Source organism: Cajanus cajan, chromosome 3, assembly GCF_000230855.2.
Source record: "Cajanus cajan strain Asha chromosome 3, NIPB_CcT2T_4, whole genome shotgun sequence".
NCBI classification, from domain to species: domain Eukaryota; kingdom Viridiplantae; phylum Streptophyta; class Magnoliopsida; order Fabales; family Fabaceae; genus Cajanus; species Cajanus cajan.
In genome coordinates this window covers 45,766,963-45,911,141 of record NC_138519.1, presented here as the reverse complement: position 1 = coordinate 45,911,141, position 144,179 = coordinate 45,766,963, and positions in this window count along the sequence as shown.

Below are 144,179 nucleotides of genomic sequence, written 5' to 3'. Positions count from 1 at the left end.
TGATCGGACTCTGAAGGTACATTTAGTAGGGTTTAGCTTCAATTTGTACTTGTAGAGTCGATTAAATAATTTTCTTAGGTGAACAAGATTATCATTTTCGCTTTTTGACTTGGCAATCATGTCATCTACATAAACTTCCACTTCCTTATGAATCATGTCATGGAATAGAGTTACCATCACCCTTTGATAAGTTGCTTTGGTGTTTCTCAATCTAAATGGCATTACTTGATAACAGAAGGTGCCCCAAGGAGTCATGAAAGAGGTTTTCTCGCGATCCTTAACAACCATTTTGATCTGGTTGTATCTCGAATACCCATTCATGAATGAGAAAATAGTGTTCGTGGATGTATTATCTACGAGTACATCAATATGTGGCAATGAGAAGTCGTCTTTAGGACTGGCTCGATTTAAATCTTGATAGTCCACACAGAGTCACACCTTCCCATTTTTCTCCAACAAGGGCACTACGTTCGCAAGCCACTCAGGATATCGAGATACCATCAAGAATCTGACATCTAACTATTTTTAGACTTCTTCTTTTATTTTGAGGGACCATTCAGGCTAGTGGTAGGACCAAGCAAAAATGTTAACATATTCTTTCAGGAAGTCGATCAAACGATCTCTCAATTCCTTCTTGATTTTTGTGCTGATCAAAATCTCCTTCCTGTCTTCTTCTTTCCCATATTAATCTTCTCGATCTCCTCTTGGTAAGTTTGGATTATTCGGTTCTCTTGGTCCATTAGCCTTTGTATTTAAAGGGATAGATTATCCTCGTGTTCGAGTGATGCATCACACAGGTCTGGATTTTGTTTAACTTTGTTTCCTTTGGCCATGTTTACTTCCTTTAGGTTATGTATTTAAATTTAGAGTTTTAATGCATGGAAAACAAAGAGGAAAAAGGGAAAGGAAAGGGGGGTAGACAAAGTTTATTGAAACAACGTGTTTTATTATTTAAAAAAATGTGATCATTACATGCCCCTTTTATTGTGGAAACTCACAACCTCGGGCAAGAGTTGTGAATGAAAAGATAGCAAAACAAAAGAAAGATCGTGACAGTAGAAACAAATCCCTAGCGGACATCCTTATTCTAGTAGCCTTTCGACAACACCATTTCAAGGCCTTTAATCCTCGTGCTTGGTGATGGAATCATGCTTTGGAGTGCAAGAGGTGACATACTCAAAGATTCAAGAGGAGTTGGCTAAACATGAAGGTTTGGGCCAGTCAGGGCCCATCGGGCCCATTGGGCCTGTGAAGGCCCAAGATTGAACTTTTCATGGGCCATATTTTGTATAGCTAATTTCATATATTTTGTATACATCATGTTAGTATAGGTATCATATATTTTGGTCTTGTATTTTGGACCACATAGAGTAGCATTTTAGGTTTTAGGCTTGTTGGGCCTAGTTTTGGGCTTCATGGGCCTTTGGGCTTTTGGTACCCAATATTGGGCTCATTTTCATTCTTGTAATTTTTCCTATTCATTGTATTTCATTGACCATTGTATTTAGGTCATTAGTTTAGGATTTAAGGAGGATTATTTGTTTAATTGAAATAGGAAAAACTAGGTTTAATTTAGCATGCATTTAAGTTGCATTTTGAGTCACATGGATGGAGCCACCTTGGCTGAACATGTGTGACTCAAATTCAACCCTAAATGCACACTAAATCAGACCTAAATGCATTTAGTACCCATGGGATTCGGACTTACACATGTGGGTTAAGATTTGAATTCAAAATTTCAAATTTTGAATTCAAATCTTGGCGCCACATGTGTGTCGCCACCGGCCCGAAACGGGCTTTCGGCATTCGCGAGGGATGGTTGGACTCTTTTATTTGTTTAAAAATATGGATTGCTAGAATGACTTATTCTCAAACTGAGACCTCGTCAAACGAGCAATTTTATTAAAAGGCTCACCAATCCATGTTAATCCCAAGCGGGACCCTCCATGGATTAGTGGTTTTCATAAAAGGAAGGGTTCATGGAGTCGCCACCAATGTTTTACTCAAAACATTGGAAAAAGAGGATAAGGCAATTGATTTTATAAATCAACTTCGGCCATTACAACCAGAGTTGGGTAAGGGAGTCGGTTACGCGTGGGGAAGGTGTTAGCACCCCACAGCGCCCCTTTCGGGTTCCCTATGACAGATTATTTCTAAAATAATAGCGCAAAAATTACTAAATTACCCCTATTTATTATAAGCGATTATAAGCGAAATATCTACATGATGATAATTTAAGTATGCAACACTCAGAAAGCAGTAAAAGAAAGGATTTAAGAAGAAAACCTTTGAAGCGTGCTTTTCTATATATTTAAACAGAAATTGGGAAGCTTTTTGGCGTTCCCTCACTCTACAAGCCCGCTCGCTCCTTCCTAAAAAATAATTTTTGACTTGGAAATCCGATGGATTTCCCTTCGACTTAGTTCGAGACTCAAGCAAAATGCTCAGAACTCAAAAACTTCGTCGGATCAACTCTCCGAGTGATTTCTAGGCAGAGCACTGCTCAAAAAAACCCAGAATACTCAAGAAGAGGGTTAAAACTCAGTCCAAAAGTGTGAAATGATGTCCCATTGACGTCATATTTATAGGGAAAAAGCTCAATACGGTCTCTGGGGGTCAATACGGTCAACACTGAAATTTTGAACTACAATACGGCCGTATTGAATTCAATACGGCCGTATTGAAGTTCAAAAAACCTCAATACGGCCGTATTGAAGTTCAGTGCAGCCGTATTGAAGTTCAGTGCAGCCGTATTGAATTCAATGCAGCCGTATTAAAGTTCAGTGCAGCCGTATTGAATTCAATGCAGCCGTATTGAAGTTCAGAAACTTCAATACGGCCGTATTGAGTTCAGTGCGGCCGTATTGAAGTTCAAAATGTTCAATACGGCCGTACTGAACCTCTGGGAGGCCGTATTGGGCTTCATTCCTCCCATTTTTCTTATTTTAGCTATTCTAAGACCTCTAAACCTACAGATAGTCATCCTATGGTCTTCTGGGAGTCCTTCCGGCTGACTTTCCTTTGGTCTTCGAGAGTCTTCAAGCTTTATTTCCGACCCGGACAATTTTAGGGGTCTACAGTTGCCCCCCCTTTACTTAGTCGGACGACCTTTTGGTGTACCGGCTGACAAGTAAAGGAGTTGACCCAATTGTCCGGGTGATGTGCCAACCTTCTGACTTGTAGCGTCTTCCGGTGGAAAATTGTTGAGTAGCCTCTCCAGGTTGTTGCATACCTCGGCGTTTCTGACAACCTCGGTAGCTAAGTTTACCCTCTCCAGGGTCAACTTCACTCGACGCTCGAGCCGGAAGTTGAACACCAACGTGCCTCTGACGACGCTGATGGTTGAGTACCGCCTCTCCAGGCCTTGTAGACCCCTAAAATTGTCCGGGTCGGAAATAAGACTCGAAGACTCTCAAAGATCGAAGGAAAGTCAGCCAGAAGGACTCCTAGAAGACCATAGGATGGCTATCTGTAGGTTTAGAGGTCTTAGAGTAGCTTAAAATAAGGAAGTGGAGGGAATGAAGCCCAATACGGCCGTACTAAACTTAATACGGCCGTATTGAAGCTTCAACACGGCCGCAGTGAACTCAATACGGCGTATTAAAGTTTCTGAAACTTCAATACGGCCGTACTGAAATCAATACGGCCGTATTGAAGCTTCAATACAGCCGCAGTGAACTCAATACGGGCGCATTGAAATTTCTGAATTTCAATACGGCCGTATTGAATTCAATACGGCCGTATTGAAGTTCAAAAATTTCAATACGGCCGTATTGATTCTGTAGCCCGTATTGCGCCTATTCCCTATAAATATGACGTCAATTGGACGTCATTCCACACTTTGGAACATAGTTTCAACCCTCTCCTTGAGTATTCTGGGGTTTTTGAGCAGTGTTCTGCCCTAGAAATCACTCGGAGAGTCGATCCGACGATGTTCTTGAGCCCCGAGCCATTTTGCTTGAGGATCGAACCTAGTCGAAGGGAAATCCTCCGGATTTCCGTAGTCAAAATTTTATAGGAGGGAGCGAGCGGGCTTGTAGAGCGAGGGAACGCCAAAAAGCTTCCCAGTTTTACGAAATATATAAAAGCACGCTTCAAAGGTTTCTTCTTCAAAATCCTTCCTTTTACTGCTTTCTGATTGTTGCATAGCATATCTAATTTATTCGCCATGTAGATATCTTGTTCATAATCGTTTAGAATAAATAGGGGTAATTTAGTAATTTTGTACTATTATTTTTTAGAAATAATCTGTCATAGGGAACCCGAAAGGGGCGTTGTGGGGTGCTAACACCTTCCCCACGCGTAACCGACTCCCTTACGCAACTCTGGTTGTAATGGCCGAAGTTGATTTATAAAATCAATTGCCTTATCCCTTTTTCCAATGTTTTGAGTAAAACATTGGTGGCGACTCCATGAACCCTTTTACTACAAAAACCACTAATCCATGGAGGGTCCCGCTTGGGATTAACATGGATTGGTGAGACTTTTAATAAATAAATTGGATAAGATCGGTAAGGTCTCAGTTTGAGAACAAGTCGTTCTAATAATCCAATACATTTTCAAAACTAAAATAAAAGCGAGCTCGACCGTCTTCGCGACCGCCGAGGCCCGTTTGGGCCGGTGGCGACAGGCCTAGCCTCACTCGACGCCCGAGCCGGAAGCTAGACACCAGTGTTAACATCACCGATGATTGAGTACTGCCTCTCCAGGCTCTGCTTCGGTTGTTTCTGACGACCTAGGCAGCTAAGTTTACCCTCTCCAGGGTCAACTTCACTCGACGCCCGAGCTGGAAGTTGAACATCAACGTGCCTTTGACGACGCTGATGGTTGAGTACCGCCTCTCCATGCCCTGCCTCTCAACATGAGGTAGTTGAGTATCGCCTCTCCAGGCCCTGCCTCTTAACATTCGGCAGTTGAGTACCGCCTCTCCAGGCCTAGCCTCACTCGACGCCCGAGCCGGAAGCTAGACACCAGTGTTAACATCACCGATGATTGAGTACTGCCTCTCCAGGCTCTGCTTCGGTTGTTTCTGACGACCTAGGCAGCTAAGTTTACCCTCTCCAGGGTCAACTTCACTCGACGCCCGAGCTGGAAGTTGAACATCAACGTGCCTTTGACGACGCTGATGGTTGAGTACCGCCTCTCCAGGCCCTGCCTCTCAACATGAGGTAGTTGAGTATCGCCTCTCCAGGCCCTGCCTCTTAACATTCGGCAGTTGAGTATCGCCTCTCCAGGCCCTGCCTCTTAACATTCGGCAGTGTGAGTTTACCCTCTCCAGGGATTTGAGATGATTTTTGTCTCCACAGTCCACGATGCTGCTTCGACGGTTTTTTCTGATTTTGTGCCGCTGAGGGCTGGATAACGCAGGGATCCGTCTAGGGGATGTGCAGTCATTCATAGGTTCCTGTGCTCCAATTTGCATTGCATTATTGGTACCCATGGGGAATTTCTGACTCCTTGGGGTGTAGACACAGATGTTCTCTCTTTGAGTTGAGCGGTGCCTTTGGCTGACGTCCTTTTGACGTAGGTGGAATATCCCGGTTGTCCTTATTCGGGTGTCTCTTTTCGATTTTTTTGATTTTTTGTAGCCTCTGTGTAGGCTGTTTATCCACTGGGGATTTTGTCATTCATTTCTTGACTGGCCTCTTCTGTTAGGCAAATAATCTTGATGTTTGGTGCTTGGCTGGATGCCGCATTCCGCTTGGGGAATATTTATTGATATATATTTTTGATTTTTTCCTTTTTGTAGGAATGCCTCTTGAGTAGGCGACTGGGGATTTAGGGATCTTATGTATCCCAGAGTATTATTTAGGAAGCCTCTACAGGCTTAGACTCACTCAATGCCTGAGTTGGAGAGCTATCTTCCACTGAGGAAGTTTTAAGTCCTTTGACTGAATATTTTGCTTTGGATGATCGCGTTTCCATTGGGGATTTTTGCCGATCTTGCTTTGATAGCTCTCGCTGGGGAATTTGGCCCGTGAGTGGGAGCTGAGATATCTCTGGGGAGTATTATTTCGGCGAGCCTCTCCAGGCTCAATTATTCTGTACGAGGCGATTGATTTTCTAAATCTTTTGCCTTTTTTGTCGTTTTTGGCTTTTTCTGTACTTTTTTTGCCTTTTCTGTTGATTTGCGGCTTTTTCTGTTTGACCGCTGCCATACACAAGCAATTTTCTATTTTTTTTCTATTTTATGCAATTGCCTCATGATAAGGTCTTTGAATGTGCAACTAATGTGTGTGTGATGCACAATGCAAGTTTGATTATTTTATTAATGCTTTTTAGAAAAAATGAATGGCTCTTCCTATCCTCCTCTTCTTGGAGGAATTTCAGTCATTGACGTGAGGGAATATTTTTGTGAGCCTTTTTACGCAGGAGATTACGAATTTTATAGGAACCCCTCCCATTTTCTTTTATTGACCGATTATTAGGGAATTTCATACAATTTTTAGAAATACCAATTCAGAGGCATAATCATATGGTCAAGAGAGAAAAGAAACAAATGGATATTTTATTTGATATTCAAAAATGTTTTTACAGAAAGATTTGCAAAGGGAATTTCTGAAGAATGGCTGGCCAAGGTGGGCTATTTATACATTTGGCTTAAACAATCATATCTGTAATTGTCGCTCTTCCCGTTCCCCTAGCTGCTTCGGGTGAGATGCCTGAGCCAGGAGTGTAGATGTTGCAAGGCGCTTGCTTCTAGAAGATTATCACTTGAACCGCCTTTCGGTTTTCGATTCAAGTGATCGTTGCTTGCTTTGTTTTTACATCTTATTCTTTTGCCCCTAACTTTTGCCTAGGACGTATCCTAGCGGGGATAATTTTGCCTTTGTTTTGCCTAGTACCCTTGTACTGGCGGGCTTTTTATTTTGCCCTAACTTTTGCCTAGGATGCCCTTTTTGGGTTTTCATCCTAGCGGGCTTGTGCAAGCAACGTCTTCAAGCATAATACTTCTTTACCACGTCAGCGTTGACTGGGTATCGAAGTTCTTCTCCGTCCATGTTTGTGAGGATCAGTGCTCCTCCGGAGAAGGATCGCTTCACCACGTATGGTCCTTCGTAATTTGGGGCCCACTTTCCGATTTTGTCCTTTTGAGCTGGTAGCAATTTCTTCATCACTAGCTCTCCCTCATGGTAGATTCGAGGGTGGACTTTCTTGTCAAAAGCCTTTTTGATCTTCCTTTGGTAGGCTTGACCATGACATATGGCGTTCAGTCGTTTTTCTTCGATAAGGTTCAATTGGTCGTATCGGCTTTGAACCCATTCTGCCTCGGAAAGTTTTGCTTCCATGATTACTCTCAGAGAAGGTATCTCGACTTCAACAGGCAGAACTGCCTCCATTCCATAAACAAGAGAAAATGGAGTAGCTCCTGTGGATGTGCGCACTGAAGTCCTGTATCCATGGAGAGCGAAAGGTAACATCTCATGCCAGTCTTTGAATGAGACAACCATCTTCTGTACTATTTTCTTGATATTTTTATTGGCTGCCTCGACTGCCCCATTCATTTTTGGTCGATATGGGGAAGAGTTGTGGTGTTGGATCTTGAACTCTTGGCACAGTTCTTCCACCATCTTGTTATTTAGATTGGATCCATTATCAGTGATCATCTTATCGGGAATACCGTATCTGCATATAATGTTTTTTCTGATGAAGGATGTTACCACCTTTCGGGTCACATGAGCATACGATGCCGCTTCTACCCATTTGGTGAAATAATCAATGGCCACCAGGATGAATCTATGTCCATTGGATGCCTTTGGTTCGATGGGTCCAATAACATCCATGCCCCACATTGCAAATGGCCAAGGTGAAGCCAATACATTGAGTGGCGTTGGTGGGACATGAATATTGTCGGCATATGCTTGACATTTGTGGCATTTCCGAACGTATTGGTAACAATCCCTTTCCATGGTCGACCAAAAGTACCCTGCCCTAAGGATTTTCTTAGCCATTGCAGGTCCGGGAATGTGGGTACCGAAAACCCCCTCATGTATTTCTTTGATCACATTTTGAGCTTCGACTTGGTCTACACACCTCAACAAAACCGAGTCATAATTCTTTTTGTAGAGGGTTTCTCCTATCAGCAGAAATCCCATGGCCCTTCTTCGGATATGTTTTTTGTCATTATCGTTGGCCATATCAGGATATTCCCCTTTTTTCAGATATTGTTTGATATCGTGGAACCATGGACAATCGGCGATAACTTCATCTATCAAAAGGCAGAACGCTTGCTTATCATGCCGCCGGATATTAATGATGGGCATTTCATGCTCTTTATCCAAGGCGAACATCGACGAGAGTGTAGCAAGAGCGTCGGCAAACTGATTTTCCTCCCTTGGAATATACTCAAAGACGACACTTTGAAAAAGATGTGTCAAGTCTTTGATATGCTCAACATATGGTATTAGTTTAGGATTTCGGACTTCCCAGTCACCTCGTAGCTGATGAATGACTAAAGCCGAATCTCCAAACACTTTGAGCTTTAGGATACCGTTGTTGATAGCTGCTTGGATTCCTAGCGCGCAAGCTTCGTATTCGTCCATGTTGTTTGTACAGTCGAAATTGAGTCTTGCTGTTAGGGGGATATGCTTTCCTTGTGGGGAGATTAACACTGTTCCAATCCCCTGTCCAAGCATGTTGGAGGCTCCATCAAAATACATGGTCCACGCATCATCTTTGCGCTCTTCATGTTGTAAGTTCATGATATCCTCATCGGGGAAATCATCCTGAAAGGATTGATAGTCATTGGTCGGCCCGTGTGCTAGGTAATCAGCTAGGGTACTGCCCTTGATGGCCCTTTGGGTGACATGTATGATGTCAAATTCTGATAATTGCACTTGCCATCGGGCAATCTTCCCAGTGATTATGGGTTTGTCGAACACATACTTAATTGGGTCCATTTTGGAAACCAACCAAGTAGTATGCCTAATCATATACTGCCTGAGCCTTTGTGTTGCCCATGCTAATGCGCAGCATGTCTTTTCTAGCGGCGTGTAGCGGGTTTCATAATCAAGAAACTTTTTGCTCAGGTAGTAGATGGCTTGTTCTTTCTTCCTTGTTTCATCTTGTTGTCCTAGCACAGCTCCCATGGACTCATCAAGTACCGTTAGATAGAGGATTAATGGTCTTCCCTCGACAGGTGGCACCAACACTGGTGGATTGGCTAAGCACTGTTTGATCTTATCGAAAGCTTGTTGACAATTCTCATCCCAAATTTCGGAATGATTCTTGCGCAACAGCTTGAATATCGGTTTGCACGTGTCAGTCAATTGTGCGATGAACCTCGCGACGTAGTTCACCCTGCCGAGGAATCCTCTTATTTCTTTCTCGGTTCTAGGAGGAGGCATTTCCATTATTGCCTTTACTTTATCAGGGTCCACCTCTATGCCTTTTTCACTGACGATGAACCCGAGAAGCTTACCTGACCGAACTCTGAAAGTACACTTAGCCGGGTTTAGCTTAAGCTGATACTTACGAAGCCGATTGAATAATTTTCTCAAATATTGGATGTGGTCCATCTCGTCCTTCGACTTTGCGATCATGTCATCCACGTATACTTCAATTTCTTTGTGGATCATATCGTGGAATAGCGTCACCATCGCTCGTTGGTAGGTGGCACCCGCATTTTTAAGTCCAAAAGGCATCACCCTGTAGCAGAAAGTGCCCCAGGGTGTAATGAAAGAAGTTTTCTCGCGGTCTTCTATATTCATCTTTATTTGATTATACCCCGAGTATCCATCCATAAAGGAATAGAGTGTGTTTGTGGCAGTGTGATCCACAAGTGTATCGATGTGGGGCAAGGGAAAATCGTCCTTTGGACTGGCACGATTCAAATCCCTATAATCAACACACACTCTAACCTTCCCATTCTTTTTGATGACTGGCACAATGTTAGCCAGCCATTCGGGATACTGGGATACAACCAAGAATCCCGCGTCTAATTGTTTTTCTACCTCCTCCTTAATCTTTAAGGACCATTCGGGCTTGATTCGTCGAAGCTTTTGCTTAATGGGTCGAAACCCCTCTTTTAATGGCAACTTGTGTTCGACGATGTTGGAGTCCAAACCGGGCATATCATGGTACGACCATGCAAATACGTCTTTGTATTCCCTCAACAATTGAATCAATTGCGTTTTTATTTCATCACTGATATGGGTCCCAATATTGACTTCTTGTAACTCTTGACCCTGCCCCAAATTCACGGTCTCCAATTTCTCTTGATATGGCTGGAGTAGACGAGCTTCTTGATTTAGCAGTCTTTGCAGATCCGGAGAGATGGTCTCCTCATCACTGTCCGACTCAACCCATTCATCCTTGGCTTTCGGATCTCGATCAGAGCGAACAATCACAGACATAATTATTTACTGGTTCTGTTTAGGTTTAGAATTATTAATATTGGTGAGAGAGAGAGAATAGAACAAAATGAGAGAATAATGTATGAAAAATGCCTCTTTATTGATATATGTATGTAAAACTGTACAAAACCCTTATTTACATGAAAAGGTCCTCATGATCTCGGGTACTGATCATGAGTCCCTAAAAGAAAAGAAAAATACGGAGGGGCCCTATTGTGGCTTGTCATTCTCTACTCCTGCTTTGGTAGAGGATTCTTGCTCACGTCGGGCGCTGTCGAATCGAAAGTGACCCAACCAGCGTCAATAAGGCTTTGGACCTTGTGCTTGAGAGCTAGGCTGATGGAGGACCATCCAAGGAAGAGGAATACATGAAGGCCATTGGACCTTTGACAAGGTCCATGGTAAGGAAGCTAGAAGAGACATCTAAGGAGGAGGTGCTTCTTAGACCCTTGCTCACCATGAGCATTGTGTACTTTTCTCCTTAGTAGTATCTTGAGTAGTCCCATTGTATATATTGTATATAGTAGACTTTGTATAGGATTGTTTTGCCTTTGTATTTTGGAGGCACCTTTTTCTTTTTAGAAGTAGGCATAGGAGTGGCATTAGTAGACTAAAGTGTGCTCCTAGCATTTTAGCCAAATGTGGTCTTAGGATAAAGGTTTTACATATTGGACTCATTTAACTCCTAATTTTTCATAGATTTGATTTAGCTAGGTTCCATTCACATTGAATGAACCTAACTAAACCAAATGAACCATTTTCAAACCGGGTGGAGTTAAATGAAACCAATCAAAACCGTCCACACCTTTGTGTTCACACCTTGTGTTCACATTGGTGCACACTTGGCCAAATGCTTGGACCTCTTTTCTCTCCTACACAAGGGCGGTTTAGGAAGGCTCAACCATGGTTCTTAGTGAACCATGGTCTAGCCTTTTCTTGCTCCCTAAGTTGGACGGACCCAACCATGGTTCCTAGTGAACCATGGTCTAGTCTAGCTTAACCCCTAGGTGGCCACGCCTATATAGCCTCAAATTTTCACTTGTATAACACTTTTGGCATTAATGAGAATTGAGTATTCAGATTAGAGATCAGATTTCTCTCCTCCCAAAGGTCCTAAACCTCTTTGTGCAAAACCAATCTCTTATCACTTTTCCAAAGACAAGTGTGGCGGGTTGAAGAATGCTTATCCCTTCACCAAGAGTGGCGCATTCTTGAGAGGTTTCCCCACCATCTTAAGGTGGCCGTGAGGTTCCTCCCTCCATTGGAGCCTTACACAAGCATTGGAAGGATTCTAGGAGCCAAAGATCTAGGGAAAGACTTGAAGGAAGCTACATCAATCCGGCCTCCTCCAAAGTTCTTCCATCATTTGGTATCAAGAGCTAGGTCTCCAAGTAATCCGAATTCCCTTGCTTCTTTGTTTTCTTTTTGTGAATCTTGCATAATCTTGCTTGAGTCTTGTTCTGTTCTCCTTGTCTTCTTTTCCTTTTCTTTGAGTCTTGGTATGTGCCTTGAGTGATTCTTGTGTCACACTTATAAATCTATAGAACTCACTCACATTGTCTTGCCTTTCTTGATTCATTTTTGCTAATCCTTGTGAATCAATCTTGGTATGTGCTGTAGGTAATCTTTGTGTATCTTTCTCTATGATTTAGGATTGTCTTTATTTTCTTTTGTGTCCCTACAAGTTTCGGTCCAAAAAGAACTCCAAGAAAGAATCAAGAAAACAAATCTTTTACATTTCTTAATCTACTAGTTTTGTCTTAGAGTCATGTGTAGTTGCTTTGCTTGTCATTAAACCCGTGTAGTCCCTTTTTCTTTTTGAATCTTGAAATATTAATCTCTGAACTTGAGTGTGTCATTGCTGGTTGCATGTTAAAATCATTCTTAGAGTGCTCACAAATTAATGCCTATGCATGTTATTAGACCTAACATGTTCTAGAGTCATTTTGTGAAATTCTTTGCTATTAGTTTCATAGCAATTGTTGACCAGCAATTCTTTTGTGTGTCTTGTGCTTGCTTTGATTAAAGAAAACAGAGAAAGAAGTGCCTAGAAAACGTTCTTTAAGTGTGCTAAAAGAAGTGACAAAATGGAACAAAACTAGTACTAAAAAGTGCTGAAAATTTTGCCTAAGTGCACTTGGAATTTCTCCTCTTCTTTCTCTTCTTTTCTCCACCACTTGGAAACCTTTGAATTTGTGATTGGCCTCTGTTTAAAGTGCTTAACATTCTGTGTTTAAAGAAAGAAAAGAAAGAAAAAAAAAAAAAAAAAAAAAAAAAAAAAAAAGAGAATTCAAAAAGAAAGGAACAAGAAAAGAAAACAAAAGAAACAAAAGAGCATAGAAAGATTCAAGTTGAAAAAATTAGCAATTTGTAGCACTTGGCCTATTGTTTTTTTGTGCGAATTTTTGTATGTGGTTTCCTCACTGTCCAGTGGCTGAAAAGAGTTTTAAAAATCATCTTAGCATTGCACAAATTTTGTTTTTGGTTTTTGTAATCAAATCTAGTGCCATTCTTAGGAAAATCTTTTGAGTGCTAGCTTTGAAATTAGTCTTAATTGTTGCTTTGTGTCTTTTTGGCTCTCTTTGTTTGTCTCATCAATTTCCATTAGAGTTTTGCCCTTCCCAAATTGTGCTTTTCAGTTTTACTTCTTTGGCCTCTTTCCTCTCTTGTTTTGCTTGCTAAGCTTGGTGAAGTTATAGGCCTTGTTCAAGTCATTACACTTGGAAGGAAGGTATAATTGAGGCATATTTGTTGACCTCAAAGGAGCTTAGCCTTGAAGGAGGATTGAGGTACAAACTGCTGAGTGAAACACCTTTTTGGAGGCTAACTTGTTTGCTCATTTTGCAGCCAAGACTTGCTTGAATTTTCAGGTACATTCTAGTGCAAAGTGGTGGCGGTTTTGAGTGGAGTTTGGTGGCGGCTTTGGTGCCTTTTGGTGGCGGCCTTAGTGGCAATTTTGTGGCTGTTTGAAGACCTTGAAAAGGATTTGATTCCAGCCAATTTGGGGCACATCCCTGGACTAGAGGCTGTCCCAAACTGTCCAGCTATTTTGGTGGAAGAGTGGCCAAGAAGAACTTTTGTTTTGTATTGCTTATTTGAGTTGTAATTTCATCACTTAGCTTGAATAGTTTTGTGTCAACTTTCTTTGTATTCAACTTGCATTTAGGGGTGGCTGTTTGGACATTAAGTAAGCTCCCCCACCTCCTAAATAGTCCTACTTAATTTCTATTAACCTCGATTAGTGCTTGTGGAAGGGTCCCCAAAGGCTTTAAGTGCCACCTTGGGCTTCCACTAGGAACCGGCTAGATTTAGTTTTAGCTTTCATAAACCGGATTTCTAGGTTGGTGAAAGTGTCCCAAAAAGCCTTAGGTGCTACTTGGACTTTCACCTTAGGATAAGCGACTAGTATATGCTTTATTTGCTTTCATTTTAATTGTTTAGCTCCTAGGTTCGTTTAGAAGGCTTCTATTGCCTACTAGGGGTTTCGTGCACACACACACACTACTTTACTTGTCTTGTGTGGAACTTTGTTTTGTAAGAAAAGTGCAAAGGGGTTTAGTAATTTCCACTTGAAGAGGCTTGGTTATTAAGTGGCTCTTTGTAGCTCACCTCCCTTGATAGTGCAACTTGTATACTTAGACCTCTAAGTACTTAGTACTACACCAAAACAAAAAAAACAAAAAAAAAAAAAAACTACAAGCTTTTGTGAAAACTTTTATCACTCACTTTGCAATTTTCAAAGACTTGTGAAAACCTTTTACCTTGCAAAAATGAGTGATCATTCTCATAATAGTAGTGTGCATGGTCATCACTCCCCTAAGAGCCATAAGAGTACTAAGGAAGAACTTAGGGAACTTAAGGAATACATTAGAAAAAAAGAACTAGAAAATGAAAAAAACAATGAAACAATTAGAGAGTTGTTAAATAAACTTGTTGTGGGTGAGACTAGCAAACCCCACGGCCATGAGGGTCATGGACCTTCTAGGTCCAAAGGCTATCACTCGCACACACATTCACCAACAAGTGAAGGGTTGCATAGTAGTCATCATGATGATGGTTACTACCAAAGATCCCCTAGGCACCATAGGCCTAAGCATAAAACAACTCCTAAAGAACCTAGGTTTGACCTTCCTCCCTTCCATGGCAAGGATAGTGTGGATGACTATTTAGATTGGGAGATGAAGGTTGAACAACTCTTCACTTGCCACAATGTAGGTGAAGACCGAAAGGTTCCCATGGCTACTCTTAGCTTTCAAGGGTATGCCATGTATTGGTGGACTTCCCTAGTTAGAGAAAAACAAATTCATCATGAGCCTCCAATCCAATATTGGAATGAGCTAAGGAGTGCCTTAAGGAGAAGGCACATTCCTCCATATTTTGAGAGGGAGTTGATGGACAAGCTCCAAAGACTCCAACAAAGACACCTTAGTGTTGAGGAATATAGGCAACAAATGGAGTTGCTTATGATGAGGGCTGGCATTAGAGAAGAAGAAAGAACCACCATTGCTAGGTTTCAAAGTGGCCTAAACCTAGAGATTAGGGATAAAGTTGAACTATTACCCTATAGAGATCTAAATGAGCTAGTACAACTTTGTGTGAGAGTAGAACAACAACTTAGAAGGAAGCCTACCCTTAGGAAGGAATCTACCTCATACCCTAGAGAGGACTTCAAGAAGGAGGGTCAACCCTCCTATTCAAAAGAAAGGCCACTAAAAGAAAAACAAAAAGAAAAACCTTCCGATGAGCCTAGAACTAGTTCTATTAAGTGCTTTAAGTGCTTAGGGAGGGGACACATAGCCTCCCAATGCCCCACAAAAAAGACCATGATCATTAGGGGTAATGAGATCCTAAGTGAAGAAAGCACTTCATCTTCTTCATCCTCCTCAAGTGAAGAAGATGCTAGTCTTAGTTCTAGTGAGGAAGCACCATGTGAAGGTGACCTATTGGTTGTCCAAAGGTTACTTACCAACCAACCCAATGATCAAGACCAATCACAAAGAGAGAACCTTTTCCATTCTAGATGCAAAATTTTTAAGAAAACTTGTTCTCTCATTGTTGATAGTGGATCTTGTAATAACTTTGTAAGCCAAAGGTTGGTTGATAAGCTTAACCTAACTACTATAGCCCATCCTAAATCTTATAAACTTCAATGGCTTAATGAGGATGGACCTATAGAAGTTAAGGATCAAGTTAATGTTCCTTTCTCCATTGGAAAATATAAAGATGAAATTTTATGTGATATAATTCCAATGGATGCAAGCCACATTTTACTTGGAAGGCCTTGGCAACATGATAGGAAGGCCATTCATGATGGTGTTACAAACAAAATCCGCCTAGTTCACCTAGGCAAGAAACATACCTTGACTCCTCTTTCACCTTCACAAGTGTTGGAAGATCAAGTATTTATGAAATCAAAAAAAAGAAAAGAGGAGAAAAAGAAGGTTCTAGAGTTGGAGGGTAGTGTCTCCTCCAAGGAAATTGTTCCTAGAAGTCAATTTTTAATAAAACATTCTATCAAGAAATGTCTTCTAGTTGAACAACCTCTTCACCTTCTTAAAACTAAAAAGACACTACTCTTGGAAAAGAGTAAGGAGGATAGTGTCTCCTCCAAAAATCTTATGCAAAAGGAAAGTCACTTTTTAATTCAAAATAATTGTAAAAAGACTTTTCTTCTTCATAAAGAATTTAGCTCTTTTTCTACTGCTGCCACAACCTTAGAGCTTAAGATCCACCACCTAAATATTTTTGAAAATAATGGATCTCAAGTTCTTAGTCTTGTGAAGAAGAAGTGGACTTCACCTAGTTCTACTTCTTATGCTACTACTTTGGTGGTGCCCAAAGTAGACGGCCATTGTCTATTTAGGACTTCTCCTACTTTAGTTGTTCTAATAAAGCACCCAACCTTTGGTTTATATTGTTTATCAGATACATCTCATGGTGTCTTATTTTCTACTTTTGATCTTAAGGGAAGTTCAAACTTCTTTGAACTTAATTTTACTACTTCCCTTCAAGACCAAATTAGATTCTATGACTTTTCTAAACTCTTTACACCCTCTTCCTTGATGTATCTAACATATAATATGATCAAGGGTTGTCTAGGTAGTTTCCTTATTATATTCACTTTATTTTCTTGTAGAAGCCTAGGTTACTACATAGGGTACTTTAGGCAAGATATCTTGGTATATAGGACTACTTCATTAGTTTGTTATAGTTTTAGCACTTTAACATTTTTAGGATTTAGTTTTACACTCAGACTACACTATAGTGAGGATCCTATTCTTATAGAACCCCTCCTTCCTAGTCTAAGGACCCTTGCTAGGACTATAGAAGGAATTCCTCATAGGGTGCACTTTCCACATATGTTATATGAATATGTCATCCCTAATGCTTTATTTCTTATTTTCATTGTAGGTGATGCTATCTTTGTGGAAGGACCACTGGATTTGAGGACAAATCCTTTCGAAGGGGGAGGGTATGATGGAAATCTAATCCCCAAGGATCCCTTTGGAAGAAGTAAGACCAAGAAGGGTGAAGGGTGATCCAAGGTCGCTCACACATGAAGACCATTAGGCCTCTAACTAGGTCTATGGTTAGGGGGCTAGAGGAGGCTTCTATAGAGGAGGGAATACTAACATGGATGATGAAGAGGTAGATCTGAGGACAGATCCTTCCCAAGAAGGAGGGTATGATGGAGGACCATCCAAGGAAGAGGAATACATGAAGGCCATTGGACCTTTGACAAGGTCCATGGTAAGGAAGCTAGAAGAGACATCTAAGGAGGAGGTGCTTCTTAGACCCTTGCTCACCATGAGCATTGTGTACTTTTCTCCTTAGTAGTATCTTGAGTAGTCCCATTGTATATATTGTATATAGTAGACTTTGTATAGGATTGTTTTGCCTTTGTATTTTGGAGGCACCTTTTTCTTTTTAGAAGTAGGCATAGGAGTGGCATTAGTAGACTAAAGTGTGCTCCTAGCATTTTAGCCAAATGTGGTCTTAGGATAAAGGTTTTACATATTGGACTCATTTAACTCCTAATTTTTCATAGATTTGATTTAGCTAGGTTCCATTCACATTGAATGAACCTAACTAAACCAAATGAACCATTTTCAAACCGGGTGGAGTTAAATGAAACCAATCAAAACCGTCCACACCTTTGTGTTCACACCTTGTGTTCACATTGGTGCACACTTGGCCAAATGCTTGGACCTCTTTTCTCTCCTACACAAGGGCGGTTTAGGAAGGCTCAACCATGGTTCTTAGTGAACCATGGTCTAGCCTTTTCTTGCTCCCTAAGTTGGACGGACCCAACCATGGTTCCTAGTGAACCATGGTCTAGTCTAGCTTAACCCCTAGGTGGCCACGCCTATATAGCCTCAAATTTTCACTTGTATAACACTTTTGGCATTAATGAGAATTGAGTATTCAGATTAGAGATCAGATTTCTCTCCTCCCAAAGGTCCTAAACCTCTTTGTGCAAAACCAATCTCTTATCACTTTTCCAAAGACAAGTGTGGCGGGTTGAAGAATGCTTATCCCTTCACCAAGAGTGGCGCATTCTTGAGAGGTTTCCCCACCATCTTAAGGTGGCCGTGAGGTTCCTCCCTCCATTGGAGCCTTACACAAGCATTGGAAGGATTCTAGGAGCCAAAGATCTAGGGAAAGACTTGAAGGAAGCTACATCAATCCGGCCTCCTCCAAAGTTCTTCCATCATAGGCAGTTCTCCGTTGAATGCCCCGACGCTCCCGAATGGTATAGACATTTGTCTTGTGGTTTGTACCAATCGGGGTAAGGTGGGTCGATCTTTGTCGGTGGAACATAAGCTAGAAGTTGGGCTTCTATTAGCTTCGGCAGGAGATCGCTATAAGTGGTCGGAAGTTTGTCAAACTTCTTCACAGAGTTTTATTGCGATTTACCTGACTTCGAAGTGGAAGAAGATGGAGAAATGGTTACAGTGTTGACTCCTCCTTCTTTCTTCTTCCCGAAGGCCTTCTTAGCTTCATATGGTTGGGAAGGCTTAGCCAGCTTCCCACTTTTGAGTCCTTGTTCCACCCTTTCTCCAATGGTGATGATGTCCGAGAAGAGTGTTGTCGTGTTCCCTATCATCTTGTCATAATAGGGACCAGTCAACGAATTGATGAACAAGGACACCGTCTCCTTATCCGACAGCGGGGGCTCTATCTGTGCCGCCAACTCCCTCCAACGTTGGGCGTACGCTTTGAAGGATTCATCGTTCTTTTTACTCAAGGCTTGAAGATCTGACCTATCGGGTGTTAGGTCGATGTTGTATTTATAGCGCTTGAGAAAGGCGTCGGCCAACTGCCTCCATGTATGTACTAGATTTCCATCTAGCTGCATATACCAATTGAGCGCAGTATCGGCTAAGCTCTCTTGGAAGCAATGGATCAAGAGCTTTTCATTCATGGCATATGCAGCCATTTTGCGACAGTACGTGGTGAGATGACTCTTAGGGCAAGTCGATCCCACGTACTTTGGGAAATCCGACACTTTAAATTTAGGAGGGAATTGGATGTCCCTCACTAAACACATGTTGGCGGCATCTTTGATGTCAAAATCATGCCCCTCCATAGCCCTCAACCGATCCTCTAGGGCGTGGAATTGTTCCTTTGAAACCTCGGGCTCTTTGATTACAATTCCCGCCCCTATAGGTATAGCGTGTGGAGGCTCTTCCTCGTGTTCTTCTTCCTCTCCATGATGGGACTCATGGTCATTGTGGTGTGATCCATGCACATTGTGGTGACGCATGAGCTCCATCATTTGCGCCATCTGTTCTTTGAGCTGAGAGAGCTCGGTTGTGAGCTTCTTATTTTGCTCTTCCAGCGCTTCCATTTTCTTGATTTTCTGCGCACGCATGAGGACAGAGAGATGACCAGCCACTTTCTAAAATGAATGTTTATTCTAATTAGCTTATTTATGATATGAATACACTCTTGTTGTGAGCTTGATAATCTTTCATCTTTAAGGCGCTGCCTTTTTAAGATGAAAGTTTATCACCCTCCCTAGCCTATGATCTCTCCACAACGGAAAATCTCAATAGTCACGGGTCTCTTTTACTCACATCGAGAGGGTATTAGTGAACCTATAAATGATGATGAGGATGCATGAGGTATTATTGATAATGATGCCTATGCTCCTTACTTTTATTATATTTTCACACATTGGTTTTTCCTCTCATGTCATGACATTTTCATGCATGGGGGTTTATTCTTAGACCTTATCACGAGGTTATTTATTAATGCACAAACAATTGCACATAAGCATTTACACAAACAATTCACTCATCCACGAACAGTCACGAGCGAATCACGAGGTAGGGGTTTCCTGCAGAAAAGTGCATATTCAAGGTGGTTCTAACTGTTCTCACCGGTCTGAGGCCCCCAAGGTGCCCCCATTATAGGGACCCAATTCCTCTCGTCGTAAGTCGATGGAAAGCTCCAACGCACTGTCGGACTTGAGTTCATGGTTATCACCTTGAGTGATGCTTTCCGACAACGGTCTACGGGCACCTATAGACCCATTCGACAACCGGCCGTACTAACATCCACTCCCTATGGCTTTCCACTCATGCCCCCGGGTATAGAGGCAACTGTTGTGTGCAAAGGTTTGTGTACAGTTTGTATTTCAAACAATTGCGGAAAATTAAACAAACAACAGTTATTAAAGCCAACTAGATAAAACATATTATCATACAAGCAAAGGGGTAATGAAGTAATTTTAACTATTATTTGTTAAAAATAATCTGTCACAAAATGGGACTGACTCTCGAGGCTTCCCCAGCAGAGTCGCCATCTGTCGCCACCGGCCCGAAACGGGCTTTCGGCATTCGCGAGGGATGGTTGGACTCTTTTATTTGTTTAAAAATATGGATTGCTAGAATGACTTATTCTCAAACTGAGACCTCGTCAAACGAGCAATTTTATTAAAAGGCTCACCAATCCATGTTAATCCCAAGCGGGACCCTCCATGGATTAGTGGTTTTCATAAAAGGAAGGGTTCATGGAGTCGCCACCAATGTTTTACTCAAAACATTGGAAAAAGAGGATAAGGCAATTGATTTTATAAATCAACTTCGGCCATTACAACCAGAGTTGGGTAAGGGAGTCGGTTACGCGTGGGGAAGGTGTTAGCACCCCACAGCGCCCCTTTCGGGTTCCCTATGACAGATTATTTCTAAAATAATAGCGCAAAAATTACTAAATTACCCCTATTTATTATAAGCGATTATAAGCGAAATATCTACATGATGATAATTTAAGTATGCAACACTCAGAAAGCAGTAAAAGAAAGGATTTAAGAAGGAAACCTTTGAAGCGTGCTTTTCTATATATTTAAATAGAAATTGGGAAGCTTTTTGGCGTTCCCTCACTCTACAAGCCCGCTCGCTCCTTCCTAAAAAATAATTTTTGACTTGGAAATCCGATGGATTTCCCTTCGACTTAGTTCGAGACTCAAGCAAAATGCTCAAAACTCAAAAACTTCGTCGGATCAACTCTCCGAGTGATTTCTAGGCAGAGCACTGCTCAAAAAAACCCAGAATACTCAAGAAGAGGGTTAAAACTCAGTCCAAAAGTGTGAAATGACGTCCCATTGACGTCATATTTATAGGGAAAAAGCTCAATACGGTCTCTGGGGGTCAATACGGTCAACACTGAAATTTTGAACTACAATACGGCCGTATTGAATTCAATACGGCCGTATTGAAGTTCAAAAAACCTCAATACGGCCGTATTGAAGTTCAGTGCAGTCGTATTGAAGTTCAGTGCAGCCGTATAGAATTCAATGCAGCCGTATTAAAGTTCAGTGCAGCCGTATTGAATTCAATGCAGCCGTATTGAAGTTCAGAAACTTCAATACGGCCGTATTGAGTTCAGTGCGGCCTTATTGAAGTTCAAAATGTTCAATACGGCCGTACTGAACCTCTAGGAGGCCGTATTGGGCTTCATTCCTCCCATTTTTCTTATTTTACCTATTCTAAGACCTCTAAACCTACAGATAGTCATCCTATGGTCTTCTGGGAGTCCTTCCGGCTGACTTTCCTTTGGTCTTCGAGAGTCTTCAAGCTTTATTTCCGACCCGGACAATTTTAGGGGTCTACAATGTGAAGCTTTCACATTGGCGCCAAATGCTTCCTAATTTCGGTGGCTTAAATAGTTTCCTCCTCACATATTGCATTCACTTTTGAGAATAATGAAATTTGAGAGCTTATTCAGCCAAATTTCGTTCAAGAGTCACCATGAGAGAAAGCTTCACCTTAGGAACCCTTCTAGGATTTCCTCCTCTTTGAAGTGAGCTTTCCCTTGCACCTTAAGCTTGGATGCTTCCATCCAAGTCTAGACCTCATTCTACTCATGTTCCTTCATCATTCCAGAGTTCTCCATCTTCGGATTCAAGCTCCTTGAAGAAGATCCAAGCCTAGGTGAAGAATAGGAGAAGAACAACATTCACTCCTCCTATCTTCTCCATCATTTTTGGTATCAAGAGCAAGGTTCTTCAAGGAGATAAGTTGTTTCACTTTTGAGTCCGTTTCTTCTTGTGTTCTAGTGTGTTCATTGTGTTCTTCTTGTCTTGTTTGAGTTTATTTTCGGATCTATATGTTTTGAATCACATTTTGTTCCATAGATCCATTGGTTGATTGTTTTTGAATTTTCTTCCACAATCAACATGTTTAGGACCTATTAGCTTGTGCTTGTTTTGATTTAATTTGAGTCTCTCCATTCTTGTATGTGTCCGTGATTGGACTTCATGCATTTGCATTAGATTTTGGTTTTTAATCCATGTTTTGTCTTAGAGTTTGTGTTTAGTTCTTATATGTTCAAAAACTCCTTGAATAGCATGTTGACCTAATTGTTTTTTAGTACATTGTTCATCATTTTTTGATTCGATCATACTTCTAATGTGCCTACCTATATGTGCTTTTTCTTTTACCTTATTGTGTTCATGATTTGCTATTAGTCCTAGCAAGTTTCCTTAGAGTTAGGTTTCCTTTGTGTTCTTAAGTTTTCAAATCACATTCCATTGAAAATCTTATAAAAAAATTTTGACTCAAAATTTCAAGTGTAATCCTACTTCTAGTGCACTAATTTTGTGGATTCAAATTTAAAAAAAAAAAGTGAGTTAAGAGGCTGGAAAACAGAGTTTAAAACAGAGCCTAAAGACCTAATGTTCAAAAGAAAAAGAGTTCAAAAGAAATCCAAACCAAAACCTAAAGACTAGTGCACTAGTTTCTCAAATTTACTTGAATTTTGATCTAATTTTTGGCTAACTTGTAGTCTCGGTTTCTATAGCTTGGAATCATAGAAAAATTTGAAACAAAAGGCAAACACCTTCTCTGGAGTCTTAATTTGAGACTAGAAAAAGAAAGAATTAAAAAATATATATATAAGACATTTTAAATTGAAAAAGCCGTGAGGTGTGTATTGATAGAAAATCATTTGATTCCTTGTTATTGTTTTGACTACTACTTTTACTATACTTATCCAATTGCTTTCAATTTTGTTTTGTTTTGTTCATCTACTCTAGTACCTATCTAGGAACAACTCAGAATGGCGGTACGGATAGTACACTAGCCCCCCGAGCTCCGAACACTGCGGGTCGAAGAGTTAAGACCGAGCTCGTCAAGTGGCCGTGACCCTTTGCGTACGCTTGCCTGTCGAGATGCCATGTGTCACAACTGTCATTTCTCGAAAACGTGCAGGTGGCGCGTAAATGGGAGTGATAGTTATTCAATGATGGTTTGTATTCATCATAATGGTCTTCAATTAATGTGTCGTCAGGTGTGCACCTTGATCGACATGTGTCATGACCATTTTGAATTTTGGAAAACCCTTTTCTCTCACTCGCGCCTCTTCCCTTTTCACTTTACTCATTTTTCGTTCTTTCAACTTCTTGCGCACGCTGCTTCTCTCGCTTCTATTTGTTTCTCACCTTCGTCTTCTCTGTTCCCGTTTCCGTTCCCGGCAACTGGGTTGTGCTCCTTATTTACCGTTCTTTCGTTTGTCACAGGAGTACTGATGGAGAAGGTAGGAAAAGTGAATGTAGTTCTTCTTCTATTCTTCACCTAGCTCGGATCCTCTTCAATGGAGATGCAAACCGAATGGAATGGAGGCTTAAGTAGATGGAGATTTTTGGAATGGAAGGAGGTTAAGCTTAGAAGGAAGTATCCAAGCTCAAGCATCAATGGATTGTCCACTTCAAAGAGAATGAGCAATGGTGAACTCCTAAAACTAGAGAGAAATTCTCGGTGACTTTGAGGGAGAAACTTGGCTCAATGGCTCTCAAATTTCTGAATATTCAAAGTGAATACAAAAATGTGAAGGGAGGACTTAAGTATGCACGGAAATGAAGCACATAGGCACCTAAACCAAAGCTACACAAATTGGCGCCTAAAGTTTGAATTCAAATTTGAAATTTGAATTCAAACTTTGGTGCACATGTGTAAGTCAGAAAATTTAGGTACCAAGGTGCATTTAGGTCTGATTTGAGAGTCATTTAGGGTTAATTTGAGTGTCACATGTTCATCCACCAATGGTGCAAAACATGTGACTCAAATGTAACTTAAATGGCTTCCAAATTAAACCTAGTTTAACCTAATTAGCATACTTTAGTATTCCTTGTATTTTCCTATTCTAATGACCTAATTACATTGGTCAAACAATTACAATGGAAAGGAAAAATTACAAGAATGAAAATGAGCCCAATATTGGGTACCAAAAGCCCAAAGGCCCATGAAGCCCAAAACTAGGCCCAACTAGCCTAAAACCTAAAATGCTATTCTATGTGGTCCAAAATACAAGACCAAAATATATGATACCTATACTAACATGATGTATACAAAACATATGAAATTAGCTATAACAAAATATGGCCCATGAAAAGTTCAACTTGGGCCTTCCCAGGCCCATCAGGCCCATTGGGCCCTGACTGGCCCAAACCTTCATGTCTAGCCAACTCCTCTTGGATCTTTGAGTGTGTCACCTCTTGCATTCCCAAGTATGATTCCATCAAGTACCAGGTACTTCGACTTCTCTGTTTTCTCTCTCTTCTCCAATCTTCTCCTTCTTCGAGTCTTTTTTGTTTTCTTGATGGCTAGAGAGAGTGGTGTCGGATCTTTTGCGCCTGCCAAGGGAAAAGGCAAGGCGCGGGGCAAGGCAGTGGCTACCAGAACGGCTGCCGCCGAGAAGAAGAAGGTGGTGAACCCGCCTAAGGACCTCGTTCCAAGCATCCCTGGCTACGATTGGGTCAGGCGCGATGTGGGGGAAGCCCAAAGTGTGTTTAGGTTTTTCCTCGAGGTCAATGCGGTTTGGAAATCGCATAGAATTTGTGACCCTTCCATCTCCCAGATGATCCGGCTTGAACCTTGTTAGGCCGGTGAGGGTGTGTACATGGGGAGGTCTACTGACCCTCCCCATTTCTACATCTACCAGTGTTTCTTTAGGGATTTAGGAGTCTGTCTTCCCTTTACTCAATTTGAGTGTGATTTTTTGAATTTTATTAACTCGGCTCCTTGCCAGTTGCACCCAAATAGTTGGGGTTTTTTGCGGGCTTTTCAAGTCCTCTGTTCGGTCCTAGGGATAGAGGTGTCTCTTCACATTTTCCTCCATTTTTACCAATTGAAAATAGGTGTTCCGCCTTATGGCTTGTTGTATCTGAGTGGGAGTAAGGATGGGGGTTTATTCACCCTTTACTCCCAGTCATATAAAAATTTTAAGAAAGAGTTTTTCTGGGTGGCGCTGGTGGACGTCAACCCGTTGGAGGATGGGGCGTTCTACTTCGGCGGATTGCCGAAGTTCCCTCCTACTGGTGCTCCGCCCCGGCTAGGTTTCACGGGGTGGGAAAGTTGGAACTGACAGCTTCGGAGTCGGTCGCCATTAAGAACCTTGAAGCACTTCATCGCCCGCGGGATTGCAAGCTCGTCCTGTCTCTTACGAACTCGGCGTACAAGGAGAGGGGCCTAGAGAGTGAGTATCTCGTCTTCTTTAGATTGTTAGGGTTTGTGAAACCTTCTTTTGCTGATGTGCTTTGTTTTCTGTGTTTGCAGGCATAATGGGAAAAAACAAGTGGCGTGAGCTGAAGCACCGCTACAATGTTGCCGAGATCGAGGCTCCCGAGCCTCAAGAGGAGGAGATTTCCCCCCTGAAGACCAACAGAAAAAGAAAGAGGGGAGAGAAGGAGGTCGGGGGGACCTCTGTCCCTCTAGGCGCCGAGGAGGTGACTTCCAAGGCCGCTGATGCTGACGCGGTGGACCTCACTGGGAGTCCACCGCCCGAGGAGGCTTCTCGAGTGGCCACCGAGAGGGTGGCGCAGGCTGCTGAGCCTGTTGCTCAGAGTACTGAGGTTGTAACCCCGACTACTGAGCAAGTCGCCCATGCTGCTGAGGTAGGTGTTTTACCCTGTGGCCTTCCTTGTATATGGCGTTCCTCTGTCTTAGCTTTATTTTAAAAAGATATGTTGTTGTTTTTTTTTTGTAGGCGAGCAAGGCGGCTGAGGTCCTGGAGACTCTAAGCTCGGGGACGCCAAGAGTGGGTGTCTCTGGTGCCGAGCATGGGGCATTTGCCTTTACTTCTGCTGAGGCTCGCAAGGAGGGGTCGAGTTCCTGGGCCCCAACATCTGCTCCGGTTATGAAGGGCCACCCGAAGCGTCCGTATCTCATGCACCACTATGGGAAAGAGAGCTCGCAGGTGCAGTTGGAGCACCTGAGTTGATGGAAGTCACTTGGAGAAGGTTGATGTTCTTCAAGTGCTCCATGCTTAGGACCGTGATTACTCTTGAGGTCAATCTTCCAAAGACTCTTTGAAGCTCCACGAAGTGTTCTTCAATGGAGGAGAGGCCTTGAAGTGGTTCGGTTTTCCTTAGCTTGCATAGGAAGCTTAAGGAACCAAGTCAAAGGTAGAATAACCTTTGAGAGAAACCTTAGAGAGAGAGTTCTCTTAGGTTTTGGAGACTCTTGAGTGAGAGAGAAATCTGAAGTTTATTTCTCAAATTTGTCAAAAGTGAATATAAGTGTAGAGAAAACAAATATATAGGGAGAGGTAGCTTCTAGGAGAAGCTAACCTTAACCATGGTTCACTAGGAACCATGGTAAGGTGTAGCTAACCATCCATGGTTTCTAAAACTTGTAGGAGAAGCTAACCTTGACCCTGGTTCACTTAAGAACCATGGTAAGGACAACCTAACCTACCAAGGTTTAGAAACTTGGAGGAGAAACTTCAAAACTAGAAGGAAGACTAAGTGAGTTTCGGCCATGAACAAGGAAGAAAGGCTAGGCGGCCTTGGCTCAAAATGGCTCCATGAATTAATTCAAAAATATTTGATTTGGTTTAGTTAGGTTCATCATATAATGATGAGACCTAGCTAAATCAAGTCTATGAAAAATTAGGAGCAAAATGAGTCCAATATGCAAACATTTGCCTAGGCCCAGTTTTGGCCCAATTACTAGTCACACCCTCAAGTATTGCTAAATGTCACCCCCTTTTTTCTACTAAAAAGATACAAAATGAAGGTATCAACTAGGGAGGTTAAATGGAGTTAAACTCTCCAAGTAACCTACCTTGAAATCAAAATACAAATACTAGAAAAAGCAAGTAAAGTGCCTCACAAATACAAAGGCAAAAATAACATATACAAAAGAGCTACTATATGTACAAACATAAGAAAAAGGTCTTTAAGATCATCCCATTCCTCTTGGTTCTTTTAGTATATCACGTCTTGGATTCCTTGGCCTTGGCCATAGTCTATCATCCCCTCCCTCTTGAAAAGGATTTGACCTGAAATCTCGAGGGTCCTCATGATTATTGGCCATACCTACAAATATATAATAAAATTCATCAGAGGTGATATTTTCAACAAATAAATGTGAAAGGAATATCCTAGAAGGAATCCTTTCATGGAACCCAAAGAAATCTATGATATTAGACCTACTAATATAATGAATAGGATCCTCTCCTAAACATAGACTAGGTATATTTCTAAATCCTAAAAATGTGCTAAAACTAAAACTATAACACTCTAAAGACTTAATCCTAAAAACTAAAATATCTTGCCTAAAGTACCCTATGTGGTAACCTAGGCATTTCCTAGAAAATAAGAAAAATACTACTAAGAAATTTCCTAAACAATTTTGGATTATATTATTTGTTGGATAGTTATGAAAAGAATTTGTCACAAAGAACCTTGAAGGTTCAGATGTTATATCCAACAAATAATATATTCCATAAATTGGGTGCATTATTGACATAACTAAGGTAGGACAATTCCTACACAAAAAAAGGCTATCTACCTTGGGCACCAGCAAGGAAGTAGCATGAGAAGTAGAACTCAATGAAGTCCACTTCTCCTTCACAAAATCTTGAAGTTGAGATTCTTTTTCTTTAAAAATAATGGATTTGTGAATCTCTTCTTTAAGACTAGTGGCAGCGTGAGGGTAAGAGTTAAGGTCTATATGAATAAAGAGAATAGTTTTCATAGGTTCTTTGGTGATAAAGCAATTCTCTTTAGAGATAACTCCCTTAGAGGATATTTCTTCCTCTTTACTCTTCCCTACTTTCTCACTTTTTCTTTTGATTTTCATTTGTGTTTGATCCTCAGCCACTTGTTGAGGTGAGAGAGGATGAAGCACAAATTTCTTTTCCTTATGAGTGAAGGTAATTTCATTAGTAAGACCATCATGTACAGTTTTCTTTTCAAATTTCCATGGTCTTCCTAACAAAATATGACAAGCTTCCATTGGTACTATATCACATAAAGCTTGGTCTTCATACTTCCCAATGGAAAACTTGACCTTCACTTGTTGGTCAACTACTATGTCACCATCCTTATTAAGCCATTGCAAACGATAAGGTTGAGGATGTGGCATAGTAATTAGACTCAACTTTTTAACCAACCTAGTGCTACAACAGTTGCACCATGAACCACTATCAACAATGAGAGAACAAGCATTATTTAAAACATTACATCTTGTATGAAAGATGTTCTCTCTTTGTGATAGGGTACCACTAGGTTGATTATGAAGGATTCTCCTAAGCATTAGGAGCTCTCCTTCATAAGGATAAATTGGCTGCACTTTGAACCTTTGAAGCTTTGTCTCAACCTCTCTCTCACTAGAAGAGGAGGTAGTAGTCTCTTCTTGACTACTATAAGTGTCATGCCCCCTTAAGATCATGACTTTCTTTGTAGGGCATTGAGAAGCAATGTGGCCTCTCCCTAGACACTTGAAATATTTAATATCACTAGTCTTTGTGCTAGTGTGTGGAGTGATGAGATCTTTATCGTTATCTTTGTTTTTCTCCTTCTTCTTAGCCAATTCTTTGGAGGGTTCTGAAATAATTTTCTTTTCAAAATGTTTTTCCTCCTCTAAGTAGTCTTTCTTAAGAGATCTAGAGTGGGAGCTTTCTCTTTTAGAAGATTTTCTCAACATTTGTTGTTCTACCCTTACACAAAGTTGGACCAAGTCATTTAGGTCCCTGTAGGGTAGTAGCTCCACTTGGTCTCTAATCTCTAAGTTAAGACCACTCATGAATCTGGCTACTGTAGTGGCTTCCTCTTCTCTAATACATGCCCTCATCATGTATAGCTCCATTTGTTGCCTATATTGTTCAACAGTCATATCCTTTTGTTGGAGCCTTTGGAGCTTATTCATAAGCTCCCTGCCATAATAAGAGGGAATGTGTCTCCTCCTCAATGCACTCCTAAGATCATTCCAATATTGGATAGGAGGATCATTGTGGAGACGCCTTTCTCTTTCCAAAGAGGTCCACCAATACATTGCATGCCCTTGAGAGCTAAGGGTTGCAAGAGGGACTTTTCTTTCTTCACTTACCCTATGGCAAGCAAAGAGTTGTTCTACCTTCATCTCCCAATCAAGGTAGGCCTCCACATCATCCTTCCCAAAAAATTAAGGGAGATCCACCTTGGATTCCCTAGGTTTAATAGTTCTTTTTGGGGAAGGTTGATAATGGTTACCTATATTAAGGCTTTCATTAGGAGATGTGTATTATGAATGTGAACTCCTACTCTTTTTTCTATGTTTTCTCATATTTTCTTTCAATTTTTCTTCTTCTTGTTTTAAAATTCTCAATTCCTCCTCAAGGTAAGCAAGTTGTCTTTCCCTTTCAATTTTATCTTTTTTCTTTTTGGAAAGACTCTTGCTTTTTCCATAGTTTAAGTGATTTGAGCTCTTTTGTGATGTATGAAATACTTTTTGGAGAGCCATCACTATCACTAGGGGAGGAATCTTGAGACATTTTAAGACAAAAAGATTTTTCCACACAAAAATAATTTTTATGAAAATAAGATTTTTGAAGTGCTTTAGACTTGGCACTTGGAGGTCTAAGAGTACAAATTGAACTTTGGAGGGAGGTGAGCTACTAAAGAGCCACTTAATAACCAAGCCTCTTCAAGTAAAAATCTCTAAATCCCCTTGTACTTTTGCCTTTCACCAAAACAATTTTCACAAAAATATTTTTCAAAGAAAAATAACAAGCAAGTGCCTAAAGTGTACAATTAAACAATGCTTGAAAACATAAATGTCAAGAAAACATAAATTGCTTGAAAACTTAAATTGCTCAAAACATAAATTGCTTAAAACATAAACTAGGTATGGAAAGCAATTTAAACCTATGTGAGAGCTTGAAAGGCACCAAAGACCTTTCAAGGACCACTCTCACTAGTACTACACGGTTTTACTATGAGAACACTTAAGGAGAGATGGAGATACACCAAAGGCACTCCAAGACACTCCTTAATAAAGGCCTTGTACAAAAATTTGGAAATTAAAAGATTACAAAGATGAAAATTAAAATTTTCTTCAAATGAAATGCAAATTCACACTTCAAATGAAATGTAAATTCACAATCAAATGATATTAGTGGCTGCACTTAATTTCAAAGAAAACAAATTAGCCACTAATTAGAGACAAATTTTAGAGACATAATTTGTAAGGAAAATAGGTTTAGAAACAAAAATTTCCGTCACTAAAATTGGTCTCTATGGTTCACAAAATTTTCAAAGAAATTGTTGCTCCTTCTCTTCCAGTTTCAGCCACCAAGCATGAAGCCCTCACAAGTGTATCACTCTTCTTTTAGAAGCAACCTTGACTTTGGTTACTTCTAGGTGTTTTCCAAGAGACCTTCCAACAAGAGAGAACAAGCTCATTAAGCAACCACCAAAGCCTTCAAGTTGACTTCCTTTGACTTGGCCTCCTACACCTTTTAAGAAGCACTCAACCACCTTCAATTGCTGGAATATTAGTGCTAAAACTGAAAAGGCACAATTTATAATGACTACACCAATTGGTAGAATGAAATGAGACAAACTAGAAGGAGTTCCACAAAAAATGACAAGCAAAAATTAAGGCAAATTTAGAAAGCTAGCACACAAAGGATAACCTATGAAAGGCACTAGAATGGATTACAAAATCAAAGCTAAGATTAGAAACAAAATTAAGACTCAAAAGATTGTATATGTGGCTGGACAGAAAATTGAAGATAAGGCACACAAAATGTTACCAAACTGAGAGCGCTATTTTGCTAAAATTTTCACTGCTTGGCTTTTTCTTGTGTTCTTTTCTTTTGTTTTCTTTTGTGATTTCTTTTGTTATTTTTTTTTTGTTAACACAGGAGTTTAATGCCTTTTAATCAAGTATTAATCTCGGATTTAAGCATAAAAATCTGCTGCAGAAATTTTCACACAAAACAAGAGGTGTTCACATGCAATGGTCAACTAGTGCTTCACAATTTTGTACTATTTTTTTGTCAAATTTTTAAGCACTCTTTCTCTTGTTTTTCTAATGTTTTTAGAACACAAACACCTCTGTTTTGTCTCTGTTTTAAGTTCCTATAAAGTGTTAAAAGTTTCAGCCACAACACAAAACTCAAAGAAACCTAATAGGAATTAGTGTTTAACAATTTTTCTTGACAAACTTTTAACAAGACATAAAGGAAACCTAACTCTAAGAAATTTGCTAGAACTAATAGCAAATCATGAACTCAAATATTTAAATCAAAAGCACATATAGGTAAGGTTCAGATTTAATAAGAAAATACACAAAAAATTCCGGACACAAACAACACACAAAAATAATTAGGTCAACAAGCTAGTCTAGGAATTTTTAACATGAAAAGGACTACACATGACTTTTATGACAAAACAAGTGATTCAAAAATAAAACTAATGCAATATGAATGTTGTCCAATCACGGACACATGTTAAGGAATGAAGAGACTCAAACAAAAGCAAAACGCACAAGTATAGGAACCTAAAGCACAAAACAATTGATTCATGGATTAATAGGAACAAGCAAAAACATGAATCAATTTCTTCTTATGTGACATATAGGATCTATCAAAATTTTTTAGAAAATTTAGATCCATGCAGCAAACACAATTTTAGATATAGGAGAAGGAAGATACAACACGGATTCATACAAAAAAGTTAGAACACAAAACCTTAAGAGCACTAGGCTCTAGATACCAAAAATGATGGAAGTCACTTGAAAAAGGTTGATGTTCTTCAAGTGTTCCAAGCTTAGGACTGTGATTAATCTTGAGGTCAATCTTCCAAAGACTCTTTGAAGCTCCATGAAGTGTTCTTCAATGGAGGAGAGGCCTTGAAGTGGTTCGGTTTTCCTTAGCTTGCATAGGAAGCTTAAGGAACCAAGTCAAAGGTAGAAGAACCTTTGAGAGAAACCTTAGAGAGAGAGTTCTCTTCGGTTTTGGAGACTCTTGATTGAGAGAGAAATCTGAAGTTTATTTCTCAAATTTGTCAAAAGTGAGTACAAGTGTAGAGAAAACAAATATATAGGGAGAGGTAGTTTCTAGGAGAAGCTAACCTTAACCATGGTTCACTAGGAACCATGGTAAGGTGTAGCTAACCATCCATGGTTTCTAAAACTTGTAGGAGAAGCTAACCTTGACCATGGTTCACTTAAGAACCATGGTAAGGTCAACCTAACCTACCAAGGTTTAGAAACTTGGAGGAGAAGCTTCAAAACTAGAAGGAAGACTAAGTGAATTTCGGCCATGAACAAGGAAGAAAGGCTAGGTGGCCTTGGCTCAAAATGGCTCCATGAATTAATTCAAAAATATTTGATTTGGTTTAGTTAGGTTCATCATATAATGATGAGACCTAGCTAAATCAAATCTATGAAAAATTAGGAGCAAAATGAGTCCAATATGCAAAATTTTGCCTAGGCCTAGTTTTGGCCCAATTACTAGTCACACCCTCAAGTATTGCTAAATGTCACCCCCTTTTTTCTACTAAAAAATACAAAATGAATGTATCAACTAGGGAGGTTAAATGGAGTTAAACTCTCCAAGTAACCTACCTTGAAATCAATATACAAATACTAGAAAAAGCAAGTAAAGTGCCTCACAAATTCAAAGGCAAAAATAACCTATACAAAAGAGCTACTATATGTACAAACATAAGAAAAAGGTCTTTAAGATCATCCCATTCCTCTTGGTTCTTTTAGTATATCACCTCTTGGATTCCTTGGCCTTGGCCATAGTCTGCTTCTGCTGAGGCACGCAAGGAGGGGCCGAGTTCCGAGGCCCCGACATCTGCTCTGGTGATGAAGGCCCTCCCAAAGTGTCCGTATCTCGTGCACTGCTACGGGAAAGAGAGCTCGCAGGTGCGGTTGGAGCACCTGAGTGCTTCGAAGGAAATCGACTCGTTGTGGAGAGCTGCGGTGACTCCAGAGAAGTTCTTCTCTAAGGGCTCGTTGAGCACGGCTGGTCAGGCTATGATCGAGTCAGCCAGGCCAGTGGGGAGCTTGGATGCTGCCCAGGTCTTTCTACAGAGGAGCACGACCATTGTGGACCACTGGAAGCACAAGTGGTCCAAGCAGCAGGAGGACTTGGTGAGGCTGAAGGGCTGAGTTCAACCCTTGAGGGACGAGAACAAGGCCCTGAAGGAGGAGAACATGGTTTTGAGTGCCACCCTTGGCGAAGCAAAAATGCAGGGGGCCGAGCTTCGAGCAGCAAGGGGAGACCTCGCAAGGGTTCAGAAATCGCTGGAGATCACCCTGCGTTCCAACGAGAGTTATGCCTCCCAGGTGAGTGAGCTGCAGGAGCTTGCTGCCTCATCCCGAGGTCGGGTGCGCTTCCTGGAAGACGAGGTGACGTCTTCCTGGGGTCGGGTGCGCTCTTTAGAGGATGAGGTGACTTCTCTGAAGGGCGAGTTGGTGGCAGTGGCTGAGAAGCGTCTCTGCGATGAGGTCCTTCTCGGTCGCAAAGAAGAGGAGGTTGCCACTTTGAGAGTGGACCTTGCGAAGCTAGAGGTGGAGAGGGCGGTGCTGGAGAAGAAGCTTGAGGAAACCGAACGGTATATTGTGGTTGAGCATAAGAGGGGTTTCCTCAAGGCAGCTCGCCAGGCCAGGCTCCTTGCACCGGGGTTCGCTTCTCTGCCATGCACGTGGAGAAGGTGGTTCGCTTCGGGAAGCTGGTGAAGGAGGATGACGTCGAGGACAGCTCCAGCGAGAATGCCTCTGCATAGGCTAAGTTTGTAATAGTCTAGCTTGCTTTATATTTTCTTTGAATTCAAGTATTGAACTCTGTAAACATTATTGTATATATGTATTTTTTTGGTTGTTCGCCTTTGCGCTATTGATGGGTTTGTTTGGATTTCTAATTTTCGTGCTCGCACTTTTGGGCTTGGTTTTTCCCTGTTTGCGCATTTCGGGAAACATGTTCAGTGTCTATTGTGCATTTTTGTACTTTGTGGTGCTCAGACTTAGTTTTTGGAGCAATAGTGAATTGTTGCAAGATTCAATCTTGGGTGAAGGCGAGATGTTTCACTGCGAGGTTCAAACTTGACCTTAGATGGATTTTGCTAAGGTTCAAACCTTGAGTAGGTTAGCCAAGGCTCAAACTCGACCTTGAGTAGGTTACGCCAAGGTTTGAACTCGACCTTGGGTGGGTTACGCCAAGGTTCGAACTCGACCTTGAGTAGGTTACGCCAGGGTTCGAACTCGACCTTAGGTGGGTTACGCCAGGGTTCAAACTCAACCTTGGGTGAATTATGTCGCGGTTCGAAGTCGACCGTGAATATGAGCGAGATAAGTTGGACCGAGGTTCGAATTCGACCTCATCGTGGTGCGAAATAAGTTGTGTTAAGGTTCGAACTTGACCTACACTTAGGGCAAGATAAGTCGGATTGAGGTTCAGATTCGGCCTCTTCGTAAAATAAGATAAGTTGTGCCAAGATTCGAACTCGACCTTGGTCTAATCATAAATTTAAAGTTGGGAAATTATGAATGAAAAGAATGAGTTATTTTATTAATTGTGTAAATGTGCCTCGTTAAAAACCCTCTCAGCCAAAACCCATTTTTCTGTTTTTTGGGACAAAAGATTGAGGCGGGAAAAGATTGCACAACTCATTCGTACAAAATCAACTGAAGTAAAACTTGAGATGCGTAGCATTCCAAGTTCGCGGTATAGGTTTTCCACTGAGTTCCTCTAGTCGGTATGCTCCATTCTCCAAGTCTTCTGTCACTCGGAATGGGCCACCCCAGGTGGGTGCAAGCTTTCCATCTGATGTGTATTTTTGAGCTTCGCCTAGTAAACGCCACACCAGGTCGCCAACTCGGAAAGAGCGAGGTCGCACTCGCGTATTGTATCTTTTGGAAGCTCGGAGCTTGCAAGCTTCTTCGTGGATTTGAGCTTCGTTTCTGAGCTCGTCAACTAGATCGAGGTCGGTAGCTAACTCTCAAGCATTCTGCTCGCTGTTGAAGACTTGGCGTCGGTGGGACGTCTCTCCAATTTCCACCTGAATCATTGCGTTAGCTCTGTAGGTCAGCCTGTAAGGTGTTTCTTGCGTTGCCGATTGGGGGGTGCAATGATACGCCTAGAGGATGCTGGGAAGCTTGTCGGCCCATTTCCCTTTGGCGTTCCCGAGGCGCTTTTTGAGTTCTCGGAGTATCACCTTGTTAGCTGCTTCGGCTTGACCATTTGTTTGCGGGTGTTCCATTGAGGTCGGAAGATGCTTGACTTCGAGTTCCCTAAGAAAGTCTTTGAAATCCTGCGCAATGAACTGTTAGCTGTTATTAGTGACAAGGGAACGGGGTATCCCAAATTTGCATACGATACTCTTCCAGGTGAATTTTCGTATGTTCTCAGTGGTGATCTTAGCAAGTGGGCATGCCTTGATCCACTTGGTGAAGTAGTCGATTGCCACCAGGAGGAACTTGAGTTGACCCTTCGCTGGGGGGAATGGTCCTAGGATGTCCATTCCCCACTAGGCGAAAGGCCACGACGACATTATTTGGTGGAGGGTTTCAGGTGGCTGTCGATGCGCGTTGCCGAATTCTTGGCACTTTTTGCACTTCTTTACGTAGTCCTGGCAATTTGATTTCAGAGTGGGCCAGTAATATCCTGCTCGGAGTACTCTGGTCGCCATTGAGCGTGCCCCGGAATGCATGCCACATATGCCTCGGTGGATTTCCTCTATGACATAAGCTGCCTGAGATGTAGTTAAGCACTTGAGCAGTGGGGTGGAGATGCCACGCTTGAACAGTTCGTTGCCAACGATCACGAATTTGGCCGACCTCAATCTCATATTCCGAGCTTTGACCTTGTCTTCGGGCAATTCTCTAGCCTTCAAGTATTTCCAGATGCCTGTCATCCACCCCTGGTCTTTGTTGTTGCTAGTGTTGACGACCTTGTCGTCCAGACTGGGTGAGTGTAAGGTCTCATCTGTCCGATGTTGTCCAGGGCGTTTGGTGCTGGCGAGCTTTGATAGGAGGTCGGCTCTGGTGTTTTTTTCCTGTGGTACATGCTGTATAATGAACTCATCGAAGGACGAGATCTGTTGTGATGCCATGTGGAAATACCGCTGTAGGAGGACGTCCTTGGCCTGGTATGTTCCACTGAGCTGCTCGACCATAAGTTTCGAGTCGTTGTTGCACCTTACTCTCCGAGCTCCGAGGTCAAGAGCCAACCTTAGCCTTGCCAGAAGTGCCTCGTATTCTGCTTGGTTGTTGGTCACCTTGAAGCTGAATTTGAGGGATTGCTCCAAAGTGACTTGGTTTGGTCCCTCCAATGATGGAAGACCATGGGCTAAAGGCCCAACCACTAGAGCTATGGCCAGGAGGTTACTTGAAGATTTGACTGCTTCAGAGCTTAGTGGGCCCAATGGGCTTGGTGGGCCTAGGGTGCTTCTCACTTGGGCTTGATTGATTATACACCATGACTAATTGTACTTTTTTAGTATAGGAATCTATTTTCATGTTGGTCTTGTATTTTGACCATAGATTAGGGTTTAGGTGTTTTGGGCTTCTTGGGCTTTGGGCTTTTGATACCCAATATTGGGCTCATTCTTCTTCTTATATTTTTTTCTATTCATTGTATTCATTAGACCAATGTATTTCGGTCATTAGAATAGGATTATATGAAGAAAACATTAATAGGAGAATTAGGTTTCATTTAGACATCATTTAGAAGTAATTTGAGTTGAATTTGAGTCACATGGTTTGCATGGGATGGATCCGGCCATGTGAGCTCCAAATTCACCTCAAATCATCTCCAAATGACATCTAAATAGAGGTAGCATCCGTGTGATTAAGAGAGGTGGCCAAAGTTTGAATTTCAAATTCAAATTTGAAATTCAAACTTGGCGCCACTTTTGTTCACTCAAAGTGCCGCCAAGTAGGTCTAGTCTTCTCCTATATATGCAACTTCCTACAACTTGTAATACACTTTTGAATATATGAATTTTCTGAACTTGTATTCAGCCAAATTCCCTCAAGAGTCACCGAAACCATCCAAGAGAGAAAACCTTAAGAGAGTGCCTTCAATTCCCTTAGGAAACCTAGCTTCCTTCTCTTTGAAGTGTGAAATCCCTTGAGACTTGTGCTTGGATGCTTCCGTCCATGGATTAGAGCTTCTAATCCTCACGAATTCCTCTTCTAAAGGTGTTCAAGTTTTCGGTCCTATCTCCTTGATTGAAGATCCGTGCATAAGGAGAGCTAAGGAGAAGCTACATCTTCCACTTCTCCTAATCTCTTCCATCAATTTTGGTATCTGTAGACCCCTAAAATTGTCCGGGTCGGAAATAAGACTCGAAGACTCTCAAAGATCGAAGGAAAGTCAGCCAGAAGGACTCCTAGAAGACCATAGGATGGCTATCTGTAGGTTTAGAGGTCTTAGAGTAGCTTAAAATAAGGAAATGGAGGAAACGAAGCCCAATACGGCCGTACTAAACTTAATACGGCCGTATTGAAGCTTCAACACGGCCGCAGTGAACTCAATACGGCGTATTAAAGTTTCTGAAACTTCAATACGGCCGTACTGAAATCAATACGGCCGTATTGAAGCTTCAATACAGCCGCAGTGAACTCAATACGGGCGCATTGAAATTTCTGAATTTCAATACGGCCGTATTGAATTCAATACGGCCGTATTGAATTCAATACGGCCGTATTGAAGTTCAAAAATTTCAATACGGCCGTATTGATTCTATAGCCCGTATTGCGCCTATTCCCTATAAATATGACGTCAATTGGACGTCATTCCACACTTTTGAACATAGTTTCAACCCTCTTCTTGAGTATTCTGGGGTTTTTGAGCAGTGTTCTGCCCTAGAAATCACTCGGAGAGTTGATCCGACGAAGTTCTTGAGCCCCGAGCCATTTTGCTTGAGGATCGAACCTAGTCGAAGGGAAATCCTCCGGATTTCCATAGTTAAAATTTTATAGGAGGGAGCGAGCGAGCTTGTAGAGCGAGGGAACGCCAAAAAGCTTCCCAGTTTTACGAAATATATAAAAGCACGCTTCAAAGGTTTCTTCTTAAATCCTTCCTTTTACTGCTTTCTGTGTGCATATTTAAACTGTCATCATGTAGATAGTTAATTTATAATTGCTTAGAATAAATAGGGGTAATTTAGTAATTTTACGCTATTATTTTAGAAATAATCTGTCATAGGGAACCCGAAAGGGGCGCTGTGGGGTGCTAACACCTTCCCCACGCGTAACCGACTCCCTTACCCGACTCTGGTTGTAATGGCCGAAGTCGATTTTTGAATCGATTGCCTTATCCCTTTTTCCAATGTTTTGAGTAAAACATTGGTGGCGACTCCAAAGAACCCTCCTTTTGCGAAAACCACTAATCCATGGAGGGTCCCGCTTGGGATTAATATGGATTGGTGAGACATTTAATAAATAAATTGGATAAGATCGACAAGGTCTCAGTTTGAGAACAAGTCGTTCTAATAATCCAATACATTTTCAAAACTAAAATAAAAGCGAGCTCGACCGTCTTCGCGACAGCCGAGGCCCGTTTCGGGCCGGTGGCGACAGATGGCGACTCCACTGGGGAAGCCTCGAGAGTCAATCCCATTTAGTGACAGATTATTTTTAACAAATAAAAGTTAAAATTACTTCATTACCCCTTGCTTGTATGATAACATGATTTATTATATGGCTTTAAATAACTGTTGTATGTTTAAATTTACGCAATTGTTTGAAATAAAAACTGCACACAAACCTTTGCACACAACAGTTCCCTCTATACCCGGGGGCATGAGTGATTAACCATAGGGAGTGGATGTCAGTACGGCCGGTTGTCGAATGGGTCTATAGGTGCCCGTAGACCGTTGTCGGAAAACATCACTCAAGGTGATAACCATGAACTTGAGTCCGAAGGTGCGTTGGAGCTTTCCATCGACCTACGATGAGAGGAATTGGGTCCCTATAATGGGGGCACCTTGGGGGCCTTGGACTGGTGAGAACAGTTAGAACCACCTTGAATATGCACCATTTCTGCAGGATACCCCTACCTCGTGATTCGCTCGTGACTGTTCGTGGATGAGTGAATTGTGTGTGCATTTTTTTATGTGACATTGTATGAGCATATATTTGCACCTTTTAAACATACAACATTCTTGTTTACAATAAAAAATAAGAATAAATAGAAATAAAGATTTTCTAGTACATGGTGTTAACATCTGCCTCCATTGCATTCATATAGGTAGTTTCCCTTTTCACCCAAAATATACAAAAATACAAAATACTCAAAAAGAAAAAATACGTATTTATCCAAACCAAGCAATATCATGCATCATCTTAGGAATATCCCGAAAACATGATAATGCTTAGTTGAATAAACACTATGCATGCATATTCATCGCCATCATCTCATATCATGCATTGTATTGTAGATTATGGAGAGGTCTAGGGAGGTGCAAAGGCCATTAAAGAAAGTGGACTTCCTATTATACCGTGCTGAGAGGTTGGATCACCTCTGTACCTTGATGTCAAGAGAGGCTCGCGTCGAGTTTGAGAAATCTTATGGGCGAGTTCTCGATTTGATGAGGATTTGTGTGGATCCAGCTTTTCTGAGGGCATTGGTTCACTTTTGGAGTCCCGATCTGCACTGTTTTGAGTTCCCCCAGTTTGACCTGGTTCCTACTCTAGAGGAGTACGAGCTCATGTTACGGTGGCCTAAATCAGCTGGGGTCTACCTTTTTCAGGGGAACCATGTGGCCGTAGAGAGAGTAGCCACTCAGGTCAAACTACCACTACGATCAGCTGCCTTAGTAGGGAACGGCAGTATCAAGGGTTGGAAGCTTGCTATGATCGAAGACCACCTTTCTTCCTTGGCTGGTGAGGGAGATTGGTTAGCTTTCAACAAGACTCTTGCGTTAGCCGTGTTTGGGACGATCCTATTCCCCTTTCACGCTAACACAGTGGACCATGCTGCGATGGACGCTTTCTTTGCTTGGGACGTGCATATGAAGAGTCCCGTGCCCGCTATTCTTGCCGACACCTTGCTGTCTGTTCATCTATCTCAACAGAAGCAAGGGAAGATCATCCGATGCTGCACCTCCTTGTTATATGTGTGGGGCATCACACATTTCTACGCCTCTAGTCACATGGGGACTTTGCCCGATCCGTTGAGAAGCTTCTCAAAGATCCCCGTCTGCCGCCGATATGCTTCCGAGCGGAAGGATGAGATGGAACAGTGGAGTATCGAGCACTTCACGTGGGTTTGCCCTTGGTTCCGTCCGAGCCATGTATTGACAAGATGCGGCAGTTATTCGAGCATACCGTTGATGGGCCTCAGAGGTTGCATAACCTACTCACCTAAATTGGTTATGAGGCAACTAATGAGGACCCAAATCATTCCTACCATAGAGGAGCTGGGAGGGTTGTGTTTCTCTTTCGATCCCGAGCATCAGAGAGATATGCACGCTGTTATAAGAGCGTGGGAGAGACCAACCTATGAGGGAGATCTCGAGCTTGAAAAGCCTCGGGTGTCCGTTTCCATTGATTACGAGAAATGGAGGAATGAGAGGGGGGTGTCACAACCATCCACCTCTTGTGCAACCACGACTACAAGGAGGGTGTTGCAAGAACAGGTCGACGCCTTGACCAAGAAACTGGAAATCATGGGAGCTCAGATGAGAGTTCTTGAAGAGAAAAACGAAGAATCCAGTTTCACCATTGATGGTCTTCAAAGGCAATGCAAGAAGAAGGACCATGAGATAGAGCGGCTCAAGGATGAGTGTGCTAACCTCAACGAGGAGACTACTCGGGCATCCAAAATGCCAAAGGTTGAACCGAGTAGTCAACTCCAAGAAGTCAATGTGAAGATAGCACGCCTTGAAGCCGAGCATGCAAAGCAGGCACAGTTGATCAAGGACATGCAAGATGATTTGTTTCTGACTCGATCCGACGCACAGCAATGGCGGGAAGTCGCTCAACGACAAGCCGCAAACCTTTCCGATTTCCGCAGAAAGGAAAGGGAAGGATTGGCACAAATGGCCAAACTCCAAGAGGAGAAGGATCGAGCCGAAGACGAGCTTAATGAGCTACAGGCCATGATCAACTACTATACTCAGAAAGCGAAGGAGGCTCAGAAAATCAGTGACGATATGAGCCAAGCGGTCCATACGCAGATTGAAGCAATGGGTCGTCATGTCGAGGAAGCCGAAGATGAATGGCAAAGAAATATGAACCCGCCTGTGGGTTTTTACCGGCTTTTCTCTTATTGTAAAAAATTGCTTCAAAGCATTGTATAAAAGTTGTACACTTTCTTTAATGAATAAAATCGTATTTTTGAGATTTATTGCCTTTGCATCTCATTAGTCATTCATTTTGCATTTATCTCTCCTGGTAATTAATAATAAAGATTAATAAAAAGAAAGAATTAATGGATGCGTATGTTCAGAATGGATCGCACGCCATTTGTGATAAAATGCAAACCAACAACTGCGCAAAGCGAACACACGACGACGCCGTTGTTGGTAATCAAGACAGAAAAAGGGGAAGGTCCCACGCCGTTAAGGATTGTCGCTCCAAGACCTTTCCCTTACGAATCGAATAAGGCTGTGCCATGGATATACGATATCCATACTTCTGCCGACAGTGATATCTCCAATATTGCTGGACTTGGGGGCATGACTAGGAGTGGCAGGATCTACACTCCCGAAGATCTTCATGATAAAGCTCCCAAGAATAATGAAAAAGGAAAAGATAAAACCGAGGAAAAAGAATCCGAGGAGGAGACTGATGAGCTGTTAAAATTCATCAGACAGAGCGAGTACTCCATTGTGGATCAACTTCACAAGACACCAGCGAAGATCACTTTGTTGTCGTTGATCCTAAGCTCCGAACCGCATCGGCAAGCTCTGTTGAAAGTCTTGAACGAGGCGTATGTATCACACACCATATCCCAAGACAAATTTGAGGGGATTGTTAGTCACATCACGGCTAGTGATCACCTCACCTTCACAGATGAAGAGATCCCCATCGAGGGACCGCACCATAACAAGCCCTTGCACATCTCTGTAAAGTGCAAGGAGTATCACATCGCGAAGGTCTTGGTGGATAATGGATCTTCCTTGAACGTGATGCCAAAAACAACGTTCGATCAAATGGCAATCAAGGGAGTCCAAATGCGCCCAAGCAACATGATCGTTCGAGCTTTCGACGGCTCTAAAAGAGAAGTGGTGGGAGAAGTCAGTCTTCCAATCCAAATCGGACCCACTATCTTTAACGTCGAATTTTAAATAATGGACATTACTCCTGCATACAGCTGTCTCCTCGGCCGACCTTGGATTCATGATGCGAAAGCTGTACCCTCTACGCTCCACCAGAAAGTCAAGTTCATCGTGGGTGACAAATTGGTGACCGTGCAAGCTGAAGATGACATACTCATCAGTAAGCCATCCAACATACCTTATGTGGATGCAGCAGAGGAAGCTTTGGAAACCGCCTTCCAAGCATTGGAAATCGCCAATGTTGAGATATTTCCCCGAGAAATGAAGAAGGTAGCCCATATGCTCACTAAGAACGGATACTTGCCAGGACAAGGATTAGGCAAGGACTCCCAAGGAATCCCAGAGCTACCCATTATCAAGGATAATCCGGGGAAACAAGGGTTAGGATACAACCCCGTTAAAGATCAAAGAACGAAGAGGAATCAAGATCCTTCTCGACGTTCTTTAAGCCAGATCTTTAGGAAGGCTGGTTCACAAATATCAAGGCCAGCTGTCGTCATCAAGTGTTCTTTTCCTTCTAATAGGGATGTGTAAACCTAGTGACTATTGTCGCCACCGGCCCAAACGGGCCTCGGCGGTCGCGAAGACGGTCGAGCTCGCTTTTATTTTAGTTTTGAAAATGTATTGGATTATTAGAACAACTTGTTCTCAAACTGAGACCTTGTCGATCTTATCCAATTTATTTATTAAATGTCTCACCAATCCATGTTAATCCCAAGCGGGACCCTCCATGGATTAGTGGTTTTCATAAAAAGAAAGGGTTCGTGGAGTCGCCACCAATGTTTTACTCAAAACTTTGGAAAAAGGGATAAGGCAATTGATTTTATAAATCAACTTTGGCCATTACAACCAGAGTTGGGTAAGGGAGTCGGTTACGCGTGGGGAAGGTGTTAGCACCCCACAGCGCCCCTTTCGGGTTCCCTGTGACAGATTATTTCTAAAATAACAGTGTAAAATTACTAAATTACCCCTATTTATTCTAAGCAATTATAAATTAACTATCTACATGATGATAGTTTAAATATGCACACAGAAAGCAGTAAAAGGAAGGATTTAAGAAGAAACCTTTGAAGCGTGCTTTTATATATTTCGTAAAACTGGGAAGCTTTTTGGCGTTCCCTCGCTCTACAAGCCCGCTCGCTCCCTCCTATAAAATTTTGACTATGGAAATCCGGAGGATTTCCCTTCGACTAGGTTCGATCCTCAAGCAAAATGGCTCGGGGCTCAAGAACTTCGTCGGATCAACTCTCCGAGTGATTTCTAGGGCAGAACACTGCTCAAAAACCCTAGAATACTCAAGGAGAGGGTTGAAACTATGTTCAAAAGTGTGGAATGACGTCCAATTGACGTCATATTTATAGGGAATAGGCGCAATACGGGCTACAGAATCAATACGGCCGTATTGAAATTTTTGAACTTCAATACGGCCGTATTGAGTTCAATACGGCCGTATTGAAATTCAGAAATTTCAATGCGCCCGTATTGAGTTCACTGCGGCTGTATTGAAGCTTCAATACGGCCGTATTGATTTCAGTACGGCCGTATTGAAGTTTCAGAAACTTCAATACGCCGTATTGAGTTCACTGCGGCCGTATTGAAGCTTCAATACGGCCGTATTAAGTTTAGTACGGCCGTATTGGGCTTCATTCCCTCCACTCTCTTATTTTGAGCTATTCTAAGACCTCTAGACCTACAGAGAACCCTCCTAGGGCCTTCCAGGAGTCCTTCTGGCTGATCTTCCTTCAGTCTTCGAGAGTCTTCAAGCTTTATTTCCGACCCGGGCAATTTTAGGGGTCTACAGCTGCCCCCCCTTTACTTAGTCAAATGGTCTTTTGGTGTACCGATTGACAAGTAAAGGAGTTGACCCAATTGTCCGGGTAATGTGCCATCCTTCCGACTTGTAGTGTCTTCAGGTGGGAAAATTGTTGAGTAGCCTCTCCAGGTTGGTGCATACCTCCGCGCTTCTAGTCACTTTGGTAGCGTGAGTCTTGCCCTCTCCAGGGTGAGTTTGCCCTCTCCAGGGTGAGTATTAGTCGTCGCCTCTCCAGGCTCGTGCGTGAGTCTTGCCCTCTCCAGGGTGAGTTTGCCCTCTCCAGGGTAAGTTTGCCCTCTCCGGGGTGAGTATTAGTCGTCGCCTCTCCAGACTTGTGCGTGAGTCTTGCCCTCTCCAGGGTGAGTTTGCCCTCTCCGGGGTGAGTATTAGTCGTCGCCTCTCCAGACTTGTGCGTGAGTCTTGCCCTCTCCAGGGTGAGTTTGCCCTCTCCAGGGTGAGTTTGCCCTCTCCAGGGTGAGTTTGCCCTCTCCGGGGTGAGTATTAGTCGTCGCCTCTCCAGACTTGTGCGTGAGTCTTGCCCTCTCCAGAGTGAGTTTACCCTCTCCAGGGTGAGTTTGCCCTCTCCGGGGTGAGTATTAGTCGTCGCCTCTCCAGACTTGTGCGTGAGTCTTGCCCTCTCCAGGGTGAGTTTGCCCTCTCCAGGGTCTGCCTCCGTGTTCTTGACGACATTGGCAATGTGAGTTTACCCTCTCCAGGGATTTGAGATGATTGTTGTCTCCACAGTCCACGATGCTGCTTCGACGGTTTTTCTGATTTTGTGCCGCTGAGGGCTGGATAACGCAGGGATCCGTCTAGGGGATGTGCAGTCATTCATAGGTTCCTGTGCCCCAACTTGCATTGCATTGTTGGTACCCATTGAGGAATTTCTATTTCCTTGGGGTGTAGACACAGATGCTCTTCTTGAATTGAGCGATGCCTTATGTTTGGCTGACGTCCTTTGACGTTGGTGGAGTATCCCGGTTATCTTTATTCGGGTATCTCTTTTGGGTTTTCTGATTTTTGTCGCCTCTGTGTAGGCTGTTATCCACTGGGGGATTTTGTCTTTGATTTTGATTAGCCTCTTCTGTTAGGCAGATCATCTTGACGCTTGATGTTTGGCTAAGAGCCGGATTCCGCTTGGGGAATGATTATTGATCTTTTCTTTTTTTGGGTTTTCTTTTTTTGAAGGAGTGCCTCTTGTGTAGGCGACTGGGGATTTTGGGGATCTTATTGTATCCCAGAGTATTATTTAGGAAGCCTCTACAGGCTTAGACTCACTCAACGCCTGAGTTGGAGAGCTATCTTCCACTGAGGAAGTTTTAAGTCCTTGACTAGATATACTGCTTGGGCGATCGTGCTTCCATTGGGAATTTTGTCGATCTTGCTTTGATAGCTCTCGCTGGGGATTTGTTCCGTGAGCTTGAGTTGAGATTTCTCTGGGGAGTATTATTTCTGCGAGCCTCTCCAGGCTCATTTATTCTGTACAGTTGGGGAGTATTATTTCTGCAAGCCTCTCCAGGCTTTAGTTATTCTGAGGAAGTATTATTTCTGCAAGCCTCTCCAGGCTCAATTATTCTGCGGGAGTATTATTTAGGCAAGCCTCTCCAGGCTCAATTATTCTGAAAGAGTATTATTTCGGCAAGCCTCTCCAGGCTCAGTTATTCTGAGAGTATTCTTTCGGCAAGCCTCTCCAGGCTCAATTATTCTGTACGAGTATTTTTTCAGCAAGCCTCTCCAGGCTCATTTATTCTGAGAGTATTCTTTCGGCAAGCCTCTCCAGGCTCAGTTATTCTGAGAGTATTTTTTCGGCAAGCCTCTCCAGGCTCAGTTATTCTGAGAGTATTCTTTCGGCAAGCCTCTCCAGGCTCAATTATTCTGTACAATTTTCTTGTTGGATTTTTTTGTATCCATGCCTCTTTTCCGTTTTCGGCTTTTTGTTGACTACTGTCATACACAATCAATTTTTCCTATTTTCTATTTTATGCAATTGCCTCATGACGAGGTCTTTGAAAATTTCTTTATGGCCAATACGGCCGCATCCATTTCAGTACGCCCGTATTGAGTTGGAAATTTGTTCATAACCCCAATTTTAGTACGGGTGTACTGAACATGGTACGGGTGCATTGTTTTTTCTGAAGTTTATATATTTGTTTTTTTTTTTTTTTTTCAATAAACAGAGAATAAGTGATCTTCCAGTACACCTATCATCTGTATGCATGTATGCAGTATGATGCACCTAATTCTATTTGATTCATTTTCAAAAGAATTAACCGATGCGTTTTTGGATTTTGCCATTCCTTTTAGACGGGTTGTGCGCTGCCGACTTCTGTAACCGAGGAATGATGCGTATTATATTGAGATTTGGTGTCATCAACCAAATGATCCTTCCCTTCCTTTAGAAGATGTGTCAACCCTCCTATTGACCACTATATGTCCATGTTTCCACTAGATTATTCAAAAATCGTTGGGACAAGAGAGAAAAGAAGGAAAAGATATTTTTTCAAAAGTTTGTGTTTTAGAGGGGATTATTTTATTTTTTGAAAAATGGGTTTTGTAAGAATGGCTGGCCATGGTAGGCTTATTGTGTTTAGGTTTGTTCGATTAAACACTTATGAGATTAAGCACATCTTTGTTATTAATGATTGTGCTTTGACAACTTGGATAGCTTTTCTTGAGCCCCTTGTTGAATTCAATTGATGGTACCATTATGGATTTATTTTGTTTTTCTTTTTTGACGGCCCTAACTTTTGCCTAAAACACCCTTTTGTGATGTCTTAGCGGGCTTTTGTATTCATTTTGTAACCCTAACTTTTGCCTAGGTCACCCTTTTCGTGGGATTCCTAGCGGGTTTTTGTCTTCATTTTGTAACCCTAACTTTTGCCTAGGTCACCCTTTTGTGGGATTCCTAGCGGGTCTTTTGCTCTTATTTTTGCGCAGTCCCCTTTTTGGGTTTCCTGCCGAGCTTATTATCTTTAGGATTTCTTTTATCCATGATGGCACTTATTGATGCCAAGAAAAGGTGCTCCAAGCTGTCATGCACATTTCCACATAAAAATGATGCGGGTTTATTGTTTATTAAGACGATTTTAACCTCACTTATGTTTATTCAAACAGGGTTAAATGACGTGGTTTAGAATTTTATTGCGAGCAAGAAAAGAAGCAATAAGAAATAATGAAGAATGATTTTATTATAATCATAGTGGAAACATGTGCCCTATCGAGGCTCGGGGGTCGGGCTGTCCCCGAGGAGTGATCTCTAATAGTCACTGAATTTACACATCCCTATTAGAAGGAAAAGGACACTTGATGACGACAACCGGCCTTGACGATTGTGAACCGGCCTTCCTAAAGATCTGGCTTAAAGAACGTCGAGGAGGATCTTGGTTCCTCTTCGTCCTTTGATCTTTGTTAGGGTTGTATCTTAACCCTTGTTTCCCCGGATTGTCCTTGATAATGGGTAGCTCCGGGATTCCTTGGGAGTCCTTGCCTAATTCTTGTCTTGGCAAGTATCCGTTCTTTGTGAGCATATGGGCTACCTTCTTCATTTCTCGGGGAAACGTCTCAACATTGGCAATTTCCAATGCTTGGAAGGCAGTTTCCAAAGCTTCCTCTGCTGCATCCACATAAGGTATGGTGGATGGCTTGCTGATGAGTATGTCATCTTCAGCTTGCACGGTCACCAGTTTGCCACCCACTATGAACTTGACTTTCTGGTGGAGCGTAGAGGGTACAGCTTTCGCATCATGAATCCAAGGTCGGCCAAGGAGACAGCTGTATGCCGGAGTAATGTCCATCACTTGAAATTCGACGTTGAAGATAGTGGGTCCAATTTGGATTGGAAGATTGATTTCTCCCACTACTTCTCTTTTAGAACCGTCGAAAGCTCGAACGATCATGTTGCTCGGGCGCATTTGGACTCCCTTGATTGCCCATTGCTTGAGCGTTCTTTTTGGCATCACATTCAAGGAAGATCCATTATCTACCAAGACTTTAACGATGTGATACTCCTTGCACTTTACAAAGGTGTGCAAGGGCTTGTTGTGATTTGGTCCCTCAGCGGGGATCTCTTCATCGGTGAAGGTGAGGTGATCACTAGCCGTGATGTGACTAACAATCCCCTTAAACTTGTCTTGGGAGATAGTGTGCGACACATATGCCTCGTTCAAGACTTTTAACAGAGCTTGCCGATGCGGTTCGGAGCTTAGGATCAAAGACAACAACGTAATCTTTGCTGGTGTCTTGTGAAGTTGATCCACAATGGAGTACTCGCTCTGTCTGATGAATTTTAACAGCTCATCAGTCTCCTCCTCGGATTCTTTTTCCTCGGTTTTCTTTTCTTCTTTTTCTTTATTCTTGGGGGCTTTGTTATGAAGATCATCGGGAGTGTAGATCCTACCACTCCTAGTCATGCCCCCAAGTCCAGCGATGTTGGAGATATCGCTGTCGGCAGAAGAGTGGATGTCGTATATCCACGGCACAGCCTTATTTGATTTGTAAGGGAAAGGCCTTGGAACTGTGATCCTTAATGGTGTTGGACCTTCCCCTTTGTTTGTCTTGATTACCAACAACGGAGTTGACGTGTGCTCGCTTGGCGCAGTTGTTGGCTTACACTTGATAACGAACGGCGTGTGATCCATTCTTTGAATATACGCATCGATTATTTCTTTCTTTTTATTAATGTTTATTAATGGATTACTAGGAGAGATGTATGAATGACTCCTAGATCTCTCCATGATCTATATGCATGATATGAGATGATGAGGTTGAATATGCATGCATAGTGTTTATTCAACTAAGCATTATCATGTTTTTAGGATGTCCCTAAGATGATGCATGATATTGCTTGGTTTGGATAAATAACCCTTTTTCTTTATTTCTTTGGGTATTTTGTATCTTTGTATTTTTTTGGGTGAAAAGGGAAACTACCTATATGAATGTGATGAAGGTAGATGTTAACACCATGCAATGGAAGATTTTTATTCCTATTTATTGTTATTTTTAAAAGAATAGGAATGTTGTATGTTTAAAGAAATGCAATGTATGCTCAAACAATTTCACATAAACAATGCACAAACAATTCACTCATCCACGAACAGTCACGAGCGAATCACGAGGTAGGGGTATCCTGCAGAAATGGTGCATATTCAAGGTGGTTCTAACTGTTCTCACCAGTCCAAGGCCCCCAAGGTGCCCCCATTATAGGGACCCAATTCCTCTCATCGTAGGTCGATGGAAAGCTCCAACGCACCGTCGGACTCAAGTTCATGGTTATCACCTTGAGTGATGTTTTCCGACAACGGTCTACGGGCACCTATAGACCCATTCGACAACCGGCCGTACTAACATCCACTCCCTATGGTTAATCACTCATGCCCCCGGGTATAGAGGGAACTGTTGTGTGCAAAGGTTTGTGTGCAGTTTTTATTTCAAACAATTGCGTAAATTTAAAAATACAACAGTTATTAAAGCCAAATAGATAAACATGTTATCATACAAGTGAGGGGTAATAAAGTAATTTTTAACTATTATTTGTTAAAAATAATCTGTCACTAAATGGGACTGACTCTCGAAGCTTCCCCAGCAGAGTCGCCATCTGTCGCCACCCGGCCCAAACGGGCCTCGGCGGTCGCGAAGACGGTCGAGCTCGCTTTTATTATAGTTTTGAAAATGTATTGGATTATTAGAACAACTTGTTCTCAAACTGAGACCTTGTCGATCTTATCCAATTTATTTATTAAATGTCTCACCAATCCATGTTAATCCCAAGCGGGACCCTCCATGGATTAGTGGTTTTCATAAAAAGAAAGGGTTCGTGGAGTCGCCACCAATGTTTTACTCAAAACATTGGAAAAAGGGATAAGGCAATTGATTTTATAAATCAACTTTGGCCATTACAACCAGAGTTGGGTAAGGGAGTCGGTTACGCGTGGGGAAGGTGTTAGCACCCCACAGCGCCCCTTTCGGGTTCCCTGTGACAGATTATTTCTAAAATAACAGTGTAAAATTACTAAATTACCCCTATTTATTCTAAGCAATTATAAATTAACTATCTACATGATGACAGTTTAAATATGCACACAGAAAGCAGTAAAAGGAAGGATTTAAGAAGAAACCTTTGAAGCGTGCTTTTATATATTTCGTAAAACTGGGAAGCTTTTTGGCGTTCCCTCGCTCTACAAGCCCGCTCGCTCCCTCCTATAAAATTTTGACTATGGAAATCCGGAGGATTTCCCTTTGACTAGGTTCGATCCTCAAGCAAAATGGCTCGGGGCTCAAGAACTTCGTCGGATCAACTCTCCGAGTGATTTCTAGGGCAGAACACTGCTCAAAAACCCTAGAATACTCAAGGAGAGGGTTGAAACTATGTTCAAAAGTGTGGAATGACGTCCAATTGACGTCATATTTATAGGGAATAGGCGCAATACGGGCTACAGAATCAATACGGCCGTATTGAAATTTTTGAACTTCAATACGGTCGTATTGAGTTCAATACGGCCGTATTGAAATTCAGAAATTTCAATGCGCCCGTATTGAGTTCACTGCGGCTGTATTGAAGCTTCAATACGGCCGTATTGATTTCAGTACGGCCGTATTGAAGTTTCAGAAACTTCAATACGCCGTATTGAGTTCACTGCGGCCGTATTGAAGCTTCAATACGGCCGTATTAAGTTTAGTACGGCCGTATTGGGCTTCATTCCCTCCACTCTCTTATTTTGAGCTATTCTAAGACCTCTAGACCTACAGAGAACCCTCCTAGGGCCTTCCAGGAGTCCTTCTGGCTGATCTTCCTTCAGTCTTCGAGAGTCTTCAAGCTTTATTTCCGACCCGGGCAATTTTAGGGGTCTACAGCTATTAGAGATCACTCCTCGGGGACAGCCCGACCCCCGAGCCTCGATAGGGCACATGTTTCCACTATGATTATAATAAAATCATTCATTATTATTTCTTATTGCTTCTTTTCTCGCTTGCAATAAAATTCTAGACCGCGTTATTTAACCCTGTTTGAATAAACATGAATGAGGTTAAAATCGTCTTAAAAAATAATAAACCCACATCATTTTGCGTGGAAGTGTGCACGACAACTTGGAGCACCTTTTCTTGGCTTCAATAAGTGCCATCATGGATGAAATGAAATCCTAAAAAATATAAAAAAAATTCGGCAGGAAACCCAAAAAGGGGGCTGCGCAAAATAAGAGCAAAAGACCCGCTAGGAATCCCACAAAAGGGTGACCTAGGCAAAAATTAGGGTTACAAAATAATGAACAAAAAGAAAAAGCCCGCTAAGACACCACAAATGGGTGTTTTAGGCAAAAGTAAGGGCCATCAAAAAGAAAAAGAATAATAATAAATCCATGATGGTACCATCAATCGAATTCAACAAGGGGGGCTCAAGAAAAGCTATCCAAGTTGTCAAAACACAATCATTAATAACAAAGATGTGTTTAACTTCATAAGTGTTTAATCAAACTAACCTAAACACTTGAGCCTACCATTGGCCAGCCATTCTTTCAAAATCCATTTTTTGAAAATAAAATAATCCCCTCTAAAACACAAACTTTTGAAAACATATATCCTTTCCTTCTCTTCTCCCTTGTCCCAAAGATTTTTTAATCTAAGTGGAAACATGGAGATATAGTGGTCAATAGGAGGGTTGACATATCTTCTAAAGGAAGGGAGAATCATTTGGTTGACAACACCAAAAATCAAATACGCATCGTTCCTCGGTTACAGAAATCGGCAAAGCACAGTCTGTCTGGAGGAATGGCAAGATCCAAACAAAGAACGCATCGATTAATTCTTTTGAAAAACTGAATCAAATAGAATTAGGTGCATCTCATTTGCATACATGCATACAGATGATAGGTGTACTAGAAGATCACTTATTCTCTGTTTATATTAAAAAAAAAAAAATCAAAATCAAAATTCAGAAAAATCCAATACGCCCGTATTGGTATTAATACGGTCGTATTGGAGTTAACGTTAAGAACAACGTTTCAACTCCAATACGGGCGTATTAAAATCCAATACGCCCATACTGAACCCCAATACGGTCGTATTGAATCCAATACGGTCCATATTGATTGTAAACTTTGTACATCAATGGAAAGGCCAATACGGCCGTATTGAATCCAATACGGGCCGTATTGGCGGAATTTTGCCTATAAATAAGACCTCCCCTCCCTCATTTTGCATACCTTTCTTCTTTCTCCACATTCCTTGCTTGTGAGTGCATTCCTACAAGGATTATCAGAAATGGCAGAATCTTCTCGCAAAAGGCAGAGAGCCCCGGCCAGACGTGTAATGACAGATCGACACCGGGACCGGCTACAGCTTATAGAGACGTTCACCATCGAGCCGTCAAGGGTGCTCGACTTTGAGCTTCTCCGAGCAGTGGGCTTGGAGAATGACGTCAGGAGCTACTTCGACGCCATAGGATGGGGATTTGTCCTTAATCCACCATCCCAGCTATATTTGACGGCCACGAAGGAGTTCTTGGCTACAGTCGGCGTCACGGAGTCGACTAACAGCTATGGGGAGGATGTTTGCGCGGTGGATTTCTAGATGAATAAAGGATACCGCTCGCTGACGTTGGACGAGTTCAACGTCCAGGCAGGGTTTTTCAGCCGCACTGATCAGCTGGCATTCCGAGATGCCATATGCGAGTGGCCTGATCAGTGGACTCCGGTTGAGATGTGGAGTTTGCTCACTGGCCGACGGGATTATCATTCAGGGGTGAAGGGCTCCCGGCTCCCGACTGCTCTTAGGATCTGTCACAAGATCCTCACCAGTACTATTCATGGCAGGTCCAAGAGTCCGGAGTCGATTACACGGCCGGATCTGCTGGCCTTATATTGCATGGCCACCGGCCGGAAGGCCAATCCTGGATATTTCTTCCTCGAGCACGTGAAGAAGCTTGGGGTACGAGAGGGAGGAGAGTCCAGACAGGGGTACATCTTGGTTGCCCCACTCCTCTCACAGCTGGCGGAGACATGGGGATGTCCCGATGGTGCAGAGCCAGGGGCATTGGCGCCGAAGCTGATTGGTGCCTCCACCCTGATTAACATGAAGATCATCGCTAGATCGCCAGGAGGGGGGTTTGTGCGAGTAGATGGCCTCGAGACCTTCGGCGACCTCCTCAACAACCTCGACTTTGAGGGAGGCGACGCCCCGCAGCCAGAGGCTAGCACATCACGGTCGGACAGGGGATACTTTGACGCCCGCTTCGACACACTGCAGCAAAGCATTGACACGCGATTCGATGCTTTTCAGTAGAGCATCGACACGCGATTCGATGCTTTTCAGCATAGTGTCGGTACATGGCAGCAGAGTACCGATACTCGACTAGACAACTTGGTGCAGGGTTTCGACAACCTCTCAGTCTGGCTCCATAGCCACTACCCCACTCCTCCTCAGGATCCGCCGGCCGATGAGTGAAGACCGGATTGCTTCCTTTAATTTTTATGTATTTAGTTTGTTTGGGTTGTGTCCCATCTTTTGATTTCTCTCGTACAAACTTATTTTCTATTTAATGAAAATTTCCACTGTTTGATTTTAAATTCTCTAGCAATTTAAATTCTGTACAGCAAAAGCCAAAAACATAAAAAAGGCAAAATACAGAAAAAGCCAAATCAGAAGAAAAGGCAAAATACAGAAAAAGCCGAAAATGAAAAAAGGCAAGGATATAGAAAATCCAACAAACAGATCGCACAGAATAATTGAGCCTGGAGAGGCTCGCAGAAATAATACTCCCCAGAGAAACCTCAACTCACGCTCTTGGACTCAAAATCCCCAGCAAGAGCTATCAAGCAAGATCGTCAAAATCCCTAATGGAAACACGATCGCCCAAGAAGAATATCCAAGTCAAAGGACTTTAAAACTTCCTCAGTGAAGATAGCTCTTCAACTCAGGCGTTGAGTGAGGCTAAGCCTGCAGAGGCTTCCTAAAAAATACTCTGGGATACATAAGATCCCCAAATCCCCAGTCGCCTACTCAAGAGGCATCCCTGCAAAAGGAGAAAAATCAAAAAAATATCAATAAATATTCCCCAAGCGGAATCCGGCACTCAGCCGAACACTGAACCCCATTCCCCAGTCGCCTACATAAGAGGCACTCCTTCAAAAGGAAAAATCATAAAAAGATCAATAATCATTCCCCAAGTGGAATCTGGCTCTCAGCCAATCATTGAACATCAAGGTGATATGCCTAACAGAAGAGGCTAATCAAAATCAACGACAAAATCCCCCAGTGGATAACAGCCTACACAGAGGCAGCAAAATCAGAAAACCAAAAGAGACACCCGAACAAGGATAACCGGGATACTCCACCAACGTCGAAAGGACGTCAGCCAATCATAAGGCACCGCTCACATCAGAAGGAGCATCTTTGTGTCTGCACCCCAAAGGAATCAGAAATTCCCCAGTGGGCACCAACTACGCAATGGAAAGTTGGGACACAAGAACCTATGAGTAACTGCACATCCCCTAGACGGATCCCTGCGTTATCCAGCCCTCAGTGGCACAAAAATCAAAAAAACAACCGTCGAAGCAGCATCGTGGACTGTGGAGACAAAATCATCACAAATCCCTGGAAAGGAGATATTCACGCTACCCCGTCGTCATAAACACGGAGGTATGCAGCATCCGGCTCGAGCAATGAGCGAAGCTATCTCTGGAAAGGAGGTACTCACTGCTCACCGTCGTCACAAAGGTACTTAGCTTCCGGCTCGAGCAAAGAGCGAAGCTAAGCCTGGAGAGGCGGGTACTCACAGCTTCCAGCTTGGGCAGCAAGCAAAGCAAAGCCTGGAGAGGCGAAACTCACACTGCTAACCGTCGTCACAAAGGTGCTTAGTTTCCGGCTCGAACAAAGAGCGAGATTAAGCCTGGAGAGGCGAAACTCACACTGCTACCGTTGTCACAAGGGTACTTAGCTTCCGGCTCGAACAAAAAGTGAAGCTAAGCCTGGAGAGGCGGTACTCACAGCTTCCAGCTTGGGCAGCAAGCAAAGCAAAACCTGGAGAGGCTACTCGACAATTTTCCACCGGAAGACGCTACAAGTCAGAAGGTTGGCACATTACCCGGACAAATGGGTCAACTCCTTTACTTGTCAGCCGGTACACCAAAAGACCGTTTGACTAAGTAAAGGGGGGGCAGCTGTAGACCCCTAAAATTGTCCGGGTCGGAAATAAGACTCGAAGACTCTCAAAGATCGAAGGAAAGTCAGCTAGAAGGACTCCTAGAAGACCATAGGATGGCTATCTGTAGGTTTAGAGGTCTTAGAGTAGCTTAAAATAAGGAAGTGGAGGGAATGAAGCCCAATACGGCCGTACTAAACTTAATACGGCCGTATTGAAGCTTCAACACGGCCGCAGTGAACTCAATACGGCGTATTAAAGTTTCTGAAACTTCAATACGGCCGTACTGAAATCAATACGGCCGTATTGAAGCTTCAATACAGCCGCAGTGAACTCAATACGGGCGCATTGAAATTTCTGAATTTCAATACGGCCGTATTGAATTCAATACGGCCGTATTGAAGTTCAAAAATTTCAATACGGCCGTATTGATTCTGTAGCCCGTATTGCGCCTATTCCCTATAAATATGACGTCAATTGGACGTCATTCCACACTTTTGAACATAGTTTCAACCCTCTTCTTGAGTATTCTGGGGTTTTTGAGCAGTGTTCTGCCCTAGAAATCACTCGGAGAGTTGATCCGACGAAGTTCTTGAGCCCCGAGCCATTTTGCTTGAGGATCGAACCTAGTCGAAGGGAGGGAACGCCAAAAAGCTTCCCAGTTTTACGAAATATATAAAAGCACGCTTCAAAGGTTTCTTCTTAAATCCTTCCTTTTACTGCTTTCTGTGTGCATATTTAAACTGTCATCATGTAGATAGTTAATTTATAATTGCTTAGAATAAATAGGGGTAATTTAGTAATTTTACGCTATTATTTTAGAAATAATCTGTCATAGGGAACCCGAAAGGGGCGCTGTGGGGTGCTAACACCTTCCCCACGCGTAACCGACTCCCTTACCCGACTCTGGTTGTAATGGCCGAAGTCGATTTTTGAATCGATTGCCTTATCCCTTTTTCCAATGTTTTGAGTAAAACATTGGTGGCGACTCCAAAGAACCCTCCTTTTGCGAAAACCACTAATCCATGGAGGGTCCCGCTTGGGATTAATATGGATTGGTGAGACATTTAATAAATAAATTGGATAAGATCGACAAGGTCTCAGTTTGAGAACAAGTCGTTCTAATAATCCAATACATTTTCAAAACTAAAATAAAAGCGAGCTCGACCGTCTTCGCGACCGCCGAGGCCCGTTTCGGGCCGGTGGCGACAGTATCAAGAGCAAGGTCTTCAAGGAGATAAGTTTTGCTTCATCCTTTTTGTGTCCGTGTTCTTCTTGTGTCTTTGTGTGTTCTTGTGCTTGTCTTGTTTGAGTTTCAAAATTCGGATCTATATTTTGATGTTATTGAGTTCATAGATCCATTGTTGATTGTCTTGATTTTTCTTCCATAATCAACTTGTTAGGAACTATTTGCTTTGTGCTAATTTTGAGTTTATTTTGTGTCTCTCCATTCCTTGTATGTGTCCGTGATTGGACCTCATGCATTGCATTTAGATTTTGGTTTTGAATCTATGTTTTGTCTTAGAAGTTTGTGTTTAGTCTTTATATGTTGCAAATTCCTTGAATAGCATGTTTAACCTAGTGTTATTTTGAATTTTGTGTCTACATTGTTGATTCGGTCATATTTCATTTGTGCCTACCTATATGTGCTTTTTCTTTTACCTTATTGTGTTCATGATTTGCTATTAGTCCTAGCAAGTTTCCTTAGAGTTAGGTTTCCTTTGTGTTCTTAAGTTTTCAAATCACTTTCCATTGAAAATCTTATAAAAAATTTTGACTCAAAATTTCAAGTGCTTAATTCTACTTCTAGTGCACTCTTTCTTGTGGATTCAATTTTAAAAAAATTAGAGGCTGAAAAAACAGAGATAAAACAGAGCCTAAAACAAAAGAAAAGACCTAAATTTCAAAAGAAAAATAGTTCAAAAAGAATCCAAACCAAAACCTAAAACTAGTGCACTAGTTTATCATTCTCACTTGAAATTTGACCTAATTTTTTGGCTGATTTGTATTCTCGGTTTCTATAGCTTGGAACCTTAGAAAAATTTGAAATAAAAGGCAAAAACACTCTCTGGAATCTTAATTTGATACTGGAAAAAGAAAGAATTAAAAAAAATATATATATAATACAATTTAAAATACAAAAGCCGAGAGGTGTACAATGGTGAAAATTCATTTGGTTCCTTGTTATTGTTTTGGCTACTAATTTTGCTATACTTGTCCAATTGCTTTCAAATTTTTTTTGTTTTCTTCATCTACTCTAGTACCTATCTAGGATTCATTCTAACTGAGTGCTAGCTTCATTTTTGGAGTCTTAATTTTCCAGTTTTACTTGTTGAACTTCTTTGAGTCTTGTCATATACACATATTACTCTTAATTTTGGTATAAGCTTTCCAAATTGTGCTTTGTTGCTTGTCTAGTTTTCTTTCAATAATTTCCTGTGCTGGAAGTGGCCTTAAATCCTTGCTCAAGGATCAAGCATTGCTCAACAAAGAGTAGGAAAAATTTTGGACACTATAATCACCAAATTTGACCTAATTTAGTGACCAAAATCCTCCTAAATCTCCTTCACTTGAGTGACCAATTCCTTCACCTTGTGAGGCAGCAACCTTAACCTCTTTGTGGTGTTTCTTTTGCAGGTCCAGGAGCAGCATATTGAAGGATTAGTGGCGGATTAAACACTTGGTTAAGTGTTAGAAAAGTTGAACACAAAACCGCCACTAATTGGTCACCAAAGCCGCCACTTTATTGCTTTTTTAGGCTAGTTTAATTTTTGTCAATTCTCTTGTATTTTTAAACCAATTTGTAAATCTTGGAGGGAGTATTAAGAAGCTGGTCAGGTATATCTACATCCTTGATAGACTCTCACGTGTAGTACTAGTGGAAGTGGCTTGGAAATTTCATATGTTTCAAGCTTCCACTTAGGTTATCCGACTAGTTGCTTAACTTGCTTCTTTTAAGTTTTCTTGTACTTAATTTCTTTACTTTGTTGCCTATAAACGTCTAGAATTGTGTAGTTTTATTTGCTCACGTTTAGTTAAGTGTCAAAAACAAACAAAGTTGTAAAAAGCATACAAAAATTTTTGTGGAAAGTTTTGGGGAATTGGAAATACCACAAAGGAGTTTAGTGATTTCCACTTGAAAAGGCTTGGTTATTAAGTGGCTCTTTGTAGCTCACCTCCCTTGATAGTGCAACTTGTACACTTAGACTTCCAAGTCTATTTTCATTCCTAGAAAATACCAAAAACATTTTATAACTTTTTGCATAGCATACAAATTCTTTTTGCTTAAACCATGAGTCATCATTCTCAAGGTAGTAGTGACTTTGATACTCCTAAAAGTTTTGAAAGAATTGTCAAGGAGGTTGAAGCACTAAAACTTTGGAAAAATGATGAGATGCTTCAAAAACAAAAAGAGAAACTTGAAAAAGAAGTACAAATCATGGCTTTGGAACAAGAAATCCAAAAGATTAAGCAAAGGGAAGAAAAACTTTTAAAAAGATTAAATAAAAATAAAAGTCCAAAAGGTTCTTCTAGGAGCTCAACCAAGAGTTCCAATGATTCTCAAAGCCAAGATAATGATGGTAGTATGCATATGGATGCTTACTATCAACCAACACCTAGGAGAGTCATTAAAGAACACAAAGTGAGGGAATCAAGGGTTGATCTCCCTTACTTTCATGGAAAAGATAATGTGGACACCTACTTAGATTGGGAGATGAAAGTGGAGCAAATTTTCACTTGTCATAAAGTAGGTGAGGAAAGAAAAGTTCCTTTAGCCACCCTAGCTTTTCAAGGACAAGCCATGTATTGGTGGACATCCTTGGAAAGAGAGAGAAGACTTCATAATGATCCTCCCATCACTTATTGGAATGAGTTAAGGAGTGCTATGAGAAGAAGGCACATACCTTCTTATTATAGTTGTCGCCACCGGCCCGAAACGGGCTTTCGGCATTCGCGAAGGATGGTTGGACTCTTTTATTTGTTTAAAAATATGGATTGCTAGAATGACTTATTCTCAAACTGAGACCTCGTCAAACGAGCAATTTTATTAAATGATTCACCAATCCATATTAATCCCAAGCGGGACCCTCCATGGATTAGTGGTTTTCGCAAAAGGAGGGTTCGTGGAGTCGCCACCAATGTTTTACTCAAAACATTGGAAAAAGGGATAAGGCAATTGATTTTATAAATCAACTTTGGCCATTACAACCAGAGTTGGGTAAGGGAGTCGGTTACGCGTGGGGAAGGTGTTAGCACCCCACAGCACCCCTTTCGGGTTCCCTATGACAGATTATTTCTAAAATAATAGCGTAAAATTACTAAATTACCCCTATTTATTATAAGCGATTATAAATTAACTATCTACATGATGACAGTTTAAATATGCACACAGAAAGCAGTAAAAGGAAGGATTTAAGAAGAAACCTCTTGAAGCGTGCTTTTATATATTGAGTAAAACTGGGAAGCTTTTTGGCGTTCCCTCGCTCTACAAGCTCGCTCGCTCCTAAAAACTTTTGACTATGGAAATCCGGAGGATTTCCCTTCGACTAGGTTCGAATCTCCAAGCTAAGTGCTCGGAATTCCAGAACTTCGTCGGATCGACTCCCAGAGAGATTTCTAGGGCAGAACACTGCTCAAAAACCCCAGAATACTCAAGGAGGGAGTCAAAACTGAGTCCAAAAGTGTCAAATGACGTCCAATTGACGTCATATTTATAGGGAACAGGCCCAATACGGGCTACGGAATCAATACGGCCGTATTGAAATTTTTGAACTTCAATACGGCCGTATTGAGTTCAATACGGCCGTATTGAAATTCAGAAATTTCAATACGGCCGTATTGAGTTCACTGCGGCTGTATTGAAGATTCAATACGGCCGTATTGATTTCAGTACGGCTGTATTGAAGTTTCAGAAACTTCAATACGGCCGTATTGAGTTCACTGCGGCCGTATTGAAGCTTCAATACGGCCGTATTAAGTTCAGTACGGCCGTATTGGGCTTCATTCCCTCCACTTCCTTATTTTAAGCTATTCTAAGACCTCTAGACCTACAGAGAACCCTCCTAGGGCCTTCCAGGAGTCCTTCTGGCTGATCTTCCTTCAGTCTTCGAGAGTCTTCAAGCTTTATTTCCGACCCGGACAATTTTAGGGGTCTACAGCTGCCCCCCCTTTACTTAGTCAAACGGTCTTTTGGTGTACCGGCTGACAAGTAAAGGAGTTGACCCAATTGTCCGGGTGATACACCAACCTTCTGACTTGTAGTGTCTTCCGGTGGAAAATTGTTGAGTAGCCTCTCCAGGTGGGTGCATACCTCGGCGCTTCTGACATCCTCGGTAGCTGAGTTTACCCTTTCCAGGGTCAACTTCACTCGACGCCCGAGCCGGAAGTTGAACACCGACGTGCCTCTGGCGACGTTGGTGATTGAGTACCGTCTCTCCAGACCTAGCCTCACTCGACGCCCGAGCCGGAAGCTAGACACCAATGTGTTAACATCACACTGATGATTAAGTATTGCCTCTCCAGGCCCAACCTCACTCGCCGCCCGAGCCGGAAGTTGGACACCAACGCACCTCTGATGACACTGATGGTTGAGTACCGTCTCTCCAGACCTAGCCTCACTCGACGCCCGAGCCGGAAGCTAGACACCAATGTGTTAACATCACACTGATGATTAAGTATTGCCTCTCCAGGCCCAACCTCACTCGCCGCCCGAGCCGGAAGTTGGACACCAACGCACCTCTGATGACGTTGATGGTTGAGTACCGTCTCTCCAGACCTAGCCTCACTCGACGCCCGAGCCGGAAGCTAGACACCAGTGTTTGAACATCACTGATGATTGAGTACCGCCTCTCCAGGCTCTGCCTCTTAACATTTGGCAGTTGAGTTTGCCCTCTCCAGGGTCTGCGTCTTAACATCGGCAGGTGGGTTTGCCCTCTCCAGGGACTGCGTCCGTGTCTTCTGATCACTTCGGCAATGCGAGTTTAACCTCTCCAGGGATTTGAGATGATATTTGTCTCCACAGTCCACTATGCTGCTTCGACAGTTTTTTCTGATTTTGTGCCGCTGAGGGCTGGATAACGCAGGGATCCGTCTAGGGGATGTGCAGTCATTCATAGGTTCCTGTGCCCCAACTTGCATTGCATTGTTGGTACCCATGGGGAATTTATGAATCCTTGGGGTGTGGACACAGATGCTCTCTCTTTGAGTTGAGCGATGCCTTATGTTTGGCTGACGTCCTTTGACGTTGGTGGAGTATCCCGGTTGTCCTTATTCGGGTGACTCTTTTTGATTTTCTGATTTTTACTGCCTCTGTGTAGGCTGTTATCCGCTGGGGATTCTGGATGTTGATTTTGTCTCCACAGTCCACGATGCTGCTTCGACGATTATTTTTGATTTTTATGCCACTGAGGGCTGGATAACGCAGGGATCCGTCTAGGGGATGTGCAGTTACTCATAGGTTCTTGTGTCCCAACTTTCCATTGAGTAGTTGGCGCCCATTGAGGAATTTCTGTTTCCTTGGGGTGTAGACACGAAGATGCTCTTTCTGAGATGAGCAGTGCCTTATGATTGGCTGACGTCCTTTGGACGTTGGTGGAGTATCCCGGTTATCCTTATTCGGGTATCTCTTTTGGGTTTTCTGATTTTTGTCGCCTCTGTGTAGGCTATTGTCCGCTGGGGGATTTTGTCATTCATTTTGATTAGCCTCTTCTGTTAGGCGTATCATCTTGACGCTTGATGTTTGGCTAAGAGCCAGATTCCACTTGGGGAATTATTATTGATCTTTTCGATTTTCTCTTTTTGAAGAAGTGCCTCTAAGTAGGCGAATTATCTTGATGTTCAGTGTTTGGCTGAGTGCCGCATTCCGCTTGGGGAATATTTATTGAAATTTTTGATCTTTTGCTTTTTGTAGGAATGCCTCTTGAGTAGGCGACTGGGGATTTGGGGATCTTACGTACCCCAGAGTATTTTTAGGAAGCCTATACAGGCTTAGCCTCGCTCAGCGCTTTGAGTCGGAGAGCTATCTTCCACTGAGGAAGTGTTAAGTCCTTTGACTTGTATATACTGTTTGGATGATCGCACTTCCATTGGGGATTGCGTCGATTTTGCTTTGATAGCTCTCGCTGGGGATTCGTTCCGTGAGCTTGAGTTGAGGTTTCTCTGGGGAGTATTATTTCTGCGAGCCTCTCCAGGCTCATTTATTCTGTACAGTTGGGGGAGTATTATTTCTGCAAGCCTCTCCAGGCTTTAGTTATTCTGAGGAAGTATTATTTCTGCAAGCCTCTCCAGGCTCAATTATTCTGAAAGAGTATTATTTCGGCGAGCCTCTCCAGGCTCAGTTATTCTGAAAGATGTGAAATCTTTGTCTTTTTTTGTCGACTTTTGACTTTTTCTGTATGTTTGCCTTTTTTGTCATTTTTTTGGCTTTTTCTGTATTTTTGCCTTTTCTGTTGTTTTTCGGCTTTTTCTGTACAGAAATATCTCAGTTATTATGAGAGAGTATTATTTCGGCGAGCCTCTCCAGGCTCAATTATTTTGAGAGAGTATTATTTCGGCGAGCCTCTCCAGGCTCAGTTATTCTGAGAGTATTCTTTCGGCAAGCCTCTCCAGGCTCAGTTATTCTGAGAGTATTCTTTCGGCAAGCCTCTCCAGGCTCAGTTATTCTGAGAGTATTCTTTCGGCAAGCCTCTCCAGGCTCAGTTATTCTGTATGACGCTGTTTGATTTTCTGAATCTTTGCATTTTGTTTGCTGCTGTCATACACAAGCAATTTTCTATTTTTTCTATTTTATGTGGTTGCCTCATGACGAGGTCTTTGAAAATTTCTTTATGGCCAATACGGCCATATCCATTTCAGTACGCCCGTATTGAGTTGAAAATTTGTTCATAACCCTATTTTTAGTACGGGTGTACTGAACATGGTATGGGCGCATTGTTTTTTCTGAAGTTTATATTTTTGTTTTTTGTTTTTTTGTTTTTTTTTGTTTTTTTTTTTTTTTTTGTTTGTTCAATAAACAGAGAATAAGTGATCTTCCAGTACACCTATCATCTGTATGCATGTATGCAGTATGATGCACCTAATTCTATTTGATTCTTTTTTCAAAAGAATTAACCGATGCATTTTTGGATTTTGCCATTCCTCTTAGACGGGCTGTGCGCTGCCGACTTCTATAACCGAGGAATGATGCGTATTATGATTTTGGTGTCATCAACCAAATGATCCTTCCCTTCTTTTAGAAGATATGTCAACCCTCCTATTGACCACTATATCTCCATGTTTCCACTAGATTATTCAAAAATCATTAGGACAAGAGAGAAAAGAAGGAAATGATATATTTTCAAAAGTTTGTGTTTTAGAGGGGATTATTTTATTTTTGAAAAATGGATTTTGTAAGAATGGCTGGCCATGGTAGGCTTATTGTGTTTAGGTTTGTTCGATTAAACACTTATGAGGTTAAGCACATCTTTGTTATTAATGATTGTGCTTTGACAACTTGGATAGCTTTTCTTGAGCCCCTTGTTGAATTCAATTGATGGTACCATCATGGATTTATTTTGTTTTTTCCTTTTTGACGGCCCTAACTTTTGCCTAAAACACCCATTCGTGATGTCTTAGCGGGCTTTTGTCTTTGTTCATTTTTTTCAACCCTAACTTTTGCCTAGGTCACCCTTTTCGTGGGATTCCTAGCGGGTTTTTGTCTTCATTTTGTAACCCCAACTTTTGCCTAGGTCACCCTTTTGTGGGATTCCTAGCGGGTCTTTTGCTCTTATTTTTGTGCAGCCCCCTTTTTGGGTTTCCTGCCGAGCTTATTATCTTTAGGATTTCTTTATCCATGATGGCACTTTATTGATGCCAAGAAAAGGTGCTCCAAGCTGTCATGCACATTTCCACATAAAAATGATGCGGGTTTATTGTTATCAAGATGATTTTAACCTCATTTATGCTTATTCAAACAGGGTTAAAATAATGTGGTCTAGAATTTTATTGCAAGCAAGAAAAGAAGCAATAAAGAATTAATGAAGAATGATTTTATTATAATCGCAGCGGAAACATGTGCCCTATCGAGGCTCGGGGGTCGGGCTGTCCCCGAGGAGTGATCTCTAATAGTCACTGAGTCTACACATCCCTATTAGAAGGAAAAGGACACTTGATGACGACAGCTGGACTTGACGTTTGTGAACCAGCCTTCCTAAAGATCTGGCTTAAAGAACGTCGAGAAGGATCTTGATTCCTCTTCGTTCTTTGATCTTTAACAGGGTTGTATCCTAACCCTTGTTTCCCCGGATTGTCCTTGATAATGGGTAGCTCCGGGATTCCTTGGGAGTACTTGCCCAATCCTTGTCCTGGCAAGTATCCGTTCTTTGTGAGCATATGAGCTACCTTCTTCATTTCTCGAGGAAACGTTTCGACATTGGCGATTTCCAATGCTTGGAAGGCGGTTTCTAAAGCTTCCTCCGCTGCATCCACGTAAGGTATGGTGGATGGTTTGCTGATGAGTATGTCATCTTCAGCTTGTACAGTCACCAGTTTGTCACCCACTATGAACTTGACTTTCTGGTGGAGCGTAGAGGGTACAGCTTTCGCATCATGAATCCAAGGTCGGCCGAGGAGACAGCTGTATGCGGGAGTAATGTCCATCACTTGGAATTCGACATTAAAGATAGTGGGTCCAATTTGGATTGGAAGATTGATCTCTCCCACCACTTCTCTTTTAGATCCATCGAAGGCTCGAACGATCATGTTGTTGGCGCATTTGGATTCCCATGATTGCCACTTGCTCGAGCGCTCTTTTTGGCATTACGTTCAAGGAAGATCCATTATCTACCAAGACTTTAGCGATGTGATACTCCTTGCACTTTATAGAGATGTGCAAGGGCTTGTTGTGGTTTGATCCCTCGGCGGGGATTTCTTCATCGATGAAGGTGAGGTGGTCATTAGCCTTGATGTGACTAACAATCCCCTCAAACTCGTCTTGGGAGATAGTGTGCGACACATATGCCTTGTTCAAGACTTTCAACAGATCTTGTCGATGCGGTTCGGAGCTTCGGATCAACGATGACAGCGTAATCTTTGCTGGCGTCTTATGAAGTTGATCCTCGATGGAGTACTCGCTCTGTCGGATATACTTTAACAGCTCGTCTGTCTCCTCCTCAGATTCTTTTTCCTCGGTTTTCTTTTCTTCTTTTTCTTTATTCTTGGGGGCTTTATCATGAAGATCTTCGGGAGTGTAGATCCTGCCACTCCTAGTTATGCCCCCAAGTCCAGCGATGTTGGAGATATCGCTGTCGGCAGAAGAGTGGATGTCGTATATCCACGGCACAGCCTTATTTGATTTGCAAGGGAAAGGCCTTGGAACTGTGATCCTTAATGGTGTTGGACCTTCCCCTTTGTTTGTCTGATTACCAACAACGGAGTTGACGTATGCTCGCTTGGCATGGTTGTTGGCTTGTCGCCACCGGCCCGAAACGGGCTTTCGGCATTCGCGAAGGATGGTTGGACTCTTTTATTTGTTTAAAATTATGGATTGCTAGAATGACTTATTCTCAAACTGAGACCTCGTCAAACGAGCAATTTTATTAAAAGTCTCACTAATCCATATTAATCCCAAGCGGGACCCTCCATGGATTAGTGGTTTTCGCAAAAGGAGGGTTCGTGGAGTCGCCACCAATGTTTTACTCAAAACATTGGAAAAAGGGATAAGGCAATTGATTTAAAAATCAACTTTGGCCATTACAACCAGAGTTGGGTAAGGGAGTCGGTTACGCGTGGGGAAGGTGTTAGCACCCCACAGCGCCCCTTTCGGGTTCCCTATGACAGATTATTTTTTAAAAGAACAGTATAAAATTACTAAATTACCCCTATTTATTCTAAACAATCATGAATTGACTATCTACATGATGACAGTTTAAATATGCACACAGAAAGCAGTAAAAGGAAGGATTGAAGGGAAACCTCTTGAAGCGTGCTTTTTATAAAAAATGAACTGGGAAGCGTTTTGGCGTTCCCTCGCTCTACAAGCCCGCTCCTCGCTCTCCTAGAACAAAATTTTAACTAAGGGAATCAAAGAGATTTCCCCTCGACTAGGTTCGATCCTCAAGCAAAATGGCTCGGGGCTCAAGAACTTCGTCGGATCAACTCTCCGAGTGATTTCTAGGGCAGAGCACTGCTCAAAAACCCCAGAATACTCAAGGAGAGGGTTCAAACTATGTTGAAAAGTGTGGTAGGACGTCCAAATGGCCTCCTATTTATAGGAATGGGCCTCAATACGGCCTACAGGGGCAATACGGCCGTATTGAAATTTTTGAACTTCAATACGGTCGTATTGAAGTTCAATACGGCCGTATTGAAGTTCAGAAATTTCAATACGGCCGTATTGAATTCAATACGGCTGTATTGAAGCTTCAATACGGCCGTATTGATTCCAGTACGGCCGTATTGAAGTTTCAGAAACTTCAATACGCCGTATTGAGTTCACTGTGGCCATATTGAAGCTTCAATACGGCCGTATTGGGGTTCAGTACGGCCGTATTGGGCTTTTTCCCTCCACTTCTTTATTTTGAGCTATTCTAAGACCTCTAGACCTACAGAGAACCCTCCTAGGGCCTTCGAGGAGTCCTTCTGGCTGATTATCCTTCAGTCTTCGAGAGTCTTCAAGCTTTATTTCCGACCCGGACAATTTTAGGGGTCTACATGGCTTACACTTGATAACGAACGGCGTGCGATCCATTCTTTGAACATACGCATCGATTATTTCTTTCTTTTTATTAATATTTATTAATGGAATACTAGGAGAGATGTATGAAATGAATAACTCCTAGATCCCTCCATGATCTATATGCATGATATGAGATGATGGTGGTGGATATGCATGCATAGTGTTTATTCAACTAAGCATTATCATGTTTTTAGGATGTTCCTAAGATGATGCATGATATTGCTTGGTTTGGATAAATAACCCTTTTTTTCTTTTTTTTGGGTATTTTTATTTATTATATTTTTTTGTATTTTTGGGTGAAAAGGGAAACTACCTATATGAATGTGATGAAGGTAGATGTTAACACCATGCAATGGAAGATCCTTATTCCTATTTATTTTTATTTTAAAAGAATAGGAATGTTGTATGTTTAAAGAAATGCAATGTATGCTCAAACAATTTCACATAAACAATGCACAAACAATTCACTCATCCACGAACAGTCACGAGCGAATCACGAGGTGGGGGTATCCTGCAGAAAAGTGCATATTCAAGGTGGATCTAACTGTTCTCACCGGTCTGAGGCCCCCAAGGTGCCCCCATTATAGGGACCCAATTTCTCTCGTCGTGGGTCGATGGAAACTTCCAACGCACCGTCGGACTTAAGTTCATGGTTATCACCTTGAGTGATGTTTTTCCGACAACGGTCTCGTAGGCTCCTATAGACCCATTCAACCGGCCGTACTAACATCCACTCCCTATGGATTACCACTCATGCCCCCGGGTATAGAGGGAACTGTTGTGTGCAAAGGTTTGTGTGCAATTTATTTCAAACAATTGCGGAAATTTAAACAAACAACAGTTATTTAAAGCCAAATATATAAAGCATGTTATCATACAAGCAAAGGGTAATGAAGTAATTTTAACTATTATTTGTTAAAAATAATCTGTCACTAAATGGGACTGACTCTCGAAGCTTCCCCAGTGGAGTCGCCATCTGTCGCCACCGGCCCGAAACGGGCTTTCGGCATTCGCGAAGGATGATTGGACTCTTTTATTTGTTTAAAAATATGGATTGCTAGAATGACTTATTCTCAAACTGAGACCTCGTCAAACGAGCAATTTTATTAAATGATTCACCAATCCATATTAATCCCAAGCGGGACCCTCCATGGATTAGTGGTTTTCGCAAAAGGAGGGTTCGTGGAGTCGCCACCAATGTTTTACTCAAAACATTGGAAAAAGGGATAAGGCAATTGATTTTATAAATCAACTTTGGCCATTACAACCAGAGTTGGGTAAGGGAGTCGGTTACGCGTGGGGAAGGTGTTAGCACCCCACAGCACCCCTTTCGGGTTCCCTATGACAGATTATTTCTAAAATAATAGCGTAAAATTACTAAATTACCCCTATTTATTATAAGCGATTATAAATTAACTATCTACATGATGACAGTTTAAATATGCACACAGAAAGCAGTAAAAGGAAGGATTTAAGAAGAAACCTCTTGAAGCGTGCTTTTATATATTGAGTAAAACTGGGAAGCTTTTTGGCGTTCCCTCGCTCTACAAGCTCGCTCGCTCCTAAAACTTTTGACTATGGAAATCCGGAGGATTTCCCTTCGACTAGGTTCGAATCTCCAAGCTAAGTGCTCGGAATTCCAGAACTTCGTCGGATCGACTCCCAGAGAGATTTCTAGGGCAGAACACTGCTCAAAAACCCCAGAATACTCAAGGAGGGAGTCAAAACTGAGTCCAAAAGTGTCAAATGACGTCCAATTGACGTCATATTTATAGGGAACAGGCCCAATACGGGCTACGGAATCAATACGGCCGTATTGAAATTTTTGAACTTCAATACGGCCGTATTGAGTTCAATACGGCCGTATTGAAATTCAGAAATTTCAATACGGCCGTATTGAGTTCAATACGGCCGTATTGAAATTCAGAAATTTCAATACGGCCGTATTGAGTTCACTGCGGCTGTATTGAAGATTCAATACGGCCGTATTGATTTCAGTACGGCCGTATTGAAGTTTCAGAAACTTCAATACGGCCGTATTGAGTTCACTGCGGCCGTATTGAAGCTTCAATACGGCCGTATTAAGTTCAGTACGGCCGTATTGGGCTTCATTCCCTCCACTTCCTTATTTTAAGCTATTCTAAGACCTCTAGACCTACAGAGAACCCTCCTAGGGCCTTCCAGGAGTCCTTCTGGCTGATCTTCCTTCAGTCTTCGAGAGTCTTCAAGCTTTATTTCCGACCCGGACAATTTTAGGGGTCTACAATAGTAGGGAGCTTATGGATAAGCTCCAAAGACTCCAACAAAAGGGTATGAGTGTTGAGGAGTATAGGCAAAAGATGGAGTTATATCTCATGAGGGCTGGGATAAGGGAAGAAGAAAGATTAACCATTGCTAGATTTCTAAGTGGTCTTAATTTTGACATAAGAGATAGAGTTGAGTTACTCCCTTATAGGGACCTTGATGATTTGGTCCAACTTTGTATAAGGGTGGAACAACAAAATTTGAGAAAATCCTCTTTTAAAGGTAAAACTCAATCTAGCTCTTATGTTAAGAAAGACTACAAGAGGGAGGGTCACTTTGATTCCTCTAAGAAATTTGGCAAAGAAAAAGAAAAAGAAAAAGAAAATGAGAAAAATAAAAATATTGTCACTTCTAGTAGCAAAACTAGTGATATCAAATGCTTTAAGTGTCTTGGGAGAGGACACATAGCCTCTCAATGCCCAACTAAAAAGGTGATGATTTTGAAGGGGCAAGACATTTATAGTAGTGTTGATGAATCTAGTTCCACTACTTCAAGTGATAGTGAATCAAGTGAGGAAGACCATTCCATTGAAAGTGCATATCCTTGTGATGGTCAACTTCTCATGATTAGAAGGCTTCTAGGAAGCCAACCTCATGAGTCCCATCTTTCACAAAGGGAGAACATTTTTCACATAAGGTGTAAAGTTTTAGACAATGCTTGTTCTCTCATTGTAGATAGTGGGTCTTGTTGCAACTGTTGTAGCACAAGGTTGGTGGAGAAGCTTGGTCTTACTATTATTCCTCATCCAAAACCATATCAACTTCATTGGATTAATGAAGATGGGGATATTAATGTTAATCAACAAGTGAAAATCAAGTTCTCTATTGGTAACTATGAAGACCAAGTGGTTTGTGACATAGTTCCAATGGAAGCTTGTCATATTTTGTTGGGAAGGCCATGGCAATTTGACAAGAAAACCATGCACAATGGCCTTACCAATGAAATTACCTTCACTCATAAAGAAAAGAAATTTGTACTTCATCCTTTGTCTCCTTCACAAGTGATAGAGGATCAAGTACAAATGAAAAAGAAAAGAGAAGAAGAAAAAAAAACTTGAATAAAAAAAAAGAAAAGAAGGAAAAGAAGCATAAGTTTTCAAAGAAGGATGAAGAGAAATCTTTTCCAAAAGAAGGAATTCAACAAGAACCTTTAAAAAAAACTTTGATTGTTGAAAAACCTTCTTACATTCTTCTTTGTAAAGGTATGCTTCAGTGTCATAATTTAAGTATTGAACTTAGTTCTTTATCTCCTCAAGTTTCTCATTTATTAAAAGAATTTGATGATATATTCCCTAGTGAAGGTCCACAAGGCCTTCCTCCTTTTAGGGGTATAGAACATCAAATTGATTTTGTGCCTGGGGTTAGTCTACCCAATAGACCAGCCTATAAGACAAATCCTCAAGAAACTAAGGAGATCGAGAATCAAGTCCATGAATTATTGAATAAGGGTTGGGTACAAAAAAGTTTGAGTCCCTGTGCTGTGCCTGTATTGTTAGTGCCCAAGAAAGACGGAAAATGGAGAATGTGTTGTGATTGTAGGGCCATTAACAATATCACAATCAAGTACAGGCACCCAATCCCTAGACTTGATGATATGCTTGATGAGTTACATGGTGCTTCCATATTTTCTAAAATTGATCTTAAAAGTGGTTATCACCAAATAAGAATTAAAAAGGGTGATGAGTGGAAAACTGCTTTTAAAACCAAATTTGGATTATATGAGTGGTTAGTTATGCCTTTTGGTTTAACTAATGTACCAAGTACATTCATGAGGCTTATGAATCATGTCTTGAGAGAATGTATAGGAAAATTTGTTGTTGTTTATTTTGATGACATATTAATCTATAGTAGGTCTCAAGATGATCATTTAGGACATCTTAGAGAAGTTATGATGATCCTTAGGGAAAATCAATTATTTGCAAATCTTGAAAAATGTACTTTTTGTGTGGATCATGTGGTTTTCCTAGGGTTCATTGTAAGCAAAAATGGGGTTCAAGTAGATCCCGAGAAAATTAAAGCCATTCAAGAGTGGCCCAAGCCTAAAAATGTTAGTGAAGTTAGGAGTTTTCATGGATTAGCAAGTTTTTATAGAAGATTTGTACCTAACTTCTCTAGCATTGCTTCACCCTTGAATGAGCTAATCAAAAAAGATATTTTATTTGAATGGACTTCAAAGCATGACCAAGCATTTAAATTACTTAAAGATCAACTTACTAATGCACCCATTTTAGCTCTTCCTAATTTTGAAAAGACTTTTGAGCTAGAATGTGATGCATCAGGAGTTGGCATAGGAGCTGTGTTATTGCAAGGAGGACACCCCATTGCATATTTTAGTGAAAAACTAAAAGGTGCCTCCCTCAATTACCCTACCTATGATAAGGAGTTGTATGCATTGGTTAGAGCTTTACAAACTTGGGAGCACTATCTTGTGTCCAAAGAGTTTGTCATCCATAGTGACCATGAGTCACTTAAATATTTAAGAGGTCAAGGTAAATTAAATAAGAGACATGCCAAATGGTTAGAGTTTCTTGAACAATTTCCATATATTATTAAATTCAAGAAAGGAAAATCCAATGTTGTAGCTGATGCTTTATCTAGGAGACATACCTTGCTTGTGTCCCTAGGAACTCAAATTCTTGGATTTGATAATATTAGGGAATTGTATGAAGAAGATCTTGAATTCAGTGCTAATTATAAAAAATGTCAACAAAAAGCTTTTGATGGTTTCTATATGGCTGAGGGGTATTTATACAAAGAAGGAAGATTATGTATACCCCAAGGATCCATTAGGAAACTATTAATTAAAGAGAGTCATGAAGGTGGGCTTATGGGGCACTTTGGTGTTGATAAAACCCTTAGTTTGCTAAAAGAAAAATTTTATTGGCCCCATATGCGAAAAGATGTCCAAAGGCATTGTTTTAGATGTTTAGCTTGTTTACAAGCTAAGTCTATGTAGACCCCTAAAATTGTCCGGGTCGGAAATAAAACTCGAAGACCCTCAAAGATCGAAGGAAAGTCAGCCAGAAGGACTCCTAGAAGACCATAGGATGGCTATCTGTAGGTTTAGAGGTCTTAGAGTAGCTTAAAATAAGGAAGTGGAGGGAATGAAGCCCAATACGGCCGTACTAAACTTAATACGGCCGTATTGAAGCTTCAACACGGCCGCAGTGAACTCAATACGGCGTATTAAAGTTTCTGAAACTTCAATACGGCCGTACTGAAATCAATACGGCCGTATTGAAGCTTCAATACAGCCGCAGTGAACTCAATACGGGCGCATTGAAATTTCTGAATTTCAATACGGCCGTATTGAACTCAATACGGCCGTATTGAAGTTCAAAAATTTCAATACGGCCGTATTGATTCCATAGCCCGTATTGCGCCTGTTCCCTATAAATATGGCGTCATTTTGACGTCATAGGACTTTCACACACAGTTTTAACCCTCTTCTTGAGTATTCTGGGTTTTTTTGAGCAGTGCTCTGCCTAGAAATCACTCGGAGAGTTGATCCGATGAAGTTTTTGAGTTCTGAGCATTTTGCTTGAGTCTCGAACTAAGTCGAAGGGAAATCCATCGGATTTCCAAGTCAAAAATTGTTTTTTAGGAAGGAGTGAGCGGGCTTGTAGAGCGAGGGAACGCCAAAAAGCTTCCCAGTTTTACTTGATATATAAAAAGCACGCTTCAAGAGGTTTCTTTTCTAAAAATCCCTTCTTTTACTGCTTTCTGTGTGCATATTAAACTGTCATCATGTAGATAGTTAATTTATAATTGCTTAGAATAAATAGGGGTAATTTAGTAATTTTGCACTATTATTTTTAGAAATAATCTGTCATAGGGAACCCGAAAGGGGCGTTGTGGGGTGCTAACACCTTCCCCACACGTAACCGACTCCCTTACCCGACTCTGGTTGTAATGGCCGAAGTCGATTTTTGAATCGATTGCCTTAAACTTCTTTTTCCAATGTTTTGAGTAAAACATTGGTGGCGACTCCATGAACCCTTCCTTTTACTACGAAAACCACTAATCCATGGAGGGTCCCGCTTGGGATTAACATGGATTGGTGAGACATTTAATAAATAAATTGGATAAGATCGACAAGGTCTCAGTTTGAGAACAAGTCGTTCTAATAATCCAATACATTTTCAAAACTAAAATAAAAGCGAGCTCGACCGTCTTCGCGACCGCCGAGGCCCGTTTGGGCCGGTGGCGACAGATGGCGACTCCGCTGGGGAAGCTTCGAGAGTCAGTCCCATTTAGTGACAGATTGTTTTTAACAAATAATAGTTAAAAATTACTTCGTTACCCCTTGCTTGTATAATCATGATTTATTATATGGCTTTAAATAACTGTTGTATGTTTAAATTCCGCAATTGTTTGAAATACAAACTGTACACAAACCTTTGCACACAACAGTTCCCTCTATACCCGGGGGCATGAGTGATTAACCATAGGGAGTGGATGTTAGTACGGCCGGTTGTCGAATGGGTCTATAGGTGCCCGTAGACCGTTGTCGGAAAACATCACTCAAGGTGATAACCATGAACTTGAGTCCGACGGTGCGTTGGAGCTTTCCATCGACCTACGATGAGAGGAATTGGGTCCCTATAATGGGGGCACCTTGGGGGCCTTGGACTGGTGAGAACAGTTAGAACCACCTTGAATATGCACCATTTCTGCAGGATACCCCTACCTCGTGATTCGCTCGTGACTGTTCGTGGATGAGTGAATTGTGTGTGCATTTTTTATGTGACATTGTATGAGCATATATTTGCACCTTTTAAACATACAACATTCTTGTTTACAATAAAAAATAAGAATAAATAGAAATAAAGATTTTCTAGTACATGGTGTTAACATCTGCCTCCATTGCATTCATATAGGTAGTTTCCCTTTTCACCCAAAATATACAAAAATACAAAATACTCAAAAAGGAAAAAAGGGTTATTTATCCAAACCAAGCAATATCATGCATCATCTTAGGAATATCCCGAAAACATGATAATGCTTAGTTGAATAAACACTATGCATGCATATTCATCGCCATCATCTCATATCATGCATTGTATTGTAGATTATGGAGAGGTCTAGGGAGGTGCAAAGGCCATTAAAGAAAGTGGACTTCCTATTATACCGTGCTGAGAGGTTGGATCACCTCTGTACCTTGATGTCAAGAGAGGCTCGCGTCGAGTTTGAGAAATCTTATGGGCGAGTTCTCGATTTGATGAGGATTTGTGTGGATCCAGCTTTTCTGAGGGCATTGGTTCACTTCTGGAGTCCCGATCTGCACTGTTTTGAGTTCCCCCAGTTTGACCTGGTTCCTACTCTAGAGGAGTACGAGCTCATGTTACGGTGGCCTAAATCAGCTGGGGTCTACCTTTTTCAGGGGAACCATGTGGCCGTAGAGAGAGTAGCCACTCAGGTCAAACTACCACTACGATCAGCTGCCTTAGTAGGGAACGGCAGTATCAAGGGTTGGAAGCTTGCTATGATCGAAGACCACCTTTCTTCCTTGGCTGGTGAGGGAGATTGGTTAGCTTTCAACAAGACTCTTGCGTTAGCCGTGTTTGGGACGATCCTATTCCCCTTTCACGCTAACACAGTGGACCATGCTGCGATGGACGCTTTCTTTGCTTGGGACGTGCATATGAAGAGTCCCGTGCCCGCTATTCTTGCCGACACCTTGCTATCTGTTCATCTATCTCAACAGAAGCAAGGGAAGATCATCCGATGCTGCACCTCCTTGTTATATGTGTGGGGCATCACACATTTCTACGCCTCTAGTCACATGGGGACTTTGCCCGATCCGTTGAGAAGCTTCTCAAAGATCCCCGTCTGCCGCCGATATGCTTCCAAGTGGAAGGATGAGATGGAACAGTGGAGTATCGAGCACTTCACGTGGGTTTGCCCTTGGTTCCGTCCGAGCCATGTATTGACAAGATGCGGCAGCTATTCGAGCATACCGTTGATGGGCCTCAGAGGTTGCATAACCTACTCACCTAAATTGGTTATGAGGCAACTAATGAGGACCCAAATCATTCCTACCATAGAGGAGCTGGGAGGGTTGTGTTTCTCTTTCGATCCCGAGCATCAGAGAGATATGCACGCTGTTATAAGAGCATGGGAGAGACCAACCTATGAGGGAGATCTCGAGCTTGAAAAGCCTCGGGTGTCCGTTTCCATTGATTACGAGAAATGGAGGAATGAGAGGGGGGTGTCACAACCATCCACCTCTTGTGCAACCACGACTACAAGGAGGGTGTTGCAAGAACAGGTCGACGCCTTGACCAAGAAACTGGAAATCATGGGAGCTCAGATGAGAGTTCTTGAAGAGAAAAACGAAGAATCCAGTTTCACCATTGATGGTCTTCAAAGGCAATGCAAGAAGAAGGACCATGAGATAGAGCGGCTCAAGGATGAGTGTGCTAACCTCAACGAGGAGACTACTCGGGCATCCAAAATGCCAAAGGTTGAACCGAGTAGTCAACTCCAAGAAGTCAATGTGAAGATAGCACGCCTTGAAGCCGAGCATGCAAAGCAGGCACAGTTGATCAAGGACATGCAAGATGATTTGTTTCTGACTCGATCCGACGCACAGCAATGGCGGGAAGTCGCTCAACGACAAGCCGCAAACCTTTCCGATTTCCGCAGAAAGGAAAGGGAAGGATTGGCACAAATGGCCAAACTCCAAGAGGAGAAGGATCGAGCCGAAGACGAGCTTAATGAGCTACAGGCCATGATCAACTACTATACTCAGAAAGCGAAGGAGGCTCAGAAAATCAGTGACGATATGAGCCAAGCGGTCCATACGCAGATTGAAGCAATGGGTCGTCATGTCGAGGAAGCCGAAGATGAATGGCAAAGAAATATGAACCCGCCTGTGGGTTTTTACCGGCTTTTCTCTTATTGTAAAAAATTGCTTCAAAGCATTGTATAAAAGTTGAACACTTTCTTTAATGAATAAAATCGTATTTTTGAGATTTATTGCCTTTGCATCTCATTAGTCATTCATTTTGCATTTATCTCTCCTAGTAATTAATAATAAAGATTAATAAAAAGAAAGAATTAATCGATGCGTATGTTCAGAATGGATCGCACGCCATTTGTGATAAAATGCAAACCAACAACTGCGCAAAGCGAACACACGACGACGCCGTTGTTGGTAATCAAGACAGAAAAAGGGGAAGGTCCCACGCCGTTAAGGATTGTCGCTCCAAGACCTTTCCCTTACGAATCGAATAAGGCTGTGCCATGGATATACGACATCCATACTTCTGCCGACAGTGATATCTCCAATATCGCTGGACTTGGGGGCATGACTAGGAGTGGCAGGATCTACACTCCCGAAGATCTTCATGATAAAGCTCCCAAGAATAAAGAAAAAGGAAAAGATAAAACCGAGGAAAAAGAATCCGAGGAGGAGACTGATGAGCTGTTAAAATTCATCAGACAGAGCGAGTACTCCATTGTGGATCAACTTCACAAGACACCAGCGAAGATCACTTTGTTGTCGTTGATCCTAAACTCCGAACCGCATCGGCAAGCTCTGTTGAAAGTCTTGAACGAGGCGTATGTATCACACACCATATCCCAAGACAAATTTGAGGGGATTGTTAGTCACATCACGGCTAATGATCACCTCACCTTCACAGATGAAGAGATCCCCACCGAGGGACCGCACCATAACAAGCCCTTGCACATCTCTGTAAAGTGCAAGGAGTATCACATCGCGAAGGTCTTGGTGGATAATGGATCTTCCTTGAACGTGATGCCAAAAAGAACGTTCGATCAGATGGCAATCAAGGGAGTCCAAATGCGCCCAAGCAACATGATCGTTCGAGCTTTCGACAGCTCTAAAAGAGAAGTGGTGGGAGAAGTCAGTCTTCCAATCCAAATCGGACCCACTATCTTTAACGTCGAATTTCAAATAATGGACATTATTCCTGCATACAGCTGTCTCCTCGGCCGACCTTGGATTCATGATGCGAAAGCTGTACCCTCTACGCTCCACCAGAAAGTCAAGTTCATCGTGGGTGACAAACTGGTGACCGTGCAAGCTGAAGATGACATACTCATCAGTAAGCCATCCAACATACCTTATGTGGATGCAGCAGAGGAAGCTTTGGAAACCGCCTTCCAAGCATTGGAAATCGCCAATGTTGAGATATTTCCCCGAGAAATGAAGAAGGTAGCTCATATGCTCACAAAGAACGGATACTTGCCAGGACAAGGATTAGGTAAGGACTCCCAAGGGATCCCGGAGCTACCTATTATCAAGGACAATCCGGGGAAACAAGGGTTAGGATACAACCCTGTTAAAGATCAAAGAACGAAGAGGAATCAAGATCCTCCTCGACGTTCTTTAAGCCAGATCTTTAGGAAGGCTGGTTCACAAACGTCAAGGCCAGCTGTCGTCATCAAGTGTCCTTTTCCTTCTAATAGGGATGTGTAAATTCAGTGACTATTAGAGATCACTCCTCGGGGACAGCCCGACCCCCGAGCCTCGATAGGGCACATGTTTCCACTATGATTATAATAAAATCATTCATTATTATTTCTTATTGCTTCTTTTCTCGCTTGCAATAAAATTCTAGACCGCGTTATTTAACCCTGTTTGAATAAACATGAATGAGGTTAAAATCGTCTTAAAAAAATAAACCCACATCATTTTGCGTGGAAGTGTGCACGACAACTTGGAGCACCTTTTCTTGGCTTCAATAAGTGCCATCATGGATAAAAAGAAATCCTAAAAAATATATAAAAAAAACTCGGCAGGAAACCCAAAAAGGGGGCTGCGCAAAATAAGAGCAAAAGACCCGCTAGGAATCCCACAAAAGGGTGACCTAGGCAAAAATTAGGGTTACAAAATAATAAACAAAAAGAAAAAGCCCGCTAAGACACCACAAATGGGTGTTTTAGGCAAAAGTAAGGGCCATCAAAAAGAAAAAGAATAATAATAAATCCATGATGGTACCATCAATCGAATTCAACAAGGGGGGTTCAAGAAAAGCTATCCAAGTTGTCAAAGCACAATCATTAATAACAAAGATGTGTTTAACTTCATAAGTGTTTAATCAAACTAACCTAAACACTTGAGCCTACCATTGGCCAGCCATTCTTTCAAAATCCATTTTTCGAAAATAAAATAATCCCCTCTAAAACACAAACTTTTGAAAACATATATCCTTTCCTTCTCTTCTCCCTTGTCCCAAAGATTTTTGAATAATCTAAGTGGAAACATGGAGATATAGTGGTCAATAGGAGGGTTGACACATCTTCTAAAGGAAGGGAGAATCATTTGGTTGATAACACCAAAAATCAAATACGCATCGTTCCTCGGTTACAGAAATCGGCAAAGCACAATCTGTCTGGAGGAATGGCAAAATCCAAAAATGCATCGGTTAATTCTTTTGAAAAACTGAATCAAATAGAATTAGGTGCATCTCATTTTGCATACATGCATACACATGATAGGTGTACTAGAAGATCACTTATTCTCTGTTTATACTTAAAAAAAAAAAAAAAAAAAAAAAAAATCAAAAATCAAAAATCAAAAATCAAAAAATCAGAAAAATCCAATACGCCCGTATTGGTATTAATACGGTCGTATTGGAGTTAACGTTAAGTACAACGTTTCAACTCCAATACGGGCGTATTAAAATCCAGTACGCCCGTACTGAACCCCAATACGGTCGTATTGAATCCAATACGGTCCATATTGATTGTAAACTTTGTACATCAATGGAAAAGCGAATACGGCCGTATTGAATCCAATACGGGCCGTATTGGCGGAATTTTGCCTATAAATAAGACCTCCCCTCCCTCATTTTGCATACCTTTCTTCATTCTCCACATTCCTTGCTTGTGAGTGCATTCCTACAAAGATTATCAGAAATGGCAGAATCTTCTCGCAAAAGGCAGAGAGCCCCGGCCAGACGTGTAATGACAGATCGACACCGGGACCGGCTACAGCTTATAGAGACGTTCACCATCGAGCCGTCAAGGGTGCTCGACTTTGAGCTTCTCCGAGCAGTGGGCTTGGAGAATGATGTCAGGAGCTACTTCGACGCCATAGGATGGGGATTTGTCCTTAATCCACCATCCCAGCTATATTTGACGGCCACGAAGGAGTTCTTGGCTACAGTCGGCGTCACGGAGTCGACTAACAACTATGGGGAGGATGTTTGCGCGGTGGATTTCTGGATGAATGAAGGATACCGCTCGCTGACGTTGGACGAGTTCAACGTCCAGGCAGGGTTTTTCAGCCGCACTGATCAGCTGGCATTCCGAGATGCCATATGCGAGTGGCCTGATCAGTGGACTCCGGTTGAGATGTGGAGTTTACTCACTGGCCGACGGGATTATCATTCAGGGGTGAAGGGCTCCCGGCTCCCGACTGCTCTTAGGATCTGTCACAAGATCCTCACCAGTACTATTCATGGCAGGTCCAAGAGTCCGGAGTCGATTACACGGCCGGATCTGCTGGCCTTATATTGCATGGCCACCGGCCGGAAGGCCAATCCTGGATATTTCTTCCTCGAGCACGTGAAGAAGCTTGGGGTACGAGAGGGAGGAGAGTCCAGACAGGGGTACATCTTGGTTGCCCCACTCCTCTCACAGCTGGCGGAGACATGGGGATGTCCCGATGGTTCAGAGCCAGGGGCATTGGCGCCGAAGCTGATTGGTGCCTCCACCCTGATTAACATGAAGATCATCGCTAGATCGCCAGGAGGGGGGTTTGTGCGAGTAGATGGCCTCGAGACCTTCGACGACCTCCTCAACAACCTCGACTTTGAGGGAGGCGACGCCCCGCAGCCAGAGGCTAGCACATCACGGTCGGACAGGGGATACTTTGACGCCCGCTTCGACACACTGCAGCAAAGCATTGACACGCGATTCGATGCTTTTCAGCAGAGTATCGACACGCGATTCGATGCTTTTCAGCATAGTGTCGGTACATGGCAGCAGAGTACCGATACTCGACTAGACAGCTTGGTGCAGGGTTTTGACAACCTCTCAGTCTGGCTTCATAGCCACTACCCCACTCCTCCTCAGGATCCGCCGGCCGATGAGTGAAGACCGGATTGCTTCCTTTAATTTTTATGTATTTAGTTTGTTTGGGCTGTGTCCCATCTTTTGATTTCTTTTGATTTCTCTCGTACAAACTTATTTTCTATTTAATGAAAATTTCCACTGTTTGATTTTAAATTCTCTAGCAATTTAAATTCTGTACAGCAAAAGCCAAAAACATAAAAAAGGCAAAATACAGAAAAAGCTAAATCAGAAGAAAAGGCAAAATACAGAAAAAGCCGAAAATGAAAAAGGCAAGGATATAGAAAATCCAACAAAAAGATTGCACAGAATAACCGAGCCTGGAGAGGCTTGCCGAAATAATACTCCCGCAGAATAACCGAGCCTGGAGAGGCTTGCCGAAACAATACTCATCAGTTTGTACAGAATAACTGAGCCTGGAGAGGCTTGCCGAAAAAATACTCCTCAGTAAACAGAATAATTGAGCCTGGAGAGGCTCGCAGAAATAATACTCCCCAGAGGGAACCTCAACTCATGCTCTTGAATTCAAAATCCCCAGCAAGAGCTATCAAGCAAGATCGTCAAAATCTCCAATGGAAGTATGATCATCCAAGCAGTATATTCAAGTCAAAGGACTTTAAAACTTCTTCAGTGGAAGATAACTCTCCGACTCAAGCGTTGAGTGAGACTAAGCCTGCAGAGGCTTCCTAAATAATACTCTGGGATACACAAGATCCCCAAATCCCCAATCGCCTACTCAAGAGGCATCCCTACAAAAGGAGAAAAAAATAAAAAATCTCAATAAATATTCCCCAAGCGGAATGCGGCATCCAGCCAAGCACCGAACATCAAGATTATCTGCCTAACAGAAGAGGCCAGTCAAGAAATGAATGACAGAATTCCCTAGTGGATAATAGCCTACACAGAGGCTACAAAATCAGAAAATTGAAAAGAGTCACCCGAATAAGGACAACCGGGATACTCCACCAACGTCAAAGGACGTCAGCCAAACATAAGGCATCGCTCAACTCAAAGAGAGAGCATCTGTGTCCACACCCCAAGGATTCAGAAATTCCCCATGGGTACCAACAATGCAATGCAAGTTGGGGCACAGGAACCTATGAATGACTGCACATCCCCTAGACGGATCCCTGCGTTATCCAGCCCTCAGCGGCACAAAATCGGAAAAAACTGTCGAAGCAGCATAGTGGACTGTGGAGACAAAAATCATCTCAAATCCCTGGAGAGGGTAAACTCGCATTGCCGAAGTGATCAGAAGACACGGACGCAGTCCCTGGAGAGGGTAAACTCAGCTGCCGATGTTAACACGCAGTCCCTGGAGAGGGTAAACTCACCTGCCGATGTTAAGACGCAGACCCTGGAGAGGGCAAACTCAACTGCCAAATGTTAAGCGGCAGAGCCTGGAGAGGCGGGTACTCAATCATCAGGGTGATGTTAACACACTGGTGTCTAGCTTCCGGCTCGGGCGTCGAGTGAGGCTAGGTCTGGAGAGACGGTACTCAACCATCAGCGTCATCAGAGGTGCGTTGATGTCAAACTTCCGGCTCGGGCGGCGAGTGAGGTTGGGCCTGGAGAGGCAATACTCAATCATCAGTGATGTTAAAACACTGGTGTCTAGCTTCCGGCTCGGGCGTCGAGTGAGGCTAGGTCTGGAGAGACGGTACTCAATCACCAGCGTCGCCAGAGGCACGTCGGTGTTCAACTTCCGGCTCGGGCGTCGAGTGAAGTTGACCCTGGAGAGGGTAAACTCAGCTACCGAGGATGTCAGAAGCGCCGAGGTATGCACCCACCTGGAGAGGCTACTCAACAATTTTCCACCGGAAGACGCTACAAGTCAGAAGGTTGGCATATTACCCGGACAATTGGGTCAACTCCTTTACTTGTCAATCGGTACACCAAAAGGCCGTTTGACTAAGTAAAGGGGGGGCAGCTGTAGACCCCTAAAATTGTCCGGGTCGGAAATAAAACTCGAAGACCCTCAAAGATCGAAGGAAAGTCAGCCAGAAGGACTCCTAGAAGACCATAGGATGGCTATCTGTAGGTTTAGAGGTCTTAGAGTAGCTTAAAATAAGGAAGTGGAGGGAATGAAGCCCAATACGGCCGTACTAAACTTAATACGGCCGTATTGAAGCTTCAACACGGCCGCAGTGAACTCAATACGGCGTATTAAAGTTTCTGAAACTTCAATACGGCCGTACTGAAATCAATACGGCCGTATTGAAGCTTCAATACAGCCGCAGTGAACTCAATACGGGCGCATTGAAATCTCTGAATTTCAATACGGCCGTATTGAACTCAATACGGCCGTATTGAAGTTCAAAAATTTCAATACGGCCGTATTGATTCCATAGCCCGTATTGCGCCTGTTCCCTATAAATATGGCGTCATTTTGACGTCATAGGACTTTCACACACAGTTTTAACCCTCTTCTTGAGTATTCTGGGTTTTTTTGAGCAGTGCTCTGCCTAGAAATCACTTGGAGAGTTGATCCGACGAAGTTTTTGAGTTCTGAGCATTTTGCTTGAGTTTCGAACTAAGTCGAAGGGAAATCCATCGGATTTCCAAGTCAAAAATTGTTTTTTAGGAAGGAGTGAGCGGGCTTGTAGAGCGAGGGAACGCCAAAAAGCTTCCCAGTTTTACTTGATATATAAAAAGCACGCTTCAAGAGGTTTCTTTTCTAAAAATCCCTTCTTTTACTGCTTTCTGTGTGCATATTAAACTGTCATCATGTAGATAGTTAATTTATAATTGCTTAGAATAAATAGGGGTAATTTAGTAATTTTGCACTATTATTTTTAGAAATAATCTGTCATAGGGAACCCGAAAGGGGCGTTGTGGGGTGCTAACACCTTCCCCACACGTAACCGACTCCCTTACCCGACTCTGGTTGTAATGGCCGAAGTCGATTTTTGAATCGATTGCCTTAAACTTCTTTTTCCAATGTTTTGAGTAAAACATTGGTGGCGACTCCATGAACCCTTCCTTTTACTACGAAAACCACTAATCCATGGAGGGTCCCGCTTGGGATTAACATGGATTGGTGAGACATTTAATAAATAAATTGGATAAGATCGACAAGGTCTCAGTTTGAGAACAAGTCGTTCTAATAATCCAATACATTTTCAAAACTAAAATAAAAGCGAGCTCGACCGTCTTCGCGACCGCCGAGGCCCGTTTGGGCCGGGTGGCGACAATCTAAAGTAATGCCTCATGGAACATACACACCTTTGCCTGTTGCTTCTTCTCCTTGGGTGGATATTAGCATGGATTTTGTGCTAGGTTTACCTAGAACCCAAAGGGGAATGGATTCTATTTTTGTGGTAGTGGACCGTTTTAGTAAAATGGCTCATTTTATTCCATGCCACAAAGTAGATGATGCAAGCAACATTGCAAAACTCTTCTTTAGAGATGTGGTTAAACTTCATGGGCTTCCTAAAACTATAGTTTCAGATAGAGATACAAAGTTTCTAAGCCATTTTTGGCGTGTCTTATGGTCAAGACTAGGAACTAAACTCCTCTTTTCAACTACTTGCATCCTCAAACAGATGGCCAAACTGAGGTAGTGAATAGATCTCTGTCTACTATGCTTAGGGCAGTCCTAAAGGGTAATCACAAATCTTGGGATGAGTTTTTACCTCATATTGAATTTGCCTACAATAGGGTAGTTCATAAAACTACCAATATTTCTCCTTTTGAGGCTGTGTATGGGTTTAATCCTTTAACTCCTTTGGACTTGATACCTCCTCCTAATGTTGAACATTTCATTCATAAGGAAGGGGCTTCAAGGGCTGATTTTGTTAAGAAACTTCATGAAATGATTAAAATTCATATTCAAAATAAAAATGAGAAATATGCAAAACAAGGAAGTAAAGGCAAGAAGTCTATGATCTTCGAGGAAGGTGATTGGGTTTGGCTTCATTTAAGAAAAGAACGTTTTCCAAATCAAAGGAAGTCTAAACTCAGTCCTAGAGGAGATGGTCCCTTTCAGGTCTTACAGCATATCAATGATAACGCTTATAGACTTGATTTACCCTCTAACTATGGAGTCAGCACCACTTTTAATGTTAGTGATCTTAAACCTTTTGTAGGTGCTAGTGATGATGAGGAAGAGTCTTCAGATTCGAGGACGAATCCTTCTCAAGAGGGAGGGAATGATGGAAGACCATGGGCTAAAGGCCCAACCACTAGAGCTATGGCCAGGAGGTTACTTGAAGATTTGACTGCTTCAGAGCTTAGTGGGCCCAATGGGCTTGGTGGGCCTAGGGTGCTTCTCACTTGGGCTTGATTGATTATACACCATGACTAATTGTACTTTTTTAGTATAGGAATCTATTTTCATGTTGGTCTTGTATTTTGACCATAGATTAGGGTTTAGGTGTTTTGGGCTTAATTTTGGGCTTCTTGGGCTTTGGGCTTTTGATACCCAATATTGGGCTCATTCTTCTTCTTATATTTTTTTCTATTCATTGTATTCATTAGACCAATGTATTTCGGTCATTAGAATAGGATTATATGAAGAAAACATTAATAGGAGAATTAGGTTTCATTTAGACATCATTTAGAAGTAATTTGAGTTGAATTTGAGTCACATGGTTTGCATGGGATGGATCCGGCCATGTGAGCTCCAAATTCACCTCAAATCATCTCCAAATGACATCTAAATAGAGGTAGCATCCGTGTGATTAAGAGAGGTGGCCAAAGTTTGAATTTCAAATTCAAATTTGAAATTCAAACTTGGCGCCACTTTTGTTCACTGAAAGTGCCGCCAAGTAGGTCATGTCTTCTCCTATATATGCAACTTCCTACAACTTGTAATACACTTTTGAATATATGAATTTTCTGAACTTGTATTCAGCCAAATTCCCTCAAGAGTCACCGAAACCATCCAAGAGAGAAAACCTTAAGAGAGTGCCTGCAATTCCCTTAGGAAACCTAGCTTCCTTCTCTTTGAAGTGTGCAATCCCTTGAGACTTGTGCTTGGATGCTTCCGTCCATGGATTAGAGCTTCTAATCCTCACGAATTCCTCTTCTAAAGGTGTTCAAGTTTTCGGTCCTATCTCCTTGATTGAAGATCCGTGCATAAGGAGAGCTAAGGAGAAGCTACATCTTCCACTTCTCCTAATCTCTTCCATCATCCAAGATGATACCTGCGCCACCACCTTTGGAGTTGGAGGACCCGTCGACGTGTAAAGTCCATACTTGTGGTTCTTCGACTGAGGTAGGAGTGAGTTCGGCTACGAAGTCGGCCAGGCATTGGGCTTTTAGGGCTCCGCAACTTTCGTACTGGATGCCGAACTCAAATAATTCTACCGACCAGGCTATCATCCGCTCGACGAGCTCCAGCTTCCTCAGGACCTGCTTGATAGGGTAGTCGATCTTTACGACTACTTGGTGACTTTGGAAGTAAGGTCGGAGGCGCCTGGCTCCCGTGACGTGGGCCAGTGCGAGCTTTTCAATGGTTTGGTACCTTTTCTCCGTGTCTTGGAGGACTCGACTGATGAACTAGACCGGCATCTGCGTTTTTTGGTGCTCCTGCACTAGGACCGCGCTGATTGCATTTTCTGCCACTGCCAAGTAGAGGAGGAGGTCGGTTCTGTGATTTGGATTTTGAAGAACTGGTGGAGTGGCGAGGAAAGTTTTGAAGCTTTTGAAAGCCTCCTCGCATTGGTCCGTCCATTAGAAATTTTTTGGCTTCCGTAGCAGGGTGAAGATGGGCCCTGCCTTGTCCGCCATCCTGGGGATGAAGCGGGAAAGGGAGACCAACCTTCCTGCCAGACGTTAGACATCTTTCACCGTCTAGGGGCTCTGCATCTGAATGATGGCTTTGCACTTTTCTGGGTTGGCCTCGATCCCCCTGCTAGTAATCATGAAATCGAGGAACTTACCTCCCTGGATGCCGAAGACGCACTTTTCTGGATTGAGACGCATGTTGTGCCTCCTGATCTAGCCGAACACCTCGGCGAGGTCGGCAGCATGGTCTGTAGCCGAGGTGGTTTTTACCACCATGTCATCAACATATACTTCCATGTTCTGCCCGATCTGTTGGTGGAAAACTTTGTCCATCAGCCGTTGGTAAGTGGCCCCTACGTTCTTAAGACCAAATGGCATCGCTCGGTAGCAGTAATTGGCGTGATCAGTGATGAATGATGTGTGCACCTCGTCTGGTGGGTACATCATGATCTAGTTGTACCCGGAGTAAGCGTCAAGGAAACTGAGGAGGGCGTGTCCAGATGCTCCATCAACCAGCCTGTCGATGCTCGGCAAGGGATATGAGTCCTTGGGGCATGCTCTGTTCAAGTCAGTGTAATCGACGCACATCCACCACTTCCCTGAGTTCTTCTTTACTAGCACCACGTTTGCCAGCCACGTGGTGTACCTGACCTCACGGATAAAGCCAGCGTTCAGTAACTTTTGTGTTTCGATGATGATGGCCTCCCGCCTTTCACCCCCGACCTTCCTCTTCCTCTCGGCTACTGGCTTCACTTCTTTGTGTATCCCTTACCTGTGGCAGATAAAGTCAGCATCTATACCTGGCATGTCAGCACTGGACCAGGCAAAGAGGTTGGCGTACTTGAGGATCTCATCTTCGAGTTGCTGCCGCAACTCCGGGCTTAATTGCCTGTTGATCTTCGTGCATTGCCTTGGGAGTTTCCCGATCTGGAGATCATCGAGCTCGTCAATGGGACTCAGTCGTTCATCGTGGGAATCGTACCTCGGGTCGAGGTCAGTGATCTCCCCATGGGTGATGTGAGCCATTATAGGAAGATCACTCTTGCATTGCTCACTGGACGAGGAGATTCTTAGACTCTCGGTGTAGCATTGCTAAGCTGTCTTCTGGTTTGCTTTGACAGAAATAATGTCCCCACCACTCCCTGGGAATTTCATGGTGAGATGTGGGGTGGACACTACTGCTCCGAGTTGATTCACGGTCGGCCTCCCAATGATTATGTTGTAGGAAGTGTTGGCTTACACGAGGAGGTATCGGACCATGATCCGCCTTGTGTTTGGAGAGGTCCCGAAAGTTGTCAGCAGGTCCACATATCCCCGAGTGTGTACTCGTTCTCCGGCAAAACTGACTAGGGGCTCTGTGTGAGGCTGGATGAGGGAGTGAGGGATGTCTAACCTGAGGAAGGTCGACCAGTATAGGATGTCAGCCGAGCTCCCTTGGTCTATTAGTGTCTTGTGGACTTCCCAATTAACTACCTCTACGGCGATGACCATGGGGTCATCCTGGTTGGGGCTGACGCCAGCGTAGTTGTCGTCGGTGAAGGTGATTGGCGGCGAGCTCTGGTGCGAAGCCGAGGTGGTGGAATGGACGCTGTTGATATTGCGCAGGTGTCTCTTCCTGGCCGAGCTGCTGGCGCCTCCCCCTGCAAAACCACCTACAATTGTATTGATTACTCCCCGTAGGGGAGCTGACCCTATCTTTGTTTACAGGACTAGCTACCCACGAGGAGGATTGTCGCCACCGGCCCAAACGGGCCTCGGCGGTCGCGAAGACGGTCGAGCTCGCTTTTATTTTAGTTTTGAAAATGTATTGGATTATTAGAATGACTTGTTCTCAAACTGAGACCTTACCGATCTTATCCAATTTATTTATTAAAAGTCTCACCAATCCATGTTAATCCCAAGCGGGACCCTCCATGGATTAGTGGTTTTCGTAGTAAAAGGGTTCATGGAGTCGCCACCAATGTTTTACTCAAAACATTGGAAAAAGGGATAAGGCAATTGATTTTATAAATGAACTTCGGCCATTACAACCAGAGTTGGGTAAGGGAGTCGGTTACGCGTGGGGAAGGTGTTAGCACCCCACAATGCCCCTTTCGGGTTCCCTATGACAGATTATTTCTAAAAATAATAGTACAAAATTACTAAATTACCCCTATTTATTCTAAACGATTATGAACAAGATATCTACATGGCGAATAAATTAGATATGCTATGCAACAATCAGAAAGCAGTAAAAGGAAGGATTTTGAAGAAGAAACCTTTGAAGCGTGCTTTTATATTTCGTAAAACTGGGAAGCTTTTTGGCGTTCCCTCGCTCTACAAGCCCGCTCGCTCCCTCCTATAAAATTTTGACTACGGAAATCCGGAGGATTTCCCTTCGACTAGGTTCGATCCTCAAGCAAAATGGCTCGGGGCTCAAGAACTTCGTCGGATCAACTCTCCGAGTGATTTCTAGGGCAAAACACTGCTCAAAAACCCTAGAATACTCAAGGAGAGGGTTGAAACTATGTTCCAAAGTGTTCAATGACGTCCAATTGACGTCATATTTATAGGGAATAGGCGCAATACGGGCTACAGAATCAATACGGCCGTATTGAAATTTTTGAACTTCAATACGGTCGTATTGAGTTCAATACGGCCGTATTGAAATTCAGAAATTACAATGCGCCCGTATTGAGTTCACTGCGGCTGTATTGAAGCTTCAATACGGCCGTATTGATTTCAGTACGGCCGTATTGAAGTTTCAGAAACTTCAATACGCCGTATTGAGTTCACTGCGGCTGTGTTGAAGCTTCAATACGGCCGTATTAAGTTTAGTACGGCCGTATTGGGCTTCATTCCCTCCACTTCCTTATTTTAAGCTACTCTAAGACCTCTAAAGCTATAGATAGCCATCCTATGGTCTTCTAGGAGTCCTTCTGGCTGACTTTCCTTCGATCTTTGAGGGTCTTCGAGTTTTATTTCCGACCCGGACAATTTTAGGGGTCTACAGCTGCCCCCCCTTTACTTAGTCGGACGGCCTTTTGGTGTACCGGCTGACAAGTAAAGGAGTTGACCCAATTGTCCGGGTGATGCGCCGACCTTCTGACTTGTAGCGTCTTCCGGTGGAAAATTGTCGAGTAGCCTCTCCAGGTTTTGCTTTGCTTGCTGCCCAAGCTGGAAGCTGTGAGTACCGCCTCTCCAGGCTTAGCTTCACTCTTTGTTCGAGCCGGAAGCTAAGTACCCTTGTGACAACGGTGAGCAGTGTGAGTTTCGCCTCTCCAGGCTTAGTCTCGCTCTTTGTTCGAGCCGGAAACTAAGCACCTTTGTGACGACGGTGAGCAGTGTGAGTTTCGCCTCTCCAGGCTTTGCTTTGCTTGCTGCCCAAGCTGGAAGCTGTGAGTACCGCCTCTCTAGGCTTAGCTTCGCTCTTTGCTCGAGCCGGAAGCTAAGTACCTTTGTGACGACGGTGAGCAGTGAGTACCTCCTTTCCAGAGATAGCTTCGCTCATTGCTCGAGCCGGAAGCTGCATACCTCCGTGTTTGTGACGACGGGGTAGCGTGAATATCTCCTTTCCAGGGATTTGTGATGATTTTGTCTCCACAGTCCACGATGCTGCTTCGACGGTTGTTTTTTGATTTTTGTGCCACTGAGGGCTGGATAACGCAGGGATCCGTCTAGGGGATGTGCAGTTACTCATAGGTTCTTGCGTCCCAACTTTCCATTGCGTAGTTGGTGCCCACTGGGGAATTTCTGATTCCTTAGGGGTGCAGACACAAAGATGCTCTTTCTGATGTGAGCGGTGCCTTATGATTGGCTGACGTCCTTTCGACGTTGGTGGAGTATCCCGGTTATCCTTGTTCGGGTGTCTCTTTTGGTTTTCTGATTTTGCTGCCTCTGTGTAGGCTGTTATCCACTGGGGGATTTTGTTGTTGATTTTGATTAGCCTCTTCTGTTAGGCATATCACCTTGATGTTCAATGATTGGCTGAGAGCCAGATTCCACTTGGGGAATGATTATTGATCTTTTTATGATTTTTCCTTTTGAAGGAGTGCCTCTTATGTAGGCGACTGGGGATTTGGGGATCTTATGTATCCCAGAGTATTTTTTAGGAAGCCTCTGCAGGCTTAGCCTCACTCAACGCCTGAGTTGAAGAGCTATCTTCACTGAGGAAGTTTTAAAGTCCTTTGACTTGGATATTCTTCTTGGGCGATCGTGTTTCCATTAGGGACTTTGACGATCTTGCTTGATAACTCTTGTTGGGGATTTTGAGTACAAGAGCGTGAGTTGAGGTTTCTCTGGGGAGTATTATTTCTGCGAGCCTCTCCAGGCTCAATTATTCTGTTTACTGAGGAGTATTGTTTCGGCAAGCCTCTCCAGGCTCAGTTATTTTGTACAAACTAATGAGTATTGTTTCGGCAAGCCTCTCCAGGCTCAGTTATTCCATGCAATCTGTTTGTTATATCCTTGCCTTTTTTTATTTTCGGCTTTTTCTGTATTTTGCCTTTTCTTCTGATTTGGCTTTTTCTGTATTTTGCCTTTTCTTCTGATTTGGCTTTTTCTGTATCTTGCCTTTTTTATGTTTTTGGCTTTTGCTGTACAGAATTTAAATTGCTAGAGAATTTAAAATCAAACAGTGGAAATTTTCATTAAATAGAAAATAAGTTTGTACGAGAGAAATCAAAAGATGGGACACAGCCCAAACAAACTAAATACATAAAAATTAAAGGAAGCAATCCGGTCTTCACTCATCGGCCGGCGGATCCTGAGGAGGAGTGGGGTAGTGGCTATGGAGCCAGACTGAGAGGTTGTCGAAACCCTGCACCAAGCTGTCTAGTCGAGTATCGATACTCTGCTGCCATGTACTGACACTATGCTGAAAAGCATCGAATCGCGTGTCGATGCTCTGCTGAAAAGCATCGAATCGCGTGTCAATGCTTTGCTGCAGTGTGTCGAAGCGGGCGTCAAAGTATCCCCTGTCCGACCGTGATGTGCTAGCCTCTGGCTGCGGGGCGTCGCCTCCCTCAAAGTCGAGGTTGTTGAGGAGGTCGTCGAAGGTCTCGAGGCCATCTACTCGCACAAACCCCCCTCCTGGCGATCTAGCGATGATCTTCATGTTAATCAGGGTGGAGGCACCAATCAGCTTCGGCGCCAATGCCCCTGGCTCTGCACCATCGGGACATCCCCATGTCTCCGCCAGCTGTGAGAGGAGTGGGGCAACCAAGATGTACCCCTGTCTGGACTCTCCTCCCTCTCGTACCCCAAGCTTCTTCACGTGCTCGAGGAAGAAATATCCAGGATTGGCCTTCCGGCCGGTGGCCATGCAATATAAGGCCAGCAGATCCGGCCGTGTAATCGACTCCGGACTCTTGGACCTGCCATGAATAGTACTGGTGAGGATCTTGTGACAGATCCTAAGAGCAGTCGGGAGCCGGGAGCCCTTTACCCCTGAATGATAATCCCGTCGGCCAGTGAGCAAACTCCACATCTCAACCGGAGTCCACTGATCAGGCCACTCGCATATGGCATCTCGGAATGCCAGCTGATCAGTACGGCTGAAAAACCCTGCCTGGACGTTGAACTCGTCCAACGTCAGCGAGCGGTATCCTTCATTCATCCAGAAATCCACCGTGCAAACATCCTCCCCATAGCTGTTAGTCGACTCCGTGACGCCGACTGTAGCCAAGAACTCCTTCGTGGCCGTCAAATATAGCTGGGATGGTGGATTAAGGACAAATCCCCATCCTATGGCGTCGAAGTAGCTCCTGACATCATTCTCCAAGCCCACTGCTCGGAGAAGCTCAAAGTCGAGCACCCTTGACGGCTCGATGGTGAACGTCTCTATAAGCTGTAGCCGGTCCTGGTGTCGATCTGTCATTACACGTCTGGCCGGGGCTCTCTGCCTTTTGCGAGAAGATTCTACCATTTCTGATAATCTTTGTAGGAATGCACTCACAAGCAAGGAATGTGGAGAATGAAAAAAGGTATGCAAAATGAGGGAGGGGAGGTCTTATTTATAGGCAAAATTCCGCCAATACGGCCCGTATTGGATTCAATACGGCCGTATTGGCCTTTCCATTGATGTACAAAGTTTACAATCAATATGGACCGTATTGGATTCAATACGACCGTATTGGGGTTCAGTACGGGCGTACTGGATTTTAATACGCCCGTATTGGAGCTGAAACGTTGTACTTAACGTTAACTCCAATACGACCGTATTAATACCAATACGGGCGTATTGGATTTTTTTGATTTTTGATTTTTGATTTTTTTTTTTTTTTTTTTTTTGAATATTAACAGAGAATAAGTGATCTTCTAGTACACCTATCATCTGTATGCATGTATGCAAATGAGATGCACCTAATTCTATTTGATTCAGTTTTTCAAAAGAATTAACCGATGCGTTTTTGGATTTTGCCATTCCTCCAGACAGATTGTGCTTTGCCGATTTCTGTAACCGAGGAACGATGCGTATTTGATTTTTGGTGTTATCAACCAAATGATTCTCCCTTCCTTTAGAAGATGTGTCAACCCTCCTATTGACCACTATATCTCCATGTTTCCACTTAGATTATTCAAAAATCTTTGGGACAAGGGAGAAGAGAAGGAAAGGATATATGTTTTCAAAAGTTTGTGTTTTAGAGGGGATTATTTTATTTTCGAAAAATGGATTTTGAAAGAATGGCTGGCCAATGGTAGGCTCAAGTGTTTAGGTTAGTTTGATTAAACACTTATGAAGTTAAACACATCTTTGTTATTAATGATTGTGCTTTGACAACTTGGATAGCTTTTCTTGAACCCCCCTTGTTGAATTCGATTGATGGTACCATCATGGATTTATTATTATTCTTTTTCTTTTTGATGGCCCTTACTTTTGCCTAAAACACCCATTTGTGGTGTCTTAGCGGGCTTTTTCTTTTTGTTTATTATTTTGTAACCCTAATTTTTGCCTAGGTCACCCTTTTGTGGGATTCCTAGCGGGTCTTTTGCTCTTATTTTGCGCAGCCCCCTTTTTGGGTTTCCTGCCGAGTTTTTTTTATATATTTTTTAGGATTTCTTTTTATCCATGATGGCACTTATTGAAGCCAAGAAAAGGTGCTCCAAGTTGTCGTGCACACTTCCACGCAAAATGATGTGGGTTTATTTTTTTAAGACGATTTTAACCTCATTCATGTTTATTCAAACAGGGTTAAATAACGCGGTCTAGAATTTTATTGCAAGCGAGAAAAGAAGCAATAAGAAATAATAATGAATGATTTTATTATAATCATAGTGGAAACATGTGCCCTATCGAGGCTCGGGGGTCGGGCTGTCCCCGAGGAGTGATCTCTAATAGTCACTGAATTTACACATCCCTATTAGAAGGAAAAGGACACTTGATGACGACAGCTGGCCTTGACGTTTGTGAACCAGCCTTCCTAAAGATCTGGCTTAAAGAACGTCGAGAAGGATCTTGATTCCTCTTCGTTCTTTGATCTTTAACGGGGTTGTATCCTAACCCTTGTTTCCCCGGATTATCCTTGATAATGGGTAGCTCCGGGATTCCTTGGGAGTCCTTGCCTAATCCTTGTCCTGGCAAGTATCCGTTCTTAGTGAGCATATGGGCTACCTTCTTCATTTCTCGGGGAAATATCTCAACATTGGTGATTTCCAATGCTTGGAAGGCGGTTTCCAAAGCTTCCTCTGCTGCATCCACATAAGGTATGTTGGATGGCTTACTGATGAGTATGTCATCTTCAGCTTGCACGGTCACCAGTTTGTCACCCACGATGAACTTGACTTTCTGGTGGAGCGTAGAGGGTACAGCTTTCGCATCATGAATCCAAGGTCGGCCGAGGAGACAGCTGTATGCAGGAGTAATGTCCATTATTTGAAATTCGACGTTAAAGATAGTGGGTCCGATTTGGATTGGAAGACTGACTTCTCCCACCACTTCTCTTTTAGAGCCGTCGAAAGCTCGAACGATCATGTTGCTTGGGCGCATTTGGACTCCCTTGATTGCCATTTGATCGAACGTTCTTTTTGGCATCACGTTCAAGGAAGATCCATTATCCACCAAGACCTTCGCGATGTGATACTCCTTGCACTTTACAGAGATGTGCAAGGGCTTGTTATGGTGCGGTCCCTCGGTGGGGATCTCTTCATCTGTGAAGGTGAGGTGATCACTAGCCGTGATGTGACTAACAATCCCCTCAAATTTGTCTTGGGATATGGTGTGTGATACATACGCCTCGTTCAAGACTTTCAACAGAGCTTGCCGATGCGGTTCGGAGCTTAGGATCAACGACAACAAAGTGATCTTCGCTGGTGTCTTGTGAAGTTGATCCACAATGGAGTACTCGCTCTGTCTGATGAATTTTAACAGCTCATCAGTCTCCTCCTCGGATTCTTTTTCCTCGGTTTTATCTTTTCCTTTTTCATTATTCTTGGGAGCTTTATCATGAAGATCTTCGGGAGTGTAGATCCTGCCACTCCTGGTCATGCCCCCAAGTCCAGCGATATTGGAGATATCACTGTCGGCAGAAGTATGGATATCGTATATCCATGGCACAGCCTTATTCGATTCGTAAGGGAAAGGTCTTGGAGCGACAATCCTTAACGGCGTGGGACCTTCCCCTTTTTCTGTCTTGATTACCAACAACGGCGTCGTCGTGTGTTCGCTTTGCGCAGTTGTTGGTTTGCATTTTATCACAAATGGCGTGCGATCCATTCTGAACATACGCATCGATTAATTCTTTCTTTTTATTAATCTTTATTATTAATTACCAGGAGAGATAAATGCAAAATGAATGACTAATGAGATGCAAAGGCAATAAATCTCAAAAATACGATTTTATTCATTAAAGAAAGTGTACTACTTTTATACAATGCTTTGAAGCAATTTTTTACAATAAGAGAAAAGCCGGTAAAAACCCACAGGCGGGTTCATATTTCTTTGCCATTCATCTTCGGCTTCCTCGACATGACGACCCATTGCTTCAATCTGCGTATGGACCGCTTGGCTCATATCGTCACTGATTTTCTGAGCCTCCTTCGCTTTCTGAGTATAGTAGTTGATCATGGCCTGTAGCTCATTAAGCTCGTCTTCGGCTCGATCCTTCTCCTCTTGGAGTTTGGCCATTTGTGCCAATCCTTCCCTTTCCTTTCTGCGGAAATCGGAAAGGTTTGCGGCTTGTCGTTGAGCGACTTCCCGCCATTGCTGTGCGTCGGATCGAGTCAGAAACAAATCATCTTGCATGTCCTTGATCAACTGTGCCTGCTTTGCATGCTCGGCTTCAAGGCGTGCTATCTTCACATTGACTTCTTGGAGTTGACTACTCGGTTCAACCTTTGGCATTTTGGATGCCCGAGTAGTCTCCTCGTTGAGGTTAGCACACTCATCCTTGAGCCGCTCTATCTCATGGTCCTTCTTCTTGCATTGCCTTTGAAGACCATCAATGGTGAAACTGGATTCTTCGTTTTTCTCTTCAAGAACTCTCATCTGAGCTCCCATGATTTCCAGTTTCTTGGTCAAGGCGTCGACCTGTTCTTGCAACACCCTCCTTGTAGTCGTGGTTGCACAAGAGGTGGATGGTTGTGACACCCCCCTCTCATTCCTCCATTTCTCGTAATCAATGGAAACGGACACCCGAGGCTTTTCAAGCTCGAGATCTCCCTCATAGGTTGGTCTCTCCCACGCTCTTATAACAGCGTGCATATCTCTCTGATGCTCGGGATCGAAAGAGAAACACAACCCTCCCAGCTCCTCTATGGTAGGAATGATTTGGGTCCTCATTAGTTGCCTCATAACCAATTTAGGTGAGTAGGTTATGCAACCTCTGAGGCCCATCAACGGTATGCTCGAATAACTGCCGCATCTTGTCAATACATGGCTCGGACGGAACCAAGGGCAAACCCACGTGAAGTGCTCGATACTTCACTGTTCCATCTCATCCTTCCACTCGGAAGCATATCGGCGGCAGACGGGGATCTTTGAGAAGCTTCTCAACGGATCGGGCAAAGTCCCCATGTGACTAGAGGCGTAGAAATGTGTGATGCCCCACACATATAACAAGGAGGTGCAGCATCGGATGATCTTCCCTTGCTTTTGTTGAGATAGATGAACAGACAGCAAGGTGTCGGCAAGAATAGCGGGCACGGGACTCTTCATATGCACGTCCCAAGCAAAGAAAGCGTCCATCGCAGCATGGTCCACTGTGTTAGCGTGAAAGGGGAATAGGATCGTCCCAAACACGGCTAACGCAAGAGTCTTGTTGAAAGCTAACCAATCTCCCTCACCAGCTAAGGAAGAAAGGTGGTCTTCGATCATAGCAAGCTTCCAACCCTTGATACTGCCGTTCCCTACTAAGGCAGCTGATCGTAGTGGTAGTTTGACCTGAGTGGCTACTCTCTCTACGGCCACATGGTTCCCCTGAAAAAGGTAGACCCCAGCTGATTTAGGCCACCGTAACATGAGCTCGTACTCCTCTAGAGTAGGAACCAGGTCAAACTGGGGGAACTCAAAACAGTGCAGATCGGGACTCCAAAAGTGAACCAATGCCCTCAGAAAAGCTGGATCCACACAAATCCTCATCAAATCGAGAACTCGCCCATAAGATTTCTCAAACTCGACGCGAGCCTCTCTTGACATCAAGGTACAGAGGTGATCCAACCTCTCAGCACGGTATAATAGGAAGTCCACTTTCTTTAATGGCCTTTGCACCTCCCTAGACCTCTCCATAATCTACAATACAATGCATGATATGAGATGATGGCGATGAATATGCATGCATAGTGTTTATTCAACTAAGCATTATCATGTTTTCGGGATATTCCTAAGATGATGCATGATATTGCTTGGTTTGGATAAATACGTATTTTTTCTTTTTGAGTATTTTGTATTTTTGTATATTTTGGGTGAAAAGGGAAACTACCTATATGAATGCAATGGAGGCAGATGTTAACACCATGTACTAGAAAATCTTTATTTCTATTTATTCTTATTTTTTATTGTAAACAAGAATGTTGTATGTTTAAAAGGTGCAAATATATGCTCATACAATGTCACATAAAAAAATGCACACACAATTCACTCATCCACGAACAGTCACGAGCGAATCACGAGGTAGGGGTATCCTGCAGAAATGGTGCATATTCAAGGTGGTTCTAACTGTTCTCACCAGTCCAAGGCCCCCAAGGTGCCCCCATTATAGGGACCCAATTCCTCTCGTCGTAAGCCGATGGAAAGCTCTAACGCACTGTCGGACTCGAGTTCATGGTTATCACCTTGAGTGATGTTTTCCGACAACGGTCTACGGGCACCTATAGACCCATTCAACAACCGGCCGTACTAACATCCACTCCCTATGGTTAATCACTCATGCCCCCGGGTATAGAGGGAACTGTTGTGTGCAAAAGTTTGTGTACAGTTTGTATTTCAAACAATTGCGGAATTTAAACATACAACAGTTATTTAAAGCCATATAATAAATCATGTTATCATACAAGCAAGGGGTAACGAAGTAATTTTTAACTATTATTTGTTAAAAATAATCTGTCACTAAATGGGACTGACTCTCGAGGCTTCCCCAGTGAAGTCGCCATCTGTCGCCACCGGCCCAAACGGGCCTCGGTGGTCGCGAAGACGGTCGAGCTCGCTTTTATTTTAGTTTTGAAAATGTATTGGATTATTAGAATGACTTGTTCTCAAACTGAGACCTTACCGATCTTATCCAATTTATTTATTAAAAGTCTCACCAATCCATGTTAATCCCAAGCGGGACCCTCCATGGATTAGTGGTTTTCGTAGTAAAAGGGTTCATGGAGTCGCCACCAATGTTTTACTCAAAACATTGGAAAAAGGGATAAGGCAATTGATTTTATAAATCAACTTCGGCCATTACAACCAGAGTTGGGTAAGGGAGTCGGTTACGCGTGGGGAAGGTGTTAGCACCCCACAATGCCCCTTTCGGGTTCCCTATGACAGATTATTTCTAAAAATAATAGTACAAAATTACTAAATTACCCCTATTTATTCTAAACGATTATGAACAAGATATCTACATGGCGAATAAATTAGATATGCTATGCAACAATCAGAAAGCAGTAAAAGGAAGGATTTTGAAGAAGAAACCTTTGAAGCGTGCTTTTATATTTCGTAAAACTGGGAAGCTTTTTGGCGTTCCCTCGCTCTACAAGCCCGCTCGCTCCCTCCTATAAAATTTTGACTACGGAAATCCGGAGGATTTCCCTTCGACTAGGTTCGATCCTCAAGCAAAATGGCTCGGGGCTCAAGAACTTCGTCGGATCAACTCTCCGAGTGATTTCTAGGGCAAAACACTGCTCAAAAACCCCAGAATACTCAAGGAGAGGGTTGAAACTATGTTCCAAAGTGTTCAATGACGTCCAATTGACGTCATATTTATAGGGAATAGGCGCAATACGGGCTACAGAATCAATACGGCCATATTGAAATTTTTGAACTTCAATACGGTCGTATTGAGTTCAATACGGCCGTATTGAAATTCAGAAATTTCAATGCGCCCGTATTGAGTTCACTGCGGCTGTATTGAAGCTTCAATACGGCCGTACTGATTTCAGTACGGCCGTATTGAAGTTTCAGAAACTTCAATACGCCGTATTGAGTTCACTGCGGCTGTGTTGAAGCTTCAATACGGCCGTATTAAGTTTAGTACGGCCGTATTGGGCTTCATTCCCTCCACTTCCTTATTTTAAGCTACTCTAAGACCTCTAAACCTACAGATAGCCATCCTATGGTCTTCTAGGAGTCCTTCTGGCTGACTTTCCTTCGATCTTTGAGGGTCTTCGAGTTTTATTTCCGACCCGGACAATTTTAGGGGTCTACAAGGATGCTTTGGATTTGAGGACAAATCCTCTTCAAAAGGGAGGGGATGATGGAGGAGGCCCATGGGCTAAGGGCCCCACTACTAGGGCTATGGCAAGGAGGATTCATAGAGAGTGGGCCCAAGCCCAAGAGAAGCCCATTACTTTGTTTTGTTGGGCTTTGATTCAAGCCCAAGTAGCTTAGGGTAGTATAGGATTTAGGCCTTAGTGCCTTGTATTTTCTTTGGGCCTTGTATTTCCGGCCATGTAGTGTAGGATATACATTTAGAGGTCATGTGAATTTAGGGTTATTTAGATTACATGTGAAGTTACATTAGCATGTAATTAGAAGCACATTTGGTGTGCATTTCGGTTATGTGCAACACATGCACATGGTGTGATCCGAAATGCAACTCAAATGGCTTCTTAATTACATACCAAATGAGCTAGCACATGGGTGATCCGGGTCTAGGCACCAAAATTTGAATTTTGAATTCAAATTTTGGGCGCCTAAGGTTAAGTGAACCTTACCTTGGTTCCAGTTAACCTTAGGATAACCCAAGGTCACCTTAACCTAATTTTCTCCTATAAATCACTATGGCCGAGACTTGTATGATACTTTTGGATTAATTGAATGAGTTTTCACTACTTGAAACCTCTCCCTCCGAAAGTCACCTTGGCTACCTTCTCTACCCTCCTTGAGTGCTTCTCTTTGTAGAGCTAGGTTGCCTTACTTCTTTGGAACTTAGCTTGTGAGCAAGCTACGGCCACCTTGAGTCTTCTTGGAGCTTCCATCCTTGACATTTCTTCCAAGGATCCATGAAGACTTGAAGTTTCTTCTTATGTGCATCCGAGTGGAAGCACATCAAGTGGTATCAAGAGCATTTTGGTTCTTCAAGAGATAAGTTCATTTCCTTGTCTTTTGAAGTGTGGATCCGTGATTCAATATTGTGTTCATCTTGTGTTCATCTTTTTGTTCATGTTACTTTAGAGTTGATTCCTTCCTAGATCTATTTTCTTGTCTTAAATTTGATGGATCCAGTCTCTTGTTGTTTGAATGATTCATCTATGCGCCTTTGATTATATGCTTCCATGAATCATGCTCTCTTCTTGTGCTTTTTAGGAATTTCTGCCTAAGAACGTTTTTGTTTCTTGAGTCTCATTTGAATTTTATTTGGTCATCACATGTTTGAGTCATTTTATTTTTGAATCCATGTCTACTAAGTTTGTGTAGTTCTTTATATGTTCATAATTCCTAGCATTGCTTGTTAATCCTTTTGAATTTTTCTTTGTGAAACTTGAATCAATCTTTATTTCTGGATTTGGCCGAGATCCTTAAGCATTTGGTATAAGCTCATCATTTTATTTTTTAATTGAGTTCATGAACTACTATTAGATCATTAGTAGTTTTCTTAGAATTTTAGGATTCCAAAAACTGAAAATGTTTTAAAAATTTTCCTTATCCGTGAGTGTGTTTGATCTTTGTTGTCTAAAGAAGTGATTGAATTTGTGTTTGTAATTCAAATTTGAATCTGAAATTGTGGAGCCAGAACCATGTATGTGCCAATTACATTTACAAGCATGAAAAGCATGACTCATTTGTGTTGAATTTGAAATCAATTTGGCTTGGCATTTGGCATTTATTTTTAAACCGATTTTTGGAGTCATATACAACTTGACCGAGACATATAGGTGATTCAAATTTTTGGACAGAAAAAGGTAACTCCTAATGATATAAAAAAAATTAGAAGAAAGATTAAAAGAAATTCAAAACAAAAGTGAATATAAAAAAAAGGTGCTAAACCTAATTTTGAAAAGTAAAAGCCAATTAAGGAGTTTGAACTATCAAATTGTTTACTTCTCGGTTTGTCTTTATTTTTTTGAATCAGAAAATTGGCCATTATTACATCTTTGAGTGTTTTTGGTTTTGAGCATCAATTCTAGAACTAATCTAGGTCAAATTCCTTCTTGTTCTAGTTATCAACTTAATTGTGTCATATAAACTTGTCATCTCTTAATCTACTCTTGTCTTTCTTTTTCCTCATTACTCTTTGCTATTCCTATATTTGTTTTAATCAAAGTGTGGCCTAAGTTTGACCTAGCCTATCTTCCTAGAAGCTAGTTCTACAAGGGTCATCAAAAGAAGCCTAAGGAAAGGAGGAGAAAGGAAGCTAAAGGGCTCTCGGTTTTGACTACTTAAACACAAACACCAAACACATTCTTGGATGGAATTTTGTGGTGGCTGGAATTGATCCAACCGTGAAGATTGGAGGAGAAACAATTTGAATTGTATTTGAATTTTAAAAAAATATATATAAGTATTAGTGACGTATTTTAGAGACCAATTTTTCATTACTAGTTTAAAATTTTTGTTGCAAATTTGGTCTCTAGTTCATCACTAATCCTTTGTGGCTGATTTTTTTAATTCGTTTAGGCCACTTGTATTTTACTGTTTAGACTTGTTCATACCTTGTATTTGGCCATTTTAAAGGGGTGTCTTGGAAGTGTCTTTGGTACACAACCATCTCTCCTTAGTTTTAGAATTTTCGTTAGTACTTGGTGGGAGTGGTCCTTGATTGATCTTTGGTATCTATCAAGCTCTCACCTTAGGACACGTTTAGGTAGTTCTAATTTTGTTTAATACTTGTATTTACTTGCTTTCATACGACTAGTATCTCATAGTACACAAAAACATCAAAAATAATTTTCATTGAAAAGAATTTGGTAGAGATTAACTACAAAGGGGATTAGTAATTTTTACTTGAAGAGGCTTGGTTTTTAAGTGGCTCTTAGTAGCTCACCTCCCTCCAAAGTTCAATTTGTATACATAATCCTCTAAGTATTTAGTCTTAACCTTGCACAAAAACAATTGATTTTCAAAATTCATTCATCAAAAAGCATCTTTCTCCTATAATGGAAGAGTTTTCTACTCCTCAAAGTGATAGTAATTCAAGTGATTACAATGACTTGTCAAAAGTAACACATGAATTAAGATCACTTAAACTTTGGAAAAAGCAAGAAGCCAAACAAAAACTTAAAGAAAAGATTGAAAGAGAGGCTCAACTTGCTCTTTTGGAGGAAGAAATTCGTTTATTAAAGGAGAAAGAAGAGAAATTACACCACAAGCACTGAAGTAGACATAGTTCCCAACATAGTTCAACCCTAGGAGAGTCAATGAATGATGATAGCCTTGCTTTAGGAGATCATTATCAACAACCTCCTAGAAGGGTGCATAGGACCCCCAAGACAAGAGAATCTAGGGTAGATCTCCCTTATTTTCATGGAAAAGATGATGTGGAGGGGTACCTAGATTGGGAGATGAAGGTGGAACAAATCTTCACTTGTCACCAAGTGAGTGAAGAAAGAAAAGTCCCTTTAGCTACTTTAAGCTTCCAAGGTCATGCCATGTATTGGTGGACTTCTCTTGTAAGAGATAGGCGACTTCATAATGATCCTCCAATTCAATATTGGAATGAGTTAAGGAGTGCCTTGAGGAGGAGGCATTTCCCTCTTATTACACTAGGGAGCTTATCAACAAGCTCCAAAGACTCCATCAAAAGAATATGACTGTGGAAGAATATAGACAAACAATGGAGTTATACTTGATGAGGGCTGGCATTAGGGAAGAAGAAAATATTACCATTGCTAGGTTTTTGAGTGGATTAACTTTTGAAATAAGAGATAAAGTAGAGCTTCTCCCTTATAGGGATTTAAATGATTTGGTTCAACTTTGTATCAAGGTTGAACAACAAAATTTGAGAAAAGGTTTTAAAGCAAGCTCATACTCATCATCTTATTCTAAGGTTGACTACAAGAGTGAGGGTAAGAAAAATGATTTTGAAAAAAAGACTACTTTTCCCTCCAAAAATCTAGACAAAGGTAAAGAAAAAGATAAAAAAATAATAAACACCTCACACACTAGCACTAAGTCTAGTGATATAAAGTGCTTTAAGTGTCTTGGGAGAGGCCACATTGCTTCTCAATGCCCTAATAAGAAAGTGATGATTTTAAGGGGCCAAGACATTTATAGTAGCCATGATGAAGCTACTACTTCTTCATCTTCAAGTGAGGATGAAGAAGAAGCAAGTGAGGGAGAGTCATGTGAGGTCACTTACCCTTACAATGGGGAACTTCTTATGATGAGAAGGGTCCTCAATAACCAACCTAGTGATACACAATCCCAAAGAGAGAACATTTTTCATACAAGATGCAATATTTTCAACAAAGCTTGTTCTCTCATAGTGGATAGTGGATCTTAGTGCAATTGTTGTAGCACTAGGATGGTTGAGAAGTTGGGCTTGACTACCACACCCTACCCAAAACCTTATCAACTTCATTGGCTTAATGATGATGGGGATATGGTGGTCAACCAACAAGTGGAAGTAGAGTTTTCTATTGGGAACTATAAAGATAAAGTTAAATGTGATGTAGTTCCCATGGAAGCTTGTCATATTTTATTAGGTAGGCCATGGCAATTTGATAAACAAACTCATCATGATGGCCTAACTAATAAAATAACTTTCACTCACAAGGGTAAGAAGTTTGTGCTTCATCCTCTATCACCTTCCCAAGTGATGGAAGATCAAGTACAAATGAAGGCCAAACGTGAGCAAGAAAAAGAAAAACAAAAAAAAAGTTGAAAAAAAAAACCTCTAAAAATTAGGGAAATAGAGGATTCTAGAGAGACTAGTGTTCCCTCTCTAGAGATAGTTCAAGGAGAGACTTTTGATTCAAAACCTTTACATAAAACCTCTCTTTCTTGAACCATCTTCTCATATCCTCATGTGTAGAGGAATACTAACTTGCACTGCCACATCTTCTTTGGAAACTTCTCTACCTCTTGAGGTGAAAAATCTTTTAAAGGAATTTGATGATATATTTCCCAAGGAAGGCCCAATTGGACTTCCTCCTTTTAGGGGAATAGAACATCAAATAGATCTTGAGCCTAGGGCTAGTCTTCCAAATAGACCAGCCTATAGGACTAATCCACAAGAGACCAAAGAGATAGAGAAGCAAGTACAAGAGTTGTTGGAGAAGGGTTGGATTCAAAAGAGTCTAAGTCCTTGTGCTGTGCCAGTCATCTTGGTGCCAAAAAAAGATGGAAAATGGAGGATGTGTTGTGACTGTAGAGCCATCAACAACATCACCATAAAATATAGGCACCCAATTCCTAGGCTTGATGACATGCTTGATGAATTGCATGGGTCATCCATATTTTCCAAAATAGATCTTAAGAGTGGATATCACCAAATTCGAATAAAAGAAGGTGATGAGTGGAAAACCGCTTTTAAGACTAAGTTTGGTCTATATGAATGGTTAGTAATGCCTTTTGGGCTTACTATTGCACCTAGCACATTCATGAGGTTGATGAATCATACCCTTAGGGATTGCATTGGTAGGTTTGTAGTTGTTTATTTTGATGATATTCTAATCTATAGCAAAAGTCTAAGTGATCATTTGGATCACCTAAGGCAAGTCCTCCTTGTCCTTAGATACAATCACTTGTTTGCCAATGTAGACAAGTGCACTTTTTGTGTGGATAATGTTATTTTCTTAGGATTTGTAGTAAGCAAAAATGGGGTTCATGTGGACCCCGAGAAAATCAAAGCCATTCAAGAATGGCCTATTCCTACTAATGTTAGTGAAGTTAGGAGCTTCCATGGTTTGGCAAGCTTCTATAGACAGTTTGTTCCTAACTTCTCTACATTAGCTTCACCCCTCAATGAGTTGGTGAAGAAGGATGTGGTCTTTGAATGGAAAGAAAAACATAACTTAGCCTTTCAAGAACTAAAGCATAAACTCACTCAAGCACCTGTTCTAGCTTTGCCTGATTTTTCTAAAACCTTTGAGCTAGAATGTGATGCTTCAGGACTTGGCATAGGGGCTGTGTTGTTACAAGGTGGCCATCCCATAGCTTATTTCAGTGAAAAACTTCATGGGGCTGCTTTGAACTACCCTACCTATGACAAGGAGTTATATGCCTTAGTTCGTGCCCTTCAAACTTGGGAACATTATCTTGTGACCAAGGAATTTGTCATCCATAGTGATCATGAATCACTTAAATATTTGAAGGGTCAACATAAATTAAATAAGAGGCATGCAAAATGGGTTGAGTACCTTGAGCAATTTCCTTATGTCATTAAATATAAAAAGGGCTCTACAAATGTAGTAGCTAATGCTTTGTCAAGAAGACATGTGTTATTGAACACTCTAGGTTCTCAAATACTAGGGTTTGATGACATCAAGGAGTTGTATGAGAAAGACCTTGATTTTGCTAACTTTTATTCCTTATGCATTCAAAAACCTTACCAAGTTTACTATATTTCTGAGGGGTTCCTTTTTAAAGAAAACAAACTTTGTATACCCCAAGGATCTATTAGGAAACTTTTGGTTAGGAGATGATGGAATCATGCTTTGGAGTGCAAGAGGTGACATACTCAAAGAACCAAGAGGAGTTGGCTAGACATGAAGGTTTGGGCCAGTCAGGGCCCAATGGGCCTGATGGGCCTGGGAAGGCCCAAGTTGAACTTTTCATGGGCCATATTTTGTTATAGCTATTTTCATATGTTTTGTATACATCATGTTAGTATAGGTATCATATATTTTGGTCTTGTATTTTGGACCACATAGAGTAGCATTTTAGGTTTTAGGCTTGTTGGGCCTAGTTTTGGGCTTCATGGGCCTTTGAGCTTTTGGTACCCAATATTGGGCTCATTTTCATTCTTGTAATTTTTCCTTTCCATTGTAATTGTTTGACCAATGTAATTAGGTCATTAGAATAGGAAAATACAAGGAATACTAAAGTATGCTAATTAGGTTAAACTAGGTTTAATTTGGAAGCCATTTAAGTTACATTTGAGTCACATGTTTTGCACCATTGGTGGCTGAACATGTGACACTCAAATTAACCCTAAATGACTCTCAAATCAGACCTAAATGCACCTTGTTACCTAAATTTTCGGACTTACACATGTGCACCAAAGTTTGAATTCAAATTTCAAATTTGAATTCAAACTTTAGGCGCCAATTTGTGTAGCTTTGGTTTAGGTTCCTATGTGCTTCATTTCCGTGCATACTTAAGTCCTCCCTTCACATTTTTGTATTCACTTTTGAGAATAATGAAATTTGAGAGCTTATTCAGCCAAATTTCGTTCAAGAGTCACCATGAGAGAAAGCTTCACCTTAGGAACCCTTCTAGGATTTCCTCCTCTTTGAAGTGAGCTTTCCCTTGCACCTTAAGCTTGGATGCTTCCATCCAAGGCTTAAGCCTTCTTCCTATCCGAGAATCTCCTCCATCTAGTGTTCATCACGTTGGTTTCTATTTCCTTGAAGAAGATCCGTGCATAAGGAGAGCTAAGGAGAAGAACATTCATCACTCCTCCTTACCTTTTCCATCAGAGAGCCATGAGGGTGGGCTCATGGGACATTTTGGAATTGAGAAAACTCTTTCACTTTTGCGAGATAAATTCATATGGCCCCATATGAAAAGAGATGTCCAAAGGTTTTGTAGTAATTGCATTGCTTGTTTACAGGCAAAGTCTACCACCAAACCTCATGGGCTATACACCCCCTTGCCCATATCCTCTTCTCCTTGGGTAGACATTTCCATGGATTTTATCCTTGGCTTGCCTAGAACCCAAAGAGGAAAGGATTCCATATTTGTGGTAGTGGACCGTTTTAGCAAAATGGCACACTTTATTCCATGCCACAAAGCGGATGATGCAAGTCACATTGCTAAATTATTCTTTCAAGAAATTGTGAGACTACATGGGTTACCTAAAACTATAGTCTCAGATAGAGATGTTAAGTTCCTAAGCCACTTTTGGAAAAATCTTTGGGCAAGGTTAGGAACTAAAATTCTATTTTCTACCACATGTCATCCCCAAACTAATGGGCAAACTGAGGTAGTAAATAGGTCTCTAGGGACTATGTTGAGGGCAATCCTCAAAGGCAATAAAAAGTCATGGGATGACTATCTCCCTCATGTGGAGTTTGCCTATAATAGAGTGGTTCACAAGACCACTAACATGTCTCCTTTTGAGATTGTTTATGGTTTTAATCCTCTTACTCCATTAGATTTATTACCCCTACCGGATGTTGCTTCCTTTATTCATAAAGAAGGCACATCTAGGGCTGAGTTTGTCAAGAAATTACATGAGAGGGTTAGAGATCATATTCAATCCCAAACAGAAAAATACCAAAAATATAATAATAAGGGAAGGAAAGATGTTATCTTCAAGGAAGGTGACTGGGTTTGGCTTCACCTTAGGAAGGATAGGTTTCCTTCCCAAAGAAAGTCCAAACTTAGTCCTAGAGGAGATGGTCATTTCCAAATTCTTAAGAAAATTAATAATAATGCCTATGTCCTAGATCTTCCTTCTGAGTATGGTGTTAGTTCTAGCTTCAATGTTTCTGATCTATCTTTGTTTACAGGACTAGCTACCCACGAGGAGGATGCTTTGGATTTGAGGACAAATCCTCTTCAAAAGGGAGGGGATGATGGAGGAGGCCCATGGGCTAAGGGCCCCATTACTAGGGCTATGGCAAGGAGGATTCATAGAGAGTGGGCCCAAGCCCAAGAGAAGCCCATTACTTTGTTTTGTTGGGCTTTGATTCAAGCCCAAGTAGCTTAGGGTAGTATAGGATTTGGGCCTTAGTGCCTTGTATTTTCTTTGGGCCATGTATTTCCGGCCATGTAGTGTAGGATATACATTTAGAGGTCATGTGAATTTAGGGTTATTTAGATTACATGTGAAGTTACATTAGCATGTAATTAGAAGTACATTTGGTGTGCATTTCGGCCATGTGCAACACATGCACATGGTGTGATCCGAAATGCAACTCAAATGACTTCTTAATTACATACCAAATGAGCTAGCACATGGGTGATCCGGGTCTAGGCACCGAAATTTGAATTTCGAATTCAAATTTTGGGCGCCTAAGGTTAAGTGAACCTTACCTTGGTTCCACTTAACCTTAGGCTAACCCAAGGTCACCTTAATCTAATTTTCTCCTATAAATCACTATGGCCGAGACTTGTATGATACTTTTGGATTAATTGAATGAGTTTTCACTACTTGAAACCTCTCCCTCCGAAAGTCACCTTGGCTACCTTCTCTACCCTCCTTGAGTGTTTCTCTTTGTAGAGCTAGGTTGCCTTACTTCTTTGGAACTTAGCATGTGAGCAAGCTACGACCACCTTGAGTCTTCTTGGAGCTTCCATCCTTGACATTTCTTCCAAGGATCCGTGAAGACTTGAAGTTTCTTCCTATGTGCATCCGAGTGGAAGCACATCAGACCGGGCTTGAGTGCCATGAGCATGGCGTGTAGGGCAACCTCGGGATTCAAGTTTCGAATCTTCACCGAGGTGTTGGAGAAGCGTTCCATGAATGTTCACAGGGGTTCATCGTCGCCCTGTTGAGGCTGGCCAGAGCAGCTGAAATCATGTGGTGAGGTCAGCTGGTGGCATATTGCGTCGTAAACCGTCTAATCAGGGTGTTGAAGTTGTCAATTGACTCGGCGGGTAGCTGGGTATACTAGTGGAGTGCAGCCCCCTTGAGCGAGGTCGGGAAGACCCTACACAGAATAACATCGTTATTAGTGTAGAGGTTTACCTGTGTGGTGTACAGGTCGATGTGCTCGTCCGGGTCTGTCGTGCCATCGTAACGATCGAGGTGGAGAGGCTTCCATCCGTGAGGGAGTGGTGTCTCCATGATGCCCTCCACAAAGGGATGACGGCGAAAGGTTTCTTAACCCCCCGTGACATGGGTGGGGGCCCTGCTGACTTCATGGGCCGACTTGTTCGTTGGTGCATGAGACCGATGCGTGGCAGGTCGTGGAGTCAGTGCCCTAGTCGCAGTCCGGGGTTGAGAGACTGAATGCCCTTCTTCCTCGTGGAGGTTGCTCGCGTGAGGAGGATGATCAGAGGGGCGTCGGGGGAGCTGGGCGTGAATCTACTCGTTTTCAGTGCGTAGTGCCGCTAGGTCAGCCTTATTAGCGGTCCACATTACTGCTAGGTCAGTTTCGTGCTTGGCACGCATGTTTTGCAGATTGGCGTCGTGTTGTTGCCGCATCTGCTCGACCTGTTCGATCAGTCTTCTCAGTGATGCTTCGTCACCCATGCTTGTTGCGTGATCAGCGTCGTCTGTTGCTCGTCTACTATGGCTTCTGGTGAAAACCATACAGGTGGCCGATAAGACTTCAGAGCAATCTCTAAGGACTTCTGGACTCTCTCCAGCTCCTTCCTGGCAGCCTGAAGCTCGGCCTCATTATACATCTTAGCATTGTCGAGAGTAGCCGCCAATGCCCTGTTTTCTTCCTTCAAGGGCTGGACTCGCCCTTTCAGATTTGCCAAGTCCTCCTGCTACTTGACCCACTTGTGCTTCCAGTAGTCCACGATGGCCATGGCTCTCTGCAAGAAGACCTCAGCAGCATTTAGACCTTTCACGGGCCCAACCGACTCGATCATAGCTTGATTTGCCGTGCTTAGTGACCCTTTAGGAAGAAACTTCTCTGAGGTCACCCCTGCGCTCCACCACGACTTGATGTCCTTCGAGGCACTCAAGTGATCCAACCTCACCTCGGAGCGGCCCTTTTTGAAGGGCTGAGTGAGGTACTGGCTCTTGGGGGGCCCTTGTCGCCACCGGCCCGAAACGGGCTTTCGGCATTCGCGAGGGATGGTTAGACTCTTTTGTTTTAAAATATGGATTGCTTAGAATGACTTATTCTCAAACTGAGACCTCGTCAAACGAGCAATTTTATTAAAAGGCTCACCAATCCATGTTAATCCCAAGCGGGACCCTCTATGGATTAGTGGTTTTCATAAAAATTGAGGGTTCATGGAGTCGCCACCAATGTTTTACTCAAAACATTGGAAAAAGAAGTTTAAGGCAATCGATTCAAAAATCGACCTTGGCCATTACAACCAGAGTCGGGTAAGGGAGTCGGTTACGCGTGAGGAAGGTGTTAGCACCCCACAGCGCCCCTTTCGGGTTCCCTATGACAGGTTATTTCTAAAATAACAGTGTAAAATTACTAAATTACCCCTTTTATTATGAACGATTAAGAATTAAATATCTACATGATGACTTATTAAGTTATGCAACAAACAGAAAGCGGTAAAAGGAAGGATTGAAGGGAAACCTCTTGAAGCGTGCTTTTATATATTGCAAAATGAACTGGGAAGCGTTTTGGCGTTCCCTCGCTCTACAAGCCCGCTCCTCGCTCTCCTAGAACAAAATTTTAACTAAGGGAACCAAAAAGATTTCCCCTCGACTAGGTTCGATCCTCAAGCAAAATGGCTCGGGGCTCAAGAACTTCGTCGGATCAACTCTCCGAGTGATTTCTAGGGCAGAACACTGCTCAAAAACCCCAGAATACTCAAGGAGAGGGTTGAAACTATGTTCAAAAGTGTGGAATGACGTCCAATTGACGTCATATTTATAGGGAATAGGCGCAATACGGCCTACAGGAGCAATACGGCCGCATTGAAATTTTTGAACTTCAATACGGCCGTATTGAGTTCAATACGGCCGTATTGAAATTCAGAAATTTCAATGCGCCCGTATTGAGTTCACTGCGGCTGTATTGAAGCTTCAATACGGGCGTATTGATTTCAATACGGCCGTATTGAAGTTTGCAGAAACTTCAATACACCGTATTGAGTTCACTGCGGCCGTATTGAAGCTTCAATACGGCCGTATTAAGTTCAGTACGACCGTATTGGGCTTCATTCCCTCCACTTCCTGATTTTGAGCTATTCTAAGACCTCTAGACCTACAGAGAACCCTCCTAGGGCCTTCCAGGGGTCCTTCTGGCTGATCTTCCTTCAGTCTTCGAGAGTCTTCAAGCTTTATTTCCGACCCGGACAATTTTAGGGGTCTACAGCTGCCCCCCCTTTACTTAGTCGGACGGCCTTTTGGTGTACCGGCTGACAAGTAAAGGAGTTGACCCAATTGTCCGGGTGATGTGCCGACCTTCTGACTTGTAATGTCTTCCGGCGGAAAATTGTTGAGTAGCCTCTCCAGGTGGGTGCATACCTCGGCGCTTCTGACATCCTCGGTAGCTGAGTTTACCCTCTCCAGGGTCAACTTCACTCGACGCCCGAGCCGGAAGTTGGACATCAACGCACCTTTGATGACGCTGATGGTTGAGTACCGTCTCTCCAGACCTAGCCTCACTCGACGCCCGAGCCGGAAGCTAGACACCAGTGTGTTAACATCACGCTGATGATTGAGTACCCGCCTCTCCAGGCTCTGCCGCTTAACATTTGGCAGTTGAGTTTGCCCTCTCCAGGGTCTGCGTCTTAACATCGGCAGGTGAGTTTACCCTCTCCAGGGACTGCGTCTTAACATCGGCAGCTGAGTTTACCCTCTCCAGGGACTGCGTCCGTGTCTTCTAATCACTTCGGCAATGCGAGTTTACCCTCTCCAGGGACTGCGTCTTAACATCGGCAGCTGAGTTTACCCTCTCCAGGGACTGCGTCTTAACATCGGCAGGTGAGTTTACCCTCTCCAGGGACTGCGTCCGTGTCTTCTGATCACTTCGGCAATGCGAGTTTACCCTCTCCAGGGACTGCGTCTTAACATCGGCAGCTGAGTTTACCCTCTCCAGGGACTGCGTCTTAACATCGGCAGGTGAGTTTACCCTCTCCAGGGACTGCGTCCGTGTCTTCTGATCACTTCGGCAATGCGAGTTTACCCTCTCCAGGGACTGCGTCTTAACATCGGCAGGTGAGTTTACCCTCTCCAGGGACTGCGTCCGTGTCTTCTGATCACTTCGGCAATGCGAGTTTACCCTCTCCAGGGACTGCGTCTTAACATCGGCAGCTGAGTTTACCCTCTCCAAGGACTGCGTCTTAACATCGGCAGGTGAGTTTACCCTCTCCAGGGATTTGAGATAATTTTTGTCTCCACAGTCCACTATGCTGCTTTGACAGTTTTTTCTGATTTTGTGCCGCTGAGGGCTGGATAACGCAGGGATCCGTCTAGGGGATGTGCAGTCATTCATAGGTTTCTGTGCCCCAACTTGCATTGCATTGTTGGTACCCATGGGGAATTTCTGAATCCTTGGGGTGTGGACACAGATGCTCTCTCTTTGAGTTGAGCGATGCCTTTTGTTTGGCTGACGTCCTTTGACGTTGGTGGAGTATCCCGGTTGTCCTTATTTGGGTGACTCTTTTCAATTTTCTAATTTTGTAGCCTCTGTGTAGGCTGTTTATCCACTGGGGATTTTGTCATTCATTTCTTGACTGGCCTCTTCTGTTAGGCAAATAATCTTGATGTTTGGTACTTGGCTGGATGCCACATTCCGCTTGGGGAATATTTATTGATATGTATTTTTTCCTTTTTTTGGAAGAGTGCCTCTGAGTAGGCGAATTATCTTGATGTTCAGTGTTCGGCTGAGTGCCGGCCTCTTGGGGAATGGTTATTGATCTTTTTGTGATTTTTCTTGAAGGGGTGCCTCTGAGTAGGCGACTGGGGATTTAGGGATCTTATGTATCCCAGAGTATTATTTAAGAAGCCTCTGCAGGCTTAGCCTCACTCAACGCTTGAGCTGGAGAGCTATCTTCACTGAGGAAGTTTAAGTCCTTTGACTTGTATATATTGTTTGGATGATCGCACTTCCATTGGGGATTGCGTCGATCTTGCTTTAATAGCTCTCGCTGGGGATTTTTCCGTGAGCTTGAGCTGAGGTTCCCTCTGGGGAGTATTATTTCTGCGAGCCTCTCCAGGCTCAGTTATTCTGCATACTGTGGAGGATGTGGAGTATTATTTTGGTAAGCCTTTCCAGGCTTAGTTATTCTGTACAAACTGTTTGTTGGATTTTCTGTATCCTTGCCTTTTTTCATTTTCGGCTTTTTCTGTATTTTGCCTTTTCTTCTGATTTGGCTTTTGCTGTATTTTGTCTTTTTTTATGTTTTTGGCTTTTGCTGTACAGAAATTAAAAGTGCTAAAGAAATTAAATTAAGTTATTATGAGAGAGTATTATTTCGGCGAGCCTCTCCAGGCTCAGTTATTTTGTAGGAGTATTATTTCGGCAAGCCTCTCCAGGCTCAATTATTCTGAAGGAGTATTATTTCGACAAGCCTCTCCAGGCTCAATTATTCTGTATGACGAGGGAGTATTATTTCGGCGAGCCTCTCCAGGCTCAGTTATTCTGAGAGTATTCTTTCGGCAAGCCTCTCCAGGCTCAGTTATTCTGAAAGAGTATTATTTCGACAAGCCTCTCCAGGCTCAGTTATTCTGTGGGAGTATTGTTTCGGCAAGCCTCTCCAGGCTCAGTTATTCTGAGAGTATTCTTTCGGCAAGCCTCTCCAGGCTCAGTTATTCTGAGAGTATTTTTTTCGGCAAGCCTCTCCAGGCTCAGTTATTCTGTATGACGCTGTTGATTTTCTGAATCTTTGCATTTTGTTTGCTGCTGTCATACACAAGCAATTTTTCTATTTTTTCTATTTTATGCAATTGCCTCATGATGAGGTCTTTGAATGTGCAATTAATTGTGCGCGATGCACAAAATGCAAGTTTAATTTATTTTATTTTTTTGGAAAAAATGAATGGCTTCCCCTATCCTCTTCTTCTTGGAGGAATTTTGTCATTGGTGTGAGGGAGGATTTCTGTTATTGCCAATACGGCCGTTATTCATTTCAGTATGCCCGTATTGAATTGAAAAGTTGTTCATAACCCTAATTTTGGTACGGGCATACTGAACACGATACGGGCGTATTGTTTTTCTGAAGTTTATATATTTTTTGTTTTTTCAATAAACAGAGAATAAGTGATCTTCCAGTACACCTATCATCTGTATGCATGTATGCAGTATGATGCACCTAATTCTATTTGATTCTTTTTTCAAAAGAATTAACCGATGCGTTTTTGTGTTTGGATTTTGCCATTCCTCCAGACGGACTGTGCTCTGCCGATTTCTGTTACCGAGGAATGATGCATATTTGATTTTGGTGTCATCAACCAAATGATTCTTCCCTTTCTTTAGAAGATGTGTCAACCCTCCTATTGACCACTATATCTCCATGTTTCCACTAGATTATTCAAAAATCGTTGGGACAAGAGAGAAAAGAAGGAAAGGATATATATTTTCAAAAGTTTGTGTTTTAGAGGGGATTATTTTATTTTTGAAAAATGGATTTTGTAAGAATGGCTGGCCATTGGTAGGCTTATTGTGTTTAGGCTTGTTTGATTAAACACTTATGAAGTTAAGCACATCTTTGTTATTAATGATTGTGCTTTGACAACTTGGATAGCTTTTCTTGAGCCCCTTGTTGAATTCATTTGATGGTACCATCATGGATTTATTTTGTTTTTCTGTTTGTCCTTATTTTTGCCTAAAACCCCCTTTTGTGGCGTTTTAGCGGACCTTTGTTTTTGTTCATTTTTGTAACCCTAACTTTTGCCTAGGTCACCCTTTTTGTGGGATTCCTAGCGGGTCTTTTGCTCTTATTTTTGCGCAGTCTCCTTTTTGGGTTTCCTGCCGAGCTTATTATCTTTAGGATTTCTTTTATCCATGATGGCACTTATTGATGCCAAGAAAAGGTGCTCCAAGCTGTCATGCACACTTCCACATAAAAATGATGCGGGTTTATTGATTATTAAGATGATTTTAACTTCATTTATGTTTATTCAAACAGGGTTAAAATAATGTGGTCTAGAATTTTATTGCAAGCAAGAAAAGAAGCAATAAAGAATTAATGAAGAATGATTTTATTATAATCATGATGGAAACATGTGCCCTATCGAGGCTCGGGGGTCGGGCTGTCCCCGAGGAGTGATCTCTAATAGTCCCTGGATTTACACATCCCTATTAGAAGGAAAAGGACACCTGATGACGACAGTTGGCCTTGACGTTTGTGAACCAGCCTTCCTAAAGATCTGGCTTAAAGAACGTCGAGAAGGATCTTGATTCCTCTTCGTTCTTTGATCTTTAACAGGGTTGTATCCTAACCCTTGTTTCCCCGGATTGTCCTTGATAATGGGTAGCTCCGGGATTCCTTGGGAGTTCTTGCCTAATCCTTGTCCTGGCGAGTATCCGTTCTTTGTGAGCATATGAGCTACCTTCTTCATTTCTCGGGGAAACGTTTCAACATTGGCAATTTCCAATGCTTGGAAGGCGGTTTCCAAAGCTTCCTCTGCTGCATCCACGTAAGGTATGTTGGATGGCTTACTGATGAGTATGTCATCTTCAGCTTGCACGGTCACCAGTTTGTCACCCACGATGAACTTGATTTTCTGGTGGAGCGTAGAGGGTACAGCTTTCGCATCATGAATCCAAGGTCGGCCGAGGAGACAGCTGTATGCAGGAGTAATGTCCATTATTTGAAATTCGACATTAAAGATAGTGGGTCCGATTTGGATTGGAAGACTGACTTCTCCCACCACTTCTCTTTTAGAGCCGTCGAAAGCTCGAACGATCATGTTGCTTAGGCGCATTTGGACTCCCTTGATTGCCATCTGATCGAACGTTCTTTTTGGCATCACGTTCAAGGAAGATCCATTATCCACCAAGACCTTCGCGATGTGATACTCCTTGCACTTTACAGAGATGTGCAAGGGCTTGTTATGGTGCGATCCCTCGGTGGGGATCTCTTCATCTGTGAAGGTGAGGTGATCATTAGCCGTGATGTGACTAACAATTCCCTCAAATTTGTCTTGGGATATGGTGTGTGATACATACGCCTCGTTCAAGACTTTCAACAGAGCTTGCCGATGCGGTTCGGAGCTTAGGATCAACGACAACAAAGTGATCTTTGCTGGTGTCTTGTGAAGTTGATCCACAATGGAGTACTCGCTTTGTTTGATGAATTTTAACAGCTCATCAGTCTCCTCCTCGGATTCTCTATCTTCCTCGGTTTTCTCCTTTTCTTTTCCTTTATTCTTGGGAGCTTTATCGTGCAGATCTTCGGGAGAGTAGATCCTGCCACTCCTAGTCATGCCCCCAAGTCCAGCGATGTTGGAGATATCGCTGTCGGCAGAAGAATGGACGTCGTATATCCATGGCACAACCTTATTTGTTTTGTAGGGGAAAGGCCTTGGAGCGATGATCCTTAACGGTGTCGGACCTTCCCTTTCGTCTGTCTTGATTACCAACAACGGAGTCGCCGTGTGCTTGCTTGGTGCAGTTGTTGGTTTGCATTTAATGACCAATGGCGTGCGATCCATTCTGAACATACGCATCGATTATTTCTTTCTTTTTATTAATATTTATTATTAAATTACCGGGAGAGATAAATGCAAATGAATGACTATGAAATGCAAAGGCAATTGAGAGATTACAAAACTTGATTTCATTGATCGTAGAAAGTGTACAACTTATCATACAATGCTTTGAAGCAATTTTTTACAATATAAGAAAAGCCGATAAAAACCCACAGGCGGGTTCATTTTTCTTCTCCATTCGTCTTCGGCTTCCTCCACATGGCGTGTTATTGCTTCAACTTGCATATGGACGGCTTGACTCATATCATCACTACTTTTCTGAGCGTCCTTCGCCTTTTGAGTGTGATAGTTGATCATGGCCTGCAACTCGTTAAGCTCGTCTTCGGCTCGATCCTTCTCTTCTCGGAGTCTAGCCATTTGTGCTAGTCCCTCCCTTTCATTTTTGCGGAAATCGGAAAGGTTTGCGGTTTGTTGTTGAGCAACTTCCCGCCATTGTTGTGCGTCGGATCGAGTCAAGAGCAGATCGTCTTGCATGTTCTTGATCAACTGTGCCTGCCTTGCATGTTCGGCTTCAAGGTATGCTATCTTTGCGTTGACTTCTTGGAGTTGACTACTCGGTTCAACCTTTGGCGTTTTGAATGCCCGAGTAGTCTCCTCATTGAGGTTAGCACACTCATCCTTGAGCCGCTCTATCTCGTGGTCTTTTTTCTTGCATTGCCTTTGAAGACCATCAATAGTAAAACTGGATTCTTCATTTTTCTCTTCAAGAACTCTCATTTGAGCTCCCATAATTTCCAGCTTTTTGGTCAAGGCGTCGACTTGTTCTTGCAATGCCTTCCTTGTTGCTGTGGTTGCACAAGAAGTGGATGGTTGAGGCACCCCCCTCTTGCTCCTCCATTCCTCATAATCAATGGAGACGGATACCCGAGGCTTTCCAAGCTCGAGATCTCCCTCATAGGTTGGTCTCTCCCACGCTCTCATGACAGCGTGCATGTCCTTCTGATGCTCATAATCGAAAGAGAAACACAACCCTCCAAGCTCCTCTATAGTAGGAATGATCTGAGTCCTCATCAGTTGCCTCATAACCAATCTTGGTGAGTAGGCTATGCAACCTCTGAGGCCCATCAATGGTATGCTTGGATAACTGCCGCATCTCATCAATACATTGCTTGGGCGGAACCAAGGGCAAACCCACGTGAAGTGTTCAATACTCCACTGTTCCATCTCCTCCTTCCACTCGGAAGCATATCGGCGGCGTACGGGGATCTTCGAAAAACTTCTCAACGGATCGGGCAAAGTCCCCATATGACTAAAGGCATAAAAGTGTGTGATGCCCCACACATACAACAAGGAGGTGCAGCATCGGATGATTTTTCCTTGCTTCTGTTGAGACAAATGAACAGAGAACAAGGTGTCGGCAAGAATAGCAGGCACGGGACTCTTCATGTGTACGTCCCAAGCGAAGAAAGCGTCCATCGCAGCATGGTCCACTGTGTTAGCGTAAAAGGGGAAAAGGATCATCCCAAATACAGCTAACGCTAGAGTTTTGTTGAAAGCTAACCAATCTCCCTCACCAGCCAAGGAAGAAAGGTGGTCTTCAATCATAGCAAGCTTCCAACCTTTAATACTGCCGTCCCCCACTAAGGCAGCTGATCGTGATGGTAATTTGACCTGAGTGGCAACTCTCTCCACGGCCACATGGTTATCATGAAAGATATAGACCCCATCTGATTTGGGCCATCGTAGCATGAGCTCGTACTCCTCGAGAGTAGGAACTAGGTCAAACTGGGGGAACTCGAAACAATGTAGATCGAGACTCCAAAAGTGGACCAATGCTCTCAGAAAAGATGGATCCACACAAATCTTCATCAAGTCGAGAACTCGTCCATAGGATTTTTCGAACTCCAAACGAGCCTCTCGTGGCATCAAGGTACAGAGGTGATCCAACCTCTCGGCACGGTACAATAAGAAGTCCACTTTCTTCAATTGCCCTTGCACTCCCCTAGATCCCTCCATGATCTACAATAAAATGCATGATATGAGATGATGGAGATGAATATGCATGCATAGTGTTTATTTAACTAAGCATTATCATGTTTTTTGGGATTTTTCTAACATGATGCATGATATTGCTTGGTTTGGGTAAATATCATTATTTTTTGATATTTTGTATCTTTTTGTATTTTTGGGTGAAAAGGGAAACTACCTATATGAATGCAATGAAGGTAGACGTTAACACCATGTACTTAGAAGATCCTTATTCCTATTTATTATTATTTTATTATTATTTTTTTTTACTTACAAAAAAGAATGTTGTATGTTTAAAAGGTGCAATGTATGCTCATACAATGTCACATAAAAATGCACACACAATTCACTCATCCACGAACAGTCACGAACGAATCACGAGGTAGGGGTCTCCTGCAGAAAAGTGCATATTCAAGGAGGATCTAACTGTTCTCACTTGGTCAAAGGCCCCCAAGGTGCCCCCATTATAGGGACCCAATTCCTCTCGTCGTAGGTCGATGGAAAGCTCCAACGCACCGTCGGACTCGAGTTCATGGTTATCACCTTGAGTGATGTTTTTCCGACAACGGTCTCATAGGCTCCTATAAACCCATCAACCGGCCGTACTAACATCCACTCCCTATGGATTACCACTCATGCCCCCGGGTATAGAGGGAACTGTTGTGTGCAAAGGTTTGTGTGCAATTTTTATTTCAAACAATTGCGGAAATTTAAACAAACAACAGTTATTTAAAGCCAAATATATAAAGCATGTTATCATACAAGTAAGGGGTAATGAAGTAATTTTAACTATTATTTGTTAAAAACAATCTGTCACTAAATGGGACTGACTCTCGAAGCTTCCCCAGTGGAGTCGCCATCTGTCGCCACCGGCCCGAAACGGGCTTTCGGCATTCGCGAGGGATGGTTAGACTCTTTTGTTTTAAAATATGGATTGCTTAGAATGACTTATTCTCAAACTGAGACCTCGTCAAACGAGCAATTTTATTAAAAGGCTCACCAATCCATGTTAATCCCAAGCGGGACCCTCTATGGATTAGTGGTTTTCATAAAAATTGAGGGTTCATGGAGTCGCCACCAATGTTTTACTCAAAACATTGGAAAAAGAAGTTTAAGGCAATCGATTCAAAAATCGACCTTGGCCATTACAACCAGAGTCGGGTAAGGGAGTCGGTTACGCGTGAGGAAGGTGTTAGCACCCCACAGCGCCCCTTTCGGGTTCCCTATGACAGGTTATTTCTAAAATAACAGTGTAAAATTACTAAATTACCCCTTTTATTATGAACGATTAAGAATTAAATATCTACATGATGACTTATTAAGTTATGCAACAAATAGAAAGCGGTAAAAGGAAGGATTGAAGGGAAACCTCTTGAAGCGTGCTTTTATATATTGCAAAATGAACTGGGAAGCGTTTTGGCGTTCCCTCGCTCTACAAGCCCGCTCCTCGCTCTCCTAGAACAAAATTTTAACTAAGGGAACCAAAAAGATTTCCCCTCGACTAGGTTCGATCCTCAAGCAAAATGGCTCGGGGCTCAAGAACTTCGTCGGATCAACTCTCCGAGTGATTTCTAGGGCAGAACACTGCTCAAAAACCCTAGAATACTAAAGGAGAGGGTTGAAACTATGTTCAAAAGTGTGGAATGACGTCCAATTGACGTCATATTTATAGGGAATAGGCGCAATACGGCCTACAGGAGCAATACGGCCGCATTGAAATTTTTGAACTTCAATACGGCCGTATTGAGTTCAATACGGCCGTATTGAAATTCAGAAATTTCAATGCGCCCGTATTGAGTTCACTGCGGCTGTATTGAAGCTTCAATACGGGCGTATTGATTTCAATACGGCCGTATTGAAGTTTTCAGAAACTTCAATACACTGTATTGAGTTCACTGCGGCCGTATTGAAGCTTCAATACGGCCGTATTAAGTTCAGTACGGCCGTATTGGGCTTCATTCCCTCCACTTCCTGATTTTGAGCTATTCTAAGACCTCTAGACCTACAGAGAACCCTCCTAGGGCCTTCCAGGGGTCCTTCTGGCTGATCTTCCTTCAGTCTTCGAGAGTCTTCAAGCTTTATTTCCGACCCGGACAATTTTAGGGGTCTACAGCCCTTTGACGGACCAGGCGACGGTGCCGATGTCACTACAGTGGGTGTCGGGATCTCGGAGCTTGGCCCTTTGCTACGATCCTCAGTGGTAGCAGAAGCAGTAGTAGGCGTCCCCTGCCCAGCAACGGGAGCGGCCACTTCTGGCGCCTCCGAACTTGGAGCCACCAGGACCTCAGCAGCATCCCTCACCTGCAAAAAATAAAAACATAAAAATTTACCCGAGACAGGAAAATGAGAAAGAGCAATACGAAAGAAAAGCCACCAAGCAAAGCACCAACCTCGACGGCCTGGGCAACTTGCTCGGCAGCCGCGGCAACCACCTCGGCAGCCCGAGTGACACCCTCGGCGGCCACCTGGGAGGCTCCCTCGGGCGGCGGGCTCCCTGTGAGGTCGACCGCGTCGATATCAGCAACTTTGGAGGTTACCTCCTCAGCCCCTCGAGGGGAGGAGGTCCCCTCGAGGGGAGGAGGTCCCCCCGACCTCCTTCTCTCCCCTCTTTCTTTTCTTGTGCGTCTTCAGGGGGGCCACCTCCTCCTCCTGAGGCTCAGGGACCTCAATTTCAGTGACGTTGTAGCGATGCTTCAACTCACGCCACTTGTTTCTGCCCATTATACCTGCAAATGCAAAAAATAGATACATCAGCAAAAGAAGTTGGAAGAACCCTAACACCTGAAAAGGACAAGATACTCACTCTCTAGACCCCTCTCCTTATACGTCGAATTGGAAAGCGACAGGACGAGCTTGCAATCCAAAGGACGAGGGAGTGCTTCAAGGTTGGCAATGGCGGCAATCTCCGTGGCCGACAATTGCAACTCCCTCACTCCGTGAAACCTAGCCGGGGCCGGCCGCCAATAAAGGGGAAACCTCGGCAACCCGCCGAAATAGAATACCCCATCCTCCAACGGGTTGACATCCACAAGTGCTACCCGGAAGAATTCTTGTTTGAAATTTTTATACGATTGGGAGTAAAGGGAAAATAGACCCCCAGACTTACTCCCACTCAGAGACATCAAAGCGTAAGGAGGAACACCCATTTTCAATTGGTAAAAATGAAGAAAAACGGGCAGAGACACCTCTATCCCCAAGGCCGAACACAGGACTTGGAAAGCCCTAAAAAATCCCAGCTATTGGGGTGCAACTGGCAAGGAGCCAAGTTAATGAAATTCAAAAAGTCACACTCAAATTGAGTGAAGGGAAGACAGACACCTAAATCCCTAAAAAGACACTGATATACATAGAAATGGGGAGGGTCAGAAGAACTCCCCATGTACACACGCTCACCAGCCTGACAGGGTTCAAGCCGGATCAACTTGGAGATGGAAGGGTCACAGATTCTATGCGATTTCCAAATCGCATTGATTTCCATGTGATGGAAGCACTTGGAGAAGATTGATGTTCTTCCAAACTTCCATGCAAGGACCGAATATGCTCCATGAGGTTGTCACGTTTTTGACCTTGGAATTCTCCTTTGAAGAAGCTTCAATGGAGGAGAAGCACCTAAGGAAGTTCAGTCACCTCTTGAAGAAGTGAAGAAGCTTGAGGAACCAAGCTTCTAGGAGAAGGAACCTTGAGGGAGAACTAGGAACTAGGTTCTCACGAAATTGACTCTTGAAAAATGAGAGAGAATTCTGAATTCTTATTCTCATAAATGTCCAAAAGTGAGTACATGAGAGGTATTTACAATTTTATAGGGAGAGGTAACTTCTAGGAGTACCTAACCTTAACCATGGTTCACTAGGAACCATGGTAAGGTGTAGCTAACCATCCATGGTTTCTAAAACTTGTAGGAGAAGCTAACCTTGACCATGGTTAACTTAAGAACCATGGTAAGGTCAGCCTAACCTACCAAGGTTTAGAAGCTTGGAAGGAAAGCTTCAAAGCTTGAAGGGGAAGCTTCACAATTTCGGCCAAGAACAAAGAAAGGAGCTAGGCGGCCAAGTCTCAAAATTCTCACTTGATTTATTTCAAAAATATTTGATTTGGTTTAGTTAGGTTCATCATATGATGATGAGACCTAGCTAAATCAAATCTATGAAAAATTAGGAGCAAAATGAGTCTAATATGCAAAGTTTTGGCTAGGCCCAATTCTGGCCCAATTGCTAGTCACACCCTCAAGCATTGCTAAATGCCACCCCTTTTTTCCTACTGAAAAAATATAAAATGAATGTATCAACAAAGGAGGTTAAATGGAGTTAAACTCTCCAAGTAACCCACCCTAAAAACATTATACAATCACTAATAAAAGCAAGTAAAGTGCCTCACAAATACAAAGGCAAAAATAAGTATACAAAGAAACTACTATATGTACAAACATATGAAAAAGGTCTTTAAGATCGTCCCATTCCTCTTGGTTCTTTTAAGATATCACCTCTTGGATGCCTTGGCCTTGGCCATAGTCTATCACCATGAATGACTTAAACACACTCTGGCACTCCCCCACGTCACGCCTGACCCAGTCGTAGCCAGGAATGTCGGGGATGAGATCCTTAGGCGGGTTCTCCGCCTTTTCTTTTTGATGGAAAAGCATGGGCTAAAGGCCCAACCACTAGAGCAATGGCCAGGAAGTTACTTGAAGATTTGACTGCTTTAGAGCTTAGTGGGCCCAATGAGCTTGGTGGGCCTAGGGTGCTTTTCACTTGGGCTTTGATTGATTGAACACCATGATTAATTGTATTTTCTTAGTATAGGAATTTATTTTGATGTTGGTCTTGTATTTTGACCATAGATTAGGGTTTAGGTGTCTTGGGCTTAATTTTGGGCTTCTTGAGCTTTGGGCTTTTGATACCCAATATTGGGCTCATTCTTCTTCTTATATTTTTTCCTATTCATTGTATTCATTAGACCAATGTATTATGGTCATTAGATTAGGGTTATATGAAGAATACATTAATAGGAAAATTAGGTTTCATTTATGCATCATTTAGAAGAAATTTGAGTTGAATTTGAGTCACATGGATGGCATGGAGTGGTTCCGGCCATGTGAGCTTCAAATGCAACTCAAATCACTTCTAAATGACTCCTAAATGAGGGTAGCATCTGAGTTAGTCACGTTGGAAGCCAAAGTTTGAATTTCAAATTCAAATTTTAAATTCAAACTAGGCACCAATTTGATTGGTTTGAAATTTCCGCCCAAAGTTAACCTAGTTTCTTCCTATAAGTGTATCTTTTCCCACCTATTGTAAACACTTTTGAATATATGATAATCTGAATTTACTTCAGCCAATTCTAAAGTCACCGAAATCCCCAAGAGAGAGCTATAGAGAGTGCCTTCATAGTTTCTTAGGAAAGCCCTAGTTTCCTACACTTTGAAGTGTGCAATCCCTTGAGGCTTGAGCTTGGATACTTCCTTCAAGGTCTTGGCCTTGTCTTCAGCTGGAGAACTTCGTCCAAGGAGTTCAACAACTTAGTTCCATCTCCATTGAAGAGGATCTGTGCCTAGGAAGAGCTTAGGAGGAGCTAGTTCATCACTTCTCCTACTCTTTCTACCAATTTTGGTATCAAGAGCAAGGTTCTTCAAGGAGATAAGTGCTTCATCTTTTTGTGTCCGAATTTGTGTTGTTCATTGTGTTCTTCTTGTCTTGTTTGAGTTTATTTTCGGATCTATATGTTTTGAATCACATTTTGTTCCATAGATCCATTGGTTGATTGTTTTTGAATTTTCTTCCACAATCAACATGTTTAGGACCTATTAGCTTGTGCTTGTTTTGATTTAATTTGAGTCTCTCCATTCTTGTATGTGTCCGTGATTGGAATTCATGCATTTGCATTAGATTTTGGTTTTTAATCCATGTTTTGTCTTAGAGTTTGTGTTTAGTCCTTATATGTTACATAATTCCTTGATTAGCATGTTGACCTTATTTTTCTTTGAAGTTCATTGTCTCATATTTTGGTTTCGGTTTGTATTCATTGTTGCCTACCTATATGTGCTTTTTATTTTACCTTATTGTGTTCATAATTTTCTATTAGTCCTAGCAAGTTTCTTTAGAGTTAGGTTTCCATTATGTACTTAAGTTTTCAAATCACTTTCCATTGAAAAAATCTTATAAAAATTTTTGTGACTCAAAATTTCAAGTGCTTAATCTTACTTCTAGTGCACTATCTTTTGGATTCAAATTTTAAAAAGTAAATAGGCTGAAAACAGAGACAAAAACAGAGCCTAAATCAAAAGAAAAGTACAAAGATTCAAAGAAGAAAAGTGTACAAAAGAATCCAAGACAAAACCTAAAAACTAGTGCACTAGTTTCCTTGTTTTCATTTGAAATTTGACCTAATTTGTAGTCTCGGTTTCTATAGCTTGGAATCATAAAAAAATTTGAAACAAAAGGCAAATACCTTCTCTGGAATCTCAATTTGAATATAGAAAAAGAAAGAATTAAAAAAAAATAGAGAAAGCCTTTTAAAGTGAAAAAGCCGAGAGGTGTTCATTGATAAAATTCATTTGATTCCTTGTTATTGTTTTGACTACTATTTGTTCTATACTTATCCAATTGCTTTCAAATTTTTTTGTTTTGTTCATCTACTCTAGTACCTATCTAGGAACATTCCTAACTGAGTGCTAGCTTTATTTGGAGTCTTATTTTCCAGTTTTATTTGTTGAACCTCTTTGAGTCTTGTCATATATACATATTACTCTTAACTTTTGGTATAAGCTTTCCAAATTGTGCTTTATTGCTTATCTAGTTTTCTTTCAATAACTTTCCTGTGCTGGAAGTGGCCTCAAATCCTTGCTCAAGGATCAAGCATTGCTCAACAAAGAGTAGGAAAAGTTTGGACACTAAGACCTAAAAATTTGACCTAAATTAGTGACCAAAGCTTCTCCTAAACTTCCTTCACTTGAGTGACCATTCCTTTCACTTTGTGAGGCAGCCACCATTAACCTCTTTTGTTGTGATTCTTTGCAGGTCCAGGAGCATCAAATTTGAAGGATTAGTGGTGGATTAAGACACTTAAACAAGTGTTAGAAAAGTTGAACACAAAACCGTCACTAATTGGTCACCAAAACCGCCATTTATTGTTTTCTAGGCTAGTTTAAATTTTGCAATCTCTCTTGTATTTTAAAATCAATTTGTAAAGCTTGGAGGGAGTATTAAGAAGCTGGTCAGGTATATCTAAATCCTTGTTAGCATCCTCACGTGTAGTGCTAGTGGAAGTGGCTTGGAAATTTCATATGTTTCAAGCTTCCACTTAGGGAAACCGACTAGTTACTTATCTTGCTTCCATTAAGTTCTTTGTCTTTTAATTGCTTTATTTTGCTGCCTTGAAACGTCTAGACTTGTGTAGTTTTACTTGCTCACGTATAGTTTAGTCTCAAAAACAAACAAATTGTGAAAAATCATTCAAAATTTTTGTGAAAAGTTTTGGGGAATTGGAAGTACCACAAAGGAGTTTAGTGATTTCCACTTGAAAAGGCTTGGTTATTAAGTGGCTCTTTGTAGCTCACCTCCCTTGATAGTGAAACTTGTACACTTAGACTTCCAAGTGTTATTTTCATTCCTAGAAAATACCAAAAACATTTTATAACTTTTTGCATAGCATATAAAATCTTATTGCTTAATCATGAGTCAACATTCTCAAAGTAGTAGTGACTTTGAATCTCCTAAAAGTTTTAAAAGAATTGTCAAGGAGGTTGAGGCACTAAAACTTTGGAAGCATGATGAAATACTTCAAAAACAAAAAGAAAAACTTGAAAAGGAAGTACAAATCATGGCTTTAGAACAAGAGATTCAAAAGATTAAGCAACGAGAAGAAATTTTTTTGAAAAGATTAAATAAAAATAAAAGTCCAAAAGGTTCTTCTAGGAGCTCAACCAAGAGCTCCAATGATTCTCAAAGTCAAAATAATGATGGTAGTATACAAATGGATGCTTACTATCAACCCCCACCTAGGAGAGTCATTAAAGAACACAAAGTGGGGGAATCAAGGGTTGATCTCCCTTACTTTCATGGAAAAGATAATGTGGACACCTACTTGGATTGGGAGATGAAAGTGGAGCAAATCTTCACTTGTCATCAAGTAGGTGAGGAAAGAAAAGTTCCTTTAGCCACCCTTGCTTTTCAAGGACAAGCCATGTATTGGTGGACATCCTTGGAAAGAGAGAGAAGACTTCACAATGATCCTCCCATCACTTATTGGAATGAGTTGAGGAGTGCTATGAGAAGAAGGCACATACCTTCTTATTATAGTAGGGAGCTTATGGATAAGCTCCAAAGACTCCAACAAAAGGGTATGAGTGTTGAGGAGTATAGACAAAAAATGGAGTTGTATCTCATGAGGGCTGGGATAAGGGAAGAAGAAAGATTGACCATTGCTAGATTTCTAAGTGGTCTTAATTTTGACATAAGAGATAGAGTTGAGTTACTCCCTTATAGGGACCTTGATGATTTGGTCCAACTTTGTATAAGGGTGGAACAACAAAATTTGAGAAAAACTTCTTTTAAAGGAAAAACTCAATCTAGCTCTTATGTTAAGAAAGACTACAAGAGGGAGGGTCAATTTGATACCTCTAAGAAATTTGGCAAAGAAAAAGAAAAAGAAAAAGAAAATGAGAAAAATAAAAATATTGTCACTTCTAGTAGCAAAACTAGTGATATCAAATGCTTTAAGTGTCTTGGGAGAGGTCACATAGCTTCTCAATGCCCAACTAAAAAGGTGATGATTTTGAAGGGGCAAGACATTTATAGTAGTGTTGATGAATCTAGTTCCACTACTTCAAGTGACAGTGAATCAAGTGAGGAAGACCATCCCATTGAAAGTGCATATCCTTGTGATGGTCAACTTCTAATGATTAGAAGGCTTCTAGGAAACCAACCTCATGAATCTCACCTTTCACAAAGAGAGAATATTTTTCACACAAGGTGTAAAATTCTTAATAATGCTTGTTCTCTCATTGTGGATAGTGGATCTTGTTGTAATTGTTGTAGTACAAGGTTGGTGGAGAAGCTTGGTCTTACTATTATTCCCCATCCGAAACCATATCAACTTCATTGGATTAATGAAGATGGGGATATTAATGTTAATAATCAAGTGAAAGTCAAGTTCTCTATTGGTAACTATGAAGATCAAGTGGTTTGTGACATAGTTCCAATGGAGGCTTGCCATATTTTGTTGGGAAGGCCATGGCAATTTGACAAGAAAACCATGCATAATGGCTTTACCAATGAAATCACTTTCACCCATAAAGAAAAGAAATTTGTACTTCATCCTTTGTCTCCTTCACAAGTGATAGAGGATCAAGTACAAATGAAATTGAAAAGAGAAGAAGAAAAAAAAACTTGATTAAAAAAAAAACAAAAAGGAAAAGAAGCATAAGTCTTCAAAGAAGAAGGAAGAGAAATCTCTTTCTATAGAAGGAATTCAACAAGAAACTTTAAAACAAACCCTAATTGTTGAAAAGCCTTCTTACCTTCTTCTTTGTAGAAGTGTGCTTCAGTGTCATAATTTAAGCATTGAACTTAGTTCTTTACCTCCTCAAGTTTCTCATTTATTAAAAGAATTTGATGATATATTCCCTAGTGAAGGTCCAAAAGGCCTTCCTCCTTTTAGGGGTATAAAACATCAAATTGATTTTGTGCCTGGGGCTAGTCTACCCAATAGACCAGCCTATAGGACAAATCCTCAAGAAACTAAGGAGATAGAGAACCAAGTCCATGAATTATTGAATAAGGGGTGGGTACAAAAGAGTTTGAGTCCCTGTGCTGTGCTTGTATTGTTAGTGCCCAAGAAAGATGGAAAATGGAGAATGTGTTGTGATTGTAGGGCCATTAACAATATCACAATCAAGTATAGGTACCGAATCCCTAGACTTGATGATATGCTTGATGAATTACATGGTGCCTCTATATTTTCTAAAATTGATCTTAAAAGTGGTTATCACCAAATAAGAATTAAAAAGGGTGATGAGTGGAAAACTGCTTTTAAGACCAAATTTGGATTATATGAGTGGCTAGTTATGCCTTTTGGTTTAACTAATGCACCAAGTACATTCATGAGGCTTATGAATCATGTCTTGAGAGAGTGTATAGGAAAATTTGTTGTTGTTTATTTTGATGATATATTAATCTATAGCAGTTCTCAAGATGATCACTTAGGACATCTTAGAGAAGTTATGATGATCCTTAGGGAAAACCAATTATTTGCAAATCTTGAAAAATGTACTTTTTGTGTGGATCATGTGGTTTTCCTAGGGTTCATTGTAAGCTAAAATGGGGTTCAAGTGGACCCCGAGAAAATCAAAGCTATTTAAGAGTGGCCCAAGCCTAAAAATGTTAGTGAAGTTAGGAGTTTTCATGTGTAGACCCCTAAAATTGTCCGGGTCGGAAATAAAACTCGAAGACCCTCAAAGATCGAAGGAAAAGTCAGCCAGAAGGACTCCTAGAAGACCATAGGATGGCTATCTGTAGATTTAGAGGTCTTAGAGTAGCTTAAAATAAGGAAGTGGAGGGAATGAAGCCCAATACGGCCGTACTACACTTAATACGGCCGTATTGAAGCTTCAACACGGCCGCAGCGAACTCAATACGGCGTATTGAAGTTTCTGAAACTTCAATACGGCCGTACTGAAATCAATACGGCCGTATTGAAGCTTCAATACAGCCGCAGTGAACTCAATACGGGCGCATTGAAATTTCTGAATTTCAATACGGCCGTATTGAACTTCAATACGACCGTATTGAAGTTCAAAAATTTCAATACGGCCGTATTGATTCTGTAGACCGTATTGCGCCTATTCGCTATAAATATGACGTCAATTGGACGTCATTCCACACTTTCACACATAGTTTTAACCCTCTCCTTGAGTATTCTGGGGTTTTTGAGCAGTGTTCTGCCCTAGACATCACTCGGAGAGTTGATCCGACGAAGTTCTTGAGCCCCGAGCCATTTTGCTTGAGGATCGAACCTAGTCGAAGGGAAATCCTCCGGATTTCCATAGTTAAAAGTTTTTAGGAAGGAGCGAGCGAGCTTGTAGAGCGAGGGAACGCCAAAAAGCTTCCCAGTTTTACTCAATATATAAAAGCACGCTTCAAGAGGTTTCTTCTTAAATCCTTCCTTTTACTGCTTTCTGTGTGCATATTTAAACTGTCATCATGTAGATAGTTAATTTATAATTGCTTAGAATAAATAGGGGTAATTTAGTAATTTTACACTGTTATTTTAGAAATAATCTGTCATAGGGAACCCGAAAGGGGCGCTGTGGGGTGCTAACACCTTCCCCACGCGTAACCGACTCCCTTACCCAACTCTGGTTGTAATGGCCAAAGTTGATTTATAAAATCAATTGCCTTATCCCTTTTTCCAATGTTTTGAGTAAAACATTGGTGGCGACTCCACGAACCCTTTTACTACGAAAACCACTAATCCATGGAGGGTCCCGCTTGGGATTAACATGGATTGGTGAGACATTTAATAAATAAATTGGATAAGATCGACAAGGTCTCAGTTTGAGAACAAGTCGTTCTAATAATCCAATACATTTTCAAAACTAAAATAAAAGCGAGCTCGACCGTCTTCGCGACCGCCGAGGCCCGTTTGGGCCGGTGGTGACAGATGGCGACTCTGCTGGGGAAGCTTCGAGAGTCAGTCCCATTTAGTGACAGATTATTTTAACAAATAATAGTTAAAATTACTTCATTACCCCTTGCTTGTATTATAATATGTTTTATTATATGGCTTTAAATAACTGTTGTATGTTTAAAATTCCGCAATTGTTTGAAATAAAAACTGCACACAAACCTTTGCACACAACAGTTCCCTCTATACCCGGGGGCATGAGTGATTAACCATAGGGAGTGGATGTTAGTACGGCCGGTTGTCGAATGGGTCTATAGGTGCCCGTAGACCGTTGTCGGAAAACATCACTCAAGGTGATAACCATGAACTTGAGTCCGACGGTGCGTTGGAGCTTTCCATCGACCTACGATGAGAGGAATTGGGTCCCTATAATGGGGGCACCTTGGGGGCCCTGGACTGGTGAGAACAGTTAGAACCACCTTGAATATGCACCATTTCTGCAGGATACCCCTACCTCGTGATTCGCTCGTGACTGTTCGTGGATGAGTGAATTGTTTGTGTAAATGCTTATGTGCAATTGTTTGTGCATTAATAAATAACCTCGTGATAAGGTCTAAAGAATAATCCCCATGCATGAAAATGTCATGACATGAGAGGAAAAACCAATGTGTGAAAATATAATAAAAGTAAGGAGCATAGGCATCATTATCAATAATACCTCATGCATCCTCATCATCATTTATAGGTTCACTAATACCCTCTCGATGTGAGTGAAAGAGACCCGTGACTATTGAGATTCTCCGTTATGGAGAGATAATAGCCTAGGGAGGGTGATAAACTTTCATCTTAAAAAGGCAGCGCCTCAAAGATGAAAGATTATCAAGCTCACATCAAGAGCGTATTCATTCCATAAATTAATTAGATTAAAAAATTCATTTTAGAAAGTGGCTGGTCATCTCTCTGTCCTCACACGCGCAAAGAAGATCAAGAAAATGGAAGCATTGGAGGAGCAAAACAAAAAGCTCACAACCGAGCTTTCACAACTTAAAGACCAAATGGCGCAAATGATTGAACTCATGCGTCATCACAACATCCATGGATCTCATCACAGTGATCATGGGTCCCATCATGAGGGAGAGGAGGAAGAGCATGAAAAAGATCCTCCACACGCTGTACCCCTTGGGGCTGGAATTATGATTAAAGAGCCCGAAGTATCAAAGGAACAATTCCACGCCCTCGAGGATCGGCTAAGGGCTATGGAGGGGCATGATTTTGACGTCAAGGATGCCGCCGACATGTGTTTAGTGAGGGACATCCAATTCCCTCCTAAATTTAAAGTGCCGGATTTCCCAAAGTACGTGGGATCGACTTGCCCCAAAAGTCATCTCACCATGTACTGTCGCAAGATGGCCGCATATGCCACAAATGAAAAGCTCTTGATCCACTGCTTTCAAGAGAGCTTAGCTGAAACTGCACTCAACTGGTATATGCAGCTAGATGGAAATCTAGTACATACATGGAGGCAGTTGGCCGACGCCTTTCTCAAGCGCTATAAATACAACATCGACCTAACACCCGATAGGTCTGATCTTCAAGCCTTGAGTAAAAAGAACGATGAATCCTTCAAGGCATACGCCCAACGTTGGAGGGAGTTGGCGGCACAGATAGAGCCCCCGCTGTCGGATAAGGAGACGGTGCCCTTATTCATCAACTCGTTGACTGGTCCCTATTACGATAAAATGATAGGGAACACAACGACACTCTTCTCGGACATCATCACCATTGGAGAAAGGGTGGAACAAGGACTTAAAAGTGGGAAGCTGGCTAAGCCTTCCCAACCATATGAAGCTAAGAAGGCCTTCGGGAAGAAGAAAGAAGGAGGAGTCAACGCTGTAACCATTTCTCCATCTTCTTCCGCTTCGAAGTCAGGCAAATCGCAAAACAACTCTGTGAAGAAGTTTGATAAACTTCCGACCACTTATAGCGATCTCCTGCCGAAGCTAGTGGAGGCGCGTCTTATAGCTTACATTCCACCAAAGAAAGTGAATCCACCTTACCCCGATTGGTACAATCCACAAGACAAATGTCTATACCATTCGGGGGCACCGGGGCATTCAACGGAGAACTGCAGAGCTCTCAAGTATAAGGTCCAAGACCTTATCGATGCTGGGTGGGTCACTTTCGATTCGACGGCACCCGACGTGAGCAAGAATCCTCTACCGCAGCAGGAGTAGAGAGAAGGGCAAGCCATGATAGGGCCCCTCCACATTTTTTTCTTTTAGGGACTCATGATCAGTACCCGAGATCATGAGGACCTTTTCATGTAAATAAAGGGTTTTGTACAGTTTTACATACATATATCAATAAAGAGGCATTTTTCACACATTATTCTCTCATTTTGTTCTATTCTCTCTCTCTCATTAATATTAATAAACTCTAAACCTAAACAGAACCAATAAATAATTATGTCTGTGATTGCTCGCTCTGACCGGGATCCGAAAGCCGAGGGTGAATGGGTTGAGTTGGACAGTGATGAGGAGACCATCTCTCCGGATCTGCAAAGACTGCTAGATCAAGAAGCTCGTCTACTCCAGCCATATCAAGAGAAATTGGAGACCGTAAATTTGGGGCAGGGTCAAGAGTTGCATGAGGTCAACATTGGGACCCATATCAGTGATGAAATAAAGGCACAATTGATCCAACTATTGAGGGAATACAAGGACGTATTTGCATGGTCGTACCATGATATGCCCGGATTGGACTCTAATATCGTCGAGCATAAGTTGCCATTGAAAGAAGGGTTTCGACCTATCAAACAAAAGCTTCGACGAATCAAGCCCGAATGGTCTTTAAAGATCAAGGAGGAGGTAGAAAAGCAATTAGATGCGGGATTCTTGGTCGTATCCCAGTATCCCGAATGGCTGGCTAACATTGTGCCAGTCATCAAAAAGAATGGGAAGGTTAGAGTGTGTGTTGATTATAGGGATTTGAATCGTGCCAGTCCAAAGGACGATTTTCCCTTGCCCCACATCGATACACTTGTGGATCACACCGCCACAAACACACTCTATTCCTTTATGGATGGATACTCGGGGTATAATCAAATCAAGATGAATATAGAAGACCGCGAGAAAACTTCTTTCATTACACCCTGGGGCACTTTCTGCTACAGGGTGATGCCTTTTGGACTTAAAAATGCGGGTGCCACCTACCAACGAGCGATGGTGACGCTATTCCACGATATGATCCACAAAGAAATTGAAGTATACGTGGATGACATGATCGCAAAGTCAAAAGACGAGATGGACCACATCCAATATTTGAGAAAATTATTCAATCGGCTTCGTAAGTATCAGCTTAAGCTAAACCCGGCTAAGTGTACTTTCGGAGTTCGGTCGGGTAAGCTTCTCGGGTTCATCGTTAGTGAAAAAGGCATAGAGGTGGACCCCGATAAAGTAAAGGCAATAATGGAAATGCCTCCTCCTAAAACTGAGAAAGAAATTAGAGGATTCCTCGGCAGGGTGAACTACGTCGCAAGGTTCATCGCACAGTTGACTGACACGTGCAAACCAATATTCAAGCTGTTGCGCAAGAATCATTCCGAAGTTTGGGATGAGAATTGTCAACAAGCTTTCGATAAGATCAAACAGTGCTTGGCCAATCCACCAGTGTTGGTGCCACCTGTCGAGGGAAGACCATTAATCCTCTATCTAACGGTGCTTGATGAGTCCATGGGAGCTGTGCTAGGACAACAAGATGAAACAAAGAAGAAAGAACAAGCCATCTACTACCTGAGCAAAAAGTTCCTTGATTATGAAACCCGCTACACGCCACTAGAAAAGACGTGCTGTGCGTTAGCATGGGCAACACAACGGCTCAGGCAGTATATGATTAGGCATACTACTTGGTTGGTTTCCAAAATGGACCCAATTAAGTACGTGTTCGACAAACCGATAATCACTGGGAAGATTGCCCGATGGCAAGTGCAATTATCAGAATTTGACATCATACATGTCACACAAAAGGCCATCAAGGGTAGTACCCTAGCTGATTACCTAGCACACGGGCCGACCAATGACTATCAATCCCTTCAGGATGATTTCCCCAATGAGGATATAATGCATTTACAACATGAAGATCCTAAGGATGATACGTGGACCATGTATTTCGATGGAGCCTCCAACATGCTTGGACAGGGGATTGGAACAGTATTAATCTCCCCACAAGGAAAGCATATCCCCTTAACGGCAAGACTCAACTTCGACTGTACAAATAACATGGCCGAATACGAGGCTTGCGCGTTAGGAATCCAAGCAGCAATCAACAATGGTATCCTAAAGCTCAAAGTATTTGGAGATTCGGCTTTAGTCATCCACCAACTGCGAGGTGAATGGGAAGTCCGAAATCCTAAGCTGATACCATATGTTGAGCATATCAAAGACCTAATACAATTCTTTCAAAATGTCGTCTTTGAATATATCCCAAGGGAGGAAAATCAGTTCGCTGACGCCCTTGCCACACTATCATCGATGTTCGCCTTGGATAAGGAGCATGAAATACCCATCATCAATATCCGGCGGCACGATAAGCAAGCGTTCTGCCTACTGATAGATGAAGCTGTTGACGATCATCCATGGTTCCATGACATCAAACAATATCTGTCAAAAGGGGAATATCCTGATATGGCTAGCGATAATGATAAAAAGCATATCCGAAGAAGGGCCATGGGATTTCTGTTGATTGGAGAAACCCTCTACAAAAAGAATTATGACTCGATCTTGTTGAGGTGCATAGACCAAGTCGAAGCTCAAAATGTAATCAAAGAAATACATGAGGGGGTTTTCGGTACCCATATCCCCGGGCCTGCAATGGCTAAGAAAATCCTCAGAGCAGGATATTATTGGTCGACCATTGAAAGGGATTGTTACCAATACGTCCGGAAATGCCACAAGTGTCAAGCATACGCCGACAACATTCATGTCCCACCAACGCCACTCAATGTGTTGGCTTCACCATGGCCATTCGCAATGTGGGGCATGGATGTTATTGGACCCATCGAGCCAAAGGCATCCAATGGACATAGGTTCATCCTTGTGGCCATTGACTATTTCACCAAATGGGTAGAAGCGGCATCGTATGCTCATGTGACCCGAAAGGTGGTAACATCCTTCATCAGAAAGAATATCATATGCAGATACGGTATTCCCGACAAAATCATCACTGATAATGGATCCAATTTGAACAATAAGATGGTGGAAGAACTGTGCAAAGAGTTCAAAATTCAGCACCACAATTCTTCCCCATATCGACCAAAGATGAATGGGGCAGTCGAGGCAGCCAATAAGAATATCAAGAAGATAGTACAAAAGATGGTTGTCTCATTCAAAGACTGGCATGAGATGCTACCCTTCGCTCTCCATGGTTATAGGACTTCAGTACGTACATCCACAGGAGCTACTCCATTCTCCCTTGTTTATGGAATGGAGGCAGTTCTGCCGGTTGAAGTCGAGATACCTTCTCTGAGAGTAATCATGGAAGCAAAACTTTCCGAGGCAGAATGGGTTCAAAGTCGATACGACCAATTGAACCTTATCGAAGAAAAACGACTGAACGCCATATGCCATGGTCAAGCCTACCAAAGGAAGATCAAAAAGGCTTTTGACAAGAAAGTCCATCCTCGAATCTACCATGAGGGAGAGCTGGTGATGAAGAAATTGCTACCAGCTCAAAAGGACAAAATCGGAAAGTGGGCCCCAAATTACGAAGGACCATACGTAGTGAAGCGAGCCTTCTCCGGAGGAGCATTGATTCTCACAGACATGGACGGAGAAGAACTTCGATACCCAGTCAACGCTGACGTGGTAAAGAAGTATTATGCTTGAAGACGTTGCTTGCAGCAGCCCGCTAGGATGAAAACCCAAAAAGGGCATCCTAGGCAAAAGTTAGGGCAAAACGAAAAGCCCGCCAGTACAAGGGTACTAGGCAAAACAAAGGCAAAATTATCCCCGCTAGGACATGTCCTAGGCAAAAATTAGGGGCAAAAGAATAAGATGCAAAAAGTAAAGCAAGCAACGATCACTTGAATCGAAAACCGAAGGGCGGTTCAAGTGATAATCTTCTAGAAGCAAGCGTCTTGCAGCATCTACACTCCTGGCTCAGGCATCTCACCCGAAGCAACTAGGGAACGGGAAGGGCAGCAATCACAGATGTAATTGTTTAAGCCAAAAATGTACAGCCTACCCTGGCCAGCCATTCTTCAGAAAATCCCTTTGTAAATCTTTCTGTATAAACATTTGAATATCAATAAAATATCCATTTGTTTCTTTTCTTTCTTGACCATGTGATTATGCCTCTGAATTGGTTTTTCATAAAAATTGTACGAAATTCCATTAATAATCGGTCAATAAAAGAAAATTGGAGGGGTTCCTATAAAATCCATAATCTCCTGCATAAAGGCTCACAAAAATACTCCCTCGCGTCAATGACAGAAAGTCCTCCAAGAAGAAGAGGACAGGGAGAGCCACTCACTTTTCTAAATAAATGAACAAAAAATAAAAAAAAATAAAAAATAAAAAAAAATTGTATTGCATTTGTGCATCACACACACATTAGTCGCACATTCAAAGACCTTATCATGAGGCAACCGCATAAAATAGAAAAATAGAAAATTGCTTGTGTGTGACAGCAGCAAGCAAAATGCAAAGATTCAGAAAATCAACAGCATCATACAGAATAACTGAGCCTGGAGAGGCTTGCCGAAAGAATACTCTCAAAATAACTGAGCCTGGAGAGGCTTGCCGAAACAATACTCTCTCAGAATAATTGAGCCTGGAGAGGCTTGCCGAAACAATACTCCTACAAAAAAACTGAGCCTGGAGAGGCTTGCCGAAATAATACTCTCTCATAATAACTGAATTTAATTTCTTTAGCACTTTTAATTTCTGTACAGCAAAAGCCAAAAACATAAAAAAGGCAAAATACAGAAAAAGCCAAATCAGAAGAAAAGGCAAAATACAGAAAAAGCCGAAAATGAAAAAAGGCAAGGATATAGAAAATCCAACAAACAGCTTGTACCGAATAACTAAGCCTGGAGAGGCTTACCAAAATAATACTCCACATCCTCCACAGTATGCAGAATAACTGAGCTTGGAGAGGCTAGCAGAAATAATACTCCCCAGAGGGAACCTCAGCTCAAGCTCAGGGAAAAATCCCCAGCGAGAGCTATCAAAGCAAAATCGACGCAATCCCCAATGGAAGTGCGATCATCCAAACAGTATATACAAGTCAAAGGACTTAACACTTCCTCAGTGAAGATAGCTCTCCAACTCAAGTGTCGAGTGAGGCTAAGCCTGTAGAGGCTTCCTAAATAATACTCTGGGATACATAAGATCCCTCATTCCCCAATCGCCTACTCAGAGGCATCCCTGCAAAAGGAGAAAAATCAAAAAAACATCAATAACCATTCCCCAAGCGGAATTTGGCACTCAGCCGAACACTGAACTTCAAATCCCCAGTCGCCTACTCAAGAGGCACCCCTTCAAAAAGAGAAAAAATCAAAAAGATCAATAATCATTCCCCAAGTGGAATCTGGCTCTCAGCCAATCATTGAACATCAAGGTGATATGCCTAACAGAAGAGGCTAATCAAAATCAATGACAAAATCCCCCAGTGGATAACAGCCTACACAGAGGCAGCAAAATCAGAAAACCAAAAGAGACACCCGAACAAGGATAACCGGGATACTCCACCAACGTCGAAAGGACGTCAGCCAATCATAAGGCACCGCTCACATCAGAAAGAGCATCTTTGTGTCTGCACCCCAAAGGAATCAGAAATTCCCCAGTGGGCACCAACTACGTAATGGAAAGTTGGGACACAAGAACCTATGAGTAACTGCACATCCCCTAGACGGATCCCTGCGTTATCCAGCCCTCAGTGGCACAAAAATCGAAAAACAACCGTCGAAGCAGCATCGTGGACTGTGGAGACAAAATCATCACAAATCCCTGAAAAGGAGATATTCACGCTACCCCGTCGTCACAAACACGGAGGTATGCAGCTTCCGGCTCGAGCAATGAGCGAAGCTATCTCTGGAAAGGAGGTACTCACTGCTTACCGTTGTCACAAGGGTACTTAGCTTCCGGCTCGAACAAAGAGTGAAGCTAAGCCTGGAGAGGCGGTACTCACAGTTTCCAGCTTGGGCAGCAAGCGAGACAAAGCCTGGAGAGGCGAAACTCACACTGCTCACCGTCGTCACAAAGGTGCTTAGTTTCCGGCTCGAACAAAGAGCGAGACTAAGCCTGGAGAGGCGAAACTCACACTGCTCACCGTCGTCACAAAGGTGCTTAGTTTCCGGCTCGAACAAAGAGCGAGACTAAGCCTGGAGAGGCGAAACTCACACTGCTACCGTTGTCACAAGGGTACTTAGCTTCCGGCTCGAACAAAGAGTGAAGCTAAGCCTGGAGAAGCGGTACTCACAGCTTCCAGCTTGGGCAGCAAGCAAAGCAAAACCTGGAGAGGCTACTCGACAATTTTCCACCGGAAGACGCTACAAGTCAGAAGGTCGGCGCATCACCCGGACAATTGGGTCAACTCCTTTACTTGTCAGCCGGTACACCAAAAGGCCGTCCGACTAAGTAAAGGGGGGGCAGCTGTAGACCCCTAAAATTGTCCGGGTCGGAAATAAAACTCGAAGACCCTCAAAGATCGAAGGAAAAGTCAGCCAGAAGGACTCCTAGAAGACCATAGGATGGCTATCTGTAGATTTAGAGGTCTTAGAGTAGCTTAAAATAAGGAAGTGGAGGGAATGAAGCCCAATACAGCCGTACTACACTTAATACGGCCGTATTGAAGCTTCAACACGGCCGCAGCGAACTCAATACGGCGTATTGAAGTTTCTGAAACTTCAATACGGCCGTACTGAAATCAATACGGCCGTATTGAAGCTTCAATACAGCCGCAGTGAACTCAATACGGGCGCATTGAAATTTCTGAATTTCAATACGGCCGTATTGAAGTTCAAAAATTTCAATACGGCCGTATTGATTCTGTAGACCGTATTGCGCCTATTCCCTATAAATATGACGTCAATTGGACGTCATTCCACACTTTCACACATAGTTTTAACCCTCTCCTTGAGTATTCTGGGGTTTTTGAGCAGTGTTCTGCCCTAGAAATCACTCGGAGAGTTGATCCGACGAAGTTCTTGAGCCCCGAGCCATTTTGCTTGAGCATCGAACCTAGTCGAAGGGAAATCCTCCGGATTTCCATAGTTAAAAGTTTTTAGGAAGGAGCGAGCGAGCTTGTAGAGCGAGGGAACGCCAAAAAGCTTCCCAGTTTTACTCAATATATAAAAGCACGCTTCAAGAGGTTTCTTCTTAAATCCTTCCTTTTACTGCTTTCTGTGTGCATATTTAAACTGTCATCATGTAGATAGTTAATTTATAATTGCTTAGAATAAATAGGGGTAATTTAGTAATTTTACACTGTTATTTTAGAAATAATCTGTCATAGGGAACCCGAAAGGGGCGCTGTGGGGTGCTAACACCTTCCCCACGCGTAACCGACTCCCTTACCCAACTCTGGTTGTAATGGCCAAAGTTGATTTATAAAATCAATTGCCTTATCCCTTTTTCCAATGTTTTGAGTAAAACATTGGTGGCGACTCCACGAACCCTTTTACTACGAAAACCACTAATCCATGGAGGGTCCCGCTTGGGATTAACATGGATTGGTGAGACATTTAATAAATAAATTGGATAATATCGACAAGGTCTCAGTTTGAGAACAAGTCGTTCTAATAATCCAATACATTTTCAAAACTAAAATAAAAGCGAGCTCGACCGTCTTCGCGACCGCCGAGGCCCGTTTGGGCCGGTGGCGACATCATGGACTAGCAATTTTTTATAGAAGATTTGTGCCTAACTTCTCTAGCATTGCTTCACCCTTGAATGAGCTAGTAAAAAAAGATATTTTATTTGATTGGACTTCAAAGCATGACCAAGCATTTCAATTACTTAAAGATCAACTTACTAATGCACCCATTTTAGCTCTACCAAATTTTGAAAAGACTTTTGAGCTAGAATGTGATGCATCAGGAGTTGGCATAGGAGCTGTGTTATTGCAAGGAGGACACCCCATTGCCTATTTTAGTGAAAAACTAAAAGGTGCCTTCCTCAATTACCCAACCTATGACAAGGAGTTGTATGCATTGGTTAGAGCTTTACAAACTTGGGAACACTATCTTGTGTCCAAAGAGTTTGTCATTCATAGTGACCATGAGTCACTTAAATATTTAAGAGGTCAAGGTAAGTTAAATAAGAGGCATGCCAAATGGTTAGAGTTCCTTGAACAATTTCCATATATCATTAAATTCAAGAAAGGAAAATCAAATGTTGTAGCTGATGCTTTATCTAGGAGACATACTTTTCTTGTGTCTCTAGGTACTCAAATTCTTGGATTTGACAATATTAGGGAGTTGTATGAGGTAGATCTTGAGTTTGGTGATAATTATAAAAAATGTCAAGAAAAAGCTTTTGATGGTTTCTATATGGTTGAGGGGTACTTGTATAAAGAAGGAAGGTTATGCATACCCCAAGGATCTATTAGGAAATTATTAATTAAAGAGAGTCATGAAGGTGGGCTTATGGGGCACTTTGGAGTTGAGAAAACTCTTAATTTGCTAAAAGAAAAATTTTATTGGCCCCATATGCGAAAAGATGTCCAAAGGCATTGTTTTAGATGTTTGGCTTGTTTACAAGCTAAGTCTAAAGTAATGCCTCATGGTACATACACACCTTTACCTGTTGCTTCTTCTCCTTGGGTAGATATTAGCATGGATTTTGTGCTAGGTTTACCTAGAACCCAAAGGGGAATGGATTCTATCTTTGTGGTAGTGGACCGTTTTAGTAAAATGGCTTATTTTATTCCATGCCACAAAGTAGATGATGCAAGCAACATAGCAAAACTTTTCTTTAGAGATGTGGTTAAACTTCATGGGCTTCCTAGGACTATAGTATCAGATAGAGATACAAAGTTCCTAAGCCACTTTTGGCGTGTCTTATGGTCAAGACTAGGAACCAAACTCCTCTTTTCAACTACTTGTCATCCTCAAACAGATGGCCAAACTGAGGTAGTGAATAGATCTCTGTCTACTATGCTTAGGGCAGTCCTAAAGGGTAATCACAAATCTTGGGATGAGTTTTTGCCACACATTGAATTTGCCTACAATAGGGTAGTTCACAAAACTACCAATATTTCTCCTTTTGAGGCTGTGTATGGGTTTAATCCTTTAACTCCTTTAGACTTGATACCTCTTCCTAATGTTGAACATTTCATTCATAAGGAAGGGGCTTCAAAGGCTGATTTTGTCAAGAAACTTCATGAAAGGATTAAAACTCATATCCAAAATCAAAATGAGAAATATGCAAAACAAAGAAGTAAAGGCAAGAAGTCTATGATCTTCGAGGAAGGTGATTGGGTTTGGCTTCACTTAAGAAAAGAACGTTTTCCAAATCAAAGGAAGTCCAAACTCAGTCCTAGAGGAGATGGTCCCTTTCAGGTCTTACAGCGTATCAATGATAATGCTTATAGACTTGATTTACCCTCTGATTATGGAGTCAACACCACTTTTAATGTTTGTGATCTTAAACCTTTTATAGGTGCTAGTGATGATGAGGACGACTCTTCAGATTCGAGGACGAATCCTTCTCAAGAGGGAGGGAATGATGGAAGAGCATGGGCTAAAGGCCCAACCACTAGAGCAATGGCCAGGAGGTTACTTGAAGATTTGACTGCTTCAGAGCTTAGTGGGCCCAATGGGCTTGGTGGGCCTAGGGTGTATTTCACTTGGGCTTTGATTGATTGAACACCATGATTAATTGTATTTTCTTAGTATAGGAATTTATTTTGATGTTGGTCTTGTATTTTGACCATAGATTAGGGTTTAGGTGTCTTGGGCTTAATTTTGGGCTTCTTGAGCTTTGGGCTTTTGATACCCAATATTGGGCTCATTCTTCTTCTTATATTTTTTCCTATTCATTGTATTCATTAGACCAATGTATTTCGGTCATTAGATTAGGGTTATATGAAGAATACATTAATAGGAAAATTAGGCTTCATTTATGCATCATTTAGAAGAAATTTGAGTTGAATTTGAGTCACATGGATGGCATGGAGTGGTTCCGGCCATGTGAGCTTCAAATGCAACTCAAATCACTTCTAAATGACTCCTAAATGAGGGTAGCATCTGAATTAGTCACGTTGGAAGCCAAAGTTTGAATTTCAAATTCGAATTTGAAATTCAAACTAGGCACCAATTTGATTGGTTTGAAATTTCCGCCCAAAGTTAACCTAGTTTCTTCCTATAAGTGTATCTTTTCCCACCTATTGTAAACACTTTTGAATATATGATAATCTGAATTTACTTCAGCCAATTCTAAAGTCACCGAAATCCCCAAGAGAGAGCTATAGAGAGTGCCTTCATAGTTTCTTAGGAAAACCCTAGTTTCCTACACTTTGAAATGTGCAATCCCTTGAGGCTTGAGCTTGGATACTTCCTTCAAGGTCTTGGCCTTGTCTTCAGCTGGAGAACTTCATCCAAGGAGTTCAACAACTTAGTTCCATCTCCATTGAAGAGGATCCGTGCCTAGGAAGAGCTTAGAAGGAGCTAGTTCATCACTTCTCCTACTCTTTCTATCACTTTTCGGCGGCGGCTGTCCCGGTAGCCACCGCCTTGCCGCGCACCTTACCCTTTCCCTTGACAGGCGTAGAGGAAGCAACACCACTATTATCAACCATCAAGAAAAAAAGAAGATTTGAGAAGAAGGTGAAGATAAGGAAGATGAAGTACCTGGTACTTCTTTGACAAAGAAAAGAACAGAAATCAGAGAACGAAACTCAGTTGCCGGAGAGGGCGTCGGAGGAGAACAGAAACATAGAAAGCAAGGACGGAAATGGCGGAAGCTAAGGAGCAGAAACCAGCGTGCACAAGAAGCCAACAAGAAGAAAGAACAAAAAAAAAGTAAAATGAATGGGAAGAGGCGCGAGGAAAAGAAAAGGTTTTTCCCCAAAAATTCAAACGGCCACAACACGTGTCGCCCAAGGGACACACCTGACGACACATTAAATGAAGCCCATTATGAGGGGTGCGGCCATCATTACAAAAACCGTCAATGCTCATTAGCACGCCGCCCGCACGTTTCCATGAACGAGGCGACAGCTATGACACATGGCATCTTGACAGACAAGCGTACGCGAAAGGCCACTGCCCCTTGGCAAGCTAGGACATAACTCCTCGACCTATGGTCTTCGGAGCTCGGGGGGCTAGTGTACTATCCGTACCGTCTCATCAAGCTCGAACTCGGCATCACAGCGCAAGATGACCTCGGATACGCGTTGGGCGACCTCGGCTTTAGACGAGGTCCGCTATCCAATTAGATCATAACTGATCTCGGGCCCAAGGCCCAAAAAAACCCTAATCCACACAAAGGTACGTACATTACTTATACGAGACTAATACTCCCACAAACACTAACTTTAGCATCGGAGTCTCTTTTGCAAGTACCACCCCCATCTTGGAGCATCAAGCGTACCGGTGAAGGAGGCTCGCCGATCTTACCCTGTAGATCGTCCCTTACGACCGATCTCCGGTAAGAATAAAAGATATATTTTTTTCTTTAAGTGATTGTTACATTTAATGTTAGTTATAAGTAAATGTAAGAGAAATAGAGTAATTAATAAATTAAGAGTATAAAAAAATTATCTAAAAATAATATTTAGAAACTAATAATTATTATTTATAATTAAAATTAAAAAATCTAATTTATTGTTTATAATTAGGATTCAAATCGGAGGTAGTATTTTGTTTGTCATGCTCAAGGTATTGTATAAATTTTCTTTAGTTTTGGGTGTGAGTGATAATCTCATTGAATCAGTATTATTTTGTAAACTGTAGTTAGTTTGTTAAGATATTGTAAGTTGGTTCATAAGTCTTTGTATATAAGTTAAATTACATTTTTGATATCTATAACATTGAATATTGAATATGTAATTTTGATTTTATTTTTATTTTTAAATTTATAATTTCTCTACCAATTTTATAAAATTTATAATTTTAATTCTCTCATTGAATGATCATCCGTTAATTGTTAAAATTATATCATTCACTGTGGTTTAACACTGTATAAATGACATAATAACAAATATTTAATCTAAATTGCATTTTTAGAATTATTTTTCATGTAATTTTATCATTTTTGAGATAAAAAAAAGTAAAAAGTAAAATATAACTAACAAATTATTAAAAGTACTGTCCGTGTCAGGGAGTCGAGCTTGAGCTCGACACTAAAGCACTAAATGACATTGGATATACGCCACATGACATCAACCAGAGCAAAGGCCCACTATCTACGGGGCCGAGGTCAACCTCAGGCCTAAATCAACGTTGCCCTCACA